This window comes from Oncorhynchus gorbuscha, linkage group LG18 (assembly GCF_021184085.1).
Source record: "Oncorhynchus gorbuscha isolate QuinsamMale2020 ecotype Even-year linkage group LG18, OgorEven_v1.0, whole genome shotgun sequence".
NCBI classification, from domain to species: Eukaryota; Metazoa; Chordata; class Actinopteri; order Salmoniformes; family Salmonidae; genus Oncorhynchus; species Oncorhynchus gorbuscha.
The window spans coordinates 29,303,772-29,447,950 of record NC_060190.1 but is presented as its reverse complement, the minus strand read 5'-3'; the positions used below and the strand labels follow the sequence as shown (position 1 = coordinate 29,447,950).

Sequence of the window (144,179 nt, the reverse complement as noted above, 5' to 3'; positions counted from 1 at the left end):
TGCTTAATTAAGGGTGACATTGTAACGACGTTCTTCGTTTGTGGAAAGAGAGTCAGACCGAAATGCAGCGTAGTGGTTACTCATGTCTTTAATGAAGAGATTGCGATACATGAAATAACTTATACATATACAAAAACAACAAACGGAACGAAAACCTATTACAGCCTATCTGGTGAAACTACACAGAGACAGGAACAATCACCCACGAAATACAAAGCGAAACTCAGGCTACCTAAATACAGTTCCCAATCAGAGACAACGAGAATTACCTGACTCTGATTGAGAACCGGCTCAGGCAGCCAAGCCTATGCAACACCCCGACTCAGCCGTAATCCCAATAATACAAAAAAACCAATACCACAACATATAAACCCATGTCACACCCTGGCCTGACCAAACATATAACGAAAACACAAAATACAATGACCATGGCGTGACAGAACCCCCCCCCCTAAGGTGCGGACTCCCGGACGCACCTCAAAACCATAGGGAGGGTCCGCGTGGGCGTCTGTCCATGGTGGCGGTTCCGGCTCAGGATGTGGCCCCCACTCCATTAAAGTCCTAGTTCCTCCCCTTCGCGTCCTGGGATAATCCACCCTCGTCGCCGACCATGGCCTAATAGTCCTCACCCAGAACCCCACAGAACTGAGGAGCAGCTCGTGACTGAGGGGCATCTCAGGACTGAGGGACAGCTCGGGACTGAGAGGCAGCTCGGGCCTGAGGGGCAGCTCAGGACTGAGGCTGCTCAGGACTGAGGGGAAGCTCGGGACTGAGGGGCAGCTCGGGACTGAGGGGCTGCTCGGGACTGAGGTGCAGCTCGGGACTGAGCGGCAGCTCGGGACTGAGGGGAAGCCCAGTACTGAGAGAAAGCCCAGTACTGAGAGGAAGCCCAGTATTGAGAGGAAGCCCAGTACTGAGATGAAGCTCAGGCAGGTAGTAGGCTCCGGTAGATCCTGGCTGGCTGGCGGATCTGGAAGATTCTGGTTGACTAGCAGATCTGGAAGAGACTGATTGACTGGCAGATCTGGAAGAGACTGGTTGACTGGCAGATCTGGAAGAGACTGGTTGACTGGCAGATCTGGAAGAATCTGGTTGACTGGCAGATCTAGAAGATCATGGCTGACTGGCGGATCTAGCTGCTCTATGCAGACTGACAGCTCCTTGCAGACTGACAGCTCTGGCAGCTCCATGCAGGCTGACAGCTCCTTGCAGACTGGCAGCTCTTTGCAGACTGACAGCTCTTTGCAGACTGACAGCTCTGACTGCTCCATGCAGGCTGACAGCACCCTGCAGACTGGCAGCTCCTTACAGACTGACAGCTCCTTGCAGACTGACAGCTCCTTGCAGACTGACAGCTCCTTGCAGACTGGCAGCTCTGGCTGCGTCATGCAGACTGACAGCTCTGACTGCTCCATGTAGGCTGACAGCACCCTGCAGACTGGCAGCTCTTTGCAGACTGACAGCTCTGGCTGCTTCATGCAGACTGACAGCACCTTGCAGACTGACAGCTCCCTGCAGACTGGCAGCTCAGGCTGCTCTGAACAGGCAGGAGGCTCTGGCAGCGCTGTAGAGGAGGAAGGCTCTGATAGCGCCGAACAGGTGGGAGACTCCGACAGCGCAGGAGGGAAGGAAGGCTCTGGCTGTGCTGTACATGCGGGAGACTCCGACAGCGCAGGAGGGAAGGAAGGCTCTGGCTGTGCTGAACAGGCGAGGCGCACAGAAGGCCTGGTGCATGATGCTGGAACTGGTGCTACAGGATCGAGGACACGCACAGGAAGCCTGGTGCGGGGAGCTGCTACCGGAGGACTGGTGTGTGGAGGTGGCTCTGGATGGACTGGACCGTGAAGGTGTACTGGAGAGCCTGAGAGCAGGACTGGCACAGGACGTGCATGGCTAGGTAGGTACAATACGAAGGGCCAATACGAAGGGCTGGTATGTGCCGCACCGGGCTATGCACCCGCACTGCAAACACTGTGCGCTCCATAGCATAACACGGTGCCTGCCCGGTCTCTCTAGCCCCCCGGTAAGCACAGGGAGTTTGCGCAGGTCTCCTACCTGACATAGCCATACTCTCTTTAAGCCCCCCCAATCTTTTTTTTGGGCTGCTTTTCGGGCTTCCTTGCCAACCGTGTTCCCTCGTATCGACGGCTCCTATCTCCGGCTGCCTCTGCTCTCCTTAGTGCCTCCACCTGTTCCCATGGGAGGCGATCTCTTCCGGCCAGTATCTCCTCCCAAGTGTAACAACCTTTACCATCCAACACGTCTTCCCATGTCCATTCTCCGAATAATTCATCCTCCTTTTGCTGCTACAGCTGTCGCTGCCTGTTTCCATGCCACTCGGTCCGTGTGTGGTGGGTGATTCTGTAACGACGTTCTTCGTTTGTGGAAAGAGAGTCGGACCGAAATGCAGCAAAGTTGTTACTCATGTCTTTAATGAATGAAATTACGATACATGAAATAACTTATACATATACAAAAACAACAAACGGAACGAAAACCTATCTGGTGAAACTACACAGAGACAGGAACAATCACCCACGAAATACAAAGCGAAACTCAGGCTACCCAAATACGGTTCCCAATCAGAGACAACGAGAATCACCTGACTCTGATTGAGAACCGCCTCAGGCAGCCAAGCCTATGCAACACCCCTACTCAGCCGTAATCCCAATAATACAAAAACCCCAATACGAACCACAACATATAAACCCATGTCACACCCTGGCCTGACCAAACATATAACGAAAACACAAAATACAATGACCAAGGCATGACAGACATGTTGTGTGCTGAAGGATGGCATACGCTCTAAAGTGAAGTCATGTAACATTACACCTAATCTCATTTCCAGAGACTTCCGGCTAAATGCGTGGAAGGCCTGATGGACCAACGCATCAACCTTCACCTTCATTAGTTAGGGTTAGGTTAAAAAAAAAAACATTTTAAGAGAGAAATTGTGGAAACAGGCATGGTTTAGCAATAAATATGACTTTGTGACTTTGTAACCTATTTATTTACACATTATGTAGTGTTCTGTAGTTTGAAGTGAGACTAGGGCTGTGGCGGTCATGCAATTTTGTGAGCCAGTGATTCTCAAGAAAATACCTGCCAGTCTCACGGTAATTGACTGTTAATTAACATTAACACATTTAGCATCTCATGGCTTCCACACATGATGCAGAACTTTGGAACATCTACATTTTAAAAAGCTGTCATCAAGGCAAAGGGTGGCTACTAGAAGAATCTAAAATATATTTTGTTTAACACTTTTTTGGTTACTACATTATTCCATATGTGTTCTTTCATTCGTTTTAATGTCTTCACTATTATTCTACAATGTAGGAAACAGTCAAAATAAAGAAAAACCCTTGAATGAGTAGGTGTGTCCAAACCTTTGACTGGTAGTGTATGTTTGAAATTAGTTTTGATTTAGAATGGACCATTATCATGCACCTGTCTCGAAACAGGGGTAGTTGAAAAATATATGTCATCTATGCACTTAAATAGCGAATGGTGGATGCATTTCACATGGTACATTTTCATGCCAGCCAGGTAGGCTATACTCCTGTTGTAAGGAGAAGCAATGTTAATATTAGGAGTTGAGAAATAAATATAGTAGGTCTAACCTATAGAAAGCTGATGGGATCCTCCTCTTTTTAATAGAGGCCATCACTCTGTTTTCTTAAGCAATTCCATAGCCTACAGAAATGTTGTGCAACATGAGCTCATGGGTTCTCATGAAGTATTTGAATCGATTTTTGATTACATTTGCATTGATGTTAGAGTGATTAGAGGTTCATTAGAATGCTGAGTACCAGGCAGTTAGCAAATTTGGTAGGGACCAGCATCAGAGCTTGGAGAAGCCAAATTACCTTGACTAAATGGCAGAGGTGGAACCAAGTCATTGTTTAACAAGTCACAAGTAGGTCTCAAGTCTTAGCACTCAAGTTCCAAGTCAAGTCTCAAGTCAAGACCGTCAAGTTTTGAGTCGTAAACAAGTCATAATGTGCTCTTCACCAAATGTAATACCATTTTATATTTTTAACAAGAGTAACAGTTAGTATATTACATTTACGCAAATCCTGAATGCTTTTAAAAATATAGATATTTTTATTACTTTCCAAATAAACATTATGGGTAGCCATGAGAAAGACCCCCCCCCCCATAGTGATCGACTATCGAGGATTGCGCAATCAGGCGATGTAGGCTTGTACACAGTCGCCCAACCACAAACGCCCAACCTTGTTTTAGGAACAGCAGTAACATCAGGCAAGATTTAGGCTACCAACTGCCTCAATCTTGGGTGCAATTATCACGTTCCCCCACTGACTGACTGTGTGGAGGCTCATTGATTTAACGTTACGTTAGCCTACATGATACACTAGTAAAGTAATAAAATATATAGCTTTCGGCTCTATTAGCCACGACTTACCATTCTTTGTGCAGCTTCAAATGTCGAACAAAGTTGGAAATTGTTGCGCCTCCGTCTGTAATTTTCTTCCTGCATGTTGCAATCCTTTTTTTGTTGATATACCGTCGTCTTTATACCCGAAAATAATAATTATGGGTATCATCTTTCCAAGTGCTCCATCTGAATTCACCCGCCGACGTTCCTCTCCTCTGCCACACACAACTTTTTCTCAGCTGGCACAGTTTGATTGGCTGCTGTCGGATTCCAACTGTAATCCGTTAAATGAAGAGTTGATGTGCTGCACACATTTTTGATAGCATCATTTTTAATATTTGGGCTTGGGGAGGGTATCAAGTCAGGTCGAGTCATAAGGCTCAAGTCCAAGTCAAGTCACGAGTCATTGGTGTTAAAGTCAAAGTCGAGTTGTAAGTCATCATATTTGTGACTCGAGTCTGACTCGAGGTCAAGTTGTGTGACTCGAGTCCAGACATGCGCTAAACAGCCACGTTGAATTTGACTGCATGCATGACTCGTGACCGCTGGTGTGACGATGATATGGCCACCTTAACAGCCCTAAGTGAGACACCTTCAGTCATTCATCACATCCATAAAGACTACATCACATGATGCTGTACTTACTGTAAAGTCAGATCCCCTTGGTCATTCATAACACATACATAAAGGCTTAATTACGCAACCAAAAATGTATTAACACTTAGGGAATTAACATTGACAGCTAAAACAAATAAATATTAAAGCGATGTTCAAACCATACATATCCTTTATTTCAATATTTTTAAAACGAATCAAATAAATTATGTTTCAAAAAGTTCAGCAATGCAATTACATTGAACATTACACACACTGTAAATAGGGTACAATAGCTTGTTCCAGAGTTGGCGGACGAATGGTTCTTGCCTTTGGCTGCTGGAGGAACTGCATGTTGGTTCCAACCTTAAAAGTAACAACAAAGAAAGTTATCAGGTCTGTTAGGAAATGCCTAAGGATATTTCTGTGCTGTGCTAGAAAAACTAAATGGGGAGATAGGAAACTCCATTTGATTTGTATTGTTATATTCCTCTTTCATTTACAAATCTCAAGATGTGACTATGAGACCTGGTTATATCTATGGGGATTTTATTTTGCTGAATCTGCTAGCTAGAAAATGTTTCGCTAGCTATCAGTTGCTGTGAAGTCACAGAAATGACTTGAAATAATAAGAGGTGTCTACAGTATGTAATCTAACTCAACACTTAACTACTACAAACAAATTTAAATTGCAATAAATAAATGTTATCTTACTTGTTTATCACTAACCAGTGGCAACACAAGTAGGCATTTGATTTGTGAACTCATCACGTGCACTTACTGTGCTACAGAAAACCTGCTAACCAAACAACAGTGCAGGGCATGCACACTAAATTAAAAGGACAACTACACAAAAAAATCAAAGTTTCTTAGATTTTTCCCAGACATCAAAAGCCATCCCCGATGTGACATTGTTGTGAACACAGAAAATCTATTTTTTTTCTATTTAAAAAGTGTGAATAAAATTAGGGAAATCCAAAACTGGAAAAACAAAAATGGAAAATGGTATTTGCAATAAAAACAGAATTAGGCAAAAACATGTAAACAGATTTTAAAAGGCCCTATCAATGTATTTTTCTGTGCATGACTGCCCTTTAGAGTGTATGTGTTATCCTGCAGCACATCATTTTGGGGAAAGTTGAGGTCCGGTCCAATATTGGCTATGCACCCAAGAGGGAAAGAGGTTGGGCCATCTTAGAAATGTTTTAGAGACATTTTATCAAATTTAGCAGACACTTTTATCCAAAGCGACTTAAAGTTATACATGAATAAATTATTACTTGTGGATGGTCCCGGGAATCAAACCCACTATCCTGGATTTGCAATGCTCTACCAATATGCATGACAGGGTTATAAATGCTTTGTGATGCCTCGATTTAATGATTTATAAAGCCTTTGTTAAGTCATGCTTGTCACATTTGACACTGGTGGTATGTCACACAGTTCTGCCACATTTATAAACCTTTTATAAAGCATGACATATGGTCATAGATGATGTGAAACACATGTATGTAGTGTTTATGAAGGCTTTATGAAGACTTTATAAATTGCACGTCTTTTAAAGCACGACCAGAATAACAATAAAAACTGAACAACTAAAAAGCACCGTAAGGAAAAGCAAAGCTAAAAAGGTGTGTTTTAAGATCTCTTTTAAATAGTGGTGTTTACCATTGGTGTTTACAAGGTGTTGAAATAATAGAAACATATAATATAAACTATATAAACAATAATATAAACTATAAACAGACCAAACTCATCTTGTCTCCTTAATATCTTTGATTGATGCGAAAAAACTAACATTGTGGCAATCAGAAACTACCCATAGTCGGATTACTTTTGATTTATAGAAAGTGTATTACTCAATTATATTGAACAGTGGGGAGCTCACCCGTGATATGACGTATTATAAATAGTCATTGCTATTAGCTAATTCATATTGTAGTTTCTGTCAGCTGAGAGTTGTGACTGCTTGTGTTACGCCAATCTTTTCTCAGTTAGCGCTAGGACAAATGTAGCCTACATTTTCCGGTTTGGATGATAGTTTTATGTTGTAGCTACTTCTGTGAATGTCTGAACATTGCATCCAAAAAATAAACTGGTCACATTCTGGACATAACTTTGTAAGGACTGTGTTTGTGCAAAATGTTTTTGTGAAAAAAACAGTGGCCAGCTCAAATGCTGATTGTTGCGTCATTCGAAACCGGACGTTCTAAATAAGTGACCACTGTAGAATGATCACACCCATTTTTTCGTACGTGTAAAAAGGTTAAGCTCGGAACCTGGGTCTGAACCCCGCCCTGAACCCCATCCTAGAGCGGTTATTCAAACCTCTTGTGCCTATATGATCCCCAGCGGGACTACCCCTCCCCCCCGTTCAACTCAAACGGTGGCGCATGGAATGCAAAAACATATTCTTAGAAATATTTAACCTCCACACATTAACAAGTCCAATACCTCAAATGAAAGATAAACACCTTGTTCATCTACCCAGCGTGTCAGACTTTTTAAATTATTTACGGCGAAAACACAGCATATATATATGTTAGACCACCACCAAAGCAAAGACTAAACGTAGCCATTTTGTCCAGCAAAAGATAAAATCACAAAAGCAGGATTAAAAGAAAAATCATTCACTAACCTTTTGAAAATCTTCATCAGATGACAGTAATATGACATGTTACACAGTACATTTATGTTTTGTTCGATAATATGCATTTTATATCCATAAATCTCAGTTTACATTGACGCCATGTTCAGAAAATGCTCAAAAATGTCCAGAGAAATTATGTAAAGCTCCGCCAGATAACACCAGATAACAGAAATACTCATCATAATCTTTGACTAAAGATACGTGTTCTACATATAGTTAGAAAGATACACTTGTTCTTAATGCAATCGCTGTGTCACATTTTTTTTTTACGTTACGGAATTAGTTTACTATTCAATAATCTGAGACGGCGCTCAGACGTAACAATATTTCTCCGCTATGTTGGAGTCAACAGAAATACAAAATTACAACATAAATATTCCCTTACCTTTGATGGTCTTCGATCAGAATGTAGTGGAAGGAGTCATACTTACCCAATACATCGTTTTGTTTCAATTCTAGTGTCCATGTAGTAGCATATGCTACCACTTTCAGCTCAAATGCCCCAGAAAATGACTTCTGGTCCAGAATAATTGCGCATCAAAACTTCCAAATTACATATTATAGGTCGACTAAACTGGTCAAACTAAGTGCGGAATCAAGCTTTAGGATGTTATAAACGTACAAAACGAATGGCATTCCAACCGGACGATCCTAGTTCATCTAGGGCTGGCTGGAACAAAGGAAGCTGTGTGTCCAAAGCGCGCCCTAACCCACATGGAAATCCTCGCGACACTCAAAGTTTTTTGCCTCATTGGGTCAAAGTTCACAGCATTTGCACAATTAAATGCTCTACTGATTGAGGACATCTAGTGGAAGACATAGAGCGTGTTTCCAGATCCATAACTGGTTGGGAAGGGGGGGGCGATGATGCCAAAGTTGCCCCAACTTTCAGGATTCCAAAACTAGTTTAGAAGATTGCCTGCCCTGTGAGTTCTGTTAGACTCACGTACATAATTCAAACGTTTTTAGAAGCTTCAGAGTGTGTTCTATCCAATAATAATTATAATATGCATATATTAGCAATTTAGGACAGATTTTTATGCAGTTTACTATGGGCACGCAGTTCATCCAAAGGGGGCAGTATTTTCCCTATCCCTAACAGTTACTTCCTGACTGATGTCTTGAGATGTTGCTTCAATATATCCACATAATTTGCCATCCTCATGATGCCATCTATTTTGTGAAGTACACCAGTCCCTCCTGCAGCAAAGCACCCCCACAAAATGATGCTGCCACCCCCGTGCTTCACGGTTGGGATGGTGCTCTTCAGCTTACAAGCCTCCCCCTTTTTCCTCCAAACATATCGATGGTCATTATGGCCAAACAGTATTATATTTTTGTTTCATCAGACCAGAGGATATTTCTCCAAAAAGTACGATCTTTGTCCCCATGTGCAGTTGCAAACTGTAATCTGGGTTTTTTTATGGTGGTTTTTGAGCATTGCTTCTTCCTTGCTGAGCAGCATTTCAGGTCATGTCGATATAGGACTCATTTTACTGTGGATATTGATACTTTTGTACCTGTTTCCTCCAGCATCTTCACAAGGTATTTTGCTGTTGTTCTGGGATTGATTTGCACCTTTCGCACCAAAGTACATTAATCTCTAGGAGACAGAACACATCTCCTTTCTGAGCGGTCTGATGGTCCCATGGTGTTTACACTTGTGTACTATTGTTTGTAAAGATGAACATGGTACATTTAGGCGTTTGTAAATTGCTCCCAAGGTTGAAACAGACTTGTGGAGGTCTGTAATTGTTTTTTTGAGATCTTGGCTGATTTTCCCATGATGTCACTGAGTTTGAAGGTAGGCCTTGAAATACATCCACAGGTACACCTCCAATTGACTCAAATGATGTCAGATCAGAAGCTTCGCAAGCCATGACATCCTTTTCTGGAAATTTCCAAGCTGTTTAATCTGTTGCGACGAGCAATCCCGTATCCGGGAGCGTAATTATAGCCTCAAGCTCATTACCATAACGCAACGTTAACTATTCATGAAAATCGCAAATGAAATGAAATAAATATATTGGCTCACAAGCTTAGCCTTTTGTTAACAACACTGTCATCTCAGATTTTCAAAAAATGCTTTTCAACCATGGCTACACAAGCATTTGTGTAAGAGTATTGATAGCTAGCATAGCATTAAGCCTAGCATTTAGCAGGCAACATTTTCACAAAACCAAGAAGAGCATTCAAATAAAATCATTTACCTTTGAAGAACTTAGGATGTTTTCAATGAGGAGACTCTCAGTTAGATAGGAAATGTTCAGTTTTTCCAAAAAGATTATTTGTGTAGGAGAAATCGCTCCATTTTGTTCATCACGTTTGGCTATTCGATGATAAAACACTCGTTGCAGTTTGGTTTCTCCTCTGTTAAAAATGGAAAAATGCACGCACCTGGAGATTACGCAACAGTTTCGACGGAGGACACCGAGCGGACACCTGGTAAATGTAGTCTCTTATGGTCAATTTTCCAATGATATGCCTACAAATACGTCACAATGCTGCAAACACCTTGGGGAAATGACAGAAAGTGTAGGCTCATTCCTTGCGCATTCACAGCCATATAAGGAGACATTGGAACACAGCACCTCCAAAATATGGCTCACTTCCTGTATGAAATTTCATCTTAGTTTCGCCTGTAGCATTAGTTCTGTGGCACTCACAGACAATATCTTTGCAGTTTTGGAAACGTCAGAGTGTTTTCTTTCCAAAGTTGTCAATTATATGCATTGTCGAGCATGTTTTCGTGACAAAATATCTTGTTTAAACGTTTTTCATCCAAAAATGAAATACTGCCCCCAGAGGTTCAAGAGGTTGAAGGCACAGTCAACATAGTGTGTATAATCTTCTGACCCACTGTAATTGTGATACAGTGAAATAATCTGTCTGTAAACAATTTTTGGTAAAATTACTTGTGTAATTTATAAAGTAGATGTCCGAACCAACTTGCCAAAACTATAGTTTGTTAACAATACATTTGTGGAGTGGTTGAAAAACGAGTTTAAATGACTCCAACCTACGTGTATGTAAACTTCCGACTTCAACTGTATATATTTCGTAATTCCATTATTCTACTCTAAGATTTGTGTGTATTGTTGGGAATTTTTCAATTCTGTTGGAGCTAGGAACACAAACATTTTGCTACACCCGCAATAACATCTGCAAAATATGTGTATGTGACCAATATGTTTTGATTTTATTTGGTGGCTTAATGGCTTAATAAGTAGCAGCGTGTTTCAGCGTTCTTTGGACAGTTTTTCCAGACATCAATCCGGATTCTCGTCTCTGATCTCAGCCGGCTGCATCATTGACTTGGCCAATAGGACACTGGGTCTTCTGTATGCAGAATGCTTTTTTTTCAAGGTGAAGTTTCCAAACAATAATTGTCTCTGGAGCATTGCTGTCTGGATGAGCCAAATGTCTGGATTATCACAACATCAGAGGGGCTTTTAATAATTCATGAGTCAATGTTTCAGTTGTGGTGTCTGGTGATGTTTGAATGCATAACTAGATATTTTAGCAAATCCCATCATTTGATAGGAATGTTTTTACAGCCAGTGAATCCAAATGGTCTTTTGTATTAACTTGCTCCATTTTGGTGTGTAAATAAAGAGATTTGAAACACATCAAACACATTTATATAATAATGATGGTCCACGAAGCAAATACTCTCTTATCCAAGAAAAAGTATGTGAACCCTTTGGATTTTCCTGGATTTCTGCATAAATTGGTCATAACATTTTGATGTGATCTTTATCTAATACACACCATTAGACAAACACAGTCTGCTTAAACTAATAACACACACACATACAATTATACATTTTCATGTCTTTATTGAACGCTGCGTAAACATTCACAGTGTAGGGTGGAAAAAGTTGACCCTGGCAGCAATAAATTCAACCAAAAGTTTTCTGTAGTTGTGGATCCGACCTGTACAACGGTCAGGATACATTTTAGACCCTTCATCTTTACAAAACTGTTTCAGTTAAGCAATATTCTTAGGATGTCTGGTGTTAACGACTTTTGAGGTCATTCCACAGCATTTTAAATCGGGTTGAGTGGGCCACTGCAGCAGGTGTATTTTCTTCTGTTGAAGCCATTCTGTTGTTGATTTACTTCTGTGTTTTGGGTCATTGTCCTGTTGCATCACCCTAACTTTTGTTGAGCTTCAATTGGCGGACAGATAGCCTTACATTCTCCTGCAAAATGTCTTAATTAACTTAATTTTTCCATTGATGATAGCAAGCTGTCTTGGCCCTGAGGCAGCAAAACAGCCCCAAACCATGATGCTCCCTCCACCATACTTTGCAGTTGGGATGAGGTTTTGATGTTGGTGTGCTGTGCCTTTTTTTCTCCACACATAGTGTTGTGTGTTCCTTCCAAACAACTCAACTTTAGTTTAATCTGTTTACAGAATATATTTCCATAAGAACTTCAGACGTGCAGCAATAATTTTGGGGGACAGCAGTGGCTTCTTCCATGGTGTCTTCCCATGAACACCATTCTTGATTAGTTTTTTACGTATCTTAAACTTGCCAACAGAGATGTAGAGATGTAGGACTCTTCTTAACCTTATTTGGCATTCTGCACTGTGCTCTTGCAGTCATCTTTGCAGGACGGCCACTCCTAGGGAGAGTAGCAACGGTGCTGAACTTTCTCCATTTATTGACAATTTGTCTTACTGTGGACTGATGAACATCAAGACTTTTAGAGATAATTTTTTAACCCTTTCCAGCTTCATGCAAGTCAACAATTCTTAATCTTAGGTTGTCTGAGATCTATTTTGTTCGAGGCAGGGTTCAGATCAGGCAATGCTTCTTTTGTGAATAGCAAACTCAAATTTTGTGAGTTTTTTTATAGGGCAGGGCAGGGCAGCTCTCTCCAATCTCATCTCATTGATTGGAAAACTCATTAGCCTAGGGGTTCACATTATATTTCCTACACTGTGAATGTTAAAATGATGTAAACAATACAGAAAAGAAAAATACAATCATTGGTGTTATTAGTTTAAAACTTCTTTGGACATATTTTAAAGAGATATTAAAACACCTTTTTAGTGTTGCTTTTCCTTACAGTGCTTTTTTAGTCTTTCAGTTGTTATTGTTATTCTTTTTTTTATCCTCTTATGTTTGTTGTGTAATAAATATAACGTTTTTTCCTAGAGCCTCCCGAGTGGCACAGCGGTCTAAGGCATGATCCCAGGCTGTGTCACAGCCGGCTGTGACCGGGAGACCCTTGAGGCAGAGCACAATTGTCCGGGTTAGAGGAGAGTTTGGCTGGCCGGGATGTCCTTGTCCCTTCGCGCTCTAGCGACTCCTTGTGGTAGTCCAGGCACCTGCAACCTGTCCCCGGTTGCCAGTTGTACGGTGTTTCCTCCGACACATTGGTGTGGCTGGCTTCCGGGTTAAGAAGTGAGAAGTGTGGCTTGGCAGGGTCGTGTTTTGGAGGACGCATTGCTCTTGACCTTCACCTCTCCTGAGTCTGTATGGTAGTTGCAGCGATGGGACAAGACTGTAACTACCAATTGGATATCACGAAAAAGGGCTAAAAGTACAACAACAACAAAAATGTTTCCTGTGATGCATTCATGTCTGAAATGTGCTATATCAATAAAGCTTGATTTGCTTTTACGGATATACTTTTAAACTATTATGTCAAGTTTCAAATGGTTTGACCAGAGTTATAGTACTCCTGTGTGCGCATCATTGCTATCTTTCCCGCCTACTGAATTCTCAACCCACTCTTTGTCAATCCTGAACCAGACTACCCATTTAAAACTCCAGATAAAGCACAACCACGTAAAAATTTCACTGCAAAGCAATGTTTTTGTTGTGGATGCTGCTTTTTGTGTTTTTTTCTCCCCGAAACTGGGGCCATGGAACCCAAGCAACTGTGACAAATTAGGATTTGAGATAACAAAATCAACTTTTTTTCGAAGCATAGCGAAGGGGATTTGACTCTGGCGGCGGAGCTCACTTGAATAAGCAGACTGTCTGAACTCCTCGTGGGTCCTGCTTTGATGATCACTTTCATCCATCACATGGACAGTGTTGCAGATGCATATTCAAAACAAATAATATTAAAAACACAGGAGGGAGGATGGGAAGGGAATGTGTCAACCTCAGGCTATTAGTTTACAAATATAATCCCTCACCCCCCTTAGATTTTAATCAATTCTGTCTGTATTTCTTGCCCCCCTGAAATGACGAGCTGTTATAGGAGAAATGTGGTGATGTTGCAGTGATACTAGGACACAGCTCTGCTGTCACATGTTTAAAGGGGAAATCTGCGGTGGCTACATTCATAAATTAATGATAAATATCCATAGATCTTTAAATAATATAACTTATAAATGCCTCATGAGCTGTTCAACTGTCGTACCACATCAGATCCCAAAATATAAGCTTATTTTACTCCAATGTTTGTAAACAATGTAAATATAAACAAACACTGTACAGCCTGAAAACATGGTTAAAGGATAGATGTTTTGATATCATGAATGGTCAGTCCTTGCATCCATAGCTCTGTGGCGGGGTGCCTGCTTTGTTATTGTTTCAACTGCGGATCTTCAACTAGTTCTTTAAAGGAACCAACATGGTGGCCATTCATTTTTTACTCACTTGTTGGAACAGTAAACCTCAATCACTAGTTTACATGACAAGGATATTAACAGGGTGCAATTACTTGAGGGAGCACGATGAAGAGATTCAAAGAGGAGGAAAAAGAGATCGAGACAGACTGAGAGACGGGGTAATGCAGGGTGAGCGAAATAGATGGAAACATCTAAACATAAAAAGGGAATAAAGGAAGAGAAGGCCAGATGGCTATACAAATCTGAACAATTAAATTGTCATGCAGGTGAATGAGGACCCAAAAGCGACTTGGCGAAAACAGAGTTTTTAATCCAGTAAGAAACTTTACAAAACAAAAAGCATAATACTACTCGTTAAGACGAGAACAGACTGGAGACTTGATCGAGAACTGCAGGTTGCCTCGGGAAGGCACTTGAACCTAGCAGACTCAGACACCTGCTCACCACGCAGCATCTGAGGGAAACACAACACGACAGGGCAAAACATAGACACAGCACGGTGAATTATAGATGAGGATCCGACAGGGCAGGTACGGAAAACAGGGAGAGAAATAGGGACTCTAATCAGGGAAAAGGATCGGGAACAGGTGTGGGAAGACTAAATGATGATTAGGGGAATAGGAACAGCTGGGAGCAGGAACAGAACGATAGAGAGAAGAGAGAGCGAGAGAGTGAGAGAGGGAGGGGAGAGAGAGGGATAAAAAGAGGGAAAGAACCTAATAAGACCAGCAGAGGGAAACGAACAGAAGGGAAAGCACAAGGACAAGACATGATAATTAATGACAAAACATGACAGTACCCCCCCACTCACCGAGCGCCTCCTGGCGCACTCGAGGAGGAATCCTGGCGGCAACGGAGGAAATCATCAATGAGTGAACGGTCCAGCACGTCCCGAGACGGAACCCAACTCCTCTCCTCAGGACCGTAACCCTCCCAATCCACTAAGTATTGGTGACCCCGTCCCCGAGAACGCATGTCCATGATCTTATGTACCTTGTAAATAGGTGCGCTCTCGACAAGGACGGGAGGGGGGGAGGGAAGACGAACGGGGGTGCGAAGAAAGGGCTTGACACAGGAGACATGGAAGACAGGATGGACGCGACGAAGATGTCGCGGAAGAAGCAGTCGCACAGCGACAGGATTGACGACCTGGGAGACACGGAACGGACCAATGAACCGCGGAGTCAACTTACGAGAAGCTGTCGTAAGAGGAAGGTTGCGAGTGGAAAGCCACACTCTCTGGCCGCAACAATACCTTGGACTCTTAATCCTGCGTTTATTGGCGGCTCTCACAGTCTGTGCCCTGTAGCGGCAAAGTGCAGACCTCACCCTCCTCCAGGTGCGCTCACAACGTTGGACAAACGCTTGAGCGGAGGGAACGCTGGACTCGGCAAGCTGGGATGAGAACAGAGGAGGCTGGTAACCCAGACTACTCTGAAACGGAGATAACCCGGTAGCAGACGAAGGAAGCGAGTTGTGAGCGTATTCTGCCCAGGGGAGCTGTTCTGCCCAAGACGCAGGGTTTCTGAAAGAAAGGCTGCGCAGTATGCGACCAATCGTCTGATTGGCCCTCTCTGCTTGACCGTTAGACTGGGGATGAAACCCGGAAGAGAGACTGACGGACGCACCAATCAAACGACAGAACTCCCTCCAAAACTGTGACGTGAATTGCGGGCCTCTGTCTGAAACGGCGTCTAACGGGAGGCCATGAATTCTGAACACATTCTCGATAATGATTTGTGCCGTCTCCTTAGCGGAAGGAAGTTTAGCGAGGGGAATGAAATGTGCCGCCTTAGAGAACCTATCGACAACCGTAAGAATCACAGTCTTCCCCGCAGACAAAGGCAGACCGGTAATGAAGTCTAGGGCGATGTGAGACCATGGTCGAGAAGGAATGGGGAGCGGTCTGAGACGACCGGCAGGAGGAGAGTTACCCGACTTAGTCTGCGCGCAGTCCGAACAAGCAGCCACGAAACGGCGCGTGTCACGCTCCTGAGTCGGCCACCAAAAGCGCTGGCGAATAGACGCAAGAGTGCCTCGAACACCGGGATGACCAGCTAACTTGGCAGAGTGAGCCCACTGAAGAACAGCCAGACGAGTGGAAACAGGAACGAAAAGGAGGTTACTAGGACAAGCGCGCGGCGACGCAGTGTGCGTGAGTGCTTGCTTAACCTGTCTTTCAATTCCCCAGACTGTCAACCCGACAACACGCCCATAAGGAAGAATCCCTCGGGATCAGTAGAAGCCACAGAAGAACTAAACAGACGGGATAAGGCATCAGGCTTGGTGTTCTTGCTACCCGGACGGTAAGAAATCACAAACTCGAAACGAGCGAAAAACAACGCCCAACGAGCTTGACGGGCATTAAGTCGTTTGGCAGAACGGATGTACTCAAGGTTCTTATGGTCTGTCCAAACGACAAAAGGAACGGTCGCCCCCTCCAACCACTGTCGCCATTCGCCTAGGGCTAAGCGGATGGCGAGCAGTTCACGGTTACCCACATCATAGTTGCGCTCAGATGGCGACAGGCGATGAGAAAAATAAGCGCAAGGATGAACCTTATCGTCAGACTGGAAGCGCTGGGATAGAATGGCTCCCACGCCTACCTCTGAAGCGTCAACCTCGACAATGAATTGTCTAGTGACGTCAGGAGTAACGAGGATAGGAGCGGACGTAAAACGTTCTTTTAGAAGATCAAAAGCTCCCTGGGCGGAACCGGACCACTTAAAACACGTCTTGACAGAAGTAAGAGCTGTGAGAGGGGCAGCAACTTGACCGAAATTACGAATGAAACGCCGATAGAAATTAGCGAAACCTAAAAAGCGCTGCAACTCGACACGTGACCTTGGAACGGGCCAATCACTGACAGCTTGGACCTTAGCGGAATCCATCTGAATGCCTTCAGCGGAAATAACGGAACCGAGAAAAGTAACGGAGGAGACATGAAAAGAGCACTTCTCAGCCTTTACGTAGAGACAATTCTCTAAAAGGCGCTGTAGAACACGTCGAACGTGCTGAACATGAATCTCGAGTGACGGTGAAAAAATCAGGATATCGTCAAGATAGACAAAAACAAAGATGTTCAGCATGTCTCTCAGAACATCATTAACTAATGCCTGAAAAACAGCTGGCGCATTGGCGAGACCAAACGGCAGAACCCGGTACTCAAAATGCCCTAACGGAGTGTTAAACGCCGTTTTCCACTCGTCCCCCTCTCTGATGCGCACGAGATGGTAAGCGTTACGAAGGTCCAACTTAGTAAAGCACCTGGCTCCCTGCAGAATCTCGAAGGCTGATGACATAAGGGGAAGCGGATAACGATTCTTAACCGTTATGTCATTCAGCCCTCGATAATCCACGCAGGGGCGCAGAGTACCGTCCTTCTTCTTAACAAAAAGAACCCCGCCCCGGCCGGAGAGGAAGAAGGCACTATGGTACCGGCGTCAAGAGACACAGATAAATAATCCTCGAGAGCCTTACGTTCGGGAGCCGACAGAGAGTATAGTCTACCCCGAGGAGGAGTGGTCCCCGGAAGGAGATCAATACTACAATCATACGACCGGTGAGGAGGAAGGGAGTTGGCTCGGGACCGACTGAAGACCGTGCGCAGATCATGATATTCCTCCGGCACTCCTGTCAAATCACCAGGTTCCTCCTGAGAAGTGGGGACAGAAGAAATGGGAGGGATGGCAGACATTAAGCACTTCACATGACAAGATACGTTCCAGGATAGGATAGAATTACAAGACCAATTAATAGAAGGATTATGACATACTAGCCAGGGATGACCCAAAACAACAGGTGTGAAAGGTGAACGAAAAATCAAAAAAGAAATAGTCTCACTGTGGTTACCAGATACTGTGAGAGTTAAAGGTAGTGTCTCAAATCTGATACTGGGAAGATGACTACCATCTAAGGCAAACATGGGCGTAGGCTTGTCTAACTGTCTGAAAGGAATGTTATGTTTCCGAACCCATGCTTCGTCCATGAAACAACCCTCAGCCCCAGAGTCAATCAAGGCACTGCATGTAGCACCCGAACCGGTCCAGCGTAGATGGACCGACATAGTAGTACAGGATCTAGATGAAGAGACCTGAGTAGTAGCGCTCACCAGTAGCCCTCCGCTTACTGATGGGCTCTGGCCTCTTACTGGACATGAATTAACAAAATGTCCATCAAATCCGCAATAGAGGCACAGGCGGTTGGTGATCCTCCGTTCCCTCTCCTTAGTCGAGATGCGAATCCCTCCCAGCTGCATGGGCTCAGTCTCAGAGCCAGAGGAGGGAGATGGTTGCGATGCGGAGCAGGGAAACACCGTTGATGCGAGCTCTCTTCCACGAGCCTGGTGACGAAGATCTACCCGTCGTTCTATGCGGATGGCGAGAGCAATCAAAGAGTCCACACTGGAGGGAACCTCCCGAGAGAGAATCTCATCTTTGACCACTGTGTGGAGTCCCTCCAGAAAACGAGCGAGCAGCGCCGGCTCGTTCCAGTCACTAGAGGCAGCAAGAGTACGAAACTCTATAGAGTAATCCGTTATGGATCGATCACCTTGGCATAGGGAAGCCAGGGCCCTAGAAGCCTCCCCACCAAAAACTGAACGGTCAAAAACCCGAATCATCTCCTCTTTAAAGTTCTGGTAATTGTTAGAACAATCAGCCCTTGCCTCCCAGATAGCTGTGCCCCACTCTCGGGCCCGGCCAGTAAGGAGTGAAATGACGTAAGCAACCCGAGCTCTCTCTCTAGAGTATGTGTTGGGTTGGAGAGAGAACACAATCTCACACTGGGTGAGAAAGGAGCGGCACTCAGTGGGCTGCCCGGAGTAGCAAGGTGGGTTATTAACCCTAGGTTCTGGAGGCTCGGCAGGCCAGGAAGTAACAGGTGGCACGAGACGAAGACTCTGGAACTGTCCAGAGAGGTCGGAAACCTGAGCGGCCAGGTTCTCCACGGCATGGCGAGCAGCAGACAATTCCTGCTCGTGTCTGCCGAGCATGGCTCCTTGGATCTCGACGGCAGTGTTACGAGCCTCTGTAGTCGCTGGGTCCATTCCTTGGTCGGATCCTTCTGTCATGCAGGTGAATGAGGACCCAAAAGCGACTTGGCGAAAACAGAGTTTTTAATCCAGTAAGAAACTTTACAAAACAAAAAGCATAATACTACTCGTTAAGACGAGAACAGACTGGAGACTTGATCGAGAACTGCAGGTTGCCTCGGGAAGGCACTTGAACCTAGCAGACTCAGACACCTGCTCACCACGCAGCATCTGAGGGAAACACAACACGACAGGGCAAAACATAGACACAGCACGGTGAATTATAGATGAGGATCCGACAGGGCAGGTACGGAAAACAGGGAGAGAAATAGGGACTCTAATCAGGGAAAAGGATCGGGAACAGGTGTGGGAAGACTAAATGATGATTAGGGGAATAGGAACAGCTGGGAGCAGGAACGGAACGATAGAGAGAAGAGAGAGCGAGAGAGTGAGAGAGGGAGGGGGAGAGAGAGGGATAAAAAGAGGGAAAGAACCTAATAAGACCAGCAGAGGGAAACGAACAGAAGGGAAAGCACAAGGACAAGACATGATAATTAATGACAAAACATGACATAAATAGTAGAATTGTGTAGAGAGTCAGGGTGTCACGCTTGTCCTCTTCTTCTAACGAGGAGTAGCAAGGATCGGACCAAAATGCAGCGTGGTACGTGTTCATGATGATATTTATTCAACTCAGAACACAAAAACAAAAATAACAACGAGAATGATACGAAATGAAACAGTCCTGTCTGGTGACATACACAAAGACATAAAATAATCACCCACGAAACACAATAGAAAACAGGCTACCTAAATATGGTTCTCAATCAGGGACAACAATTGACAGCTGCCTCAGATTGAGAACCATACCAGGCCAAACACAGAAATAGCAAATCATAGAAAAACTAACAGACAACCCACGCCCTGTCCAGACTAAAACAAAGACATAATAAAATAACTAAGGTCAGAAAGTGACACAGGGAGAGAAAGAGAGACACAGTGAGAGACATTGAAAAGAACAGGGCCCAACTGAGGTTACTGAGGAAAAGTGGGTATTTTAGTAAATTAGGAGAGACTACGAGAGTGGCAGACAGAAGGGTATAGAGAGTTAAAATGCAGAAAGACAACTATGTGGGTTTTAAAAACATAGAGAACAGAGAAATATTGGAAGTCATTGTACAAGTGGCATCAACACAATTTAATTTTACTATACGGTTTTTGTTATTAAACTATTCTACTAAACCACAAAAAAACACAAACTGTCAATAGCAGACACAAGCTATGAAATGAATTAACATCAATGGAAAAATAGTATCCTTTGTCTGCAGAGACAGAGAGAAGAAGAGATATGGAGTGATATTAGAGAAGAGAGGAGGAGATAGAGGGAGAGGTAGAAGAGTGGGAGAAGAGGAAGGAAAAGAGAAGGATGGGGAGGTGGAGACAGTGGGAGAAGAGGTGGAGATAGATATGGGAAGATGGAGACAGAGTGGGAGAAAGGGAGGTGGAGAGAGAGGGAGGAGACCATTTGGAAAAAGAGGAGGATGAGAAAGAGATCCAGAGAGAGAAAGCAAGAGCTGATGAAGAGATGGGTGTAATGGAGAGAATGTGGGAGAGGGGAGTGACTGAGATGGCCTGTCTCCCTGTCACTGGCCTCACCATGCCCATCACTTTGCAGTGATCCTTCTCCCAATCCATTGTCTGCCGCTTGCCAGCTGACAGGGGGCCTACTCTGGGCACGGCCACTGATGAGAAGCAGCAGCCATGCTTTAAAATCAATCCACCACCCTAATATGTCACGAATGACTGCACAGGACTTGCCAATAGCTTTAGGGGTGGAAGAGATGACTTGTGACTGTACTGTATCGGCTAGCTAAATGGCTCCTTCTCGGAAGGGCATTCATTGACACAGCACTAATTAACCCTGGCTACTAGCAACACACATCTTCTCTCGCTTGCTCTCTCAAACTCATTATGGTTGCATACTTTTTTTTTTACACCTAATTAAGAGTGAATGCATACGTACTTAATGAAATTCAGAGTGAGCTCGTAGTCTGGTTGCTGTTTTGAAATGACAAGCGGTTCGGAGTCGAGCAAGTGTTTTGGTTTACAGAGCAACTTAAGAGCTGTACTTTTACCCAGAAAAGTGTTTGATATCTTTTTGTTACCATTTCATATTCTAAAATCCTGGTTGATAAAAAGTGAAGTGCTGTTTTGTCCGTTGATGGTGCGTGTTTGACCCTGGTGTTTCCCCTCCCAGTTGTCAGGGTTTTCCCGTTGGATCAAACAGTCATGTTGAATTGTGACTTGATTCATCTTTGCCACTTCTTATTCTAAATGTCACATATGTCATAACCTTTTAACATCACAATGATTCATAGATGCGGGACAGAGCAGCAAACTGTAGCGCTATTACTCAGTGTTATATAAGATAGAACACAAAGCTATCAGAGCACAGCATTTCACAGCCAAAGACATGACAAAAATCAAATGGAAAGCATGAGGCCAGAATTGGAAGAATCCATAACTGAAGTGCATCCAATAATTCAATGTGCAGTCTGTCATGAAGCCGTGCATTTTATTCAATCGGCCTGTATATCACACATGGGCATCTGATGATGTGAAGATACTGTGTGTTTACACTTCACAGATATTGTACTTTGTATACAATATATATATATATATAAAAGTTATATTCTCCTTACAAAACGTAGTAATTGTTATTCATGGTATTTCGATTTCAGAATTCAGTATGTGTTCAGGAAGCATGTCTGATACCTACCTTGCTGCCCAAATACAACGCAAAGCCCTGTCTTAATCGCAATATCTTCCTCCATTGTTTGTTTGAAGTATCAGGGGGTTGTTGCCATGAGGGATTGAATTGATTGATTAATACTTTTATCCAATTAGTGTTCCCTCATGCAATTAATCAGCTGGCCGGGGTTAGGCCCACTTGGTTGGCCAGACTGAGGCAGACAGATGCTAGGGGCCTGACTCGTGATGAAGAACCATCCCCCTTTTTCTCTCTTGCTTCTATTCTTCTCCATCCTCCCCTCCACACACCTGGCGCGCGCTCCCCTCATACAGTACTGTGCCATCGCTCTTGTGCTTAGAGCACATTGTTTGGGTGCTTGCCGAACACAACAAATGGCATGCTGAAAACACATTTTCATTATTGTGGCTCGAGTTGTGAAGAGCTAGATGAAAGTTGGCATGAAAAGACATGCATGTTTTGGAGAGATAATGAACGATAAATGAGTTGAGCTTTAGGCATGTTTTGTGTTTGCAGTATGTATTTAAAGCATTTATACAATTTAATATATGATGGAAAACACTGCAGTGTAAAGCCCAGCCAGTGATAAATGCCTTTTGTTCTACAGGAAAATGTGATGGTAACCTATACTTTTCCTTCTTGTCTTTTTCAGGTTTTGCCATTACCTTCAGCACTTTATGGGGACCCTCTCTATGCCTGAATCATCCAGAAGAATTCTGGAATGGAATAAGATCTAAGCCAATGGAGTCCCATGAAGGATACTGTTCCCTAATACTGCAATGGAGTGAAACGAGACGGTCGCTGGACCATACACAACCCTAGGGTCCTGGACCTAGAGAGACGCTTGTAATCTGTGGATCTGAGGACTCCAGTGTTCGAATGACCTGCATTTCTTTGAAATCCATTTTAATTTGCAAATACAAAATAAAGATATTTTGAAAGATAATAACTATGAATTTTAGTGTCAATCAGCTCCAATAGTTTGGAGTTAGTGGTGAGATACCCAAGGTTTTTAGTAAGATCTTAACCTTGTTTTACCAGTTGCATCCCAAATTGACCTTGATAATGATACCAAGGCCATTTCAATGGTTATAGGTCCCACGATCTTCTACTTAAAGGAGCTTGTCCATTGCAGGATTTCCCAAATGAATGTGTTTGAATAATTAAAAAAAAATACCATGTATGGATTGAAATGGTCAATTTGAATTCTCAGGGAGTTTTGTATCAATATCAGGCCCACTCCCTTCGACGCCATACTTGTTTTAGAGGCTGTGGAGCTGCCGTCAACGACCTGAAACTGTGCTACCCATAAAGCATATGGGAAAGCTAGTCTTGGAAATCTCCAGTGGAGTTTTCCCTTGTACAGTAACAAAAGACATCTCTGTTACCAGAATGGATTTGATACCAGTGTAGACAGACAGTGGAGACACGTCTGGAAAAACTCAATGGCGAAGATCACACGGGAAAGATAAGTCTGTTTTCAAAATGATTTTTTGTCAAGTTTCTTCTGCAAAGAGAAAAAACATTCTGCACTCTTCCTAAATTCACCGAATCATGGCGTGTCATGACATGCCCTGCATCCTGAGACGGAACTATTTAAGACAATTGAATACTCAAGAATCTTGTGAATGAATCCAAGAGTCCTAGAACAGAAATCTTGGTTGTCCTTGGTGTGTTTGTTCTTCAACATTGCTGGCTTGAGGACTCTTTTCACCTCTCCGGTAATCTCCGTCATATGTAGAGCCAATCAGGATTTTCCAAAATGGCTACCTGTTGGAGACTGGGAGCTTGTAGCCTGTTGGTGGCCCTTTGGCTTTTGCATTGCTGTAGTTGTGGATGGTCAGAGACCACAAGGACTAATGGCGTGGCCAAGGTTGAAACGAAGGAGCAGGAGCTCATGTCCCATGAACGAGTGAAGAGAGGATGGGTGTGGAACCAATTCTTTGTGGTGGAGGAGTACACAGGCACGGAACCACTCTACGTTGGAAAGGTAAGTCAACTATGTCTGAGAGATTTCCGTGTGTTTAGGGGGATAACACCAACATAACAGTTGAAGTATTTGCTCGAAACATCCCCAGACATCCTATCCTCATTCACATCTTACTTGATGAGTTGATTGCCATTTGATTTGTATGACATGTTATGATTGGAAAAGATAAGATGGCAAAAGCGAAAGAAATAGGGATGGTGCTGGTAAATTGTTTCTGCATACCCATGATTGTCTGAAATCAGTCATTGGCAATTGATAATCATAAATTAATATATTAAACTCTAGTCTGAATGCTTTTCCTTATAAAGGCAGGAATTACCCCCAGGCCTCCCCGTCTGCCACTGTTTTCTTTTTCTATTAGGAGACAGACTGTACTATCTATTCAGCCAGGATACATGATAGGCCTTAGCCAGGCCAATAGAGAGGACGAGCAGAGGAGAGAAAGAGGGTGGGGTGAGGCTTGAAGATAAAAAAAAGAGACGGACAGACAGATGAACAGACACGCATACAGAGGGACAGAAAGACAGACAGAAAAAAAACAGACTGAGCATGAGAAAAGATGAGCTCAAAAGAATGAGAGGTGGAGAGAGAGGATTCATGCATTTCGAAGTGACTCATTACGGGAGAGTGTGGCGGGGCAAGCGAGGCACTGATATATAAACGCGGTAGAGGCATAGCAAGGGGGAGCGAAAGAGAGATGATTTTAATAATAAAATTACCCAGAGTTATTGCTGTCCATGAAGCCGGGGCACAAGCCAGGACTATTAATAGTAGCTCGGTGGTGATGTTGCCGGACTCATCCATCGCTAAGGATATCAAAAACTTTAATTAGAGCAATATAGGATTAAATACGGCCAGTGTGGGACAACTTCTTCTCGCCCAACTCAGCAAAGCTGCCAAGGCTGTCCTGCTGGCCATTAATCTGCTAATGAAATATTATTTTCACTAAATGGCCACTCACATTGCAATAAACTGGCAGCTTTGTTTGATACATTTGGGTAATGAATTTCCTTGGCCTTCTATGATCTGTCCGTCTGTCTGATTCCCTCCTTCTGCTAAGTTCAATATTCAAATTCTGAAAGCTATATTATCCCATTCAGTATTTATCTACAGTGTGTTGCCCATTTCCTGGTTTGAGACTAGATGGTAGTTCAGTCAAAACTCATGTCAAATCAAATCAATTAGTCACATATACATGGTTAGCAGATGTTATTGCACGTGTAGTGAAATGCTTATGCTTCTAGATCTGACAGTGCAGAAGTAACTAACAGGTAATATCTAACAATTCCACAACAAAACATAATATCGAACAAATTCCACAACAAAACATAATCCACACAATCTAGTAAAGGAATGGGAAAATAATATATAAGTATGAAATATATGGATGAGCAGTGACAGAGCGGCAAGATGCAATTGATAGTAAAGAATATATAGTTAAGAATATAGTACACAGTATATACAGTGGGGGGAAAAAGTATTTTAGTCAGCCACCAATTGTGCAAGTTCTCCCACTTAAAAAGATGAGAGAGGCCTGTAATTTTAATCATAATGAATTTATTTGCAAATTATGGTGGAAAATAAGTATTTGGTCACCTACAAACAAGCAAGATTTCTGGCTCTCACAGACCTGTAACTTCTTCTTTAAGAGGCTCCTCTGTCCTCCACTCGTTACCTGTATTAATGGCACCTGTTTGAACTTGTTATCAGTATAAAAGACACCTGTCCACAACCTCAAACAGTCACACTCCAAACTCCACTATGGCCAAGACCAAAGAGCTGTAGACCTCCACCAGGCTGGGAAGACTGAATCTGCAATAGGTAAGCAGAGAGCTGGGACCAAAGTAACAAAGCCTACCATCAGTAACACACTACGCCGCCAGGGACTCAAATCCTGCAGTGCCAGACGTATCCCCCTGCTTAAGCCAGTGCATGTCCAGGCCCGTCTGAAGTTTGCTAGAGAGCATTTGGTAGATCTGGAAGAAGATTGGGAGAATCTCATATGGTCAGATGAAACCAAAATATAACTTTTTGGTAAAAACTCAACTCGTCGTGTTCGGAGGACAAAGAATGCTGAGCTGCATCCAAAGAACACCATAACTACTGTGAAGCATGGGGGTGGAAACATCATGCTTTGGGGCTGTTTTTCTGCAAAGGGACCTGGACGACTGATCCGTGTAAAGGAAAGAATGAATGGGGCCATGTATCGTGAGATTTTGAGAGAAAACCTTCCATCAGCAAAGGCATTGAAAATGAAACGTGGCTGGGTCTTTCAGCATGACACTGATCCCAAACACACCACCCCCCGACAACGAAGGAGTGGCTTCGTAAGAAGCATTTCAAGGTCCTGGAGTGGCCTAGCCAAGAAAATCTTTGGAGGGAGTTGAAAGTCCGTGTTGCCCAGCAACAGCCCCAAAACATCACTGCTCTAGAGGAGATCTGCATGGAGGAATGGGCCAAAATACCAGCAACAGTGTGTGAAAACCTTGTGAAGACTTACAGAAAATGTTTGACCTCTGTCATTGCCAACAAAGGGTATATCACAAAGTATTCAGTTACACTTTTGTTATTGACCAAATACTTATTTCCCACCATAATTTTCAAATAAATTCATTAAAAAAATCCTACAACGTAATTTTCTGTATTTTTTTTCTCATTTTGTCTGTCATAGTTGAAGTGTACCTATGATGAAAATTACAGGCCTCTCTCATCTTTTTAAGTGGGAGAACTTGCACAATTGGTGGCTGACTAAATACTTTTTTTGCCCCACTGTACATATGAGATGAGTAATGCGAGATATGTAAACATTCTTATTGTGCCATTATTAAAGTGACTTGTGTTCCATTTAGTAAAGTGGCCAATGATATCAAGTCTCTAGGTAGGCAGCCGCCTCTCTGTGCTAGTGGTGGCTGTTTAACAATCTGATGGCCTTGAGATAGAAGCTGTTTTTCAATCTCTCTGTCCCAGCTTTGATGCACCTGTACTAACTTCACCTTCTGGATGGAAGCGGGGCAGTAGCTCGGGTGGTTATTGTCCTTTATGATCTTTTTTGCCTTCCTTTGACATCAGGTGTTTTAGGTGTCCTGGAGGGCAGGTAGTTTGACAGGATGCTCTCAATTGTGCACCTGTAAAATTTAGTGAGGGTTTTCGGATGACAAGCCACATTCTTTCAGCCTCCTGAGGTTGAAGAGGCGCTGTTGCGCCGCCTTCATCATACTGTCTGTATGCGTGGACCATTTCAATTTGTCAGTAATATGTACACCGAGAGCATAGAACTTTTTTACTTTCTCCACTGGTCCTGTCGATGTGAATGGTGGGGGGCTCCAGGGAGTAGGAGTACAGGAGGGGGCTGAGAACACACCTTTGTGGGTCCCCAGTGTGGAGGATCAGCAGAGTGGAGATGTGGTTTACTACCTTCACCACCTGGTGGTGGCCCATCAGGAAGTCCAGGACACAGTTGCACAGGGCTGGATCAAGGACCAGGGTCTCAAGCTTAATGACGAGTTTGGAGGGTACTATGGTGTTGAATGGTAGTAAAGTTTTGAAAAACACATTTGTTATTCAAATTAAAAGCCCAATGAATACTCACCTTTGTGTAATGATTTAACTCTCACAGCTAGTGGGACATTTATTTTGAAGGCACATATAAATAACAACTGCCCGAGGACAGACTGTGACTGACAGGCTGACACAGACGTCACAGTTACAAATAGTAGCTAGCTAGAAATTTCACAAAACGAAAAGGAAAGTTGACAATGAATGTAGGGTGCTCCAGCAGAAGTGGACATCTAAATATTTATTTATTGAGGTATCAGGGAAAGCTGTGTTCTTAGTGTGCAAAGAGAGCATCATTGTCATGAAAGACTACAACATGTTCAAACACTTCCAGACGAAGCATGCAGAGAAATATAGGAATATGTCTTCTGAGGAGAGGGCAAATGCATCGAAATAGTTGCAAAAAGCAGCAAGGACTTTTCACAAAACTGTTCAGCGAGAGATAGCTATATACTGTCCCACAAAATTGCTAAACAAAGCAAGCCATTCACTGAGGGCGAATTCATTAAATACTATTTTATTGATTCTGCATCAATACTTTGCCCCAACAAGAAGGAGCTGTTTGAAAATGTTTCCCTGTCAAGACGAACAGTGACATGGCGTGTTGAGGACATCGCAGAGAATATGTAACAAAGGTTGAAAGACAAGGTAAAGGATTTCACCTATTTCTCCTTTGCCTGGATGAGTGCAGTGATGCACGTGACAGTTGTTGATATTCTTATGAGGCATAACCCCAGACTTTGAAATTACAGAGGAGTTTGCTTCAGTGCAGTAAATGAAGAGCACAACCATAGGGAAATATTTATTGGAGGAGGTTAATAAGTGTGTGGCAAAGCTGGGACGGAGATTTGACAAGTTATCCAGTGTGACCACTGACGGGTGCCCAAACTTGACAGGAAAAAACGTTGGCCTTTTGAAAAGGATACAAGATGAAGTAGCTGAGCTGAACCCAGATCAGAAAATAATTATCCTGAATTGTATTATTCATCAGGAGGTGCTATGGAAATGTGTAATGAAAATAAACCATGTTGTGGATACAGTCACTAAAGTGGGAAAATTCATAAGAGCAAAATCTTTAAACCTCAGGCAGTTTGTCTCACTGTTGGAAGAGACAGAGTCAGGTCATGCAGATCTCCCCTACCACACAAACGTGAGAGTTTGGGGAAGGTGCTTATAAGGCTGTGGGACCTGAAGTCGGAGATTGCTGAGTTTTTGCAAATTAATGGAAAATATGTGGATTTCCCTCAACTGCAAGATAAAAAATGGTTGGCTGATTTTGCCCTCACCGTGGACATCATGGCCCTCATGAATGAACTGAATTCCAAACTACAAGGGAAGGGCCTTTTTTGCACATCAGATGTAGAGACTTGTCAAAACCTTCAAGGGAAAATTATTCCTCCTGACCCGCCAAGGAGAAGCCAACAATCTCACCCACCCATCAGACTACTCTGTTGCCTATCCGATGACCAGCGGGAGAAGTATACATCGCTGCTGCGTGCTTTGAACAGTGAGTTTTCTCATCATTTTGAGGATTTCAAAGTGTTGGAAAATTACATATGGTTGGTTTCCTCTCCTTTCACCTTCAATGTGGATAATGCTCCCACTGACCTGCAACTTGAGCTTATCGATCTTCAGTCTGAAGTAGTGATGGAAGACCTATTCAAAACCATGTAACTGACGAGGTTCTATGTACAGTGGGGAGAACTAGTATTTGATACACTGCCGATTTAGCAAGTTTTCCTACTTAGAAAGCATGTAGAGGTCTGTATTTTTTTTTAAATCATAGGTACACTTCAACTGTGAGAGACGGAATCTAAAACAAAAATCCAGAAAATCACATTGTATGATTTTTAAGTAATTAATTTGCATTTTATTGCATGACATAATTATTTGATCACCTACCAACCAGTAAGAATTCTGGCTCTCACACACCTGTTAGTTTTTTTAAGAAGCCCTCCTGTTCTCCATTCATTACCTGTATTAACTGCACCTGTTTGAACTCGTTACCTGTATAAAAGACACCTGTCCACACACTCAATCAAACAGACTCCAACCTCTCCACAATGGCCAAGACCAGAGAGCTGTGTAAGGACATCAGGGATTGTCACAAATCCCGCCAAAGATGGTGCCTCTTCCTATTCGGGCGGCGCTCGGCGGTCGTCGTCGCCGGCCTACTAGCTCCCATCGATTCCCTTTTTTGTTTATGTTAGTTTGGTCTGATTGGTTACGCCTGTTTTGAGTTTAGTTTTGTTTGTGGGCTATTTAAGGGCACTAGGCCCGCCGGCTATTGTGCGAGCTTGTGTTCTGTTCATGGTGTTGGATTATTTTGTGGATTCTATTTTTCCGGACAGTTTAGTCCTGTTTGTTTGGACTGGTTATTTCATGCGCCCTTGTGTTTGGCATGTCTGTTTTCACTGTCTTTGGAATAAAGATCCACGTTCGGATCTAAACCTGCTCTCTGAGCATGACTCCTCCACCCACTACTCCTAGAAGCCTTAACAGGGATACAATTGTAGACCTGCACAAGGCTGGGATGGGCTACAGGACAATAGGCAACAGCTTGGTGAGAAGGCAACAACTGTTGGCGCAATTATTAGAAAATGGAAGAAGTTCAAGATGACGATCAATCACCCTCGGTCTGGGGCTCCATGCAAGATCTCACCTCGTGGGGCATCAATGATCATGAGGCAGGTGAGGGATCAGCCCAGAACTACACGGCAGGACCTGGTCAATGACCTGAAGAGAGCTGGGGCCACAGTCTCAAAGAAAACCATTAGTAACACACTACGCCGTCATGGATTAAAATCCTGCTGCGCACGCAAGGGCCTCCTGCTCAAGCCAGCGCATGTCCAGGCCCGTCTGAAATTTGCCAATTACCATCTGGATGATCCAGAGGAGGAATGGGAGAAGGTCATGTGGTCTGATGAGACAAAAATAGCTTTTTGGTCTAAACTCCACCCACTGTGTTTGGAGGAAGAAGAAGGATGAGTACAACCCCAATAACACCATCCAAAGCGTGAAGCATGGAGGTGGAAACATCATTCTTTGGGGATGCTTTTCTGCAAAGGGGACAGGACGACTGCACCGTATTGAGGGGATATATATATATATATATATTGAGGGGAGGAGGGATGGAGCCATGTATCGCGAGATCTTGGCCAACAACCTCCTTCCCTCAGTAAGAGCATTGAAGATGGGTCATGGCTGGGTCTTCCAGCATGACAACGACCCGAAACACACAGCCAGGGAAACTAAAGAGTGGCTCTGTAAGAAGCATCTCAAGGTCCTGGAGTGGCCTAGCCAGTCTCCAGACCTGATCCCAATAGAACATCTTTAGAAGGAGCTGAAAATCCGTATTGCCCAGCGACAGCCCCGAAACCTGAAGGATCTGGAGAAGGTCTGCATGGAGGAGTGGGCCAAAGTCCCTGCTGCAGTGTGTGCAAACCTGGTCAAGAACTACAGGAAACGTATGATCTCTGTAATTGCAAACAAAGTTTTCTGTACCAAATATTAAGTTCTGCTTTTCTGATGTATCAAATACTTATGTCATGCCATAAACTGCAAACTAATTACTTAAAAACCATACAATGTGATTTTATGGATTTTTGTTTTAGATTCCGTCTCTCACAGTTGAAGTGTACCTATGATTAAAAAAATATGGGCCTCTACATGCTTTGTAAGTAGGAAAACCTGCAAAATCTGCAGTGTATCAAATACTTGTTCTCTCCACTGTATCTCTCGATGAACAAAACTTTCTAAAGATTAGGAGTCATGCTCAGAAAATGTTTGTTCACAGACATTTTCAGGGATGAAATAGAACAAGTCAAGGCACAGATCATCTCTTACCGACTCTCACCTCTCAGGGATCCTGCGCATAGCGACGTCATAAAATATACCTGACTTCACTGCTCTAGTCAATGCCCATCACACTGATTGAGTAGTTTAAATGCACTGTCGTGGACAAAAGTTTTGAGAATTACACAAATATAAATTTTCACAAAGTTTGCTGCATCACTGTCTTTAGATATGTTTGTCAGATGTTACTATGGAATACTGAAGTATACTTACAAGCATTTCATAAGTGTCAAAAGCTTTTTATGACAATTACATGAAGTTGATACAAAGAGTCAATATTTGCAGTGTTGACCCTTCTTTTTCAAGATTTCTGCAATCCGCCCTGGCATGCTGTCAATTACCTTCTGGGCCACATCCTGACTGATGGCAGCCCATTCTTGCATAATCAATGCTTGGAGTTTGTCAGAATCTGTGGATTTTTGTTTGTCCACCCGCCTCTTCAGGATTGACCAGAAGTTCTCAATGGGATTAAGGTCTGTGGAGTTTCCTGGCCATGGACCCAAAATATCGATGTTTTGTTCTTCGAGCCACTTAGTTATCACTTTTGCCTCACCAAACTGTTCCTGGATGGTTGGTAGAAGTTGTTCTCGGAGGATGTGTTGGTACCATTCTTTATTCATGGCTGTGTTCTTAGGCAAAATTGTGAGTGAGCCCACTCCCTTGGCTGAGAAGCAAACCCACACATGAATGGTCTCAGGATGCTTTACTGTTGGCATGACACAGGACTGATGGCAGCACTCACCTTGTCTTTTCCGGACAAGCTTTTTTCCAGATGCCCCAAACAATCGGAAAGGGGATTCATCAGAGAAAATGACTTTACCCCTACTTTAGGAGACGGTCCTGGCGCTTGCTGGACTTTCTTGGGTGCCCTGAAGCCTTCTTCACAACAATTTATTTTTGAGATTCTTCAAAGTAGCCACCCTTTTCCTTGATGACCCTTTTCCTTCTGTGTTTTGGGTTATTGTGCTGTTACATAACCCAACGTCTGTTGGTTTTCAATTGGTGGACAGACAGCCTTACATTCTCGCGCAAAATATCTTGATAAACTTGGGATTTTATGTTTCTGTAGATGATAGCAAGCTGTCCAGGCTCTGAGGCACTAAAGCAGTCCCAAACCATGACCTCCCTCCACCATACTTTACAGTTGGGATGAGGTTTTGATGTTTGTATGCTGTGCCTTTTTCCCCAACACATAGTGTTGTGAGTTCTTTCCTTCCAAACAACTCAACTTTAGTTTCATCTGTCCACAGAACATCCAGGTGCTCTTTTGAACTTCAGACGTGCAGCAATGTTTTTTTGGACAGCAATGGGTTCGGCCGTGGTGTCCTCCCATGAACAACATTCTTGTTTAGTGTTTTACGTGTCGTAGACTCGTCAAAAGAGATGTTAGCATGTTAGAGATTTCTGTAAGTCTTTAGCTGACACTGTGCTCTTGCAGTCATCTTTGCAGGATGGCCACTCCTAGGGAGAGTAGCAACAGTGCTGAACTTTCTCTATTTATAAACAATTTGTCTTTCTGTGGTCTGATGAACATCAATGCTTTTAGAGATACTTTTGTAACCCTTTCTAGCTTTATGCAAGTCAACAATTCTTAATCTTAGGTCTTCTACGATCTCTTTTGTTCGAGGCATGGTTCACATCAGGCAATGCTTCTTGTGAATAGCAAACTCAAATTTTGTAAATGTTAGGGCAGGCCATCCCTAACCAACATATCCAATCTCGTCTCATTGATTGGACTTCAGGTTAGCTGACTCCTGACTCCAATTAGCTTTTGGAGAAGTCATTAGCCATGGGGTTCACATACTTTTTCCAACCTACACTGTGAATGTTTAAATTATGTATTCAGTCAATATAGACAAGAAAAATACAATAATTTGTGTGTTATTAGTTTAAGCACACTCTGTTTGTCCATTGTTGTGACTTAGATCAACATCAGATCAAATTTTATGACAAACGTATGCAGAAATCCAGATAATTCCAAGGGGTTCACATACCTTTTCTTGCCAGTATACACTATATGACCAAAAGTATATAGACACCTGCTCGTCGAACATCTCATTCCAAAATCATGAGCATAAATACATGGATAGAACAGCAGTAGATATACAGTATAAGGTGAGCCATGACTGGAATACAGTATACATATATAAAGTGGGTCAAATAGTATGCAAATAATGTTAAAGTTACCAGTGTTCAATGTATCTATACACATGGGGTAGCATTCTATAAGGTGTAGGGCAGAGTCTGCTAGATGGTAGCAGGGTGAACAGACCGTGGCTCAGGTGGCTGAGGTCCTTGATGATCTTCTTGGCCTTCCTATGACACTAGGTCCTGTAGATGACCTGTAGGGCAGGCATTGTGCCCCCAGTGATGCATTGGGCTGACCGCGCCGCCTTCTAGAGAGTCAAGTGTTTGCGGGTGGTGCAGTTGCCAGTAGGTTCAGGTGCAGGACCCAGTAGGTTCAGGTCGAATGCTTACCTAATGTTGAAAGGGAAAGGTGTTCCAAGGTTTCCATGCAGATTAATGCAAAGCAGAGATCTGAAAGTGTTAAGACTTAAGATTATTTAACCTCTTGCGATGAGCAAACCCGTATCTGGGAGCATAATCATAGCCTCAAATGCATTAGCATAACGCAACTTTTCCTATACGAGCATTTGTGTAAGTTTATCATGGCATAATGCTATGCTAGGCTCTGCTGGCAGCAAGCAAACATTTTCACGAAAATAAGAAAAGTAACCAAATTAAATAATTTACCTTTGAAGAACTTCAGATGCTTTCACTCAGGAGACTCCCAGTTAGATAGCAAATGTTCCTTTTTTCCAAAAATATTATTTTTGTAGGCAAAATAGCTCCCATTTCTTTATCATGCTTGACTGAGAAATCGACCCGAAAATGCTGCAACTATATAACGGCAAACTTTTTTCAAAATTTGCTCCATAATATTGATAGAAACACGGCAAATGTTGTTTAGGATCCATCCTCAAGGTGTTTTTAACATAAATATTCAATAATATATCCGTCGAGGCAATTGGTTTCTCATAAGAGGTGATTGGAAAAATGGCTACCTCAGTATTTTACGCGAGATTTTCTGCGGGAGACACCATGTGACCACATGCTATATATGGTCCCTTACAGCCATTCCTCAATGGAAATGCCTAAAAGGACGTCACAATGCTGTAGACACCTTGGGGAAAACGTGAAAAATGTACGCTCATTCGTAGCTCATTCACAGCCATATAAGGAGTCATTGGCATGAGGCGGTTTCAAAAAATGTGGCACTTCCTGGTTGGATTTTTATCTGGGGTTCGCCTGTAACATTAGTTCTCTGGCACTCACAGACTATGTTTGCAGTTTTGGAAACGTGTGTTTTCTTTCCAAAGCTGTCAATTATATGCATAGGTGAGCATCTTTTCGTGACAAAATATCTTGTTTAAAATGGGAACGTTTTTCATCCAAAAATTTTAATAGCGCACCCTAATGCATAACTGGATTATTAAAGAGCCATTTAAGATTCAGGAGGTAGAAGGTTACAGACATTGACTATGGCTGCGTTTACACAGGCAGCACAATCCTGATGTTTTGCCCAATTATTGGCCAAAGATCAAATCTGATTGGTCAAATAAACAGTTATTGGCAAAATATAAGAATTTTGCTGCCTGTGTAAATGCAGCCACAGAATCACATTCTAATTCTGTGGTTACAGGTATTTACAACTACCTGTACTTAGGATGCATTTGAACTCATTGTCAGCTAGAGGCATTCAGATACATTTGGACAATAATATATCTGAACCAAAGGTCTGGATACTTAGAATGATGAACCTTTTGTATAAGGGGGAAAGAGAATGAAACCTTTTCCACCTTTATTGTAGTAGATATAGTAACCCCAAAGTGTAATAGCAGGTTTCAAACCACTAAAAACTACCAGATTTAAAGATATTATAAACCAAGACAGTATTGTATTTCCTCTACTATATATTATTGATTGAGTGGTTGATTGATGGATGGATTGAATGATTCATTCATTCATTGATTTTCTTTTGGTGCTTAGCCCATATTAGCTTGCAAGACACTAGCCATCAAATTGTACACAAAACATAAAACAAAATGAAACGTTACATGTATAGATCATAGATTATAAAAGCATAGTGTTTGGTGACACAACCTTTGTCTCAAGCTGTATTCATTTGTTTCATTGCAGATACAAGATGTGTTAGACTCAGTTAAACCCACACTCTGTGAGATGTGCATGCCACCAAACAGTGGGCCACCAACAGAAAACGTAAGCAATTGAGCGAATGCATTCCATGACATTTTCACATGGACTTCTGTTATATATCTTCTGTTGTGATATATCTGTAGTGCTCAAAGGAATGTCTTCAAAGTTTGAGCAACGCTTATTTTTGAAACATCATTTACATTATGATTTATTGCTACACATAATTTGCTTGCAAAGCCTCCTATGACAACAAATGCATAGACAAAAGAATCATTGTCCTTTTTTGTGACGGCGATTGTACTGCACTAATATTATTACAAATCATGTATTTTTCATGACACCTCCCAGACTGTGGCTTTAAGTTTCATTTAATATTTCTCGATTTACAGAAAATTAGATCAGATTAAAATGACAATTGAATGACTAAAAAGGGTTGAAACATGGGCAAACATGTAGTATGGACAACTTTGAATGTCATTGAGCTTTGCCTATTTACCAGACTGACCACATGTATAGTCCCGATTTAAATTTGCATTATTTTCATGGACAGTATTTTGTTTTCTGATTGGCTGTGAAAGTTAAGTCATCTTTGATGACACATTTAATTGGTGTGTTGGAAGCAGTGGCGTCAGTTCAGCTAAACCAAGGGCATGGCAAAGTGGGTGGGGGAGGATCCCTATCCCAAGGGATTCTTTAGAAGGGTAAGGTCATTTGCTGCATTTCTACACAATTGAAAACTCAAAAATGCAATTTGGTGAATAGCAAAAATTAAAACAAATGACCCCCGACATTACTTTTCACCACAGAATTTGCTTTAAAGGTCTGTTGAACAATGTTAACCATCACTCAACCTCGTCATACATTGACTAATTTACTTATGGAACGGTGCATACTGTGCAACATGAAGTAGATGCACAATACACGCTATCAAGTCACAACAAGGCCGACTTCAAATGCTAACATATTTTCATACCAATTAGGGCTGTGATAATAACATTATTGTAATCTGTTTTCCCATGGCAAATCTGAAAACACGAAGTTGACCTCACTCTTTGATCCTAATAGCATGGGAAATGAATACATGTGATTCTGGATGACAACATAATGTGCGTTTCCAAAATTAGGACTGTTTTCCTGAAGAAGTTAAATCCTCTTCATGTTTTGTTTCCTTGCCATGATTCTAACGAGTATCGCGATAGTGGTATCGTCCCGGCCCTAATACCATAATATTAAACCAAAATTGCACTAGCCTACTGGGTGAATTAAAATGTCAATTGCAGCTATCACAATATATATTTTAATAGCAATAACTTAGCTTTTGTTTTCGAATGGTCACCAAAAAGTAGGTCTCCCCCACCTCCCAATCCCTAATTGGCTATCAGATTACAACAAGGCTTCTCTAGGAAGAAATTATAGAATCAGCCGTTGCCAATGAGATACACTGAAAAGACAATGTAAAAGAGGAATTATAAACTGGGTGGTTTGGGCCCTGAATGATGATTGGCTGAAAGCCATGGTATATCAGACCATATAACACGGGCATGACAAAACAATTATTTTTACTGCTCTATTTACGTTGGTAACCAGATTATAATAGCAATAAGGCACCTCTGGGCTTTGTGGTATATGCACAATATACCACGGCTAAGTGCTGTATCCAGGCACTCCGCAACAAGAACAGCCCTTAGCCGTGGTATATTGGCCGTATATCACACCCCCCGGGCCTTATTGGTTAAATATAGCATGTATGTTAATAATTGTCCATAATTGTTACATGGATGTGTGTGTGTGTGTGTGTGTGTGAGTGGGTGTACAGTGTGTGTATATGTCTGTGCATATGAATGGTAGAGCGAAGGAGGGTGAATAGGAATATATCTAGGCGGGCGAGTGAGAATAGGTGAGCAGAGGCACAATGCCAATTCACTACACAAAATGTAATATATCTGATCTCATCGTTAACTTCAAATCAGCAATCTCATTTGTAATGTCCTTCTGTAGGGTGGCTTGCCCTGAATCCAAAGTGACACCAGAGGTCTTCGTTTGCGTGCGGACCCCTACTTGGCAGGCAGTTCCATATCCCATCCACCTCTGCTCTTTCTCTGAGTCAGCCCTCAGCTTGCCCAGTTATGTATGTCTGAGACAGAGTGTAAGATAGAGAGAGGAAGATAATGTGTGTGTAGTTGTGTCTCTGTGTGTTTGTATGTGTCTATGTGTTTGTATGTGTGTGTTTGTCTCTGTGTGTGTTTGTGCATGTGTGCACGTGTGTTTTTGTCTGTGTGTGGGTGCCAGCATTTGTGTGTGTATGTGAGTATTTGCACAGTCAGTTTCAGTGAAATGGCTAGTGATTAGAGACCTCAGGATAAGACCCAGATGCAGACACCCCCCACCTCTAGGGACGCCACCTGGCATCCTACCCGGGCACATACCTGGTTGACCAGGGTGCTGGCGGTGGAACGCTGCGATGAGGGCTAGGTCCCCGCTAGGAACATCCTTGACCCAGCATGTATGTTAATAATTGTCAATAATTGTTACATGGATGAGTGTGTGTGTGAGTGGGTGTACAATGTGTGTATATGTCTGTGCATATGAATGGTAGAGCGAAGGAGGGTGAATAGGAATATGTGTAGGGGGGCGAGCGAGAATAGGTGAGCAGAGGCACAATGCCAATTCACTACACAAAATGTAGTATATCTGATATAGTTGTTAACTTCAAATCAGTGGTCTCATTTGTAATGTCCTTCTGTAGGGTGGCTTGCCCTGAATCCAAAGTGACACCAGAGGTATTCGTTTGCGTGCGGACCCCTACTTGGCAGGCAGTTCCATATCCCATCCACCTCTGCTCTTTCTCTGAGTCAGCCCTCAGCTTGCCCAGTTATGTATGTGTGAGACAGAGTGTAAGATAGAGAGAGGAAGATAATGTGTGTGTAGTTGTGGCTCTGTGGGTTTGTGTGTGTGTGTATGTGTTTGTATGTGTGTGTGTGTGTTTTTGTCTGTGTGTGAGTGCCAGAATCTGTTTGTGTATGTGAGTATTTGCACAGTCAGTTTCAGTGATGGCCAGGGATATCAGACCTCAGGATAAGACCCAGATGCAGACACCCCCCACCTCTAGGGACGCCACCTGGCATCCTACCCAGGCACATACCTGGTTGACCAGGGTGCCGGCGGTGGAACTCTGCGATGATGGAGTCATCATACCAGGTAGTCCTGAGGCATGGTCCTAGGGCTCAGGTCCTCCGAGAGAAAGAGAGAATTATAGAGAGACATGCTTAAATTCACACAGGACACCGGATAAGACAGGAGAAGTTCTCCAGATATAACAAACTGACCCTAGCCACCCGAAACGTAAACTACTGCAGAATAAATACTGGAGGCTGAGACAGGAGGGGTCAGGAGAAACTGTGGCCCCATCCAATGACACCCCCGGGCAGGGCCAAACAGGAAGGATATAACCCCACCCACTTTGCCAAAGCACAGCCCCCACACCACTAGAGGGATATCTTCAACCACCAACTTACCATCCTGAGACAAGGCTGAGTATAGTCCACAAAGATCTCCGCCACGGCACAACCCAAGGGGGGCGCCAACCCAGACAGGAAGATCACATCAGTGACTCAACCCACTCAAGTGACGCACCCCTCGTAGGGACGGCATGAAAGAGCACCAGTAAGCCAGTGACTCAGCCCCTGTAATAGGGTTAGAGGCAGAGAATCACAGTGGAGAGAGGGGAACCGGCCAGGCAGAGACAGCAAGGGCGGATCGTTGCTCCAAAGCCTTTCCGTTCACCTTCACACTCATGGGCCAGACTACACTCAATCATATGACCCACTGAAGAGATGAGTCTTCAGTAAAGACTTAAAGGTTGAGACCGAGTTTGCGTCTCTCACATGGGTAGGCAGACCATTCCATAAAAATTGAGCTCTATAGGAGAAAGCCCTGCCTACAGCTGTTTGCTTAGAAATTCTAGGGACAATTAGGAGGCCTGCGTCTTGTGACCGTAGCGTACGTGTAGGTATGTACGGCAGGACCAAATCAGAAAAATAGGTAGGAGCAAGCCCATGTAATGCTTTGTAGGTCAGCAGTAAAACCTTGAAATCATCCCTTGCCTTAACAGGAAGCCAGTGTTGGGAGGCTAGCACTGGAGTAATATGATCACATTTTTTGGTTCTAGTCAGAATTCTAGCTGCCGTATTTAGCACGAACTGAAGTTTATTTAGTGCTTTACCCAGGTAGCCGGAAAGTAGAGCATTGCAGTAATCTAACCTAGAAGTAACAAAAGCATGGATACATTTTTCTGCATAATTTTTGGACAGAAAGTTTCTGATTCTTGCAATGTTACGTAGATGGAAAAAAGCTGTACTTGAAACAGTCTTGATATGTTCGTCAAAAGAGAGATCAGGGTCCAGAGTCACGCCAAGGTCCTTCACATTTTTATTTGAGAAGACTGTACAACCATCAAGATTAATTGTCAGATTCAACAGAATATATTTTTGTTTCTTGGGACCTAGAACAAGCATCTCTGTTTTGTCTGAGTTTAAAAGTAAAACATTTGCAGTCATCCACTTCCTTATGTTTGAAACACAGGCTTCTAGCGAGGGTAATTTTGGGGCTTCAATGTACAGCTTTGTGTCATCCGCATAGCAGTGAAAGTTAACATGATATTTTCGAATGATATCCCCAAGAGGTAAAATATATAGTGAAAACAATAGTGGTCCTAAAATGGAACATTGAGGAACACCGAAATGTACAGTTGATTTGTCAGAGGACAAACCATTCACAGAGACAAACTGATATCTTTCTGTCAGATAAGATCTAAACCAGGCTAGAACTTGTCCGGGTAGACCAATTTGGGTTTCCAATCTCTGGTGATGGTATCAAAAGCAGCACTAGGGTCTAGTAGCACGAGGACAGATGCAGAGCCTCGGTCTGAAGCCATTAAAAGGTAATTTACCACCTTCACATGTGCAGTCTCAGTGCTACAGCAGCTTTTTCTAAACATTTTGAGAGGAATGGAAGATTCGATATAGGCCGATAGTATTTATATTCTCTTCCAGGTTACACCGACAGGAGAGGATAAGCATCTGTGCAGAGGATATGTTAACCCATGGAGCACTCGAAGGGCGAGAGCCCGGTGATGGAGCAGGGAAGGGTGTTCTGGGAGTAATCCACCCACATGAGTTGCTGGCCCCAGGTGGTGGAGTTGGCCGAGACGAGGCACTGAAGAGTTGTCTCCAGGTCCTGATTGGCACACTCCGACTGGCCATTGGATTGGGTATGAAACCCGGAGGACAGGCTGGCCGACAACCCAATGAGTGTGTAGAATGCCTTCCAGAACCAGGACGAGAATGGAGGACCACTGTCGGAAACCATGTCCAACGGAAGTCCATGGATCCTGAAGACGTGGTGCACCATGAGCTGGGCTGTCTCCTTGGCCAACGGTAGGTTTGTGAGGAGAATGAAATGGGCGGCTTTGGAAAACTTGTCCACCACTGTGAGGAGAGTGGTGTTGCCATCAGATGGAGGGAGAACAGTGACTGTCCAGGACTATATGTGACCAGGGACGGTGAGGGACAGAAAGAGGTTGAAGGAGGCCAGCTGGAGCTTGCCGTGGAGTCTTGTTCTGAGCACAGACAGAGCAGGCGGCGCCGAACGCGGAGACGTCCGGAACCATGGTGGGCCACCAAAAGCTTTGTCGCACAAAGGCCAGGGTCCAACAGGAGCCAGGGTGGCAGGCAAGCCTTGAGGAATGAGCCCATTCCAGGGCCGGGGAGTGGGCAGCGTCTGGGACAAACATCCGGTTAGCTGGGCCCCCCCACCCGCTGTGCCTCACGGACCTCGATCTCTATTCGCCTGACGAGGGTAGCCGCCAGGCATGAGGTAGGAAAATGGTCTTGGGGTCCGAGGGTGTAGAAGCAGGGCAATCGGGAAGCCGGGGTGGCCTGGAGAGATGCACTGCTGACAGCGGTGTTACTGGGGGTCTGCGAGGCTACTGTCGTGGCCGACGGCCTCACAGACAATCCGTGGAATTGCTCCAGCAATGTATTCAAGGCACAGTCATGGCGTTCTGCCAAGGCATGGACTCCATCCATAAGCCCTCAGAGTAACTCCTCATGTCTCCCAATGGTGGCTCCTTGGGAGGCGATGGCGCCGCGGAGCTGTTCCGAGTCTGCTGGGTCAGTCATGGCCAGTTCGTACTATCAGACCTTGGGATAAGACCCAGATGCAGACAGTTCGAAGTAACAAAGGTTTATTACAAGAACAGGGGCAGGCAAACGACAGGTCAAGGGCAGGCAGAGGTCAGTAATCCAGAGCAGAGTCCAAAAGGTTCAGAATGGCAGGCAGTCTCGGAATCAGGGCAGGCAGAGGTCAGTAATCCAGGGCAGTGTCACAGGGTACAGAATGGCAGCCAGGCTCAGGGTCAGGGCAGGCAGAATGGTCAAAACCGGGAAAAGTAGAAAAAAACGCTGGTAGGCTTGACGAGACAAGCACAAGACAGGTGAAACAGGGTCTGGCACTCGCCTGCCTGTCTGCCTGACATTTTATGTAAACTATTTGCTGAGGAAGCAGGCAACATAGAGCCCTATATGGTGCCATTCGGGACAAAGCTACTATTTCCCTCTGAGTGGGAGGTGACGTTATGAGTCATTGTTTTGTCCCAACTTTATATTTTGTGTGCCAAGTGCCAACACCATTGTTTTGATAAATACCTCTCCACCTCTTCTTTGTTCTTGACTGGAACGCTTACTGTTGGCCTATATGTGTCCCAAATGGTACCCTATTTAGTGCTGTACTTTTGATTGGGCTGGTCAACAGTTGTGCACTATATAGGGAATAGTGTGCCATTTGGGACACGAGCCTACTGTTTGGTTGCAAGTTTTTTTAGCTAGAAATGGCGTGTTGACATTGCTAATAGCTATGATTGCTAAGCAAGTGAAGCCCTGGCTTTGACCTTTTGTTTGAAGTCCACAGCTTAGCCACGGCCCGAGTCACTCCACTGAGGACAGACTGACGGATGGACACATTGAGCCTGAAGGGGGAGAACGATCTGTCAAAAATATCTATATAATCACATTCGTGCTGCGTTGTTGCCACGTGTGCCTGGTCACCACAACATGTGTTGTGTTTGTTGGGAAAATGTAAAATGTTTCCGTATATGGTACCATACTGTGTGTGTGTGTGTGTGTGTGTGTGTGTGTGTGTGTGTGTGTGTGTGTGTGTGTGTGTGTGTGTGTGTGTGTGTGTGTGTGTGTGTGTGTGTGTGTGTGTGTGTGTGTGTGTGTGTGTGTGTGTGTGTGTGTGTGTGTGTGTGTGTGTGTGTGTGTGTGTGCATGACATTTGTGTGGGTGTTTGTATGCAAACAGTATGTGTGATCAGAGAGCAGATATCAAAGTACTGCATCTGGACTTTGATGATAGAAAACCCTTTACATTCACAGAACACATTACAGTAATCAGGCTCCCAAAAGATGTTGATGTGTATGTGTTTGGATGATGCGCATGGCATCACTGTTGATTCTTGTCTCCGCGTCTACTCTACTAGTCTTGAAAGACTTATGTAATTGCAGTAAGTTGACACAAGTTGATCAAAGAGAGTGAGCAGTAGAGAGACAGTCAGACAATGTGAAGGGAGGCAAAGGGAGAAGAGAGTCGTCCTTTCCCCGTCACATATCTCCAGATAGCTTTCTACTGTCTTTCTACTGTATGGGCTATTGAAGTTTATTTTATTATTGCTGAAATATTGATACCCGCAAAAATAGTATATTTTCTCCCGGAGTGTTCATTTATTTGACATGGGGACAATTCAAAATGAAAAAAAGCGTGGGAAGGGTGAAAGAAAAGGCAATATGAAGGCTGGGTTTTGCATTATTCCCCCATTTTACGCCAAATACCACAGCAACAGCGATCGAGTCCTGTATTTAATCAAGCCTTTATCAAATATTAACGCGGGAGATGGGCATTTTCTCCCATTTTCTCCCTCAATTACCACCTGTTTTGTGAGATGGGTCCTACTGGCTATGGAGCCTGAGTCCTGCGTTCTAATTTCAGATAGGGAGGGAGTAGCAGTTCTGATGTGCAATGAAGCCAAAGGGTATATAGGGGACTATTAGAATGCATTTTAATCACATTAATAGAAGTCTTGGCAGATTTATAAGGGCTCTTTAACTTCACTCTTTGGCCCCTACCTTGTTTGTGTTCATACCGCACCTTTAACGATCTATAGAAATGACTGATCTTCAAATTCAATGGGCCCCTATTCTGTGAAGGGCACGCCATGTGGGAATTGTGTTAATCATAGGTAGTGCTGCAGTGTCTTTTGTCATAGTACATATGTTGACTGCCTTATGGGAGGTGATGACTTCTCCTCTTCCCTCTTTCGCTGGCTGTGGAATAGGAACTTTGCTTCTTGATGACTAGATAGAACATCCTTGACATAAAAGAAAGATAAAAGCCTTGACCCTACTACAAAGGGCATACTTTGAAGTGCTACAAATGTATATAATAAACATGTTGGGATTGGCAGGTTCAAGGCTGTTTTAGAAGGCTGTTCTTTGAAGCATGGAATTGTTTATCGACTGTAGCTATGTAGAACTATCCCTCACTTTCTGTTAATCTTCTCTGATGTTGTTAAGGGTCCATTGCAGTCATGAATGTGATTTTCCTGTGTTTTATATATATTTCCACACTATTAGGTTGGAATAATACTGTGAAATTGTGAAAATGATGATAATGCCTGTTTAGTGCAAGAGCTGTTGAAAAGACTGCCTGAAATGTTGGCATGCCCGGCGACATCACCAGGTGGTAAATTAGTTAATAGACCAATTAGAAAGAGTTCCAAACCTCTCTGCCAATAACAGCTAGTTGTCAGTTTCCCCCTCCCTACTCAGACCACTTCCAGGCAGTCCTAGAAAAATTATTGCTTGAGAAATTGCTCCTTGCTTAGAAGCCTTTTTTTTGTTTATTTTTGACCATTTAAATTGAAAACAACAACACTAAGGTACCCATGATTTGATATTGAGATAGAAACCGCTGCATTAGTCCTTATTGTATTGCATTCACAACAGTGTCAACTGTCAATCAATGAAATCAATGCATTCTATAGAACCTTTTTAACAACATATTATATACCTCCAGAAAGCATGAAATCTCAGCTTGACTTTGATTGCCTTGATTGCCAGATCCACACAGATTCGGACGAGGGCGAGGGGAACATCAAGTACACCATCTCCGGGGAAGGGGCGGGCACGATCTTCATCATCGACGAGCTGACGGGCGACATCCACGCCACCGAGCGATTAGACCGCGAGGAGCAGAGCTACTACACCCTCAGAGCTCAGGCCCGGGACCGGCTCACCAACCACCTGCTGGAATCCGAGTCAGAGTTTGTCATCAAAGTCCAGGATATCAACGACAGTGAACCCAAGTTCCTGGAAGGGCCCTATATCGGGAGTGTGGGAGAGCTTTCACAAATAGGTAAGGAGGGAGGGGTGTGTGTGTGTGTGTATTTGTGAAACAAAGGCAGTGCTGGAATGCAGGAATGTGTTCTGACTATGTTCAGGTCTCATCATGAAGATGTGAGGAGTTCATTTTAAGTATCAGAGATACAGTATGTGTCCATAGGGAAAAGTGATAGGGCCTTCATTACCTGTCATTGGGAGGACATTAAATAATGTTAACAGTATTTGAAGAGACATTTGTTGATGGTACAACTTTTACCCAGGTCAGATTTGGACAATGCTACCCAATCCAGTCCCAAGATTACAATCACCAGAGGTAAAAGTTTGAGAGTTTGTGAGGAAATAAGAAACGTTGTTTAAGCGTGTGTGAGTGTTTTCGAGGTAAAGTACAGAAATAGTTTTGTGTGTGTGTCAGAGAGAGTCTACTTGTAAGTAGGGGATACTAGGCAAAATGTAATGTCTCTCGCCCTCCTTCGCTCCTGATTGGAATTAATTCCTGCCTTCTCAGCACGTTTTGGCCCTTTTTCTGCTGGCAGTGCTTATTGAAACAGGGGAAAGAGAAGAGACAGAAGGCAAGATAACAGTGTAGAGAGAGACAGAGAGAGAGAGAGAGAGAGAGAGAGAGAGAGAGAGAGAGAGAGAGAGAGAGAGAGAGAGAGAGATGGGGAGAATAGTTCATGTTCGCGCCCTCCATTTCTCCTCCTCCTACTTGTTCCCCCACCTCTCAGTCAAATTACACACTAAATTAGTGTGCACTTCATGTTTTATACATTGACTACAGTTCCAATGCTAATGAGATAACTGGAGTGCTTAGTCAAGCATTTCTCACCATTTAGTTTTCTGGTCATATTTGCTCTTCCTGTAGAACAACAGCTAATGGCGTTGCTGTGGCACCACTGTGATAAGGTCACCGAGGTGCATGGTTGGGAGGCTGAGGGCTTGGGTGACCTACTGACGATCAATGATGCACACTTCAAACCAAATGCACAGCGCTAAGGGCCACTGCGTAGGCCTAGTTGATGGTGGCGCTCACACTTCAATATGATGTATGCCAAAGTATACATACATGTATTCACCTGAGTTACTTTGTCGTATTAGCAGCCATCTTATGATGGAAGAAGTAACACTTGTTAAATGTTTTTATGGAAAATGTAAACTATATGAAGCCTTTTGTGAGATAATTTTGAATTTAATTGGATTAATTACATTTAATTAATCAATTACATTTAATTGGAAACTATTGTTGAATGGAAAAGTGAATTAATGATAATCCATGTATTATTCTCTTTCCAAACATGCGTGTCAACATTTCAGTTAATATGTTTTTTTTTGCCATTCCATACACGTCCCATACATTGCACTGCCATCAAGCTTTACAATTTGACTAATTGATTAGCACAAATCAGCATTTATTTCTGATGTCTTTTCACTCTATCCAGACACTTTAATCTGTGGCATGGAGTGAGACAAATGTGAGAACCACTGATCTAAGACGGTACTGGATGGAACGTTAATGAGAGCAGGTTTCCAGTATTATCCCAGGCTTCGTTCATAATGACACCCTATGCCCTACATAGTGTACTGCTTTTTACTACATGCCTAGTGGCCCTAGCACACTACTGTATGTAATAGGGTGACATTTGGGAGACATATTCAGCCAGTAGCATGCACATGCTCACTGTGCTTTTTTATGGCCTTGGTGGAAACTGGTCTGCAATAATAACAAGAAAGTAATCACAATGCAGCCTGCGGCATATTCATTTTCACTTATCGCTCCTGTCATGTTCTTCCTAACATGGCCCTGTCATAGCTCATGGCCCCAATGAGAGAGGGCCCGGGAACCAAAATATATTTCTTTACATATCATTCAAAGTCTGCTTGTTGTTTCGGCTCGGTTAACGCCTAGGAAGAGAGGAGGGGAGAATAAACTAGGCCTGTCAGGCTGAAGATGAATGCCGAGGGATCATTCGCCGCCGTCCTGTGCAAACATGGCCCGGCTAATGAAATTGGAGTCCTAAATCAAAATTGCGTCACGACGTTGAATGATTTTTGCATTGAGCCGTGTGAATGTCTTCATGTTCGGACCATTGGTTGAACAGGAATAGAGTTGTGCCGTGGCTGTTTCACCTCTGTATTAAGGGCCCTATACATGTTCTATGTAGTTAGTTTAGTTTAGTTTATTAGGATCCCCATTAGCTACTTCACATGCATCAGTTACTCTACCTGGGGTCCACATAAACATACAAAATACTTGACAAAGTACACAATAGTATTAGACAAGAACAACATAAGATATTACATTAAATTAAAAAATATATATTTTTATAAAAAAGGAAATAAATAAGAGTTATAATGTACAGTTGAACACACCTTAGCCAAATACATTTAAACTCAGTTTTAAAAATTCCTGACATTTAATCCAAGTAAAAATTCATTTTATTAGGTCAGTTAGGATCACCACTTTATTTTAAGAATGTGAAATGTCAGAATAATGGTAGAGAGAATGATTTATTTCAGCTTTTATTTCTTTCATCACATTCTCAGTGGATCAGAAGTTTACATACACACAATTAGTATTTGGTAGCATTGCCTTTAAATTGTTTAATTTGGGTCAATGTTTTGTGTGGCCTTCCACAAGCCTTCCACAATAAGTTGTAGCCTACCACAATAAATTGGGTGAATTTTGGCCCATTCCTCCTTTTAGCTGGTGTAACTGAGTCAGGTTTTTAGGCCTCCTTGCTCGCACACTCTTTTTCAGTTCTGCCCACAAATTTTCTATGGGATTGAGGTCAGGGCTTTGTGATGGTCACTCCAATACCTTTGCTGTCCTTAAGACATTTGCCTCAACTTTGGAAGTATGCTTGGGGTCATTGTCCATTTGTAAGACCCATTTGCGACCAAGCTTTAACTTCCTGACTGATGCCTTGAGATGTTGCTTCAATATATCCACATCATTTTCCTACCTCATGAAGCTATCTACATTTACATTTACATTTAAGTCATTTAGCAGACGCTCTTATCCAGAGCGACTTACAAATTGGTGCATTCACCTTATGACATCCAGTGGAACAGCCACTTTACAATAGTGCATCTACATATTTTAAGGGGGGTGAGAAGGATTACTTTATCCTATCCTAGGTATTCCTTAAAGAGGTGGGGTTTCAGGTGTCTCCGGAAGGTGGTGATTGACTCCGCTGTCCTGGCGTCGTGAGGGAGTTTGTTCCACCATTGGGGAGCCAGAGCAGCGAACAGTTTTGACTGGGCTGAGCGGGAACTGTACTTCCTCAGTGGTAGGGAGGCGAGCAGGCCAGAGGTGGATGAACGCAGTGCCCTTATTTGGGTGTAGGGCCTGATCAGAGCCTGGAGGTACTGAGGTGCCGTTCCCCTCACAGCTCCGTAGGCAAGCACCATGGTCTTGTAGCGGATGCGAGCTTCAACTGGAAGCCAGTGGAGAGAGCGGAGGAGCGGGGTGACGTGAGAGAACTTGGGAAGGTTGAACACTAGACGGGCTGCGGCGTTCTGGATGAGTTGAAGGGGTTTAATGGCACAGGCAGGGAGCCCAGCCAACAGCGAGTTGCAGTAATCCAGACGGGAGATGACAAGTGCCTGGATTAGGACCTGCGCCGCTTCCTGTGTGAGGCAGGGTCGTACTCTGCGGATGTTGTAGAGCATGAACCTACAGGAACGGGCCACCGCCTTGATGTTAGTTGAGAACGACAGGGTGTTGTCCAGGATCACGCCAAGGTTCTTAGCGCTCTGGGAGGAGGACACAATGGAGTTGTCAACCGTGATGGCGAGATCATGGAACGCAGTCCTTCCCCGGGAGGAAGAGCAGCTCCGTCTTGCCGAAGTTCAGCTTGAGATGGTGATCCGTCATCCACACTGATATGTCTGCCAGACATGCAGAGATGCGATTCGCCACCTGGTCATCAGAAGGGGGAAAGGAGAAGATTAATTGTGTGTCGTCTGCATAGCAATGATAGGAGAGACCATGTGAGGTTATGACAGAGCCAAGTGACTTGGTGTATAGCGAGAATAGGAGAGGGCCTAGAACAGAGCCCTGGGGACACCAGTGGTGAGAGCGCATGGTGAGGAGACAGATTCTCGCCACGCCACCTGGTAGGAGCGACCTGTCAGGTAGGACGCAATCCAAGCGTGGGCCACGCCGGAGATGCCCAACTCGGAGAGGGTGGAGAGGAGGATCTGATGGTTCACAGTATCGAAGGCAGCCGATAGGTCTAGAAGGATGAGAGCAGAGGAGAGAGAGTTAGCTTTAGCGGTGCGGAGCGCCTCCGTGATACAGAGAAGAGCAGTCTCAGTTGAATGACTAGTCTTGAAACCTGACTGATTTGGATCAAGAAGGTCATTCTGAGAGAGATAGCGGGAGAGCTGACCAAGGACGGCACGTTCAAGAGTTTTGGAGAGAAAAGAAAGAAGGGATACTGGTCTGTAGTTGTTGACATCGGAGGGATCGAGTGTAGGTTTTTTCAGAAGGGGTGCAACTCTCGCTCTCTTGAAGACGGAAGGGACGTAGCCAGCGGTCAGGGATAAGTTGATGAGCGAGGTGAGGTAAGGGAGAAGGTCTCCGGAAATGGTCTGGAGAAGAGAGGAGGGGATAGGGTCAAGCGGGCAGGTTGTTGGGCGGCCGGCCGTCACAAGACGCGAGATTTCATCTGGAGAGAGAGGGGAGAAAGAGGTCAGAGCACAGGGTAGGGCACTGTGAGCAGAAGTGAAGTGCACCAGACCCTCCTGCAGGGAGGGTGGCTACTCTGAAGAATCTAAAATATATTTTAACACTTGTTTAACACTTTTTTTGGTTACTACATGATTCCATTTTGTTCACCTTTATTAACCAGGTAGGCTAGTTGAGAACAAGTTCTTATTTACAACGGCGACCTGGCCAAGATAAAGCAAAGCAGTGTGACACAAACAACAACACAGAGTTACACATGGAATAAACAAACATACAGTCTATAGACAGTGAGGAGCCAGTGCTAACGGTAACATGAGATAGAAGGCTTCATCGTGTGGAGGACTATCTATGCCTTTTTGATTAATGGCTGTTCACTTAAAAACCACCAGGTCATCATCTCTCTTTATGGTTTTTCATTTTTTTATTTTCCTGGCATTAATGTAAATTATTTGGCCATGTTAAAAGCTAATGTTACCTACCTCTGTCCATTTGCAAGTCATGGGCAGCCGTCCATTTAAAATCCAAAAGCACTAGCTGCTTTTCACATATCTCTAATTTGACTCGGACAAAAACTGTGTTTGTATGTCGAGATGGACCCTTTCTGAAAGAGGACATTTCATTCGCACAGTCCACTCAGAAGTTGGTAATGGGTAAACAAACTTCCGTAGGTGTAGCAGCTCTATAGTGAGGAGGTGGTTAAGCGCTCACAGCGGGGCTCCTTGCTTATGCAACTGAGAAGGGAATGGTTTGTCTTTTCAAGTGGTGCACTCAAGATGGGAAAACCCACTTTGCTGAAAAATATTATATTTTATATATGATTCGAACATACTGTACTGATGCATGCAGGGCATTGTGTATCTCTGTTTGTTGATATTTATAGAGTAAGATTGGGTTTTCTGTGGAAGCCTGGCAGTATACAGTAGCACACAAAGAGTGTGAATACAGTTCTGAAAAAACTACACTTGAAAAAAAACAATAGTACTTTGCGTTGCCCATGGAATTGCAGTACACCACACAACGACTTACTGTGTTTGGGACATGGATTTTTTTTATTTTATCTTTTGAACAAATATCAGTCTTTTAGTTCTGTGCTGACAATTTGAAAATAACTTATTGAGAGGGGCTTAAATGGGATCAAACTTTGGCTTTTGTTTGCGCTACAGAAAGCTAAGCCATTAATATTTGTGACCGGCTCGATTCAGTCTTATACAGCAAAATTTGAAATGTTTTTTTTTTTTTACATTGGATAAAATTATAGACTCAGAGCTAGAAAGTGGTATATCATATACTACAGTTGAGAAACAATGGGAAAGTAATTCTGCGTTGGAAGTTGATAAACTTGTAACCTCACTTTTGAGAAAATGCCCTTGAATATTTTGGTAAACCTACTGGAGACCTCTTCTTTGTCTGCATCCATTCAGCATCGTTCATACCCTCTTAAGCCTTATCCCCACCCATCTCTTTAAGGATTCACATGTGAGGCCATGTACCAAACAACCAAAGATTTCAACACTAAAGGCTGGTATATACTACGGTGTGTTTGTAAATTCTATCTGGAGGGCCAGAGTGCGCTCTAGGCTTTCATAAACTCAGCGTGTTGTTAGATGGTTCGTTTGTAAATTCAGAGCGTTTCGCTTTCGGAGCATTCAGAGCGCACAATCTCACTGGATGCACTGGCCGAGGAGTAGGGTTCTGACCTAACAGTTCTGACCTAACAGCAGTCAAGCACCCAGGCTAACTGGCTAACGTTGGCTAGCTTGCTAGCTACTTCTGAGAGAACAGCTCACTCTGACCATTTTACTCGCCCTAGCAGAGCTGGTTAGGCTGTTTTTATGTTATCCAGAGCATTGGTGACTGTAACTGTGCTGCTGGCAACATTTTATTTGCCAACATTACTGACACTGGCCATATTCAACGGGTGTTGAGCATTCGTAACTTTGTCAGTTATTCTTCATTCTGCCGAGTGCGCTCTGAAATCGGAGTAAATAGCCAGTGCGAATTTAGCAGCTACATTTATCGACGGATGACGCAGTGACATCATGAACATTCTATTGAAATGGTTATTTGCATAGTGGACTCTTTTGTTTAGACATGTAGCTAGCTAGCAAGCTAGCTAAACAATGAACCATAATCCTAACTCATAACGTTACTAACCTGCATGAATATGCAGGTACAGTTGAAGTAATAAGTTTACATACACTTAGGTTGGAGTCATTAAAACTTGTTTTTCAACCACTCCACAAATTTCTTGTTAACAAACTATAGTTTTGGCAAGTCGGTTTGGACATCTACTTTGTGCATGACTCAATACATTTTTTTTACCACGTTCGTCTTTACAAACGATAGTACGCAAGTGTAAACACCATGGCTCAGGTAGAGATGAACATACTTTGGGCAAAAAAAGTATCTATATCCACAGTAAAACAAGTCTTATATTGACATAACTTGAAAGGCCGCTCAGCAAGGAAGAAGCCACTGCTCCAAAACCGCCATTAAAAAGCCAGACTACGGTTTGAAACTGCACATGGGGACAAAGATCGTACTTTTTGGAGAAATGTCCTCTGATCTGATGAAACACAAATATAACTGTTTGGCCATAATGACCATCGTTATGTTTGTTGGGAAAAGGGGGAGGCTTGCAAGCTGAAGAACACCATCTCAACCTTGAAACACCGGGGTGGCAGCATCATGTTGTGGGGGTGCTTTGCTGCAGGAGGGACTGGTGCACTTCACAAAATAGATAGCATCATGAGGTTGGAAAATGATGTGGATATATTGATGCAACATCTCAAGACATCAGTCAGGAAGTTAAAGCATGGTCGCAAATCGGTCTACCAAATGGACAATGACCCCAAGAATACTTCCAAAGTTGAGGCAAAATGGCTTGAGGACAACAAAGTCAAGGTATTGGAGTGGCCATCACAAAGCCCTGACCTCAATCCCATAGACACGTGTGGGCAGAACTGAAAAAGCGTGTGCGAGCAAGGAGGCCTAAAAACCTGACTCAGTTACACCAGCTCTGTCAGGAGGAATGGGCCAAAATTCAGCGTGTGGAAGGCTACCCAAAATGTTTGACCCAAGTTAAACAATTTAAAGGCAATGCTACCAAATACTAATTGAGTGTATGTAAACTTCTGACCCACTGGGACTGTGATCAAAGAAATAAAAGCGGAAAAAAATCATTCTCTCTCTACTTTTATTCTGACATTTCACATTCTTAAAATAAAGTGGTGATCCTAACTTACCTAAGAAAGGGAATTTTTACTAAGATTAAATATCAGGAATTTTTAAAACGGAGTTTAAATGTATTTGGCTAAGGTGTATGTAAATGTCCGACTTCAACTGTAACTAACCAACTAGGTTCAATGTTAGCTAGCTAGCTAACATTAGGCTATACCTAGAAATGCAAATGGTTCTGAGATACAAATAATATTACTACACAGATCATACATGTAACGTTTGCTAGCGAGCCAGCCGAATAACTTTAGCTTGCTAGCTAACAGTAGGCTTTAACTTGAAATGAAAAATACTTTCTGACTAAATTACAAACATGTAATATCTGAAAATGTAGCTATCTTACCCGTATACATGGATGGGCATTTCTCCCTCTCTGTCACAGATGCCATGGTTACTCTTAGTTTGAACATGAAATCTGGAGACAGGTGTTTTATACACCAGCCTTCTGCTTGTTCACTTTTTGACTCCCTCTACATATTTGCAATCACATGCCAGAATCTTCTCCATCTCCTTAGCTTTCATACACTACAGTAATTCCACTGGGCATTCCACTGATTTCAAAACTCGGTCCTTCAGAAAGTGGAGAGCAACATTTTTGCAGTTCTACTATGTGATATCTTCAAAAAAGCTGGGTTAGAAAGGATTACCTTGACATATGCAACATGGCAGACCAATCCGAACTCATCTCTCAGCATGTCCAGCTCACCCATTATCTCAGCCAATCCTGTCTTTTTCAATGGCTAAACCGACTAATCTTGTGATTTAACCATTGTATTTGTATTTAATTATAGCATACAAGTTTGATATTAAGGCACATGAAAGTTCGCATGTTCCAGAAGCCATTTCTGCCCAAAAATTCATTACCAGAAAAATACAAAAGTTTACATTCAAATGACTCTCCTGTGAAGTAGTGATGCGCGACATACTCCTAGTTTCCTGAAACAAGTCACATTTGAATGTCATCCATCTCCCCGCTCTTTTGGACTATGCCATCCATAGTAGTGGTTTAAATATTTCGATTTTGCATTGAGTTCCTAGAGTAAAAAAAAAAATACTACATGAAAAAGTTGTCAAATTTGTTCTGTAAATTTTCAAGGATCCACAGCACTAGGGATAATTCTCACACTTTGCTCTTCATGAACCCAATGGTGCTTAATTTTATGGACTTGAGGCAAATTTGTATTTTGTGTCTAAAATATCCATGTGGATCAATAGGACCAAAGACGAACCTCATTGGACAATGGTAATTAGTGTTCATCCACACGACCTTTAACCTGCATCTTCCAATAATCTCTGAACCATTATCCTCAAAAGGTCATGCTCCTTGACCTAACAGAAAAGGTGAATCTTCACATCTGCCCGGTAACAACTTTTTGTAGGGCCCTATACTCTGCAAGGGCTTCAAATACTATTGAAATCTTATGAAGTATTTGAGTGTTTGCTCTACCCTACCCGAAGTGCCAAATGGGTGGGGTTTGCAGTTGTTGGACTATTGTATTAGTCCACTTAGCCAGGAAGGCTCAATCAAGCACAGATATAGTATTTTAAAATAATTTAAAATAGGATTTGAACCCAGGTCTGGAAGAAACAGCAAGAAAGCATTTCTCAAATTGCAGTCGTGTGTATGCTTTTAAGTCGTATTTGCACACGAGACATCCTCACAGTGACCCCAAAGATCAACACTGTGAGAAGCAGAGCCATCTCTCTGACTGGAGAGTCGCTGGGTGAAAGTTGCGTGAACATTTTCCGCTGCGTTAATCCTGTGACTAATGTGGTTCTCTTCTAAGGGGACGCTGGACAGCAAAGACAAGCCAGGAAATTAGATTTGTGTCACAGCCATCTAACCCCTACCTGATGCTGCTTGTGTTGATTGACAGGGCACAGCACATGGCTTTGCATAGAGCACAGATCAGCACACAAGAGAGCAGCCTCTTAGTGGAATCCCACCACAGGTCTAGTAGAGACTAAAGTAATCATCACTCATATGGTCATATAACCTTAGGATGCTGTGGAAGGCTGTGGAGAGCTGTAGTTTGTGGAGGTCACAGTCATGACAGCGCCAGCCTATCTGGGCTAAGTGCATGAGAGATGTGAAATGAGAGAGATCACAGAGAAGAGGAATGGGATACGGTGGCCACGTGCCTCGATCAATATGGCCCACATCCAGGTATATTTGTGAGCCGAGGAACATTCAGTGTTATAGACTCAACCCCTGCGTTGTAACTCATTGGTTTTGACGTGTCAGGAGATTGGCTGAGCATGAATAGACATGGGAGTGGGGAAATCTGATGTGTCACCTGGGAGAGCTGGATGGACAAATGTAGAGCAGGCAGAGACGCTTTCAAGGGATATTTTTCATGCCTTGAGTAAAATGACCCAGACATGTTAGTAGTGGCAGTCTTTTGGATGTGCAGTAAAGAATATTCAACTGATACATTTCATTACACACACAGGTTTGTTAACCCGATTCCAGTACAGTTTATTGTTTCAAAGAGATTATGTTCGTATTGCCTATTGCATTATTCAGCAACATTTTCGCTATGTTCCTAGGTCCCCCTTGGCGCTAGTGCCAAACTCTGCACTGTAAGCATTAAATCGATTACTTTCAAACTGAACAGTAGATGTGGTTCACAGGAGCCAACCGAAGGTCACGGCTCCACAATACTGTCTACTAAACAAATAATGACACAATCTAATAAAAGAACCAAGGTACGGGCTAATAAAGGCTAGATTTATTTTTCTGTCGCGGCAGATGGGAAATATTATCACTAAATCCTCATAGGGACCTCAGTAAGCAGGCCATTGACTTTTATGACAGTACTTTTTTTTGTTGCCCTCCACATTTTTTTCCCTTCCTCACCTTTATGCGGAATGCTGAGGAATGAATCACAACTGAAAGTAGTGGAGAAATAACTTTTCATGTGAAAACACCTAGGCTTTTATGGCTTTACTAAATTATCCATAATATGGGAAGGGAGCACTCGGTCCTGCAGATTAGGGTGGGCCGGACTAGGGGAGGGTGCCGCGTTAGCCACTGCCACCGTGCAGCCATCAGTGCTGCGCCGGAGATGGGCACAAATCTCTTTTACGAGGCTGCCCCTTAAATAGCTGTCAGTCTAGTGTCTCACACATGGCACTCTCCTCCAGCTCCCCACACGGTAATTGAACCATCTCCCCATGAGTGCAGAATGCTGTGGGAAGCCGTTTGAACAGACTGTGTTTGTGACATTAAAACCGACCCATGCATAAATCTTGCCAGTAGGTGCGAAAAATAAATATATCACACCAAAACCCTCCATTCGTTCCAGAGGAGCTGGCCTTAAAAAATATTTTTTTTTTATTAGAGCTTTCATTTTCGCACGTATATTCCTCAATAGCCTGTGTATTTTCATCCCCAGTACAGTAAATCACTGAGGGTACAATTACTCAGACACACTCCACACACCTAGCTCGTTGAACTATTAGACGTTTTAAAACACTGACGTGGGATTTGACCTCATTTTATGTTTGAACACTGTACTACTTAGTAACTAACATGCTATTACTAGGTAATACGCATTCGAAAGCGACCCATTTTGCATTGTTGTCCAGTGTGCTTATTGGACGCCGTTGCAGAGCATCTGTGAAATATGCAGTTCACCACTCCACGCTTTTTCCACTGAGAGAGAGACAGCTTGAAAGCTGAGAGGTGACAGTTAGGCGGGGGTGTTTGTACGACAGAAATTAAGCACCCTTTAATGTATCTTTTATGACGCAGCCAGTCACTACTAATTTTCCTCAACTGTTTCAACTGAGAAGGGTGTAAAGCAGTTAGATCGGTGATGGGTAATGGTATGCCAGACTCCCCCGTTCATGTCCACATTAGACAACGAAGAAGCAATGGAGATGAGGCCAGATACAGTACTTTGTGACAACTGCTGATGTATAAATGGCTTTATAAGATACATTTGATTTGATTGCTTCAACCATGGTCAGAACGATAAGTTTCAAAGAAATTATGTTCATATTGCCATTGTGACAACACAATTCTGAGATCTTCGCAAAGTGGCAGGGACTGTTTCCTGATACATTTCCTCAGAGCTACATAGTATCTTTCCCATTCAAAGACTAAACTGCATCTACCTCCAAGTTGTGTGTCTTAAGTATGAAATTGGCAGGGATATCCAGTCCATATCTGCTAGCTGATGTAACATCAATGCCATTGCTGAGCATGAATAGTGATGTATGTGCAATGCTGGTACATTGATATTACATAGCTGTGCGTCCCAAATGGCACTCTATTCCCTACATAGTGCACTAGTTGGACTACTTTTGACAAGAGCCCTATTGGGCCTCGTCAAAAGGAGTGCACGATCTAGGGAATAGGGTGCAACTTGGCATGCAGACATAGGTTTGCCTTTCATTCTGGTGGAGCAGTGATATGAGGTTCCATAGTATATGCAACATTAATGGCCAGGACACGCTAATAGTAGGTCTTTCCAAACCTACAGTAGCCAGAGATTGAAAACATTCCATGTGAAACTCGGCTGAATACGAGAAAGATCCACAAACAAACAGGTAAACATGCTTGTTAAAAAAAATATGTGCACTTAGTGTATATCTGCCATTACGCTGTTAAAAAAGGGAAATAAATTACTCCACTACCTTCCGTCTCATCTCAAAGCAATTTACTCATCCGCTTCTATTTAGAGAGTGGGCAAAACAAATCTTTAGATAATGAATAAAGGGTGCTTTCTTCATTAAAATACTTTTCTCATTACTGTAACATTTTGTTGTTTACCTATTGGGTTAGTCAATAACTTTTATTGAAATTCTCTTGAGGCTGTCACAAAGTGGAATCTACTTAAGACTGACAAACCCCACAGCGGATAACTAATGCCTTAGCTGCTTCTGCTTGTGAGAGCTGAGGCCAGCCATGGCATTAGTAACGACTCTAGCTGCTGCAGACTTACTCCTACTTCACATTTTTTTTAAATATATACACAATAACGTAGCATTTGCATTTATATAGTTCTTCCAGCCGCCTCGCACCCAGGCAGCCCCGAAACAGCTGAGCGTCACGCTGATTATTACCTGGGGAAAATTAAGATAAGAAAGTAATCCCATGAAAGGGAATGGCTGCTCTGCTTTACCAGTGCACAACCAGGTATGCAAAAATGGACAACCCCCCTATTTCCAGCAATGCAAAAAAAGTTATCTGCTGTAAATGCCTTCTGTTTCTACGGCGATAAGGACAGTTTCAAATTGATACCAGCCAGACAATGACAGAAAACCTGATATTTGAGGATAGGCAAGGTATCTACTTTTAGCCCCGTACCAACCACCCTGATCTCCCGAGCTTACATTATGTTTCGCTGTAAGGAGATCAAGACTGTTTCGTAGCAGTGATAATGATGATAGCATACAACACAGTACACGCTTAAAGACCTCATTCGAACAGCATCAATAAATCCAGCCATTGAATAATCCAAAGGGAGTTGAAATATGAACTCTAAGCGGGAATTAGGTTCAATTTAAAGAGCTACACTGATCACAAGGATTTAGCAGTGCAATAATAGGACGCTAGCTTAAAGTTCAAGCACATCACAGAATTCCCAGGCTTTAGTTCCGTACCATTGCAGAGAACATTTACTTTAGCTAGCTTTGCTAGTGCAGGTCACTGTGGAGAAACTTTGCGGCCCTGCTAGCGAGAGAAACCAAAAAGGCGCCTGTGGTAATGACTCGGTGGCTTTTAATGATAATCCACTCTCCTTTTCCTTACACCACCATGACAGGAAACAAACAGAGCGCTGACACATCCTGCTAATTAGGATCATTATCATACGGTCATTATGCGACTGGACAGTGGCATGACAGGGCTCTGGGAAAGACTACAGCTGTGACCTTTTGTGGACAACACCAGCTGTCAGTAATTACCTATATCTTGGCCTGGGATGGAGGCTGACTCTCTTTCCTTGAGGGGCCATTGCTGCCACAAACCCAGACACCCCATTCAAGGTGTTTCTCCACAGAGAAATGGCTAACAAGCTAAAAGGCAAGTTTAGCTTCCTTTCCCCACAGGACTCAGGCTCATTAAGCTTTATGTGCTTAGGGCTTTGCTTTGGCTAAAATGTGTGACGAAATGTAAATATGGCCTTTGGATTGTAGTGCCAGAGGCCTGTGGCTACACACACAATTGACTTGGAACAGAGCAACAATTATGCTTCAATGAAACAACTGTGTTCCCCAATAAATCACCATTTTAAAATCATCATGGAAACTATTCATGTCCATATGTGGTGTGGTTGTAATCACTGTTAAATGTTTGTTCGATTTATCACGTTCTTTCATCAGTCTTTGAAAATAGAGTTGTTAAATGTCTTAATGTTCTCTTTCATCTCGAAAGAAACGGCTTGTTGTCCTATGAAGGGGAGAACACTTGGTCACGAAGGGGAGGTGTCCTGAAATAACACATATATTATTTTGAGGAACTGAAATGGCTCCACAGCCTTTCCATCCTCCCCACTCTCTCTGTCTCGCGGTTCCTCTTCCTCACTGATTCACTATCTGTTTGAGTGAGCGGAGGTCTCACCTGGACGTCCTGAAGCCTTGTGTTATTGTGCTGTTCTGACATGTAATTCTCCTGCAGGAACATCGGTGATGAAGGTCACTGCGTCGGATGCAGATGATCCTACATACGGGAGCAGTGCCAGGGTTGTGTACAGCGTGCTGGATGGAGAGAGGTTCTTCACAGTGGACAGACAGACAGGTAAGGGTAAGGGCAGACTCACAGTCGGGTAAGGGTAAGGGCAGACTCACAGACTTGTAGTATTACAAATTACAAATGAAATTGTATTCGTGACACCTTACCGTGAAATGCTTACTACACGACAACGCAGATTTTTTTAAAGTAAGTAAGAAAAATGTGCTCAATAAACTAAAGGAAACATAGTAGCACAATAAATAACAATAACAAGGCTAAATATAAGGGGTACCGAATCAATATACAGGGGTTAGTTGAGGTAATTGAGGTAATATATACATTTTGGTAGGGGTACAAAGAGTAGCAGCAGCGTATGTGAAGAGTGTGAAGGTGTGTGTGTGTGTGTGTGTGTGTGTGTGTGTGTGTGTGTGTGTGTGTGTGTGTGTGTGTGTGTGTGTGTGTGTGTGTGTGTGTGTGTGTGTGTGTGTGTGTGTGTGTGTGTGTGTGTGTGTGTGTGTGTGTGTGTGTGTGTGTGTGTGTTGGAGTGTCAGTGTAGTATGTGTGAGTGTGAGGTTAGAGTCCAGTGAGTGTACATCCAGCCTGTGCAATAGAGAATAAATAATAATTAAATAAGGGGGTCAATGCAAATAGTCCGGGTAGCCATTTGATAACAGTAACTATTCAGCAGTCTTATGGCTTGGGGGTAGAAGCTGTTCAGGAGCCTTTTGGTCCCAGACTTGGCGCTCTGGTACCGCTTGCCGTGCGGTAGCAGAGAGAACAGTCTATGACTTGGGTGACTGGAGTCTTTGACAATTATTAGGGCCTTCCTCTGACACCACCTGGTACAGAGGTCCTGGATACTTTATCCAAGGAAATAATAATGAATCAGCAAATAGTGAGTTTATGTATTTCTTGTCTCATACCTCATATTGTGTACTTATACTTCTCAAAATCTAAGAATACGTATTGAAATGAAACATCTCTGAAGTGTTATATTACAGTCTGTTGAGAAAACTGATTGTATCTCCCAGTCAGCACATTTGGGTGAATTCCCTCTATGTCGGAGATACATGGGCATGAACTGTAGTCTTTCAGGCATATCCCAAGGTTTGTGTTGTCTGCAAATGTACCCCCTACTTTCAATGATTCCTTTTTTGGTCTTCCCACTTTGATTCGGTTGTGCCTAGATAATGAATGGTCCTGCCTCAGCGGCGTTGGATCATTTTTATGCATATTTATGAATGGCCCTGCCTCGGACTCATAGATCATTTTTTATTCACAATCAGTTCAAATACACTATGTATATGTAAGTAAGTGGACACCCCTTCAAATTAGTGGATTCGGCTATTTCAGCTACACCCGTCGCTGATATGTGTATAAAATCAAGCCCGCCACCATCCAATCTCCATAGGCAAACATTGACAGTAGAATGGCCTTACTGAAAAGCTCAGTGACTTTCAACGTGGTACCGTCATAGGATGCCACCTTTCCAACAAGTCAGTTAAAATGTATGCCCTGCTAGAGCTGCCTCGGTCAACTGTAAGTGCTGTTATTGTGAAGTGGAAACGTCTAGGAGCGACAACAGCTCAGTCGCGAAGTGGTAGGCCACACAAGCTCACTGAACAGGACTGCCGACTGCTGAAGCGCCGAAGTTTCTAAATATTGCCTTTCCTCGGTTGCAACACTCACTACCGAGTTCCAAACTGCCTCTGGAAGCAACGTCAGCACAATAGCTGTTTTTATCGGAAGCTTCATGAAATTTCCATGCGGCTGAACACAAGCCTAAGATCACCGTGCGCAATGCCAAGAGTCAGCTGGAGTGGTGTAAAGCTTTCCGCCATTGGACTCTGGAGCAGTGGAAATGAGTTCTCTGGAGTGATGAACGCTTCACCATCTGGCAGTCCGAAGGACGAATCTGGTTTTTGCAGATGCCAGGAGAATACTACCTGCCAGAATGCATAGTGCCAACTGTTTGGTGGAGGACGAATAATGATCTGGGGCTGTTTTCATGGTTCGGGCTAGGCCCTTTAGTTCCGGAAGAGGGAAATATTAACGCTACATCATACAATAATATTCTAGATGATTCTGGGCTTCCAACTTTGTGGCAACAGTTTGGGGTAGGCCCTTTCCTGTTTCAGCATGACAATGCCACTGTGCACAAAGAGAGGTCCATACAGAAATGGTTTGTCAAGATTGGTGTAGAAGAACTTGAATGGCCTGGACAGAGCCCTGACCTCAAACCCCATCAAACACCTTTGGGATGAATTGGAATGCCGACTGCGAGCCAGGCCTAACAGCCCAACCTCAGTGCACAACCTTACTAATTGTGACTGCATGGAAGCAAGTTCCCGCAGTAATATTCCAACATCTAGTGGAAAGACTGCCCAGAAGAGTGGAGGCTGTTATAGCAGCAAATGGAGGACCAACTACATATTAATGTTCATGACTTTGGAATGAGATGTTCGATGAGCAGGTGTCCACATACTTTTGGTCATGTAGTGTAGGTGTAGGTAAAAGAACAGAACCTAGCAGAGAATTTCACCACGTAAATTTTGTCGCAGTCACTCAAAAGTGTTAATCCTTAACCATCTTTCTGGATCCATGAACAATGACTTAGATGTGAGTTTTTTTTAAAGGAATGGTATGTCATTTCAATGTATTTTAACTTCATTATGGTATTTGGTATTGAAGTTCAAGTTTGAGTTACTTCTCAGGATGAAAGCCGAAGGGTTCTACTTAATTATATTCCATACATTTCTAGAGATATAACAACTTCTTGGAGCTCTGCTCTCACTACCCTGTCATAAAAATACATTAACATGTTGGTAATTTTGCAGACACTCTTATACAGAGCGACTAACAGTCAGTTGAGGATGCCTGGTTATCCTTTAAAAGTAACTTCCTCACCATTTTAGATAAGCATGCTCCCTTCAAAAAATGCAGAACTAAGAAAAGAACAAATGGTGTACTGTTTTAAATTTGTATATATTTATTTTCTAATATTTTTTAACATTTTTTGTTGTGTGTTAGAATTGCTTTTTGATATGTTGTATATAGTTATTTGGTTCACTCCAGACCTGACTGCCCTCGACCAGCACAAAAACATCCTGTGGCGGACTGCAATAGCATCGAATAGTCCCCTCGATATGCAACTGTTCAGGGAAGTCAGGAACCAATACACGCAGTCAGTCAGGAAAGCTAAGGCCAGCTTCTTCAGGCAGAAGTTTGCATACTGTAGCTCCAACTCCAAAATGTTTTGGGACACTGTGAAGTCCATGGAGAACAAGAGCACCTCCTCCCAGCTGCCCACTGCACTGAGGCTAGGTAACACGGTCACCACCGATAAATCCATGGTTATCGAAAATAAGCATTTCTCAACGGCTGGCCATGCCTTCCGCCTGGCTACTCCAACTTCGGCCAATAGCCCCCCCCCCCCCCCCGCAGCTCCTCGCCCAAGCCTCCAGATAGCAGATGTCCTGAAAAAACCTGGACTTGTACAAATCAGCTGGGCTTGACAATCTGGACCATCTATTTCTGAAACTATCCGCCGCCATTGTCGCAACCCCTATTACCAGCCTGTTCAACCTCTCTTTCATATCGTCTGAGATCCCCGAGGATTGGAAAGCTGCCGCAGTCATCCCCCTCTTCAAAGGGGGGAGACACCCTGGACCCAAACTGTTACAGACCTATATCCATCCTGCCCTGCCTATCTAAGGTCTTCGAAAGCCAAGTCAACAAACAGGTCACTGACCATCTCGAATCCCACCGTACCTTCTCCACTGTGCAAATCTGGTTTCCGAGCGGGTCACGGGTGCACCTCAGCCACACTCAAGGTACTATACGATATCATAACCGCCATCGATAAAAGACAGTACTGTGCAGCCGTCTTCATCGACCTTGCCAAGGCTTTCGACTCTGTCAATCACCATATTCTTATCGGCAGACTCAGTAGCCTCGGTTTTTCGGATGACTGCCTTGCCTGGTTCACCAATTACTTTGCAGACAGAGTTCAGTGTGTCAAATTGGAGGGCATGCTGTCCAGTCCTCTGGCAGTCTCTATGGGGGTGCCACAGGGTTCAATTCTCAGGCAGACTCTTTTCTCTGTATATATCAATGATGTTGCTCTTGCTGCGGGCGATTCCCTGATCCACCTCTACGCAGACGACACCATTCTATATACTTTTGGCCCGTCATTGGACACTGTGCTATCAAACGAGCTTCAATGCCATACAACACTCCTTCTGTGGCCTCCAACTGCTCTTAAACGCTAGTAAAACCAAATGCATGCTTTTCAACCGATCGCTGCCTGCACCCGCATGCCCGACTAGCATCACCACCCTGGATGGTTCCGACCTTGAATATGTGGACATCTATAAGTACCTCGATGTCTGGCTAGACTGCAAACTCTCCTTCCAGACTCATATCAAACATCTCCAATTGAAAATCAAATCAAGAGTCGGCTTTTTATTCCGCAACAAAGCCTCCTTCACTCACACCGCCAAGCTTACCCTAGTAAAACTGACTATCCTACCGATCCTCGACTTCGGCGATGTCATCTACAAAATGGCTTCCAACACTCTACTCAGCAAACTGGATGCAGTTTATCACAGTGCCATCCGTTTTGTCACTAAAGCACCTTATACCACCCACCACTGCGACTTGTATGCTCTAGTCGGCTGGCCCTCGCTACATATTCGTCGCCAGACCCACTGGCTCCAGGTCATCTACAAGTCCATGCTAGGTAAAGCTCCGCCTTATCTCAGTTCACTGGTCACGATGGCAACACCCATCCGTAGCACGCGCTCCAGCAGGTGTATCTCACTGATCATCCCTAAAGCCAACACCTCATTTGGCCGCCTTTCGTTCCAGTACTCTGCTGCCTGTGATTGGAATGAATTGCAAAAATCGCTGAAGTTGGAGACTTTTATCTCCCTCACCAACTTCAAACATCAGCTATCTGAGCAGCTAACCGATCGCTGCAGCTGTACATAGTCTATTGGTAAATAGCCCACCCATTTTCACCTACCTCACCCCATACTGTTTTTTTATTTACTTTTCTGCTCTTTTGCACACCAATGTCTCTACCTGTACATGACCATCTGATCATTTATCACTCCAGTGTTAATCTGCAAAATTGTAATTATTCGCCTACCTCCTCATGCCTTTTGCACACATTGTATATAGACTCCCCTTTTTTTCTACTGTGTTATTGACTTGTTAATTGTTTACTCCATGTGTAACTCTGTGTTGTCTGTTCACACTGCTATGCTTTATCTTGGCCAGGTCGCAGTTGCAAATGAGAACTTGTTCTCAACTAGCCTACCTGGTTAAATAAAGGTGAAATAAAAAAATATAAAATTTTTTAAAAAACACGCAGGGCTCAGTCATTGACAACTGATGTGCAATATTTTTTTAGGAATGACATTTCAAGCATGTTACAAACATTAGCAGTCAAGAAACATTGGATTGAGCTGAATGAGATCTTACTAAGAAAGAGCTGATGCAAAAAGCTGAATTTATGATGTCTCCCATGCCCTTGGTTCTTGAAAGCAGTATTATGTGCCTCTATATCCCGCAACTGAATTTGACTATGCTGACATACAAACATTGCCTGCAGCTACTTGATGTTGAATGTGAGTGGAATCTCTAAGTTGTGTGTCGAGCAGACAAGCACAATGCAAGGCACTGGGAGAGATGCCATCAACTCAGGCAATGCAACAATGGAATTTGATGCAGATATCCCACCAGGGAATATAATTGCATTAGTCAGCAGCACACAGCTCCCACTATTTGACCAGAAAGTTGACTCTTTACATTATCATCTCGTTCAGTGAGTCTGGGATCGGTATGAAAATATATACAGATGGAAATTGCACTGAAAGGAGGAGAAATTCACAAACTTCTCTGATTTAGAATTTCCTTTTTCTGTTTTGAAATACTCGGAGGATGTTAACAATTCCAATTGGGTTCCGGATTTATACTGCCCATGGTATATTGCGATGCTATTTTTTTCCAGGTTCTTGGAGAAACATACCTAGAAAGGTCATGTTTGGGGTAAGGTGGTAAATATACTATCATTCAAAAGTTTGGGGTCACGTAGAAATGTCCTTGTTTTTTAAAGAAAAGCAGTACATCAACAGCGAAGCGGTGACTCCGGGATGCTGGCCTTCTAGGCAGAGTTCCTCTGTCCAGTGTCTGTGTTCTTTTGCCCATCTTAATATTTTATTTTCATTGGCCATTCTGAGATATGGCTTTTTCTTTGGAACTCTGCCTAGAAGGCCAGCATCCCGGAGTCACCTCATCACTGTTGACGTTGAGACTGGTGTTTTGCGGGTACTATTTAATGAAGCTGCCAATTGAAGACTTGTGAGGTGTCTGTTTCTCAAACTAGACACTCTAATGTACTTGTCCTCTTTCTCAGTTGTGCACCGGGGCCTCCCACTCCTCTTTTTATTCTGGTTAGAGCCAATTTGCGCTGTTCTGTGAAGGGAGTAGTAAACAGCGTTGTATGAGATCTTCAGTTTATTGCCAATTTCCTGCATGGAATAGCCTTCCTTTTTCAGAACAAAAATAGACTATTGAGTGTCAGAAGAAAGTTCTTTGTTTCTGGCCATTTTGAGCCTGTAATCGAACCAACAAATGCTGATGCTCCAGATACTCAACTATTCTAAAGAAGGCCATTGCTTCTTTAATCAGCACGACAGTTTTCAGCTGTGCTAACATAATTGCAAAAGAGCTTTCTCATGATCAATTAGCCTTTTAAAATGATAAACTTGGATTAGATAACACAACGTGTCATTGGAACACAGGAGTGATAGCTGCTGATAATGGGCCTCTCTACGCCTATGTAGATATTCCATTTAAAAAAATGTTAGTTTCTAGCTACAATAGTCCTTTACAACATTAAAAATGCCTAAACAATATTTCTGATCAATTTCAAAAGCATAAAACATGCTTTTCTTTCAAAAACAAGGACATTTCTAAAGTGACTCCAAACTTTTGAACGGAAGAGTATATTTATGTTATTGTTAAAGCGTCGGAACTTCACAAAATGCTCAATCACATCACATGAAGAGAAGTCATAAGATTGTCTTGGTTTTCTATCTTAAATCCACTCCTCCTCGATTGCCAGTGAAAGACGAGCACTGGATTTTTCGCCGGAACATTCTTCAGTGGTGTGTGCCTTCATTCTGGCCCCTATATATTATTCATTTTAATACAGCTCAGCCATAATGATATAAGCATGGAGGCACAGATGTGACACAATCTACTCTATCAAGACGAGCTGAGAGGGTGAAATGGAATGTGCCGCACTTGTGCCTCTAATAGAGTGCTTAACTGAAGTTGATATTCGCTACTAGAGAAGATTTAGCAGGCTATCACATCTGAGAGCTAAGCGCTAACGTGACCTTTCCCTTTCGGCGTCTCTCTCTCCCTCCATACCCCCCCCCCCCCTCTCTCTTTCTCTCATATCAGGACTGATTCGGACGGCCGTGGCAGATCTGGACCGGGAGAAGCAGGATCGCTACGAGCTGGTCGTCAAGGCAACCGACATGGCAGGCCAAATGGGCGGTCTCTCCGGCTCCACCACAGTGACCATAGTTATCACAGATGTTAATGACAACCCACCACGCTTTCCACAGAGTGAGTCACTCTCTTATTAAGAGGCGGGACGAGATATATGCTTGCAGTGCACTTACACCCATCAGTAATAAGTATCAGTCTACATGGAGTGTCCAGAAGCACTTGGAGAAAATAATTTCACTTATATTTATCCACAGGTCTAACACTTGGCTTAGAAGGGTTAAGCAATTAACTGATGAAAGTGGTTTTGGGAGTTTCCATATGTCTGCATATGATAAGGCACAGAATCAATAGAGCTGATTAACATTTTTTTTATTCCAGTGGTATAGATTTATGCTGTTGACATTCATAATGTATCAGCTGGAGAAAGGTCAAAGGCCGTTATGGAACCCGGTTATCAATATACAGGGTCCTGTTTGAATACTTCAGAAATGCATCCTTCCTTCATACCTTTCTTGAAGTACTAACAGATCTGAACTGGTGAAATGAATAGGTTGCTGACCTTGCTTAAGCTTATCCAATCACGTATAGATATCTGCTAAGCTTATGGAAACAAGGAAGGAAGGATGTCTGTTTAAAGAATTTAAATAGGGCCTTGGGAAAATAAAAAGGCTGCAACATTTTCCTGTAATTTAGAATTCTGATACTTTTCTTTTTTATTTCTCAGTGTCTTTTATAAATGATACTCAAGTGAACAAACTTGAACCAAAGCAGTACTATACAACAGCAAAAAATAGACAAATTCCATTTCACAACGGACATATAAATATGTATTGTACATTTCACATTGGTCCTCAGTAAAAGGATGAGGATGTCTTCAACATGTGTTTCCTGGTGAAATGATTCAGAAACGTTAAGAACCTTTTCTAGTGTATACTTGACGTCTTCGTGGAACTAAAAGTGTAGTTATCTTGTAAACCACATGCACAATACCAGCACATGGTCTGTTAATCAAATCATATGTATCTATAAAGCCCTTCTTACATCAGCTGATATCTCAAAGTGCTGTACAGAAACCCAGCCTAAAACCCCAAACAGCAAGCAATGCAGGTGTAGAAGCACGGTGGCTAGTAAAAACTCCCTAGAAAGGCCAGAACCTAGGAAGAAACCTAGAGAGGAACCAGGCTATGAGGGGTGGCCAGTCCTCTTCTGGCTGTGCCGGGTGGAGATTATAACAGAACATGGCCAAGATGTGCAAATGTTCATAGATGATCAGCAGGGTTAAATAATAATAATAACATGGTCACCAAACTATTTACATTGCCCCCCCCCACCACCACCTTTCTTTTTATTCTGCTGCTACTCACCGCTTATTATCTATGCATACTCCCAATTCAATATTATACCAACAATTCCACAAATCCAATTTTAATTCAATACCCTCATGTTTTCTGGCTGATTATGTCACTGTTCAGACAGCCTAGCTATACTGAACATATAGAAATATATTTTGAAATGATTTAAAACAAATCCTTCAGTACATTTTCTATACCAATTACACTAATTGGGAAATGTACAAATATTGAATTCCAATTGAATTCCAAAGATTTAAGGTTTTATGATTACAGTTCAATGTCAAAAATTCAAACAGTCTATTTCCAATTCCATAATTTGAAGATTGTTGAAATTCGAATTCAATTCTCCACTTCACGAGTGAAATCAAGATTTGAATTGGAATATCTAATTCAATTGGAATTGATCCCAACCCTGGTGAATAGTAGCAGTGAGTGTTTTTCCTCATTTCCCATTCTTGTGAGATGACCAACATTACTTTTATCAGATAACTGTCTTGAGTTTAAGTGTGTTGTACTTGATTTCTTCTCTTCCAGTCATGAGACTCTAGTCTCTTCATCTCACATAAGCTGATTTAGTCCATCTCTTGGCTGTCGCCTATATGATTTTTTGTTCTGCTCTAACTTCTTCTAGGCATTTCAAAATACTGTATGGGGGTAAGAGGATACATAGTTTTATTAGAAAAGCACAGGATTATGGCCTCTCGGGTGGCACAGTGATCTAAGGGGTCACTTTAGCCTGGGGTTTAATCACAAATTAACAAGAATGTAAGCTTTCAGCCGATATAAGACACTTATATGTACCGATATTGGTTGTTTCTCTAAAATCTGTGATCGTGACACACGGCACTGCATGATTTAAAACTGCCCTGTTGACAGGACGCCTATCCCTACTTTAACTTGTTCTCAGAAAAATAGCATTCTATTTGGTCGAACACAATCTTCTCCATTAGTTCATTAAGAACAGGCAGCAAACTGATTGGGAGGCAGTTAGAGCCAGCAAAGGGTGCTTTACTATTTTGAGGCAGTGCAGTTACTTTAGCTTCCTTCACATCTGTGGACACACACATTCCTTTAGGCTTTAGTTAAAGATATAGCACATAGGGCATTGAATCGTGAGTACCAATGGGATTATGGGTCAAACACTGGGGGTGGATGGATGCATGAGTCACTAGGTTGTTGTGTCTACAGAATAAAGATCCTGGGTGAATTCTCTTTTTGCTGATTATGGAAGTGCTCATATATAGAGTAAATTGTGGGCTTGTGTATTGAAGGCATCTTTCTTTCTTCCTCCACCTACCAACCCATCTTCATCATCTACTTCTCTTCTTCCTCTCCCTCCCAAATATTATCTTCCTCCTCCTCATCTTCCTCCTTCTTCTCATGCTTCCCCTAATCTTCACCTCATCCACCTTCTCTCCTCTTCTTACACAAATGTCTCCCTCCACCTACTCCACCTCCCCACTCCTCTTCTTCAGAGATGTACCAGTTTTCAATGTCTGAGGGGGCAGCCGTGGGGACGCCGGTGGGGAGGGTGATCGCCACGGACGCGGACATGGGGGAGAACACAGACATGAGCTACCTGATCAAAGATGAGGAGGGCGGGGAACTCTTCAAAGTCACCACCGACAGTGACACGCAAGAGGCCATCATCACCATCAAAAAGGTGGGAGTAAAATAAAGCTTTACCACCTAATGGTTATAGTTAGGATTTGATCCTAAATCTATGTCTACGGGTAACTTTTACACAAGGTTAGAGTAGGATACAGTTGCCCCAAGATATGTGCCTGCATGAAGCAAAAGCTTACAGTACAACACATTCTACTTTCTGTAACAAAGAATCTGCCAGTAATGTGATATTTCTGTGTTACATTTTGTAAAGCATATAGAAGTTCAGTCTATCGTCACAGCAATCAAAAGTGTTAATTGCAGAATGATCCTCCTAATTCCTGATTGTCTTGATTCTATCTAATCTTAATTCAGTTGAACCAGTCTGTTAATTGACTGTTGCGGGAAGGAAACCACCACATTCTTTCACATCAGAGCATTGTCATATATTGTCATTAATCTTAACTGGTTGCTTGGAAGGTAAAGATTTTATATACCAGAGACATTTGACAACCATTCACCTGGCAAACCACAGTGCCTTGCAAAAGTATTCACCCCCCTTGGCGTTTTTCCTATTTTGCTGCTTCACAACCTGTAATTTAAATAGATTTTTATTTGGAATTCATGTAAGGGACATACACAAAATAGTCCAAATTGGTGAAGTGAAATTAAAACAATGACTTGTTTCAAAAACGGAAAAGTGGTGCGTTTGTATTCACCCCCTTTGCAATGAAGCCCCTAAATAAGATCTGGTGCAACCAATTAACTTCAGAAGTCACATCATTAGTTAAATAAAATCAACATGTATGAAATCTAAGTATCACATGATCTGTCACATGATCTCAGTATATATACACCTGTTCTGAAAGGCCCCAGAGTCTGCAACACCACTAAGCAAGGGGCACCACCAAGCAAGCAGCACCATGAAGACTAAGGAGCTCTCCAAACAGGCCAGGGACAAAGTTGTGGAGAAGTACAGATCCGGGTTGGGTTATAAAAAAACACAGGAAACTTTGAACATCCCACAAAGCACAATTAAATCCATTATTAAAAATGTAAATAATATGACACCACAACAACCTGCCAAGAGAGGGCCACCCACCAAAACACATGGACCAGGCAAGGAGGGCATTAATCAGATAGGCAACGAAGAGACCAAAGATAACCCTGAAGGAGCTGCAAAGCTCCACAGTGGAGATTGGAGTATCTGTCCATAGGCCAACTTTAAGCTGTACACTCCACAGACCTGGGCTTTAAGGAGGAGTGGCCAGAAAAAAGTAAGCAAAAATGTTTGGTGTTTGCCAAAAGGCATGTGGGAGACTCCGCAAACATATGGAAGAAGGTGCTCTAGTCAGATGAGACTAAAATTGAGCTTTTGGCAATCAAGGAAAACGCTATGTCTAGCGCAAATCCAACACCTCTCATCACCCCGAGAACAACATCCCCACAGTGAAGCATGGTGGTGGCAGCATCATGCTGTGGGGATGTTTTTCATCGGCCGGGACTGGGAAACTGGTTGGAATTGAAGAAATGCTGGATGGTGCTAAATACAGGGAAATTATTGAGGGAAACCTGTTTCAGTCTTCCAGAGATTTGAGACTGGGACCGAGGTTCACCTTCCAGCAGGACAATGATACTAAGCATACTGCTGAAACAACACTTAAGTGGTTTAATGGGAAACATGTAAATGTCTTGGAATGGCCTAGTCAAAGCCCAGACCTCAATCCAATTGAGAATCTGTGCTATGACTTAAAGATTGCTGTACACCAGCGGAACCCATCCAACCTGAAGGACCTGGAGCAGTTTTTCATTGAAGCATGAGCAAAAATCCCAGTGGCTAGATGTGCCAAGCTTATATTGACATACTCCAAGAGACTTGCAGCTGTAATTGCTGCAAAAGGTGGCTCTACAAAGTATTGACCTTCGGGGGTGAATATTTATGAACCCTCACATTTTCTGTTTTTTTTTTGTCTTATTTCTTGTTTGTTTCACAATTAAAAATATTTTGCATCTTCAAAGTGGTAGGCATGTTGTGTAAATCAAATGATACAAACCTCCCAAAAATCAATTTTAATTCCAGGTTGTAAAAGCAACAAAATAGGAAAAATGCCAAGGGGGTGAATACTTTCGCAAGCATGATGGAATAAAATATAATTAACTTTACTGTCCCTGAGGGGATCATGGTCTTAGACACACAGTGCTGCTGTACACAAAATAATCAATGTGCATTACAACCTCAACATAATACATGCATTGCACGTTACCCATGTCATAGACATTGTACATGTCTCGCACATACACATCAGACCTCTTCCATTTTCCACATCTTGTTACTTTATAGCCTTATTCTGAAATTGATTAAATTAAATAAATTCCTCATCAATCTAAACAACATACCCCAAAATAACAAAGCCGAAAACAGGTTTTTAGAAGTATTTACATAAGTATTCAGACCATTTGCTGTGAGTCTCAAAATCGAGCTCGGATGCATCCGGTTTCCATTGATCAAACTTGACATGTTTCTACAACTTTATAGAAGTCCACCTGTGGTAAATTTAATTGATTGGACATGATTTGGAAAGGCACACACCTGTCTACATAAGGTCACACAGTTGACAGTGCATGTCAGAGTAAAAACAAAAGTCATGAGGTCGAAGGAATTGTGAGCTCACAGACAGGACTGTGTCGAGGCATAGCTCTTGGGAAGGGTACCAAAACATTTCTGCAGCATTGATGGTCCCCAAGAACACAGTGGCCTCCATCACTCTTAAAGGGAAGATGCTTGGAACTACCTAGACTCTTCCTAGAGCTGGCCGTTCGGCCAAACTGAGAAATTAGGGGAGGAAGGGCCTTGGTCAGGGATGTTACCAAGTGACCAGACAGTTCCTCTATGGAGATGAGAGAACCTTTCAGAAGGACCTCACCAACAGGCCATTGTGGAAGAGTGTCCAGAGGGAAGCCACTCCTCAGTAAAAGGCACATGACCATGAGAAACAAAATTAAACTCTTTGGCCTGAATGCCAAGTGTCACGTCTGGAGGAAACCTGGCACCATCCCTACAGTGAAGCATGGTGATGGCAGCATCATGCTGTGGGGATTGTTTTTCAGTGGCAGGGAATAGAAGTGAATATGTTATGCTGGTGAATGAGGACCCAAAAGCGACTTAACAGAAACAGAGTCTTTATTCCAGTCTTAAACAAACACGATAATCCTGGATATATCTTAGGTAAATGCAAAACAGGAAAACTGAAATCCACTCGTCAGTAGAGAGGAACGACTGGAGACGCGACCACAGACTGCAGGTCGCTTCGGGAAGGCACCGGCCGTAGCTGACATAGACACCTGCTCACACGCAGCATCTGAAGAAGGCAAAAACACGACAGGGCAGAACAAGGACACAGAACAGCGAACATCAAACAAGGATCCGACAAGGACAGAAGCGGAAAACAGAGGGAGAAATAGGGACTCTAATCAGAGGGCAAAATAGGGGACAGGTGTGAAAGAGTAAATGAGGTAGTTAGGAGAATGAGGAACAGCTGGGAGCAGGAACGGAACGATAGAGAGAGAGAGCGAGAGAGGGAGAGAGGGAGGGGAGAGAGAGGGATAGAAAGAGGGAAAGAACCTAATAAGACCAGCAGAGGGAAACGAATAGAAGGGAAGCACAGAGACAAGACATGATAATCAATGACAAAACATGACAGTACCCCCCCACTCACCGAGCGCCTCCTGGCGCACTCGAGGAGGAACCCTGGCGGCAACGGAGGAAATCATCAATCAACGAACGGTCCAGCACGTCCCGAGATGGAACCCAACTCCTCTCCTCAGGACCGTAACCCTCCCAATCCACTAAGTACTGGTGACCACGTCCCCGAGAACGCATGTCCATGATCTTCCGTACCTTGTAAATAGGTGCGCCCTCGACAAGGACGGGGGGGGAGACGAACGGGGGCGCGAAGAAAAGGCTTGACACAGGAGACATGGAAGACAGGGTGGACGCGACGAAGATGTCGCGGAAGAAGCAGTCGCACAGCGACAGGATTGACGACCTGAGAGACACGGAACGGACCAATGAACCGCGGAGTCAACTTGCGAGAAGCTGTCGTAAGGGGAAGGTTACGAGTGGAAAGCCACACTCTCTGACCGCGACAATACCTAGGACTCTTAATCCTACGTTTATTGGCGGCTCTCACAGTCTGCGCCCTGTAACGGCAAAGTGCAGACCTGACCCTCCTCCAGGTGCGCTCACAACGTTGGACAAAAGCCTGAGCGGAGGGAACGCTGGACTCAGCGAGCTGGGACGAGAACAGAGGAACCCAAGACTACTCTGAAACGGAGATAGCCCGGTAGCAGACGAAGGAAGCGAGTTGTGAGCGTATTCTGCCCAGGGAGCTGTTCTGCCCAAGACGCAGGTTTTCGAAAAAGAAAGGCTGCGTAATATGCGACCAATCGTCTGATTGGCCCTTTCTGCTTGACCGTTAGACTGGGGATGAAAACCGGAAGAGAGACTGACGGAAGCACCAATCCGACAGAACTCCCTCCAAAACTGTGACGTGAATTGCGGGCCTCTGTCTGAAACGGCGTCTAACGGGAGGCCATGAATTCTGAACACATTCTCAATGATGATTTGTGCCGTCTCCTTAGCGGAAGGAAGCTTAGCGAGGGGAATGAAATGTGCCGCCTTAGAGAACCTATCGACAACCGTAAGCATCACAGTCTTCCCCGCAGACGAAGGCAGACCGGTAATAAAGTCTAAGGCGATGTGAGACCATGGTCGAGAAGGAATGGGAAGCGGTCTGAGACGACCGGCAGGAGGAGAGTTACCTGACTTAGTCTGCGCTCAGTCCGAACAAGCAGCCACGAAACGACGCGTGTCACGCTCCTGAGTAGGCCACCAAAACCGCTGGCGAATAGAAGCAAGCGTACCCCGAACGCCGGGGTGGCCAGCTAACTTGGCAGAGTGAGCCCACTGAAGAACAGCCAGACAGTAGAGACAGGAACGAAAAGAAGGTTACTAGGAGCGCGCGGCGACGCAGTGTGAGTGAGTGCTTGCTTTACCTGTCTCTCAATTCCCCAGACAGTCAACCCGACAACACGCCCTTCAGGGAGAACGGGGTCGGTAGAAGCCACAGAAGAACTAAAGAGACGGGATAGGGCATCAGGCTTGGTGTTCTTATTACCCGGGCGATAAGAAATCACGAACTCGAAACGAGCGAAAAACAACGCCCAACGAGCTTGACGTGCATTAAGTCGTTTGGCAGAACGGATGTACTCAAGGTTCTTATGGTCAGTCCAAACGACAAAGGGACGGTCGCCCCCTCCAACCACTGTCGCCATTCGCCTAGGGCTAAGCGGATGGCGAGCAGTTCGCGGTTACCCACATCATAGTTGCGTTCCGATGGCGACAGGCGATGAGAAAAATAAGCGCAAGGATGGACCTTATCGTCAGAATGGAAGCGCTGGGACAGAATGGCTCCCATGCCCACCTCTGAAGCGTCAACCTCGACAATGAATTGTTTAGTGACGTCAGGAGTAACAAGGATAGGAGCGGATGTAAAACGCTCTTGAGGAGATCAAAAGCTCCCTGGGCGGAACCAGACCACTTAAAGCACGTCTTGACAGAAGTAAGAGCTGTGAGAGGGGCAGCCACTTGACCGAAATTACGAATGAAACGCCGATAGAAATTAGCGAAACCGAGAAAGCGCTGCAACTCGACACGTGACTTAGAACGGGCCAATCGCTGACATCCTGACCTTAGCGGGATCCATCTGAATGCCTTCAGCGGAAATAACAGAACCGAGAAATGTGACAGAGGAGACATGAAAGGCGCACTTCTCAGCCTTCACGTAGAGACAATTCTCTAAAAGGCGCTGGAGTACACGTCGAACGTGCTGAACATGAATCTCGAGTGACGGTGAAAAAATCAGGATATCGTCAAGGTAAACGAAAACAAAGATGTTCAGCATGTCTCTCAGTACATCATTAACTAATGCCTGAAAGACAGCTGGAGCATTAGCGAGACCGAACGGCAGAACCCGGTATTCAAAATGCCCTAACGGAGTGTTAAACGCCGTTTTCCACTCGTCCCCCTCTCTGATGCGCACGAGATGGTAAGCTTTACGAAGGTCCAACTTAGTAAAGAACCTGGTCTCTGCAGAATCTCGAAGGCTGACGACCGGATAACGATTCTTAACCGTTATGTCATTCAGCCCTCGATAATCCACGCAGGGGCGCAGAGTACCGTCCTTCTTCTTAACAAAAAAACCCGCTCCGGCGGGAGAGGAAGAAGGCACCACGGTACCGGCGTCGAGAGAAACAGACAGATAATCCTTGAGAGCCTTACGTTCGGGAGCCGACAGAGAGTATAGTCTACCCCGAGGGGGAGTGGTCCCCGGAAGGAGATCAATACAACAATCAAGACCGGTGAAGAGGAAGGGAGTTGGCTCTGGACCGACTGAAGACCGTGCGCAGATCATGATATTCCTCCGGCACTCCTGTCAAATCACCAGGTTCCAGATTAAACACCGTTAACGCGAGCTCTCTTCCACGAGCTCGGTGACGAAGATCTACCCGTCGTTCTATGCGGATGGCGAGTGCAATCAAAGAGTCCACGCTGGAAGGAAGAAGAGCGTGGAGTCCTTCCAGAAAACGAGCGAGCAACGCCGGCTCTGCTCCAGTCACTGGAGGCGTTAGATGCGAGGTTCAGAGAGTAAACTCTATAGAGACTCCATGTTATTCCTGGACATTCGAGCTCTCTTCCACGACCGAAGATCTACCCGTCGTTCTATGCGGATGGCGAGTGCAATGACATGGAAGGAACCTCCCGGGAGAGAATCTCATCTTTAACCTCAGCGTGGAGTCCTTCCAGAAAACGAGGGAGGTTCCAGTCACTGGAGGCAGCAAGAGTGCGAAACTCTATAGAGTAATCCGTTATGGATCGATCACCTTGACATAGGGAAGCCAGGGCCCTGGAAGCCTCCTTCCCAAAAACTGAACGATCAAAAACCCGTATCATCTCCTCTTTAAAGCTCAGATAATCGTTAGAACATTCAGCCCTTGCCTCCCAGATAGCTGTGCCCCACTCCCGAGCCCGACCAGTAAGGAGTGATATGACGTAAGCGATCCGAGCTCTCTCTCTTGACTATGTGTTGGGTTGGAGAGAGAACACAATATCACACTGGGTGAGAAAGGAGCGGCACTCAGTGGGCTGCCCAGAGTAACATGGTGGGTTATTAACCCTAGGTTCCGGAGACTCGGAAGACCAGGAAGTAGCTGGTGGCACGAGACGAAGACTCTGAAACTGTCCTGAGAGGTCGGAAACCTGAGCGGCCAGGGTCTCAACGGCATGACGAGCAGCAGACAATTCCTGCTCCTGTCTGCCGAGCATTGCTCCCTGGATCTCGACGGCAGTGTTGTGAGAATCCGTAGTCGCTGGGTCCATTCTTGGTCGGATCCTTCTGTTATGCTGGTGAATGAGGACCCAATAGCGACTTAACAGAAACAGAGTCTTTATTCCAGTCTTAAACAAACACGATAATCCTGGATATATCTTAGATAAATGCAAAACAGGAAAACTGAAATCCACTCGTCAGTAGAGAGGAACGACTGGAGACGCGACCACAGACTGCAGGTCGCTTCGGGAAGGCACCGGCCGTAGCTGACATAGACACCTGCTCACACGCAGCATCTGAAGAAGGCAAAAACACGACAGGGCGGAACAAGGACACAGAACAGCGAACATCAAACAAGGATCCGACAAGGACAGAAGCGGAAAACAGAGGGAGAAATAGGGACTCTAATCAGAGGGCAAAATAGGGGACAGGTGTGAAAGAGTAAATGAGGTAGTTAGGAGAATGAGGAACAGCTGGGAGCAGGAACGGAACGATAGAGAGAGAGAGCGAGAGAGGGAGAGAGGGAAGGGGGAGAGAGAGGGATAGAAAGAGGGAAAGAACCTAATAAGACCAGCAGAGGGAAACGAATAGAAGGGAAGCACAGAGACAAGACATGATAATCAATGACAAAACATGACAGAATAGACTAAAGTACAGAGAGATCCTTGATGAAAACCTGCTCCAGAGCGCTCAGGACCTCAGACTGGGGTGAAAGTTCACCTTCCAACAGGACAACAACCCTAAGCATACAGCAAAGACAAAGCAGGAGTGGCTTCGGGACAAGTCTCTGAATGTCCTTGTGTGGCCCAGCTAGAGTCCTGACATGAACCCGATCGAACATCTCTGGAGAGACCTGAACGTAGCTGTGCAGCGATGCTCCCCATCCAACCTGACAGAGCTTGAGTGGATCTGCAGATAAGAATGGGAGAAACTCTCCAAATACAGGTGTTTCAAGCTTATAGCATCATACCCAAGAAGACTCAATGCTGTAATCGCTGCCAAAGGAGCTTCAACAAAGTACTGAGTAACGGGTCTGAATACTTATGCAAATGTGATATTAATACATTTGCAAACATTTCTAAAAACCTGTTTTTGTTTCGTCACTATTATTGTTTCGTCATTAAAAATACAATTCCATCCATTTTTGAATAAGACTGTAATGTAACAAAACGTGGAAAAAGTCAAGGGCTCTGTATATTTTCCAAATGCACTGTATTCACTGAGTGTACCAAACATAAAGAACACCTGTTCTTTCCATGACATAAACTGACCAGGTGAAAGCTGTGATGCCTTATTGATGTTACTTGTTAAATCCACTTCAATCAGTGTAGATGAGACAGTTTAAAGAAGATTGTGTGTGTGTGCCATTCGGAGGGTAAATGGGCAAGACAAAATATTTATTAAGTGCGTTTGAACGGGGTATGGTAGTAGGTGCCAAGCGCACCTGTTTGTGTCAAGAACTTCAATGCTGCTGGGTTTTCAACGCTCAACAGTGTCCTGTGTGTATCAAGAAGGTTCCACCACCCAATAGTGTTGAAAGCATTGTAGTCAACATGGACCAGCATCCCTGTGGAACGCTTTCAACACCTTGGATGCCCCGACAAATTTAGTTTGCTCTTGGTGGTGGTGGTGGGTGGGGGGGTATATTTGGAAGGTGTTCTTAATGTTTTGTACACCCAGTGTGCAATATACTGTAAACTGCCCTTACACATTCTGTCAGTGGCATACTACCACAGCTCAGATGTACTTATTGCTGTTTAGGTATGAAGGAGTGCTTATACCTGTTCAGCTTACATGTAGGCACACTTTGTGACATGTCACTGCTTTAGCTCCTCTCTGTTTGTGCTCTGTTAAGGCATTGGACTTTGAGAGCAAGCGCACACACAACGTGGTGGTGGAGGCTGTCAACAAGCACGTAGACCCCCGCTTTTCGGAGCTGGGTTCTTTTCGGGACCAGACCATCGTGCGGGTCAGTGTAAACGACATTGATGAGCCGCCTGTCTTCCACCCTGCTGAGGGAACCATCTTGGAGGTCCAGGAGGATGCTAGGCTAGGGGCGCTGGTGGGCACTGTGACTGCCAAGGATCCGGACATGGAGAACGCGCCTGTCAGGTATGGATCATGGATCCCACTGTGACAGCGTTTCCCAGTGTCCAAGTGGGCTAATGTGGCTATTTGATCATAATGTACAGTGAAACCTGTCAGGGTGGCCTACCATCAAAAATTATTGAGAAAATGCATTTTCCCTTGAAAATAGCTATTCTATGATACATCCTACAATAGCAGCCATGTGTGGTGTTCAATGTTTTTAGTCACCTACATACTAACATGTTTTTTAATGATGTTGTATGATGCAAGAAAAGGGTCCTACATGGAACCCTAATGGGTTCTACCTAGAAACAAAAGGGTTCTGACCTGGAACCAAAAAGGGTTCTTCAAATGGTTCTCCTATGGGAACAGCCAAAGAACCATTTTAGGTTCTAGATGTTTTATTTTATTTAACTAGGCAAGAACAAATTCTTATTTTATAATGATGGCCTATCCCGGCCAAATCCTCCCCAAACCCGGACGACGCTGGGCCAATTGTGTGCCTCCAAATCACGACCCGTTGTGATACAGTCCGGGATCGAACCAGGGTCTGTAGTGACACCTCTAGCACTGAGATGCAGTACCTTAGACAGCTGCACCACTCGGGAGCACTTTTTTTCTAAGAGTGTATAATAAGACATGCTATTAGTATAATGTATGTTTCACGAGTAAAGAAGTAGAACTTTCAACAAATAGAAACTTGTTTATACTGTAGCTACAAATGACCCTTCTATATTTGTGCAATTTCATGTAAAATTAAAGACCCCCAAATAAGGACTACGTGACTGCATTTATAAACAAGTAATTATAAGATATTCACTAACACTGCTGATGCAAATGTCATCTTATATCAACAAACACACGTTGCGATGAGCCCCGATAGAAACAACCATCCCAGTTTGTCATGGAGCGTACATGGACTTTGGGACTGACATTTCAATCAAAACAATGGTAATAAACGCACTATGGGAAGACACCACTTCATAACAACAATATATATCATGAATACATTGATTTATCCATTTTATTACCGAAGGCTACCACATTGACTGATGACCGTGCTAGAGGGTTCATCAATATCTCACGCGGCTTTGAGTTCGATCAGATCCCTATTTATGAGCAAAATTCTATTATTTTGTGCCAGAGCCTCTTAGGTCTTTGGATGAATAAAAGAGGCTAGTCAAGTGCGATGAACAGAGCTTCACGTACACCGACTCACACAGGCTGTTCAAATTACCTGTATTAAAAATGCATGAGGCTGAACTGAAAGTGCTCCAGGTGTAACAAAGTACAACACAATGGCAGTGCCGCCGCCTGAGTGTTGGCGCGGTGCCGTGCCCATCTGTACCACTTTAATCATCTCTATTGGATGGAACTAACCCAGGTGCCCGGTGCCAAGGGGACATCACTCTCCCACACCCCTGCCACCCTGCACCAACTGGGCATTGGTGGCCACTGCCTGGTAGCTAGCTGTACCAAGGGGTTAAGAGGCCCAGAGGAATGAATACAGCATCTGGACATGAAAGCTGACCAAGCTTTTCTTTGTTTGGCTCTTTATCGGCTGGGGAAGATGTAATGGCGTCTTGAAACTGATGTGTATGGGTAGTTGTGTTGTCAAAACAAATTAGTGGCATACAGTATCTTATTAGTGCTTTCCAGTTTTCTGGAAATGAGTACTTCTCCATGAATATATTAGAGTGCTGACAATTGCAATTGCTATAGAATGCATTGCTAACATCTACACAATTTCGCCTCAACACCTACAATATCACTTTCGAATGCCGAAATATACAGTGGGGCAAAAAAGTATTTAGTCAGCCACCGATTGTGCAAGTTCTCCCAATTAAAAAGATGAGAGAGGCCTGTAATTTTAATCATAGGTACAATTCAACTATGACATACAAAATTAGAAAACAAATCCAGAAAATCACATTGTAGGATTTTTTATAAATTTATTTGCAAATTATGGTGGAAAATAAGTATTTGGTCAATAACAAAAGTTCATCTCAATACTTTGTTATATACCCTTTGATGGCAATGACAGAGGTCAAACGTTTTCTGTAAGTCTTCACAAGGTTTTCACACACTGTTGCTGGTATTTTGGCCCATTCCTCCATGCAGATCTCCTCTAGAGCAGTGATGTTTTGGGACTGTTGCTGGGCAACACGGACTTTCAACTCCATCCAAAGATTTTCTATGGGGTTGAGATCTGGAGACAGGCTAGGCCACTCCAGGACCTTGAAATGCTTCTTACGAAGCCGCTCCTTCGTTGCCCTGGCGGTGTGTTTGGGATCATTGTCATGCTGAAAGACCCAGCTATGTTTCATCTTCAATGCCCTTACTGATGGAAGGAGGTTTTCACTCAAAATCTCACGATACATGGCCCCATTCATTCTTTCCTTTACATGGATTAGTCGTCCTGGTCCCTTTGCAGAAAAGCATGATGTTTCCACCCCCATGCTTCACAGTAGGTATGGTGTTATTTGGATGCAACTCAGTATTCTTTGTCCTCCAAACACGACGAGTTGAGGTTTTACCAAAAAGTTATATTTTGGTTTTATCTGACCATATGGCATTCTACCAATCTTCTTCTGGATCATCCTAATGCTCTCTAGCAAACTTCAGACGGGCCTGGACATGTACTGGCTTAAGCAGGGGGACAAGTCTGGCACTGCAGGATTTGAGTCCCTGGCAGCGTAGTGTGTTACTGATGGTAGGCTTTGTTACTTTGGTCCCAGCTCTCTACAGGTGATTCACTAGGTCCCCCCGTGTGGTTCTGGAATTTTTGCTCACCGTTCTTGTGATCATTTTGACCCCACGGGGTGAGATCTTGCGTGGAGCCACAGATCGAGGGAGATTATCAGTGGTCTTGTATGTCTTCCATTTCCTAATAATTGCTCCCACAGTTGATTTCTTCAAACCAAGCTGTTTACCTATTGCAGATTCAGTCTTCCCAGCCTGGTGCAGGTCTACAATTTTGTTTCTGGTGTCCTTTGACAGCTCTTTGGTCTTGGCCATAGTGGAGTTTGGAGTGTGACTGTTTGAGGTTTTGGACAGGTGTCTTTTATACTGATAACAAGTTCAAACAGGTGCTATTAATACAGGTAACGAGTGGAGGACAGAGGAGCCTCTTAAAGAAGAAGCTACAGGTCTGTGAGAGCCATAAATCATACTTATTTTACACCATAATTTGCAAATAAATTCATTAAACATCCTACAATGTGATTTTCTGGATTTTCTTTCATCATTTTGTCTGTCATAGTTGAAGTGTACCTATGATGAAAATTACAGGCCTCTCTCATCTTTTTAAGTGGGAGAACTTGCACAATCGGTGGCTGACTAAATACTTTTTTGCCCCACTGTAATTGTATGTAATTTACATCATTATTGTGTAGGTGTCACAGTTTATTCCCAATTCTTGCATAAATAAAACATATTTTAACGATAGATTTTCAAGTTTAGTAATATCGCTTATTAATATAGAATGTTTGGTATAAACATTACAGCTTCAATTCAGAACCTACGGAACAGCAAGAGGAACTGCCCCTCCCTACGTTCAGACTATGCTCAAACCCTACATTCTAACCCGAGCACTCCATTCTGCCACCTCAGGTCTCTTGGCCATCAAAACCCCTACGGGAGGGCAGCGCCCGCTCAGCTCAGTCCAAGCTCTTCTCTGTTCTGGCACCCCAATGGTGGAATCAGCTTCCCCCTGAAGCTAGGACAGCAGAGTCCCTGCCCATCTTCCTGAAGACATCGGAAACCCTACCTCTTTCAAATCTTAAATAATCCTCCTCCTCATCTCTAAAATAAGAAATAAAAACCAGAACCAGCAGATGCACTTGACTACTTTATTGAGGAAAAGTGTACTTTCTATGCCTGTGATATGTAGTTGTCCCACTTAGCTATCTTAATATGAATGCAGTAACTGTAAGTCGCTCTGGATAAGAGCATCTGCTAAATGACAAAGAATGTCAAATGTAGAACAGGCAGACTAATGTAATATGACTGGAATAATCTAACTGTGGATGCAGTATGCTCTCCAAACCTAGACTATAAGAAGCTCATCTCACTGTAGCCGTTTTGGCAATCTTATATGGCATGTACAAAGACGCGACCAATCCCTTTGATTAGCTTTTTGTGGAAAAGGTAGAAAATGAAACTGATGATCCTCATAATATTTAATTAAAGTCCCGATGGGCATACATGACTGCCGAAAAAGAAGAGAAACTACTCATCGTATTTTGTTGGCTCTGTACTCTCCTGAATGGTCCTTGAGTAGCCAGCCACAAGGATGTGCAAATGTATTTTGGTTTAATTGGAGTGCAGCATTAAATATTAATTATTATGTTTTTTCTCCAGCAAGGGCTGAAACCGCAGACATGTTTGGGGACAAAGGTGCAGTAGGGAAACAAGCACATTGGCTAAATGCATCATTATTTTCATCGTCCTCTGAATCTGGCTCACAGTTTCCCACTTGAAAATGCTAATGTGAAGCCATAACCTGGTGTCAAATGCAACTGGCAATATCCCCATGGGCCACAGTGTTAGGGCGCCTCTAAAAAAGTATTGCCCATGGACCTCCCATTCAATTATGTATTCCCCTTTTTTCTCACTCTCCCTACCAGGTACTCTATTGACCAGAGTACGGACCAGGAGCAGATCTTCCACATTGATCCAGTTTCGGGTGCCATCACGCTGGGCAATATTCTGGACCGAGAGACGGCTGGCTGGCACAACATTACAGTGATGGCAGTGGAAGCAGGTAAATGCTACATTACTATAAATAATGTTGTATTGCATGGTATGCATAGAAATACATGACATATCATAAGCCTTATATAACTAAGCAATAAAGCCTAAGGAAGTGTGGCGATATAAATATATGGCCAATATAACACGCCGAAGGGTTGTTTTTAAGCAAGACACAACACAGAGTGCCTGGATACAACACTTAGACGTGGTATATTGGCCATATAGCACAAACACTTGAGGTGCCTTATTGCTATTATAAACTTACCAACATAATTAGAACAATAAACAAGTCATTTTTGCGTCATACCTGTGGTAAATTTTAGCAATAAGGCCCGATGGGTTGTGGTATATGGCCAATATACCACGGCTAAGGGCTGTTCTTGTTGCGGAGTGCCTGGATACAGCACTTAGCCGTGGTATATTGTGCATATACTACAAAGCCCCGAGGTGCCTTATTGCTATTATAAACTGGTTTCCAATGTAATTAGATCATTAAAAATAAATGCTTTGTCATACCCATGGTATACGGTCTGATATACCACGGTTGTCAGCCAATCAGCATTCAGGGCTCTAACCACCCAGTTTGTAATGTCTGATATAGAATAGCTTTCAGACAATCAGCATCCAGAACCCAAACTACCCCGTTTATAAGATATTGTAAAGGCTCATACAGTACATGCTTCTAACAAGTTTTTAAAGCATTACACCTGGATGTTTTAAGTAAAGTGTTTTTAAGAATTGTTAATAAGCCATTGATGGAGAGGCTGACACAGGGCCATGATACATAACACTGTCATGAGAATGACATAGCATATGTCATAACAGTTTATAACACCCAGCCCTGCCCCTATAATAACTGACATAATACATGCCTGAAGCTTGTTTGTTTTCTTTTTTCAAATATCAATGAGCCTAACGTGATGTGATTATTATGATATTGATATGGAATCACAGTTGGCGGACAAATATCAGCGTCCAACCAAGCTGTCACATAATCCAACATGAAAGCAGAACACCTGTAATGTTGTTTTGTCTCGCCTAATACTTTTTCATTCGCAAAGAAAATGAAGAATGTAATAACCTGACTGTGGAGTAGCTGGTGACAAAGCTATTCTTGTGCTTTGAATACAATCCCAAAATCACATCTGTCGAAGATTAGAAAAAGTACTGAGTGAATGCCCGTCCCTCCTTAGTTTAGTTCTTAGGGGAGCAAAGAGGAGGGACGGGCATTCACTCAGTACTTTTTCTAATCTTCGACAGATGTGATTTTGGGATTGTATTCAAAGCACAAGAGATTGCATTCTGCATCTGGCTAGTAATACCTACCTGTCCTCACAGGCACAGGATGAAAGAAAGTATTACAGCACAACAACACTGAATTCTACATCTCTTGGTATTTGTGATTCCCCCTTAAAGGTGCAATATGCCGAATTCGGTCCGCAATCTCCTGGTTGCTAAAATTCGAACAGTTGGCCTAATTTCAGTGTACGTGACAAAACAAGCAATGTGTAGGGTAGAGAATCATTGTACCATGTAAACCGCTGTGAAATATATTTTCAATAACCAAAAGCCGGTTATCGAGGTCCTGGGCTGGTGTGGTTACACGTGGTCTGCGGTTGTGAGGCTGGTTGGATGTACTGCCAAATTCTCTAAAGCGAAGTTGGAGGTGGCTTATGGTAAAGAAATGAACATGAAATTCCTGCAGTCAAAATGTCAATTGCACTCTCCCTCAAAACTTAGTGGCATTGTGTTGTATGACAAAACTGCACATTTTAGAGTGGCCTTTTATTGTCCCCAGCACAAGGTGCACCTTTGTAATGATCATTCTGTTTAATCAGCTTCTTGATATGCCACACCTATCAGTTGCATGGATTATTTTAGCAAATGAGAAATGCTCATTTCCAGGCACGTAAATACATTTGTGCACACAATTTGAGAGAAATAAGCTTTTTTGTGTAAATGGCACATTTCTGGGATGTTTTATTTCAGCACATGAAACATGAAACATGGGACCATGTTTGTTTATATTTTTGTTCAGTATATAATTTTAGCAACCAGTAAATGGCGAAGCATTTCTGCATAGTACACCTATAAGAAAAGGATGCATAAAAATAACGCACATAGAATAGGTCTACCGTTTCTAAAACATGCTTTCACTGAGAATGACAGATCAATGACTCACATTTCTATGTGAATTTGGTCAGTTTCCCAAAAAGTTACATATTGCATCTGCAATTGTAAAAACATAGTATTGACTGTATGTTATGGAATTATTCATAGTAGTTTGGGATTATGCTTATTTAAGTGCTCTACGCGACACACTTGTTTTCCTTGGAAGCAAACACACATACACACACACTTTTACACTCATTATATGCTGCTGCTACTCTGTTGTTTATTTTACTCTTGGTATTATCTATCCTGATGTCTAGTCACTTTACCCTGCCTTCATGTAAACTCAGCAAAAAAAGAAACATCCCTTTTCAGGACCCTGTCTTACAAAGATATTTTGTACAAATTCAAATAACTTCACAGATATTCATTGAAAAGGGTTTAAACACTGTTTCCCATGCTTGTTCAATGAACCATAAACAATTCATGAACATGCACCTGTGGAACAGTCATTAAGGCACTAACAGTTTGCAGACGGTAGGTCACAGTAATGAAAATGTAGGACACTAAAGAGGCCTTTCTACTGACTCTGAAAAACACCAAAAGAAAGATGCCCACGGTCCCTGCTCATCTGCGTGAACGTGCCTTAGGCCTGCTGCAAGGAGGCATGAGGACTGCAGATATGGCCAGGGCAATACATTGCAATGTCCGTACAGTGAGACGCCTAAGACAGTGCGACAGGGAGACAGGACGGACAGCTGATCATCTTCAAAGTAGCAGACCATGTGTAGAAACACCTGCACAGGATCGGTACATCCGAACATCACACTTGCGGGACGGGACAGGTACAGGATGGCAACAACAACTGTCCGAGTTACACCAGGAAAGCACAATCCCTCCATCAGTGTTCAGACTGTCCGCAATAGGCTGAGAGAGGCTGGACTGAGGGCTTGTAGGCTTATTTTAAGGCAGGTCCTCACCAGACATCACAGGCAACAACGTCGCCTTTGGGCACAAACCCACCATCGCTGGACCAGACAGGACTGGCAAAAAGTGCTCTTCACTGACGAGTCGTGGTTTTGTCTCACCAGGGGTGATGATTGATTCGCATTTATTGTGGAAGGAATGAGCGTTACACTGAGGCCTGTACTCTGGAGTGAGATCAATTTGGAGGTGGAGGGTCTGTCATGGTCTGGGGCAATGTGTCACAGCATCATCAGACTCAGCTCGTTGTCATTGCAGGCAATCTCAACGCTGTGCGTTACAGGGAAGACATCCTCCTCCCTCATGTGGTACCATTCCTGCAGGCTCATCCTGACATGACCCTCCAGCATGACAATGCCACCAGACATACTGCTCGTTCTGTGCGTAACATCCTGCAAGACAGGAATGTCAGTCTTGTGCCATGGCCAGCGAAGAGCCAGGACCTCAATCCCATTGAGCACGTCTGGGACCTGTTGGATCGGAGGGTGAGGACTAAGGCCATACCCCCCAAAAATGTCCGGGAAATTGCAGGTGCCTTGGTGGAAGAGTGGTGTGACATCTCACAGCAAGAACTGGCAAATCTGGTGCAGTCCATGAGGAGGAGATACACTGCAATACTTAATGCAGCTGGTGGCCACACCAGATACTGACTGTTACTTTTATTTTGACCCCCCCCCCTTTGTTCAGGGACACATTATTACATTTCTGTTAGTCACATGTCTGTGGAACTTGTTCAGTTTATGTCTCAGTTGTTGAATCTTGTTATGTTCATACGAATATTTACACATCTTAAGTTTGCTGAAAATAAACACAGTTGATAGTGAGAGGACATTTCTTTTTTTGCTGAGTTTACATACAGTATCTACCTCAAATACCTTGTACCTCTGCACATTGATCTGGTACTGGTACTCCCTGTATATAGCTCCTTTCTAGTGTACTTTATTCCTGTTGTGTTAAAATTGTATTTGATTTGAACAAACTCCCTCACGACGCCAGGACAGCGGAGTCAATCACCACCTTCCGGAGACACCTGAAACCCCACCTCTTTAAGGAATACCTAGGATAGGATAAGTAATCCCTCTCACCCCCCTAAGTTTTAGATGCACTATTGTTAAGTGACTGTCCCACTGGATGTCATAAGGTGAATGCACCAATTTGTAAGTCGCTCTGGATAAGAGCGTCTGCTAAATGACTTAAATGTAAATGTTAAATGTAAACTTCTTATACAAACATTTAGAGCAGATTTGAATTCGGGAGTCTTTCAGTATCTACTTGGAGCTGTATTTCTCAAGACAAATAGTTTGCTTTTGTGCTCTTCTTCTTTGTGCATTATGTCATAAGCACATTTTTTATGTTAATTGACCATTCAAGGGTGTGAGACAGTCTTTTCAACCCATAGCAAGCATAAACACAGGGCCCTTCCTTGCATCTCCCAAAAAAAAGCCCAGACAAACAAAGTCGATGCTTGATTTCATCAGAAATTCTATCCAAATGTTTATCACCAGTGGCTCATCCAGTCCTGAAGACACTGAGGAGAAGTTTTGCGCAACTTGGTTTTATGACTCTTCGATGAATTACCATTGGAATGGCAAAAGGTTGAATTGAATGAGGCCAATTTAAGGTTACAGTAAAATAACATGACCTCATTATTCCCCAACTCCATTATTAACCTTAACCCTTTGACGCATACAATCACATATTTGTGGTCATTGTTAAGTGGTTCCTGCAGCGTACGATCTCAAATACGTGATTGGAACAGTAGCAACAGAACGTATGATGCATGATGTCTAAACACCATTGTTGTCTGAAACAGCATCTAAATATTTTTTTGTACTGATGAAAAATGAAGGTCTTAAACTGTATTCCTCAAATGTACCTTTTATTGTAAAAGATAAATGTGAACTTCATCATCCAAGCATCACACATCCACAGCCAAACTCATTCCATAAACCAGTCTAAATAACAGGTTAGTGACCTAAAAGCTAAACTAGTTTACAATGTACCACATCTCTGGTGAGACTAATGGTGAGACTAAAGAGACTAATGTAATGCTGTTTAGAAAATAAATGCATGTCAGCTAAGCTAACAGCAGCTAAATTCTTTATGACGGCAGCCATGTTTGTTTAAGTTTGACAAGTGAAAATACCCTAATCCCAGAATGCCATTCACTATAAAATACAAATAAACAAAGTCAAAGATGGCTTCGCTCATTAGCTGAAAAATATTAACTTTGTTTAGACACTTCTCAGCATATTACAAATCATTGATGTACTTGTTACAGTGTATACAAGAACCGGAGCACATGTTGACAAGTTGTTTACCGTTTTTGACAAATCACAAAGCAAATAAAATGTTTAAGCTCACAGATCATCACATCAAATACTAGCCTACTACCTAGCCTAACCATAGCACAAAAGCTAAACAGGGCTGAAACGATTTTAGGGGGGTTTGTAAGTCTGTGGGGGGTAGAAATGGGGGACGGTATCGTGGGGGGATATAATGCATAATATACTACTATGATGGGTAATTTATCAATAGATGGGGGACAAACACAAGAGAAGGTTATATAAAATATATAAATAAAAATAACCCCCTTGGAAAGGGGGATCTGAGCTGGCAACCCTGAGGTACCAAAGTTACGATCTGATACCACAATCAAGACAACTGGGAACTCGAAGGAAAAAAAAGTTTTGAATGGTCCTTCAATTCAGAATTCCAACTCGGGAACTCGGGCCTCTTTCTAAAACTCCGACTTTCTGACCTGAAGATCATTGACGTCACAGTTGTCTTGAAAGCACCATAAGTCAGTCGAGTGAACTAACCTTTGTGATTTTTTTATTTCACCTTTATTTAACCAGGTAGGCTAGTTGAGAAAAAGTTCTCATTTGCAACTGCGACCTGGCCAAGATAAAGCATAGCAGTGTGAACAGACAACACAGAGTTACACATGGAGTAAACAATTAACAAGTCAATAACACAGTAGAAAAAAAGAGAGTCTATATACATTGTGTGCAAAAGGCATGAGGAGGTAGGCGGATAATTATAATTTTGCAGATTAACACTGGAGTAATAAATGATCAGATGGTCATGTACAGGTAGAGATATTGGTGTGCAAAAGAGCAGAAAAGTAAATAAATATAAACAGTATGGGGATGAGGTAGGTAAAATTGGGTGGGCTATTTACCAATAGACTATGTACAGCTGCAGCGATCGGTTAGCTGCTCAGATAGCAGATGTTTGAAGTTGGTGAGGGAGATAAAAGTCTCCAACTTCAGCGATTTTTGCAATTCGTTCCAATCACAGGCAGCAGAGTACTGGAACGAAAGGCGGCCAAATGAGGTGTTGGCTTTAGGCATGATCAGTGACATACACCTGCTGGAGCGCGTGCTACGGGTGGGTGTTGCCATCGTGACCAGTGAACTGAGATAAGGCGGAGCTTTACCGCGCATGGACTTGCAGATGAGCTGGAGCCAGTGTGTCTGGCGACGAATATGTAGCGAGGGCCAGCCGACTTGAGCATACAGGTCACAGTGGTGGGTGGAATAAGGTGCTTTAGTAACTGCATCCAGTTTGCTGAGTAGAGTATTGGAAGCTATTTTGTAGAAGACATCGCCGAAGTCGAGGATCGGTAGGATAGTCAGTTTTACTAGGGTAAGTTTGGCGGCGTGAGTGAAGGAGGCTTTGTTGCGGAATAGAAAGCAGATTCTAGATTTGATTTTAGATTGGAGATATTTGATATGAGACTGGAAGGAGAGTTTACAGTCTAGCCAGACACCTAGGTACTTATAGATGTCCACATATTCAAGGTCGGAACCATCCAGGGTGGTGATGCTAGTCGGGCATGCGGGTGCAGGCAGCAAACGGTTGAAAAGCATGCATTTGGTTTTACTAGCGTTTAAGAGCAGTTGGAGGAAGGAGTGTTGTATGGCATTGAAGCTCGTTTGTAGGTTAGATAGCACAGTGTCCAAGGACGGGCCGGAAGTTTATAGAATGGTGTCGTTTGCGTAGAGGTGGATCAGGGAATCGCCCGCAGCAAGAGCAACATCATTGATATATACAGAGAAAAGAGTCGGCCCGAGAATTGAACCCTGTGGCACCCCATAGAGACTGCCAGAGGACCGGACAGCATGGCCACCGATTTGACACACTGAACTCTGTCTGCAAAGTAGTTGGTGAACCAGGAAGGCAGTCATCAGAAAAACCGAGGCTACTGAGTCTGCCGATAAGAATATGGTGATTGACAGAGTCGAAAGCCTTGTCAAGGTCGATGAAGACGACTGCACAGTACTGTCTTTTATCGATGGCAGTTATGATGTCGTTTAGTACCTTGAGCGTGGCTGAGGTGCATCTGTGACCGGCTCGGAAACCAGATTACACAGCGGAGAAGGTACGGTGGGATTCGAGATGGTCAGTGACCTGTTTGTTGACTTGGCTTTCGAAGACCTTAGATAGGCAGGGCAGGATGGATATAGGTCTATAACAGTTTGGGTCCAGCGTGTCTCCCCCTTTGAAGAGGGGGATGACTGCGGCAGCTTTTCAATCCTTGGTGATCTCAGACAATATGAAAGAGAGGTTGAACAGGCTGGTAAAAGGGGTTGCGACAATGGTGGCGGATAGTTTCAAAAATAGAGGGTCCAGATTGTCAAGCCCAGCTGATTTGTACGGGTCCAGGTTTTGCAGCTCTTTCAGAACACCTGCTATCTGGATTTTGGTAAAGGAGAACCTGAAGAGGCTTGGGCGAGTAGCTGTGGGGGGGGGAGCTGTTGGCCGAGGTTGGAGTAGCCAGGTGGAAGGCATGGCCAGCTGTTGAGAAATGCTTGTTGATGTTTTCGATAATCATGGATTACGTGTTACCTAGCCTCAGTGCAGTGGACAGCTGGGAGGAGGTGCTCTTGTTCTCCATGGACTTTACAGTGTCCCAGAACTTTTGGGAGTTAAAGCTAGAGGATTCACATTTCTGCCTGAAGAAGCTGGCCTTTGCTTTCCTGACTGACTGCGTGTATTGGTTCCTGACTTCCCTGAACAGTTGCATATCGCGGGGACTATTCGATGCTATTGCAGTCCGCCACAGGATGTTTTTGTGCTGGTCGAGGGCAGTCAGGTCTGGAGTGAACCAAGGGCTATATCTGTTCTTAGTTTAGCATTTTTTGAACGGAGCGTGCTTATCTAAAATGGTGAGGAAGTTACTTCTAAAGAATGACCAGGCATCCTCAACTGACGGGATGAGGTCAATATCCTTCCAGGATACCCGGGCCAGGTCGATTAGAAAGGCCTGCTCACAGAAGTGTTTTAGGGAGCGTTTGACAAGGATGAGGGGTGGTCGTTTGACTGCGGATCCGTAGCGGATACAGGCAATGAGGCAGTGATCGCTGAGATCACAGATTTAGAGTTGTACCTGGTGGGTTCCTTGATGATTTGTGTGAGATTGAGGGCATCTAGCTTAGATTGTAGGACTGCCGGGGTGTTAAGCATATCCCAGTTTAGGTCACCTAACAGAACAAACTCTGTAGGTAGATGGGGGGCGATCAATTCAGGTGTCCAGGGCACAGCTGGGAGCTGAGGGGGGTCGGTAGCAGGCAGCAACAGTGAGAGACTTATTTCTGGAGAGAGTAATTTTTAAAATGAGTTCGAACTGTTTGGGTATGGACCTGGAAAGTATGACATTACTTTGCAGGCTATCTCTGCAGTAGACTGCAACTCCTCCCCCTTTGGCAGTTCTATCTTGACGGAAAATGTTGGGTATGGAAATCTCAGAATTTTTGGTGGCCTTCCTGAGCCAGGATTCAGACACGGCAAGGACATCAGGGTTAGCAGAGTGTGCTTAAGCAGTGAGTAAAACAAACTTAGGGAGGAGGCTTCTGATGTTGAAATGCATGAAACCAAGGCTTTTTCGATCACAGAAGTCAACAAATGAGGGTGCCTGGGGACATGCAGGGCCTGGGTTTACCTCCACATCACCCGCGGAACAGAGGAGGAGTAGTATGAGGGTGCGGCTAAAGGCTATCAAAACTGGTCGCCTAGAGCGTTGGGGACAAACAATAAAAGGAGCAGATTTCTGGGCATGGTAGAATATATTCAGGGCATAATGCGCAGACAGGGGTATGGTGGGGTGCGGGTACAGTGGAGGTAATCCCAGGCAATGGGTGATGATAAGAGAGGTTGTATCTCTGGACATGCTGGTTGTCATGGGTGAGGTCACCGCATGTGTGGGAGGTGGGACAAAGGAGGTATCAGGGGTATAAAGAGTGGAACTAGGGGCTCCATTATAAACTAAAACAATGATAACTAACCTGAACAACAGTATACAAGGCATATTGACATTTGAGAGAGACATACAGCGAGGCATACAGTATTCACAGGTGTTGATTGGGATAGCTAGCTAAAACAGTAGGTGAGACAACAACAGCTAATCAGCTTGCACAACAACAGCAGGTAAAATGGCGTTGACTCGGCAGAGAGGGTCGGATTACATCTTTGGTCTGACAGACGCTAATGATGTTAACAAACGTGGCACCACACATAGCCAGGAAATAGCTTAGCATTAGCTCATCATAATCAGAACAACATTATAGTTTTTTACACACATCATATGCGTCCATTACAATCATTGCAAGTATCATAATTCATGATGTCACCAGTACTTGAAAACATGTTAATAAAACAGTTAATACATTATGATCCATACATACATATGGTGTGCTACAGCAGAAACAGGTTATACAGAAAGTAAGCTACTTACTTTGATAGGAACGCACACATGTCCAAAGTCCAATTTGTAAGACAAACAACCATGAAGGCAATGCAAGTGCCAGCCAGAAAATGTGGTGGGGGAAAATGTTTGTGTAAGACCTGTTCTGACTAGAGATGTGCAATGTCTTCATATTTGATCTGGGTAAACACTTGGGAAGTGCTTGGGCTCACGTTGAAGAGAGAAGTTTGTCCGTTCAGTAAAGTCTCAAACATAAATTGTTTGCAAGAGTGAAATGGGATACTTATTATGCGAATTAACGAGGAGGCGGAACACAACTCAATTCAAATTGTTGTTAGAAAATAAAACTTGTCAGAATTTGAAATTGACAAGTTGAAACATAGCCTATTGATAATTAGCAGTCAGCTTGCCTTGGTTTGAGGGCAGCATGGGTAACTAACTGTCCTGTTGTGTAACATTCACATTTTGGAACAGTGAGAGTATTCTGACATCACACGCATGAAAAAACTCATGCAGGGGCGACGGTTAGAGATAGCTGGAACTCATGTGTGAAAATGTTAATGCCCTGTGATTGCTTCATCAGCACTGTTGATTTCTTCCTTGATGAAATGAGGTCCATGGTTGGTCATCATGTTGCATGGGTGATTGACCCTGATTAGTAATGAGCCAGGCCAGAAAAACCTAACTCATAATATTTTTAACTATTATTTCTCCATGTCAGAGGAAGTCATACCACATTCTCTCCATATCAGAGTTAGTGAATATACAGTGTGTCAACTAAATTGTTTGCATTCACATATGCTTAATTCTTTTCATTAAAACACGTATAAACTCAGATCCTCCGACATCCAAAACAGTTTATAACCGGAGTGTTAAATATGAGTTGGAAACTCGGGTAGCATCGTTGCATCGTCTGTTTCCAAGTTGGATATTTCAGAGTTTCTTAGTTCCAACTTGTGCATGAATGCATCATAAAGGCGGCTCCTCTGCAGTACATGTAGTCCTTCCCTCGATGGGAGACTGAGGACCTGAGTAGTAGTGTCATGAGCAGCCTTTTGCATCTTCGGCAGACTCCTGACAGACCTGCTTTCGGTGCAGAATCCTATCAGAGTAGGAAGACTGACACATCATTTCAGAGACCTGTGATAGTGAGCATATCACATTGCAAAACTGTATTTTTCGTGACAGGTAAATGGAAAAATAATATTCCCACCCTTAGGGTTAAAAGATACCAGAGTACAAAATACTTTTTACAGCGTTTCACATTTCCCCTGACCTGGTGCAGAGTGCTTCCTCACACGGAAATATCTTTAAAAAGTTGCAACCGTAGAAAATTAATAGAAATTAGACAGATAGTGAAACTTTTATCTAATCGTATACAACACACTTGTGGTAGTCTGTGTAACAGTTAAAATGAGAAAGGAAATTATACAAAAGAGGAAATTATTGTTGGATTCATTTAGTAATGGTGTGCAGTTTCTAGGAAACTTCAGACAGATGATGCACCATACATCAGATGTGCATCAGAGCCACTGACCTGTGTCTGTGACTGTTTCATCTATGTGATTGTATTATCTATAATGTCCTTATCAAGAATAGCTTTTCGGGATATTTAGAACTTTCGAAATGACTTACAATTTATTGTATTTATGATGAATATATCATGTCAGCCATTTGTATATAATGGACTGTATATAGCGCTGGATTTGGATTTACATTGTTCAGAGGAAACTCACCTCATCCACTACCATGTCTAACAATATTGAGTAAGGCTGTAATCCAGAGGTGGGACCAAGTCACTATTATTTGAGTCACAAGTAAGTCACAAGTCAGAAGGTAAGAAATCTCATGTCGAGTCACAAGTAGAACGGGCCAAGTCTCAAGTCAATTCCAAGTTGTGTATCTGTATAAACCCATTAGAACTTGGCTATATGTTTGTACGTATTATTTCATTTTACCTTTATTTAACCAGGTAGGCCAGTTGAGAACAAGTTCTCATTTACAATTGCGACCTGGGCAAGATAAAGCAAAGCAGTGCAACAAAAACAACAACATGTAAACAAACATACAGTCAACAGAAAATAATCTATGGACAGTATGTGCAAATGTGGAAGAGTAGGGGGGTAAGGCAATAAATTGGCCAGATGCGAAATAATTACAATTTAGCATTAACACTGGAGTGATATAAGGTGCAGATGATGATGTGTAAGTAGAGGTTCTATCTGCAATCCAAGCACAAGTCTTAACAAATAAAGATGGACCAATCAGAATACATCTTTGCCATCTCCCTCTACGTATGGTCTAGGCTAGTCGAGCCAGCAATAATTGTACGCAAGTGAAGACTTCCATGTCAGAAATATTTCAGTGAATTATGTTGTCACTTCATTTTTCAGTGATGACAATAATTTGTCTGATGATCATAATGCATTTCTTAACCTATCTCTGCACAAAACCCGTTGTGGGATGAAATTCAGTGATCGCTACGTTAATAGTCATATTAAACATTAATGAAAATACAAGTGTCTCACATGTTTCGAAAGCCTAGAATCTTGCTAATCCAACTGCGTTATCAGATTTAAAAAAGGATTTACTGCGAAAGGATACGATGTGATTATCTGAGGATAGAGCCCCATAAAAAACCTATTTCAACCAGCACAGGCGTAACAAAATCACAAACTGCCATAAAATAAATTGTTTACCTTTGACGATCTTCCTCTGTTTGCCATCCCAATGCTCATTGTTACACAATGAATGGTCTTTTGTTTGATAAAATCCATTTTTATAGCCTAACACGAAACATTTTGAGAACCGCTTGTGTCGTGAATTTCGTCTCATTGCATTTTCGACGACACATTTGAGGTATATACACACACAAAACATGAATTTTCCAGTCATGTTTGGTTTCATTGCAATCAACTGGTTTGTTTGTAACACAACCAGATTTGAAAAAATCTGTCATTCTCCCATGAAATAAGGCACTTTTCCCTGGTAGGCCATCATTGAAAATAAGAGTTTGTTCTTAACTGACTTGCCTGGTTAAATAAAAAAAATACCAGAGTAAATTATCTATTGATTCTGTCTCTTCGCAGCCAAATCTACAGAGCTGAGACTGAAATTATGCATTCTGTTGGTGGCAGTGATTTTATATAATACTTTAAATTTAAAATCTTAATTGAATCAAGTGTAGTTTTTTTGTACCATGTGCCATGGAATTGGCACATCGAAAATCCTTCCTATTTATTTTGCAACCTGTATGGCGCAGAGGTCAGCATTTTTGTCCTCAAATGAAACTGGTATATTTTTCTATTCATGCCAGTTCCTTTCAGCCAATTTGTATCTTTAATATATGGCAGGCAAACAAATTCCCAACCTTCTCTCTTTTCCACTTGCCTCCTCCATTTTTGTGGTAGTACTGCAATCAGTTGGTTGTTAGTTTAGATTGAGCAGATATTCACATGTTTTTTTGATAGCTGCATATGTGACATAACTCCTCTGTTTCTATATTCCTAATATCATTAATAAACATAATAGCATTTAAAAATATTTTTTACATAAAGAATGTTTTTTTAATTAATCAGTATATTTGAGTTTAACCATAACATTTGTTGTAATATTTGTTCTATCTTTTCTGGAGGATAAAACTGAAATTGTAACCAGCTTTGTATGGCTTGTTTAAGAAAGGGCGATACTTGAAACAAAATGTTGTTTTCAATTAGTCGGAAATTATACGTTTTTGAACAAAGGATGAGCCTTTCTTAATAATCTACCCGAGAAACATTTTGGGTTTAAGTATAACTTATGTATGAGTGAAGCTTTGAGTGAGAGGTTTAAAGCTTTAATATTTAATAATAATTTTAGCCCCATAAACTCATATTCATTATATAAATAGGCACGTGGCTTCTTCCTTGCTGAGCGTCCTGTCAGATTATGTCTATATACGACTTGTTTTTCTGTGGATATATATACTTTTGTACTTGTTTCCTACTGCATCTTCACAAGGTTCTTTGCTGTTGTTCTGGGATTGATTTGCACTTTTCGCACCAAGTACGTTAATCTCTAGGAGACAGAACGCGTCTCCTTCCTGAGCGGTATGATGGATGCGTGGTCCCATCGAGTTTACAGATGTACAGATGAATGTACCTTCAGGCATTTGGAAATTGCTCCCAGGGATGAACTAGACTTGTAGAGGTCTACAATTGTTTTTTTCTGAGGTCTTGGGTGATTTCTTTTGATTTTGCCATGATGTCAAGCAAAGAGGCACTGAGTTTGAAGGTAGGCCTTGAAATACATCCATGGGTACACCTCCAATTGACTCAAATGATGTTGATTAGCCTATCAGAAGCTTCTAAAGCCATGACATAATTTTCTGGAATTTTCCAAGCAGTTTAAAGGCACAGTCAACTTTGTGTATGTAAACTTCTGACCCACTGGAATTGTGATACAGTGAAATAATCTGTCTGTAAACAATTGTTGGAAAAAATAGTTGTGTCAAGTAGATGTCCTAACCGACTTGCCAAAACTATCGTTTGTTAACAAGAAATGTGTGGAGAGGTTGAACAACTAGTTATAATGACTCCAACCCAAGTGTATGCAAACTTCCGACTTCAACTGTATCTCTATATACAGTGGCTTGCGAAAGTAATCACCCCTTTTTGCATCTTTCCTATTTTGTTGCCTTTCAACCAGGAATTAAAATATATATTTTGGGGGGTTGTATCATTTGACTTACACAACATGCTTTGAAGATGCAAAATATATTTTTATTGTGAAACAAACAAGAAATACGTTTAAAAAAAACTGAAAACTTGTGCGTGCATAACTATTCACCCCCACCTCCTCTCAATACTTTGTAGAGCCACCTTTGCAGCAATTACAACTGTAAGTCTCTTGGAGTATGTCCCTATAAGCTTGGCACATCTAGCCACTGGGATTTTTGCCCATTCTTCAAGGCAAATCTGCTGCAGCTCCTTCAAGTTGGATGGTTTCAGCTGGTGTACAGCAATCTTTTTAAGTCATACCAAAGATTCTCAATTGGATTGAGGTCTGGTCTTTGACTAGGCCATTCCAAGACATTTAAATTTTTACACGTAAACCACTCGAGTGTTGCTTTAGCAGTATGCTTAGTGTCATGGTCCTGCTGGAAGGTGAACCTCCATCCCAGTCTCAAATCTCTGCAAGACTGAAACAGGTTTCCCTTAAGAATTTCCCTGTATTTAGCACCATCCATCATTCCTTCAATTCTGACCAGTTTCCCAGTCCCTGCTGATGAAAAACATCCCCACACCATGATGCTGCCACCACCATGCTTCACTGTGGGGATGTTGTTCTCAGGGCGATGAGAGGTATTGGGTTTGCGCCAGACATAGCGTTTTCCTTGATGGCCAAAAAGCTCAATTTTAGTCTCAACCTTGCCAGAGTACCTTCTTCCTTATGTTTGGGGAGTCTCCCAAATGCCTTTTGGCAAACACCAAACATGTTTGCTTTTTTATGGACACTCTTGCATAAAGCCCAGCTCTGTGGAGTGTATGGCTTAACCTCTTGAAGCTAGGGGGCACTATTTTTAATGTTTGGAAAAATAACATTCCCAAAGTAAAGGGCCAGATGCTAGAATATGCATATAATTGACAGCTTAGGATAGAAAACCCTCTAAAGTTTCCAAAACTGTAAAAATATTGTCTGATATTGCAGGTGAAAGCCTGAGAAAAAGACAATCACAAAGTGACTCTTATTTTGAAACCTCTGTGTTCCTATGCATCCATATTGACCATTGAAAGGGATATCCCTAAGGTGTCTACAGCCTTCAGACATAGTTTCAGGCCTTTATTTTGAAGAATTAGCGTGAACGACCACATTACGTAAGTGGTCAGGTGGGGGCTCTCAGAGTGATTTTTGCGCAAAAGAGAGAGGCGGATTTTGTTCATTGTTCCTCCCGGTCCAAGTGAAAAGCCAACTGTCCCGATTGATATATTATCGAAGAGATACTTGAAAAACACCTTGAGGGTTGATTATAAAAAACATTTGCCATGTTTCTGTCGACATTATGGATATAATTTGGAATGTTTGTCTAACTGGGAGTCTCGTGAGTGAAAACATCCGAAGATCATCAAAGGTAAACAGTTAATTTGATTGCTTTTCTGATTTTCGTGACCAAGCTTCCTGATGCTGAGTTTACATAATGCTATGCTAGGCTATCGATAAACTTACACAAACGCTTGTATTGCTTTTGCTGTAAAGCATAATTTCAAAATCTGAGACGACAGGTGGATTAACAAAAGGCTAAAATGTGTTTCGCTATATTTCATTTGTGATTTCATGAATATGAATATTTTCTAGTAATACTTTTTGACTGTTGCGCTATGCTATTCAGCGGTTGCTGATGACAAATATACCGGATCCGGGATGGGTAGTTCTAAAAGGTTTTAAAGTGGTCCTGTGGACAGTTACTCCAATCTCCACTGCAGCTCCTTCAGGGTTATCTTTGTTGTCTCTCTAATCAATGCCCTCCTTGCCTGCCCTGTGTGTTTTGGTGGGCAGCCCTCTCTTGGCAGGTTTGTTGTGGTGTTATATTCTTTCCAGTTTTAAATAATGGATTTAATGGTGTTCCATGGGATGTTCAAAGTTTCAGATGTTTTTTATAACTCAACCTTGATCTGTACTTCTCCACAACTTTGTCCCTGACCTGTTTGGAGAGCTCCTTGGTCTTCATAGTGCCGCTTGCTTGGTGGTGTCCGTTGCTTAGTGGTGTTGCAGACTCTGGGGCCTTTCAGAACAGGTGTAAATATACTGAGGTCATGTGACAGATCATGTGACACTTACAGTGGTTCCTCCTTTAAAAGTTGTGTCGTACTGAGGCTCACCTGGTGTGCTGCTGCAGCATTCTGTGGCACGCCGTTTATTTCTCAGCCATTTTTTCTGTTACTGCAAGTTATTGCTAGTTTGACCACCAGAGGGGATATTTGAGAAGCATTTGATTGTAAAGTGGTGATCCTTACTGACCTAAAACAGGGAATTTTTACTCTGATTAAATGTCAGGAATTGTGAAAAACTGAGTTGAAATGTATTTGGCTAAAGTGTATGTGAACTTCCGACTTCAACTGTATACCCCAAAAATATATGGGGTATTGGAAATTATGCATACAATTACATTGATGGAAGCAACAATCTATCCACAATATTAAAGCTGAACCACCTTCTACATTTTTTATATACAAATAAAATAATAATAATACATTAATACTATTATAAAAAACACGTTTGATACCATTCCATTGAATCCATTCCAACGATTATACATCTGCATCTGATTGAGAACCACACCGGCCAAAAAACAAAGAAATAAAAAACATAGAAAATGAACATAGAAAGCCCACCCTAGTCACACCCTAGCCTAACCAAAATAGAGAATAAAAGCCTCTCTATGGTAAGGGCGTGACAGAACATATGAAAGCTGGTGGTTCCTTTTAACATGAGTCTTCAATAATCCCGGGTAAGAAGTTTTAGGTTGTAGTTATTATAGGAATTATAGGACTATTTCTCTCTATACCATTTGTATTTCATTAACATTTGACTATTGGATGTTCTTATAGGCACTTTAGTATTGCCAGTGTAACAGTATAGCTTCCGTACCTCTCCTCACTCCTCCCTGGGCTCGAACCAGGAACACAACGACAACAGCCACCCTCGAAGCAGCGTTACCCATGCAGAGCAAGGGAAACAACCACGAAACAACCACTCCAAGGCACAGAGCGAGTGACGTTTGAAACGCTATTAGCGGAAATTGATAGGCTTGAAGTCATAAACAGCACAATACCTGAAGCACAGCGAAGAGCTGCTGGAAAAACGCATGAAAGTGCTGTTTGAATGAATGCTTACGAGCCTGCTGGTGCCTACCATCACTCAGTCAGACTGCTCTATCAAATCAGACTTAATTATAACATAATAACACACAGAAATATGAGCCTTAGGTCATTAATATGGTCGAATCCGGAAACTATCATCTCAAACAAAACGTTTATTCTTTCAGTGAAATACGGAACCGTTCCGTATTTTATCTAATGGGTGGCATCCCTATGTCTAAATATTTCTGTTACATTGCACAACCTTCAATGTTATGTCATAATTACGTATAATTCTGGCAAATGAGTTCGCAACGAGCCAGGCGGCCCAAACTGTTACATATACCCTGACTCTGCGTGCAATGAACGCAAGAGAAGTGACACAATTTCACCTGGTGAATATTGCCTGCTAACCTGGATTTCTTTTAGCTAAATATGCAGGTTAAAAATATATACGTCTGTGTATTGATTTTAAGAAAGGCATTGATATTTATGGTTAGGTACACGTTGGAACAACGGCAGTCCTTTTTCACGAATGCGCACCGCATCGATTATATGCAATGCAGGACACACTAGATAAACTAGTAATATCATTAACCATGTGTAGTTAACTAGTGATTATGATTGGTTGATTGATTGTTTTTTATAAGATAAGTTTAATGCTAGCTAGCAGCTTACCTTGGCTTCTTACTGCATTTGCGTAACAGGCAGTCTCCTCGTGAGGCAGGTGGTTAGAGCGTTGGACTAGTTAACTGTAAGGTTGCAAGATTGAATCTCTGAGCTGACAAGGTAAAAATATGTCGTTCTGCCCCTGAACAAGGCAGTTACCCCACTGTACCTAGGCCATCATTGAAAATAAGAATGTGTTCTTAACTGACTTGCGTGTAAAAAGAAAACGGCCAAATCAGCATCCAAAAATACCAATTTCCGATTGTTATGAAAACTTGAACTTGGCCATTCCGATTAATCGGTCGACCTCGACTCACAACCCTCCAAAAACCTTCTCACTGCACTAGCTCACCTGATTTGTGTTGATTGACAATTGCTGGCCCAATCAGAGGGCTGAGTGTGTTTCACTAGCTGCATAGAGAGTAGACTAACCCACGGAGACTCTGTGCCACAAAATGAGTGACAAAACGTTACAAAACCTGGCCAGATAATTTCAAGTCATCAGTCTCAAGTCAATGTCGAGTCTCAACTAAATGTACAGAATAAGACCAAATATTGTTTACCCAGATTTTAGCAGAGATGCAGAGAAGCATATTTAGGGGGTGGGGGAATGATTTGGGGATGACATTTAAACCAAAGTGTGTATTCCAGTCACTTATTGTCATTCAACTTATGAAAACAAATATCTAAATATGTCTTGTTTTGGTCAGCTGTATAGTACAACGTCACAATTTGATTGTTGATATACAGTACTGTATGACCCCATTCTCTACTTCACTGATCTTTCGCCTCAGAAGGGAGATGAAACAAAGAACAAATAACTCAATCCATTCATATCCCCATTTCCCTATTGACCGAATTGACATTTAGAACAAACTGCTTCCTGTAGCAACCAAGCTGAACTATTAAGTGTGAACTACACAATCACTTTATGTCTAGAGCCTGGTTCTGTGGTATAGTAGTAGTTTTTTTAATGTAATTTCCACTGATGCCATTCTCCTATCTGCTCTGTAGGACCCCTGTGAGTACTGTGACTGCACATCCATTTACATTCTTGCTGCTCAGGCAAATAGCAGTCAATTAAAATATAGCATCGATGTAAGGATTATGCTGTTAGTGGAGTGTGTATTCTCATTAGCAACACTACCACCACTGTGAAATGAAGGGTGAGTGATTGGTGGCACTTTCACTTTAAATGTTGTGTTGTTATGGACTTTGAAACTGTGAATGGATGACAATTATAATAACATCACAACATTTGTTGACTGTACACAGTTACATATGGAGATATGTTTGAACGTAATTACAATACATGCACATCCATTAGATAGGGTCATCACACATGAGATTGCAATGAGGACTCACTCTCAATTGATAAGGAGATACATTCGTAAAATGGTAACTCATAACTTCCAACATGGAAACGCGTCAAACATAATCAAATAATTAGGAATCCGAATTCAAAAGCACGGAGATGTCGACGCGCAGAACCCACTGAGTTTTGTAATTAGGGGTAGTGAGTCTAATTTCAAGCGGATTTTGATTGTGCTAATTATGTAATCGTCTTCCCTTCCACGTTTCGATGTGGCCTTTTAAGAAGTTCACTGAGAGAATAGGGGTGTGAACATTGCTTTGTTATATTTTAACAGGGGCATGATCAAAATAATTGACATTATTATAACATATTATTAAGGGTGTTAATCCATATTTCAATGTTTAAGTCAGGCCCCTGGTGTACTCTAATCATTAAAGTTGTATTTTTTTAATATTCATTATTTCATAGTTGGAGCTCTGATATGAAAATCAGTGGCCCTGCGGCCTTGTGAATGTTGACCTGTTAAAAGGTCTTACTCACATCGGCTGCAGAGAGCATGATCACACAATCGTCCGGGACAGCTGATGCTCTTGTGTCACTGGGCAGCTCTCGGCTGTGCTTCCCTTTGTAGTTTGTAATCGCTTGCAAGCCCTGCCACATCCGACAATTGTCAGAGCCGGTGTAGTACAATTCAATCTTAGTCCATTATTGACGCTTTGCCTGTTTGATGGTTCGTCGGAGGGCATTTCTTATAAGCTTCCTCGTTAGAGTCCCGCTCCTTGAAAGCGGCAGCTCTACCCTTTAGCTCAATGTGAATATTGCCTGTAATCCATGTGTTCTGGTTGAGGTATGTACTACGTACAGTGACTGTGGGGACGACTTCCTCAATGCACTTATTGATGTGACTGATGTGTTGTACTCCTCAATACCGTCGGAAGAATCACAGTATATATTCCAGTCTGTGCTAGAAAAACAGTCCGGTAGTTTAGCATCTGCTTCTTCTGACCACTTTATAGACCAAGTCACTGGTGCTTCCTGCTTTAATTTTCGCTTGTAAGCAGGAATCAGGAGGATATAATTATGGTCAGATTTGCCAAATGGAGGGAGATTGGAGAGCTTTGTACACGTCTCTGTGTGTGGAGAAAAGGTGACATTAATATGCACTGCACGATATTATGACCTCCCTTTTTTCTCAGATTTCAATCAGCTTTGCACTGCATTTCACCTCTGAAAGTTATATATAGAATGATGTACAGTTTTGGTTTATTTGGTCATTTCTTTCAGTCCTTCAATATTATACATTGAAAGAGTGGATGTCCAGTTCAACACGTTACTTCAGTCACTACAATATTACTGTTATAGTATACAGTACATCACCATTTTGTAAAGTATTCAATACAAACACTGCAAATTAATCTCTGTTCTCTTTGTAGATAATGTATCCCAGATATCCCATTCGTCAGTGAGCATTCGTATCCTGGATGTGAATGATAACCCTCCTGAACTGGCCACGCCCTATGAGGCATCCATCTGTGAGGATGCCAAGCCGGGTCAGGTAAGGGTAAACTTTTAAAGTATTGCATTAATACCATGTATTTAATGTGCTGGTTGTGTGAATGGTGTGTGTGAATGAAGTTGCTGGTATTTCATAAATTCATCATCATAATTATTTCCAGTAGATTAGCTAAAATATTACCATGACTCAACCAAAACTGAGTTCAACAGCAATAAGGGGCTAAGAAAACAAATCCCATTGGAAACCTGACTTAATTGGCAATAATTTTGAATACATTTTGAATTTCTAAGGTGTACATACAGAAATGTAATGTAATGCGATGATTTACCAACGCACCCTAGGGTTTTCAATATCACAGTTGTGGAACAGCCCATGGTTGCATTGTGCTCTTTCCAGTTTGGTTTTAAGAACTATCCAGCACCAGCAATCCAACTCCTCTACTTCATCTCTGATGCATCAAATCGAAGATGTTGTTTCCAAAGCTGTGTTTAAAACACAAGTTGTTTGCCATATACTAGTAGACCTTTGTATGCTTGCTGGTCGGATGCAATGTTGGGAAATCAGTTTGTGTTGGTTGTAGAGCACAGCCAAGACATTCTTCCTCTTTGTCAGAATTGTTTCATTATCGCCTAGATTCTCGTTTGGACCTTTCTCAATTGGACAGCATGATCTATTTGACACTTTGTTCCAAAGGCAATTTATAAACTCTGTTTTTGGCCCACAAGCAGCTTACCAAACGAGGCTTACGCCAATACTAGAGTTATTGGTTATAAAAGGAAAATGTATGTCTGTGTTCTTTGCATTTGTGCTTTCTTGAGTGAAGATCTAAAGCTGGGATTGAATCAGTATATTATAAGCCATTTAGCAGACACTTTTATCCAAAGTGACTTACAGTGAGTGTGTACATTTTAGTCTTGGTGGCCCCAGCATCAATATACAAGTATCAGTCTTCAATATAGTGTCAAAAAAGACAAATTGAGTTAGCTCCCTTGGAGGAGTATGCTAATTTTAATTTGTTGACATCGTGCATTTGCATGCGATTTTATACCCTTTCATCTGTTGTATTTATTAAACAAACAAAAAATGCCAGCTGTTTTGATATTTACTACATAATAGTCAACAGCCGATTTAGTGGAGAGATTACACAATATCATTGAAGTTGGACAGAAATGAATGCATAATCCAAAGGTCATGAACTGGGAACAGTTGGTGGCGTAAGAATAAAACATGTGTGGCTGTATGCATAGTGCAGAAGAAGGAGAATAGACAGAATAACCCTGATTCTCAACTCCCATTAAAAATGGACGGTGTCATTAAAGGTATTTTATTTCCATTCATGGTCAACAAGCCACAGGCTCAGTTGGAGCCAATTACACTGAGCGGAGCAAAGGAATAATTAAAAGACTGGGGATGCATCCCAAATGGCATTTTACACCCTATATAGTATAGTGCACTACTTTTGATCAGGGCCCTATAGGCCCTAGTCAAAGGTAGTGCACTATATAAGGAGTAGGGTGACATCTGGGATGCACAGAGATTTTAAGCGAGGCCTCCAAGCTGGAAGCCACATTTACATGTGTAATGAGGCTTAGGCCTCCCCTCTTCTTGCTCTGCAGACTCTTAACTGCTCATCGCCCTCTGTGTTTGCAACCTCTCCCAATAACATTGTCTGGTCTGATCTCTCGCCACCTCGCTCCTTCCTCGCTCCCTCCTCCATCTGCAAGCCAACATTAACCTTCAACACATAATCATAGGGAGACCATTAGTCTTATTGTTGAGATTTTCCCCAACAGGATTCTTTCACAGGTCCATTTAGATTTCAGACGTGCAGCTCAAAGATGTTCAGCTCACGGGCACATTGGCATTTGGAAATCTTTTTCAAATAACGTAGATAGGACCATATTTTCCCATTTTAATTTATCCACTGATGTCTATCCATTGATGGGTCAGGAAAAATGGTCAGTTTGTTGACAGGTAAGCGTTAGAAATAAAATGGAATGGGCTTCTGTTTTTGTTGAAGGCACAAACAAATAAAATTGTATTGGTTACATGCGCCGAATACAACAGGTGTAGACCGTACAGTGAAATGCTTCCTTACAAGCCCTTATCCAACAATACAGTTAAGAAAATAAATACATGTTAAATAAAAAATCTAAAATAAAAGTAACAAATAATTAAAGAGCAGCAGAAAAATAACAATAGCGAGGTTATATACAATGGGGTGCCGGTACAGAGTCAATATGCGGGGGCACCGGTTAGGCGAGATAACTGAGGTAATATGTACATGTAGGTAGAGTTAAAGTGACTATGCATTGATAATAAACAGAGAGTAACAGCAATGTAAAAGAGGGGGGGGGGCAATGCAAATAGTCTGGGCAGCCATTTGATTAGCTGTTCAGGACTCTTATGGCTTGCAGGTAGAAGCTGTTAATAAGTATTTTGGACCTATACTTGGTGCTCCAGTACCACTTGCCGTGCGGTAGCAGAGAGAACAGTCTATGACTAGGGTGGCTGGAGTCTTAAACAAGTTTTAGGGCCTTCTTCTGACACCACATGGTATAGAGGTCCTGGATGGCAGGAAGCTTGGCCCCAGTGATGTACTGGGGTGTACGCACTACCCTCTGTAGTGCCTTGATCGTTTGTTGTTGATGTGGACGGCAATGAACATGACAATCTCAATCTGCTCCACTACACTGCATACAGTACTGTAAACCAGGACACTCAAAACTGTGCTCTCTTGGTCTAGCTGTCTCGTAGCTGCTGGGACATTTCATTTCTTTTCTTCCTGCTCTGTAATGTTCCAGAAGTTCTCTCGTCTTTGACCTCAAAAAAATAAAATAGAAATGTGTTGTCTTTGGGTCAGGGGTTTCTCGTGTTCATTCTCTGCCTTGGCATAGCTACTTGGAGCATTCTGGGACAGATTTGCTGCTCTCTATGGGGCCAATTCCGACCCAGGTTATGTGTGCGGAAATTAAACTTAATTCCCTTTTTATGCACTTTTCTCTATGTGTATTCTGACCTTGAACTTAAGCATGAGAATAACATGCTATTCACCCATAATTATTTTGGGGTGGAGATCAAAGAAATGAAGGTGTGGAGGAGGTGTGTCTACAGATACGCCATATTCTGACCTTGACTTACTTCCCTCATAATTCCACCAGCCTAGTGCTCGTGAAAAGTTGGAATAAGGAATGTGCCACTGTAGCAAACGTGTATCAACTGTTTGGGTTTGAAAACCGGTAAAGGTGTAGAGAAATACTAGATGACAAATGAGGCGAACAACTTCTACATTTAAAGGTTTAATAGACATACATACAGTGCCTTCAATAAGTATTCACACCCCTTGTTTGCAATAAGGCACTAAAGTAAAACTGCTGACTCCTGAAAAAAGTGTTATGTTTGAGGCAAATTCAACGCAACACATCACTGGGTAGCACTTTTCATATTTTCAAGCATGGTTGTAGCTGCATCATGTTATGGGTACGCTTGCCATCGGCAAGGAAAATGTATGTTTTTTTTTAAGAAACAGAAAGCACAAGCGAAATCCTAGAGGAAAACCTGGTTCAGTATGCTTTCCAACAGGCACTGGGAGGGAAATTAACCTTTCAGCAGGACAATAACCTAAAACACATGGCCAAATATACACTGGAGTTGCTTAGCAAGACGACATTGAATGTTCCTGAGTGGCTTAGTTACAGTCTTGACTTAAATCGACTTGAGAATCTATGGCAACACTTGAAAATGAATGTCTATCAATTAAGATTTTTAAACAGAATAATGGGCAAATATTGTACACTCCAGGTGTGCAAACTTCTTAAAAACATACCCAGAAAGACACAGCTGTAATCGCTGCCAATGGGGATTCTAACATGTATTGCCTCAGATGTGTGAATATTTATGCAAATGAGATATTTCTGAATTTAATTTTCAATATATTAGCAAAAAACTCTAAAAATATGTTTTCACTGTCGTTATGGGGTATTGTGTGTAGATGAGAAAAAAATATATATATTTACCCCATTTTGAATTCAGGCTGTAACACAGCAAAATGTGGAAAAAGTCAAGGGGTATCAATACTTTCTGAAGGCACTGTATGCATATGGAAAGACAGCCACGTTCCTCTAAAAGGTTCTCAGCAAATCTCTCCCCCTCCAGAGGGGAGGGCAGACCTAAATACTCTTGCCTTATCTGTTCGCTGTTTCACCCGTCCATGCCTGGTGCCAAAGCAATAAATCAAGACTGAGACCTTAGGGTTGAATAGACTATACATCTGAAACATCTTAATCGCTTAAGGACACCCATGGCCGATTTTATGGCTCAAGGGCCTAGATACCAGTTACTAAGACCTGTTTTGTGGTTACCTCTGGCGTTAGAGAAGGTACCTAAAGTTCAAAATCCATTAGGGAATAATCATCATAAAATAGTTTGCAGCAAAAGTCAAAGCACATGTGGACATCAATAAAATACATGTTTTACTATTATTCCACACTGGAGAAGATGGTATGCACCAGAATGTCTGTGTTATCTAGTACCCTGTCTATTGCAAACTAATATTATTTTTATATATATTTGTTTTCAGCCACCCTTAATGTTGGATTGGATTTTGGTTTTACCACATGAAGACTATTACAGTTTTTTTTGCATGTGATTGTTTCTGCTTTCCTCACTTTATACTACCTTCAAATAATAGTCCCTTTTTAATTATTGTACATGACCCATTTCATTTCCCCAACATTGAATGTGCCCATTTTGCACAGCCTAAAACTTTGATGCAGAGATACATTTGTATATATAGTGTATGTGAACACCCTTCAAATGAGTGGATTCGGCTATTTCAGCCACACTCATTGCCAAAAGATGTATAAAATCGAGCACACAGCCGCACAATCTCCATAATGAACATTGGCAGTAAAATGGCCTTACTGAAGAGCTCAGTGACATTCAACGTGGCACTGTCATAGGATGCCAGCTTTCCAATAAGTCAGTTCGTCAAATTTCTGCCCTGCTAGATCTGCCCCGGTCAATGCTGTAAATGCTGTTATTGTGAAGTGGAAATGTTTACGAGCAACAACAGCTCAGCTGAAAATTGGTGGGCCACACAAGCTCACGGAATGGGATCGCTGTGTGCTGAAGCGCGTAACACGTCAAAATCGTCTTTCCTCGGTTACAACACTCACCACAACACTCCACCACCCCAAACTGCGTCTGGAAGCAACGTCAGCACAATAACTGTTTGTCGGGAACTTTATGAAATGGGTTTCCATGGCCGAGCAGCCTAAAATCACCATGCGCAATTCCAAGCCTCGGCTAGAGTGTTGTAAAGCTTACTGGCATTGGACTCTGGAGCAGTGGAAATGCGTTCTCTGGAGTGATGAATCACACTTCACCATCTGGCAGTCCAATGGACAAATCTGAGTTTGGCAGATGTCAGCACCACACTACCTGCCCGAATGCATAATGCCAACTGACCTCAACCCCATTGAACACCTTTGGGATGAATTGGAATGGCGACTGCGAGCCAGGAATAATCTCCCAACATCAGTGCCCGACCCCACTAATGCTCTTGTGGCTGAATGGAAGCAAGTCCCCGCAGTAATGTTCCAACATGTAGTCGAAAGCCTTCCCAGAAGAGTGGAGGCTGTGACGGCAGCAAAGGGGAGACCAACTCCATATTAATGCCCATAATTTTGGAACACACTTTTGTTCATGTGGTGTACATTTAATAGATTAGCCTACATTCTATTAATACCTAACTTGTGGGTTTGCAGATGAATATAATTTGGTAAAATATGTTGTTCAGTAGCCGATATAGGATAAGGTCGCCTGCAAACCAGACAAACTAATGTAAAAAATGCAGCAACTCAATGGGAGCAGAGCATTGCAGGAGCACATTACACATTACAACAGGCCCTTCCCAAGCACATGAAAATGATTGAGTTGCTGTGTTTTTATGCATCATTTGTTTGGTCTGAACACGCTCTAAACTCAAACCCAGAGGTATATAAACCGTGATTGTTCCCTGGTGTTCCTGAGGGACAGACAACGGAGATGTCAGCCTGTGATCACGCCTTTGCACATTCCGAGGCAGTCTAAATGTAATGGGAATGACGGACACGGAGTGGGTCCAACACTTTTAGCTGGACAGAGCAGTGAGTATGGAGCTGTCATCTTATGTCGGATGATTTGGAGAGCAGGATCAACCAGCCAACATTACTCCCGGTTCTCCTCCGTCACCTGTGCTCACTCTATATTTGCTACTGGGTCATTTCAGAGTGTCCGGAGATGTCGTTGGCATTCCCAAATCTCTGTCCATGTGCCTGTCCCTCTTCCTTGCTGCGATGCTATGGTACACCAACCACTTCATTCATTTCCCCGACGCCCCTGCAGAACATTGATGCATCAAGGAGAGGTTCCACGCCAAGGCCCCAATGTGCTCGGTGCCATCGGTGGCACCCATACACTGTAGCCACCAGGGCACCCTCTGTCGACGGGCATGTGTACAGAAATTGAATGAGGCAACAAGCTGTGAATGCTCAAGTGGTCTGTGATGCAGATCAGTTAATTTAGAGAGTTTGTTCCAAATTCCCAGGGTCAGCCCTTGACTCCTTCATTTTGTGGCACTCTGGGTTGGCGGAGAGAATGGCCACTCTGAATGGGGACTTGCTAGTCGGTGAGTAGCCTAGATATAACCCATGTTTAAGGAGTAAGATGTATGTAATTGTGCTATTAGTTATATTAAAAGGTGTTCATCTCAACAGGCGATAAAGGCAATCCACTTCTGCCATGGCTCATGATGTCCTTCCACAACCCTTCAAGCCAGGAGGGGTATAATGTGTTACACTCTCACCAGGGGTATCGTGGAGAGTATCTTCAGAGTCCTAAAGAGCAGGTTCCTGCAACTTGACACTTCTGACTGTACCATGCTGCTAACACCTGTCAAGATGTGCCTGGTGTTCGTGGCATGCGCCATGTTACACAACATGGCAGTGAGGCGAGACATCCAAGCACCTGGTCCTGGTCCACAACAGCTGCAGCAAGATGAAGAGGAAGGCCGTTACCTGCAGGTCACCAGGGAGATGGCAGTGCTAGGAGAGCACACCAACAACTGGCCGATGGCTATATTGCTTAGGTGCATCCCCTCAAACCAAACACTTTCCATATATGTGACCCGATTCAGGAAACTAGGCGTATGTCGCAAGTCACGACTTCACAGGAGAGCCGTTTGAAAGTTTAAAAAAATGTTTTTTATCAAAATGCGATTTTTGGCAGAAATGCCTTCTTCGACATGTGAACTTTCATGTGCCCTAAAAACATGGGTAATGGTAAATTAATAAACAAGTAATATTAGACACTCAGAACAAACTATAAACTGAATTGAATCTTTATTATTAAAAGTTCCCCTGGTTATGGCCTTTTTAACTTGGGGCTATGGTCCTGGAGTTCCTCTATAATCTCCCCCAATCTGTGGTTAAGGGTAGCATTGAGCTCCTTCAGCACGTGGTAAATCAACACACAGCTTATTGTGAAATAGACACAACATCACTTATTCTTCTTAACGCATTCGTGTACAAATTCCAATTTGTTGTGGCTAACGTTAGCTAGGCTAGCTAGGTGGCTAACATTGGCTAGGCTAGCTAGGTGGCTTATGTTAGCTGGGTTAGAGGTTAAGGTTAGGTTTAGGGGTTAAGATTATGGTTTTGTAACATGCTAGCTAAGTAGTTAAAGGGTTAAGTTTAGGGTTAAGGTTAGGGTTAAGGTTGGGGTTAAGGTTGGGGTTAGGTTAAGGTGTTAAGTTTAGGGTAAGTGTTAGCCAACATGCTAAGTAGTTGCAAAAGTAGCAAGTCGTTGCAAGGTAGCTAATTTGCAAAAATGCTAAAGATTTCCGTGATGAGATTTGAACACGCAACCTTTGTAACCTACTGTCTTAATCTCTGATTGAATACAAAATCACTGAATCAAAAATCTAAATCAATGCACTGAATACAAAATCGTGTACTGCACACAAAAACATGTATTTCCAATAAGCAATTAGTGTCTATTTTACATTAATCTGTGATAATGGGTTGGATCAATTCCTGTTAGGGGCGTGGTCAAACAGGTGCGGAATGTCTCCTGGAGGGCCCTCTCCCCTCTGTATTGTCACCCCTATTTTCCATGTCTTTAACCAAAGCCTAAAGGAATAATTCCACTACCTAAAAATAGTAAAGCAACCTTTGCTGGCTCCAACAACCACCCAATCAGTTTGCTGCCTGTTCTTAGTAAACTGATAGAGAGAATTGTGTTTGAACAAATACAATGCTCTTTTTTAAAGAACAAGTTTACTACTGACTTTCAGCATGCATATAGAGAAGGACACTCAACTTGTACTGCAGTTACTCAGATGGCTGGCTAAAAAGAAATGGATAAGAAGCTGATGATAGCTGGAGCTGTTTTAGATTATCAGTGCAGCCTTTCGTGTTTTTGGTCATAATTTGTTATTGAAAAAACTTACTTGTTATGGCTTTAAATCACCTGCCATCGCATGGTTGGAGAATTACTTATCCAATAGAACTCCGAGACTATTCTTCAATGAAAGCTTTTCTAACGTAAGATATGTACAGTGCGGTATCCCTCAGGGTAGTTGCCTTGATATGCCACTTGTCTTACAAGAAGCACAGACTACTATATATGCTGATGATTGCACACTCTACACAACAGCAGCTACAGCCAGTGATATCACTGAGGCTCTTAGCAAGGAGTTACAGTCAGTGTCAGAATGGGTCATTAACAATATAATGATCTTAAATACATCTAAAACCAAAAGCATTGTATTTGGTTCAAAACATTCTCTTGGACCAGAACGTCAACTGGAGTTGTGCATAAAGGGTGACCATTGAACAAATTGAAGAAGTTGAACTCCCAGGAGTAACATTCCTAAGTAGTTGCAAAGTATGTTAAGTAGTCACTAAGTCAGTTACCATGGTCAAGTCATTTAGACAAAGTTGTTGTGAAGATGGGAAGAGGTATGTCTGTTATAAAAAGCTGTTCTGGGTTTTTTCAGGCTCTGATCTTGTCCCATCTTGATTACTGTCCGGTAATTTGGTCAGGTGCAGCAAAGAAATGCCTATCGAAGCTGCAGCTGGCTCAAAACAAAAGCACCATGCCTTGTCCTGAACTGTACACACTGAACTGACACCAACAACATGAATGATAGTCTTTCATAGTTAAGGAGAAATTGACGACTTCTCTTCTAGTCTTTAAAAAAAACTTGTGTGTGTTGAAAATGCCTACTTGTATAATCTATTAGCGTACACTTCAAAGAGACGCACGTACCCCCATCAGACACGTGTTTCTTCAGGTACCCAAACCAAAACCAGATATAATGTGTCGCTCAGTTATATTTATAGAGCCAGGTTAACAGGCAAAAAGCAAGTTTAGCTTTAAAAAAACAGATAAAAAAACATATTGTATCACAGCGCCTCTCCTCTTTCTAAAGATCTACTTTAACTGTAGGCTACTGTATATAACAATAAGAATATGGATATATGATTAGTGTGTAATTTGTGTTGTCTCTTGGTGTCTTTCCGATATATAACCCTTATTTAATTTAATTTAATTTAATGTAATATCTTATGTTGTTCTTGTCTATAACTGTTCTGTACTTTGTCATGCATTTGTATATGTTATGAGGACCCAAGGAATAGTAGCTGCTACATTTTGCAGTAGCTAATGGGTATCCTCATGAACTAAACTAAACTCTTCCATCCGCTCCTCCTCCAACCGCAATTGAGGACGGTACACTGGGTCATCTGGACCTGGGGGTGGATTGGCACTGGCACATGTCATTCTTCCTCCGTTCAACCCTCAACTGGAGGAAAGCTACAAAGTAGGCCTACCGCCCTCTCTCGGGGGAACAGCAGGTGTCTCCTCGTCGAAAGGAGATGAAAGTAGGAGGGAAAGTCTCAGTTTTACCTATACTGTAGGTCGCCATCTGCAGTCTCTAATTATACATTTCTTAATTTCTTTCAACAGTGTCATGGAATTGCTGGCCTTACTGACTAGTGCTTTTGCAATCCCGGCTACAGCATCTGATAGGGGGTCACTGTCCGACATCCCTGCCTGCATTGTGGGATAAACAAACTGCTTTTATTTGAGACAGATGTCTCCCACTACATATCATATGTCTACAATTCATCTTTTGTCAATCCTTATCATTGTGGGCTAATTCATACTGTATGTATTTACCTTGACCATTATCCACACCATCACCATATCCGTGGGTGTCGGTGGTGGAGAGGGTCGATCCAATCAGCTCCTCCCAAGGAGCGAGGTGGAGCTTCGTGCTTGGCCCTCCACTGGTCGCACTGAACAAGGTCCTATGGATCGACAATCTGGACTTTACGGCAGTTTGGATGTCTCTTTTGCAACTTGTCAGGGCACTCATCCAGCCTAATACCGAATGCCAGATTTGTTGTTTTCTACTGGAGTCACTTTTAAGCGTATAGTAAATAAATAGAACAAGTCACATCAGTGGCCAGTATCTCCAGCTCCTCGCTGGAGAAATTGGTTTGTGTCTTTTTTCCATCTCTTCCATGGTGGTTCTTGACTACTAGTCATACTGATAACCTTAAATAGCCCAGTATTCCATTCTATCTAGTTGAAACAATTGTTTACAAGTCGGATGATAGCCCTTCATTTACCATGATGATAACCCCACTGAAATGGGAAAGCTGCAGCTGTTAATTGAATTTGACTTGTGCAATGGAATCCCTGAAATTGAGTCAAGCTGCCCCACCACCTGCACAAGTAAGAAATTGGCTATATTAGGCTTTGTGCACTCATAGTTTCAAATATGCAAATTAAAATAGCTTACGGTCAAGCACTATCCAGGTTCTAAATGTCAACTTAAATTTAATTTGATTTGACAGCCAAAGAAAGATATTACTATTTTAATCTGGGGTACCCTGCTTCATGTTTTAATAACAGATTTGTATTCTTATTTCATGGTGACAGTGTCCTGTATGTTAACTTTGACTTTCAAAAGTAGTGAGGTTCTTGAGCTGGTTTGTTTAATGAGGACATTTTTGTCTGTGTGGGATCTCCATGATAACATTGCAGCAGCCAAAAGAAGATCAACATGGGGTGTGGTTTTCTTGCCTAGAATATACATTTTCAGAGTGTGGAAGGAAGTCACACCCAAACTAGCTTGTCACACACATGAATAACATAAGTCTGATAATAACAGAGCGCATAGAAAAGGACAGTGGCTTGTATTTCTTCATGGATATCAAGGTAAGCCAGGTTTTCTGAACTATTTTACCAATACTATTTTTTTATGATAAAATCATTTATCTTTTGTCTCTCTGAGTTATCATTTTACTTCAATTCGCAAGTGGCTGAATCTCACCGGGAAAAATCATCAGAGCAAGGGAAACAGCTTCCCTCTGTCTCAGTATGTGTAGCCCATGTATCTGACGACCAAAAGAGTATGACATGTGTCCGCCGTAGCATTTGATTGATTGATGCCAGCAAGCATTTGGCCACCCTTGATAAAAAAAATATAAAAAAATTAGCCAATCAGCATTGAACTGAGCTCAATTGTGGGTTGTCCTGGCGCAGCAAAACTCCCCCTGAGGTAGGCCAGTTTGGATTTGGCTTCACACAAATCAAATCACATCCAAAGCAAAACGTTATTGTCAGAAAAACATGTCCTGTTTCTGGTCTGCTTGTGTTGTCCTGCAGTAGCTAGCTTGCTAAATCAGCCCTTTTCTAAGCCATGGATGGAGATGGGTATTTGGACTTAATTCTCTGTACAGGACAAGGATTATGATCTAACCAAAAAATGCATATATTTTGCCACTAGCCTGAGATGATTGAAGTTCAATATGAAGCCAAGCTGTAGCCTAGTAGGCTCATGTTAACTAGCTAGCTAACTTTTCTGGTTCATTGTTGCCTATGTAAAGTAGTTAGGCTAGCAAACATTTTAGCTATGACAACAAAAAGCATACTGTATGACAGAGCCATAGACTGTTTTGTCTACATGAAAGAGAGGAGGCTGGCATTGGCTTTCAACTAATAATTACTTGCACGGATGCACGCACACACAGAGAGAAATCAGTACCCTGGATAGCCACATGATATTTAGGAACATTGATTGGACGACATTGTTTTTGGTATCTTTAAGTTTGTATTCGCTGTATTAAACTAAGCATCCATAGCCTGGTTGATTTTATGATGTTTAAATGTTTATGTTGAGATGTTGCTGGAATAGCGGAGGCAGTGCTCCTGTTGTCTTTGTGCTGCCTTGCGGTAACTCTGTGGTTCTAAATCGGTAGTTGTTTAGTAAACTGTCGAAAATATTAACTTGCTTGACATTGCTGTAGGTCATGTAACTGTTTGTTACAATCAATATCTGCTTTGTGGACTTCACGAGACAGAGGTTGCTCTCCAGTTTTGTGATGAAAGAAACGTAATGTGAAGTTGAATTTATTTTGATTAATATAATAATAAATGTATTTATTAAATTAATAAATAATAATATTATTATTATTATTTATTTATTTATTTCGCCACTGTGTGACTATCTTTTTGTTGTCTCTGCCTTATTGTATATCACGGTGGCGTATGAACGAATGGGTTAATATCAGAACATAGGGTGTAATATGGCTTTTTTACTTCCCCAGTGATTTAACCAACGCACCGCTACTGAAAAAGCAATAGATTTCCTAAGTCTGAATCGGGTTCTATGTTTTTTTTTGCACCATTTTGTTTCACTCTACTTCTGAACCATTTTACAATACGTGCAAATGTCTTTTAGATGCCATGTTCCTTTCACTCTTAGTCCTGCTGGGGAGCATGAATCAATACATCAACCCATTCATGAATTACCAGAATGACATACTGTACATTTATAGTATATTGCTGTGAAGAAATATCTTATTCTAAGAGGATTTGTTGAGTAAGGAAATAAACGTTGAATACTTTCATGTTTTGGCTAAAATCAGCTGTACCCCAAATGCTAAAAGGTAGTTCTGCCAAAAAACACATGTTTTTTTAAAGGGCAATGTATGACCCACTCATAGTTTCCTGATAAAAAATAGACACAATTATAACAAGGCCTTACAGTATCTTAATCCTCCTTAAGGAACCCTCTCTGCACTGGGTATTACAGTATTACCATTGGGTCATGATATTTACTTGGATATAAAGCTCATGCCTAGTGTCAGTGATGCACAACCAGAAACCTGTTATTTATTCAACAAATTAGACAGCCAAAGGCAGAGCCTGGAGGTGCGGAAAGGCAGTGGTTGTTTGCGTGTTAAATTAGCTTGAATTTTGTTACCGTTCCCGAGAACACTATTTATCAGCTGGCTAAGTTGGATAGAGCACAGCCTCTCAGAAGTGAGCATAATTGCCTAAATGTTTCTTACACCTGGAGTACTAGCTAAACATGTGATTCTGTCTGCTCTGCCTTCAGTACATGCAATTACTTTATGGCCTCTAAGAAATGTGTAAGGCCAATGACTGTATTTATTTTCCCTCAATAGTTCCTGGAAAAGCTGGTTGCAATGTTTCCACTTGTGCTAACTTTGTAGGGTATTCTAGATAGTCATTTTCTAGATAGTCATCATTCAACTTTATTTTCCTCTCTGTACTAGTCATGCAGGTTTACCATGGCATAACAAAACATGTACTGCCATCCTATATGGTGACTACACAATCCTACACAGTGGACACTTCATTTGCTCGAAATATCCCCTTTAAGCCTATCAACACACACACCACCATATTTCCACTTTCAGCCCAGGAACTCTGTCATCCCAGCATCTGTCAGCTCAGTATGGCTCAGTATGGCCCACGCAACCTCATTAGGGGCTTTTCATTAAGTGTGTATATGGCATGGCTATCACCCATGCCTTGTCAGCGTGTGAGTTTTGTGACTCAAGTTTGGTGGCACCGCAGTGAAAATTTGAAGAGCTGGCAACATGGCATATTTGTTCGTGTTTAAAGGCAAGATAAATCAGGCAAAGAAAATGGCTGAGATGTAAATAAAGGACTTAGGGTTCTGTCCCAAATGGTACCCCCTGTAATTGCACTACATTTGACCAGCCCCCATGGACAAAAGTAGTTCACAATGTAGAGTGTCCAGAATAGAGTGTCATTTGAGATGCAACTTTAGGTGACAGAGAATAAGCAGCTTTAGCTCGAGAGCAAAGTTCATGTCAGTTGTGTGACACAGGCGCAGATTATGGCAAATTGCTTTTCTGCTATTTATTTGTGGGTGTTTATGTCTGTCCTTTAGGTCACTATGAAGGGACTCGTTCAACTGTATGGCTTTCTGAATACAGTAAGGGGTCGAAGAAACACATTGGTGACACGTAGGCTACATACAACTGTCGTCGCTTACCGTATTAGAATCTCTATTAGCTGTTCCTTATGCGGCAGCTACTCTTCCTGGGATTCACTGTAGGTTCCTTCTGAATTTACATATTCGAAGGCTCATCTTGGATCGCCCAGGATTGAGAGAGAGAGATAGATCACTATCCTCTGCCGTGCCTTGATTGCTTTACTGTTGATGATATCTGGAAATGGCCCATCTACAGTTGCTAGCCCCAATTCTGACTTGTGCTCTGATATCTGTTTCACTGATTTCTGCTCTCGTAAATGTCTGGATTTTCGGCATGTTAACACAAGAAGCTTATTACCTAAAATGCATCAATTGAAAGTGTCGGTTCTCAGCTCCAATCCAGATGTGTTGGTCATTACTGAGACGTGGTTAAGAAAGAGTGTTTTGAATACTGATGTTAACCTTTCTGGTTATAACCTTTATCGGCAAGACATATCTTCCAAAGGTGGGGGAGTGGCAATCTTTACCAAGGATCACCTTCAGTGCTTGGTTGTCTCCACAAAGACTGTCCCCAAACAATTTGATTTGCTGGTTTTAAGCAATAAACTTTCAAATAGCTCTTCGTTGACTGTTGCTGGGTGTTATATCGTCCTCCATCAGCAGAGGTCTGTACCCTACCTGCCCTAAGCTCTCTCCTGGCCCCTTACACTTACAAGTCTGAATTTGACCTGCTAGGTGACCTAAACTGGGACATGCTTAAACCACCTGACCAAGTTCTAAGGCAATGGGACTCCCTAAATCTTTCTCAGATTATTACCAATCCCACAAGGTGTTACCCCAAACACGCAGAAAAGGCTACTCTCCTCAATGTTATCCTCACACATAATCCTGATAGGTATCAGTCTGGTGTATTCTGTAATGACCTAATTGATCACTGTTTTACAGCCTGTGTTCGTAATGGCTGCTCAGTGAAACGACCTGTCCTGGCTTGACATAGACGCTTGCTAAAAAACTTTGCAAGCCTTCCTTCATGACTTGGCCTTTGTAAATTGGTACAGAATCAGCATGATCCCCTCTGTCGAAGACGCTTGGTCCTTTTAAAAAATATTTTCAGTGGTATTGTTAAAACACAACCCCATACAGAAAATTAGTTTCAGCCCCTGATTCGACCGTCTGCTTGCAGAGTTACTCCACCTCAAGAATTGCATTTGGCGAAAGGCCCGGTACACAAATACTAAGGCTGACTGGCTCTCATTCAGGCAAATTATAAATAAGTGCACTCAGGCTATCCTATCCGTAAGGCCAAAGTTATGTGGGTCGAACCTCAAGAAGTTCTGGAAAACGGTTGAAGACCTGGAGAATAAACCCTCCTCCTCACAGCTGCCCATGTCCCTTAAATTTGATGATGTGGTTGTTACTGACAAGAAGCACATGGCTGAGCTTTTTCATCACCACTTCATTAAGTCAGGATTCCTATTTGACTCAGCCATGCCTCCTTGCCCGTCCAACATTTCCTAATTTCCTACCTCCTCTAATGCAACTATCCCTGATGCTCCTCCCTCTTTTTCCCCTGCCCCGCTACAAAGTATCTCCCTGCAGGCGGTCACTGAGTCTGAGGTGGTAAAGGAGCTCCTTAAACTTGACCCCCCAAAAAATATCTGAGTCAGATGATTTAGACCCTTTCTTCTTTAAGGTTGCTGCCCCTATAATCGCCAAGCTTGTCTCTGACTTTTTTTTAACCTGTCTCTCCTCTCTGGGGAGGTCCCCATTGCTTAGAAGGTGGCCACAGTTCGTCTGTCACGCCCTGACCGTATATATGTCTCTATTATATGTCTCTATTATATGACCGTATATATGTCTCTATTATATGTCTCTATTTTGGTTTGGTCAGGGTGTGATTTGGGTGGGCACTCTATGTTCCTTGTTCTATGATTTGTATTTATGTGTGTTTGGCATGGTGTGGTTCTCAATCAGAGGCAGCTGTCTATCGTTGTCTCTGATTGGGAACCATACTTGGGTAGTTGTCCATGTATAGTTGCGTGTGAGCTCTACGTTGGCTTCATGTTTTCGTTTGATGTTTATTGTTTTGTTGGCAACAGCTTAAAATAAAGAAGTATGTACGCTCCCCACGCTGCACCTTGGTCCACTGTTTCCACCTTAGACGATCGTGACATCGTCCTTTATTTAAAGGGGGATCAAACTGATCCTCACTGTTATAGAACTATTTCTATTTTACCCTGTTTATCAAAAGTGTTGGAAAAAGTTGTCTATAATCAATTGACTGACTTTCTTGATGTTTATAGTATTCTCTCTGGTATGCAATCTGGTTTCCGCTCAGGTTATGGATGTGTTACTGCAACCTTAAAGGTCCTCAATGAGAGTTGCGCAAGACTTGAAAAGTAGCTTGGTTTGTTGTCTTCCTGTATTGAACACAGATAGACCCATCTTCAATTTGATCGATTATTACAAAAATAATAAATAAAGTTGTATTACAAAAGTAGTTTGAAATGTTTTGGCAACGTTTACAGGCAACTTTTGAAATATTTTGTAGTGACGTTGCGCAATTTGGAAGCTGTTCTTTCTGGATCAAACGCGCCAAATAAATTGACATTTTGGATATATATGGACGGAATTAATCAAACAATCATCAGATAATAGCTTCTTATGCTTTCGCCGAAAAGCCTTTTTAAAATCTGACTGTTGGCTGGATTCACAACGAGTTATGTATCTTACATGTGTGATTTAATGAAAGTTAGACTTTTATATCATTTTATTTGAATTTGCCGTGCTGCATTTTCCCTGGCTTTTGGCCAAGTGGGACGCAAGCGTCCCCTATACCATAAGAAGTTAATGTCCAACAAGCTTTCTCTGCCATTAACCTTGTTCTGAACACCTCCAAAACAAATGTCATGTGGTTTGGTAAGAAGAATGCCCCTCACCTGGCTTAACTGGTGCCTCCAGGGACACTACCTACTGCTCTCATGTGCATATTTATATGGACATCCAAAAATCTCAGTTTACATTGGCGCGTTACGTGCAGTAATATTTTGATTCCAAAACATCCAGGGATTTTCCCAGAAATACTCATAATAAACATTGATAAAAGATGCAAGTGTTATTCACAGAATTAAAGATAGACTGATCCTCTCTGCAACCACTGTGCCAGATTTCTTTTAAACTATATGGAAAAAGCATAATCTGAGATCGGCGCTCAGTACCTGCTTATAAACAATTAGACAATTCCACCATCTTGGAGTCAACATTATTTAGAAAAAACACTATAAATATTCACTTACCTTTCTTTGATGATCTTCATCAGAAGGCACTCCCAGGAATCCCAGTTCAACAATAAATGAGTGATTTGTTCCATAAAGTTCCCTGAAGGCCATAATTTAGCCACCTGTTGTTAGCGTGTTCAGCCCAGTAAGCCATCTTCATGGAGGCGCGACTATTTCATCCATGGCAAAACCTCAAAGAGTTCCATTACAGGTCGTAGAAACAAGTCAAAACATGCCTGTAATCAATCTTGAGGATGTTTTAACATATATCATCAATAAGGTTCCAACTGGAGAATTTCATTGTCTGAATAAAAGCCCTGGAACAAGAGGATACTCTCAGGAGCGTGCTTCATGAGACTGAGGCGCTCTGCCAGACCACTCACTAAAAGGGGTCTCCTGAGCCCCTCCTTCAGAGTATAATCTTAAAACTAGGATCTAAAGATGGTGACATCTAGTGCAAGCCTTGGGAAGTGCATGCACATCCATAACTATCAGGGATTTAAACAGGCTCTGTTTTGAAATTCGACTTCTCACTTCCTGTTTGGATTTCTTCTCAGGTTTTTGCTTGCCATATGAGTTCTGTTATACTCAGATATCATTCAAACAGTTTTAGAAACTTCAGAGTGATTTCTATCCCATACTAATAATAATATGCATATATTAGTATCTGGGACAGAGTAGGAGGCAGTTCAGTTTTGGGCACACAATTCATCAAAAAGTGACATGTGCTGCCCCCTAACCTAACAGGATATACTACCCACCACTGCGACCTGTATGCTCTCGTTGGCTGGCCTTCACTTCATTTTCGACGCCAAACCTACTAGCTCCAGTTCATCTATATGTCTTTGCTAGGTAAAGCCCCGCCTTATCTCAGCTCACTGGTCACCATAGCAACACCCACCCGTAGCACGTGCTCCAGCAGATATATTTCACTGGTCATCCCCAAAGCCAACACCTCGTTTGTCCGCCTTTCCTTCCAGTTCTCTGCTGCCAATGACTGGAACAAATAGCAAAAATCACTGAAGCTGTAGCCATATCTCCCTAGCTAACTTTAAGCATCAGCTGTCAGAGCAGCTAACCGATCACTGTACCTGTACACAGCCCATCTGTAAATAGCACACCCAACTACCTCATCCCCATATTGTTATTTATTTACTTTTTGCTATTTTGCACCGCAGTATCTCTACTTGCAGATCATCATCTGCACATCTATCACTCCAGTGTTAATGCAAAATCGTAATTATTTCTCCTCTTTGGCCTATTTATTGCCTTACCTCCCTAATCTTATTACATTTGCACACACTGTACATAGATTTGTCTATTGTGTTATTGACTGTACGTTTGTTTATCCCATGTGTAACTCTGTGTTGTTTTTGTCGCACACACTTCTTCATCTTGGCCAGGTCGCAGTTGTAAATGACAACTTGTTCTCAACTGGCCTACCTGGTTAAATAAAGGTGAAATAAAATAAAAAACATTTTCTAAATACCTGTCGCAAGACCCACAGGTTGATGCTTATTTACAAAACCCTCTTAGGCCTCACTCCCCCCTATCTGAGATATCTACTGCAGTCCTCATCCTCCACATACAATACCCATTCTGACAGTCACATTCTGTTAAAGGTCCCCAAAGCACATACATCCCTGGGTCGCTCGTCTTTTCAGTTTGCTGCAGCTAGTGACTGGAACAAGCTGCAACAAACACTCAAACTGCATAGTTTTTTTCTCAATCTCTTCATTCAAAGACTCAATCATGAACACTCTTACTGACACTTGTGGCTGCTTTTTGTAATGTATTGTTGTCTCTATCTTCTTGCTCTTTGTGCTGTTTTCTGTGCCCAATAATGTTTGCACCCTGTGCTGCTGCCATGTTGTGTTGCTACCATGTTGTTGTCATCTTGTGTTGCTGCCATGCTATGTTGTTGTCTTGGGTGTCTCTCTATGTAGTGTTGTGATGTGTTTTTTGTCCTATATTTTTATTTAATTTATTTGTATTTTTAATCCCAGCCCCCATCCCCACAGAAGGCCTTTTGCCTTTTGGTAGGCCGTCATTGTAAATAATAATTTGTTCTTAACTGACTTGCCTAGTTAAATAATGGTTAAATATAAAATAAATAAATACAATTTCTCTCATAGCTGAGATGTGCTGGTTCACTTGCTTATTCAAAATGATTTAAGATCGTGAGAAGGCATCCAAAGCTTTTGTTGCAATTTCCGGTACCATATTTTACTATAGGTAATGATGAGACGTGACAAGTTGAATCATTCAAACCGTTATACAGCCTCCTTGTTCTGTAATTCCTCCACATTCCACCCCCTCAACATCTGTGTCTTTCCATTTTTGAACCTACCCCCAAATCTGGCACATTCTCCTTGTCTGCCCTTTTCGGATTGACACGTTAAACAAGTCTCAGGCCTGTGTCGATCCCCCTCATCGACCCTGTGGCATTTTCCAGACTAGATGCAAATAGACAGATATCATATAGTGCTGTGTGTGCAGGAAAAGGCGGGGCGGAGAAGCAAATACTGAGTAAGGCCCCGGGTAGAGGTGCCTGTCAACTCAACATAGCCTTCTCAAAGCCCAGCCAGTGGGTCAGTGTGACAGATCACCAGGACTCAGTCCTCCCCTGGGACAGTACAAGTGAGATGAATAATGCGAGGTCCCTCTGAAACACACACACTGGCACATGCGTACACGTGTGCTCACATTGCCACATACACACACATGGGGGCTCATGCTCACAAAAACATGCTCAAATCCGCAATCACATTGACTCGCACAGACAGAAGCATGTGCACAGTCACACACATACAGATACACACGCACACATACAGATCCCCCCCCACCCACACACACACACAGCATGCAAATAGACAATATGACAAGCAGACAGGCAGATTTGCAACAGTATTTTACGTGTTGCAGCCGAGATTGACTGAATCATTTTTTAACTCACTAAAATGACATTCAACCATTTTTTGCTGATTAACATGCACATATAACCTGAAAGGCACATACACTGCCTTGATTTAACAACCCTTCACAATTTTCCAACCATTTGTCTCGGACAATGAGTCATTTTACAAGTATTCACTTAAATAATGTTTTATTTCATTCTAACCTACCCCTAATGATTGTGAACCCCTTTGCAACGATTTGAGGTTCATGTATCTTACCTTGACACGGCTGAACTTCAGTCTCCCCTCTTAAAGTCTCCCTGGTTGCCCACTGAAGTGGCAGATTACCTTCACAAATGGGAAAGCAAGACACATTCTCTGGACCTTTACCCTGTACCCTGGGCCCAGGGTATATATGCTAGTTTTGGAAAAATCGATCCCTCGTGCTTTCCAAGGGTGTTTATAGATGTAAAGGGTCAGATGGGGTATTGTTAGATAGAAATCTAATTAGGTGATTGTGCTTGAGGGAGCTGTTCAATAAACACTCGCTCTCATTCAATATGCTTTAATTGAATGAATAAAAAGATTAATGTTGCCAAAGCAAAGTGATACACACAATTCTGAAAACAACAGTGACAATAATAAAAAATGGTAGCTATAATACAAAAAAGTATAGAAAATAGTATGTTTTTTTACACCAGCTTCAAACAGCTGAAACAACAATATTTTGGGTTATGGAAAATTCACTACATTACTAAAGGTTTGTGGACACCTGATCGTCGAACATCTCATTTCACACTCATGGGCATTAATATGGAGTTGGTCCCCCATTTTCTGCTATAACAGCCTCCACTCTTCTGGGAAGGCTTTCCACTAGATGCTGGGACTTGTTTCCATTAAGCCACAAGAGCAATAGTGAGGTTGAGCACTGGCGTTGGGAGATGAGGCCTGGCTCGCAATCGGCGTTCCAATGTATCCCAAAGGTGTTCAATGGGGTTGAGGTCAGGCTCTATGCGGGTCAGTCAAGTTCTTTCACACTGATTTCGATAAACCATTTCTGTATGCACCTCCCTTTGTGCACGGGGGCATTTTCATGCTGAAACAGGAACGGGCCTTCCCCAAACTGTTGACACAAAGTTGGAAACACAGTATGGTCTAGAATGTAAGTGTATGCTGTTGTGTTAAGATTTCCCTTCACAAGAACTAAGGGGCCTAGCCCAAACCATAAAAGACATCCATAGACCATTATTGGTCCTTCTGTAGCTCAGTTGGTAGAGCATGGCGCTTGTAACGCCAGGGTAGTGGGTTCGATCCCCGGGACCACCCATAAGTAGAATGTATGCACACATGACTGTAAGTCGCTTTGGATAAAAGCGTCTGCTAAATGGCATATATATATTCCTTATCCACCAAACTTTACAGTTGGAACTATCCATTGGGGTAGGTAATGTTCTCCTGGCGTCCACCAAACTCAGATTCGTCCATCGGATTGTCAAATGGTGAAATGTGATTCATCACTCCAGAGAATGCATTTCCATGGAGCTTTACATCGCTCCAGCCGATGCTTGGCATTGCTCATGGTGATCTTAGGCTTGTGTGCGGCTATGGAAACCCATTTCATGAAGCTCCTGACGAACAGTTCTTGTGCTGACATTGCTTCTAGAGGCAGTTTGGAACTCGGCAGTGAGTGTTGCAACCGAGAACAGAATAATTTTTACACGCTACGCGCTTCAGCACTCGGTGGTCCCATTCTGTGAGCTTGTGTGACCTACCACTTATGTCTGAGGCGTTGTTGCTCCTAGACGTTTCCACTTCACAATAACAGCACTTATAACAGCGAGGGCCAGCCTACGAGAGTGTACAGGTCGCAGTGGTGGGTAGTATATGTGGCTTTGGTGACAAAAAGGATGGCACTGGGATAGTTTTTTGTAAATGGACATCGCTGAAGTCAAGGATCGGTAGGATGGTCAGTTTTACGAGGGTATGTTTGGCCGCATGAGTGAAGGAGGCGTTGTTTGCGAAATAGGAAGCCGATTCTAGATTTAATTTTGGATTGGAGATGAAAGAATCACCAGCAGCAAGGCTCAGGCCCTGAAGCAAGGATATGCATGTTATTGGTGCAATTTGAAAGGAAACACTGAGGTTTATAGAAATCTGAAAGTAATGTAGTAGAATATAACACAATAGATCTGGTAAAAGATAATACAAAAACAAAATGAATTGTTCATTTGTAAAAAAAGAAAAAGAAAATCATCTTTGAAATGCAAGAGGAAGGCCATAATGTATTATTCCAGCCCAGGTGCAATTTAGATGTTGGCCAATAGATGGCAGCAGTGTATGTGCAAAGTGTTATACTGATCCAATGAACCATTGTATTTCTGTTCAAAATGTTGTATCAAGACTGCCCAAATGTGCCTAATTTGTTTATTATTAACTGTTCATCCTCAAAATGTGCACTCCCCTCAAGCATTAGCGCGGTATTATTTCATTGTAATAGCTACTGTAAATTGGACAGTACAGTTAGATTAATAAGAAAAGCTTTCTGCTAATATCAGATATGTCTATGTCCTGGGAAATGTTCTTGTTACTTACAACATCATGCTAATCGCATTAGCCTACATTAGTTCAACCATCCCGTGGAAAGGACACCGATCCCGAAGATGTTTTAAAACAAGTTGTAACTTCTTGATTTATTCCCACAAGACTTATAATATAGAGAAGTCCAGAAAAGGGAATCATGTCCTCACACGCGGCTCTCCAAATCTTTAGCTTTAATCATCTTTAAAAGTGTTACTGTTAGGAACAATTTGTCTGTGTGTGAACATCGAGAGATGGATGCATGCATATGTGTGTGGATCCCCTTCACTCTCTCTCTGTGTGTGTGTGTGTGTGTGTGTGTGTGTGTGTGTGTGTGTGTGTGTGTGTGTGTGTGTGTGTGTGTGTGTGTGTGTGTGTGTGTGTGTGTGTGTGTGTGTGTGTGTGTGTGTGTGTGTGTGTGTGTGTGTGTGTGTGTGTGTAATAAATCCAGAACTGTACGAGCCTGTTGACAAGCGTATAATGAGAACTGAACGTTGGATTTTAGGAGGATTGCCTGATGTGTTCCCTTTTATTTCAACCCCCCCTTCCCCTCTATAAAGAGACCCATCTGTTGTTTTAGATAGTCAGTTAATTGAATATCTGCAGCTAATTTGGTTAACCATAAAGTTCCACATATTTCCTTCCATGTGCTACTGTACTCATCAGTCCGTGGCACACTGATTAAATGTGAAAACGTAATTTATCAACTAGCGCTTCAATGCTGGCTTCAATGAAATAGAATGAGGAGGTATGCATTTTCATTGCGGGGCTGTCTTGAGGTTAAGGGATGGCTGGGATAGGAATGGTGGCTCGTGTAAAGTCATCCTCGTGTCTTGATTTCCTTCCTCTCTGGCAGCTCATTCACTCTATCAGCGTGGTGGATAGGGACGAGCCGCAGTTGGGCCACCGCTACTACTTCACCCTGGCACCGGAGGCCACCAACAACCGCCACTTCACCCTGTGGGATGTCAAAGGTAAGAGGTCAAAAGTTATAGGTCAGAGGTCATACAGTTCTTACAGAGCGACTCTGGAGGTCATTTTGAGGGATGATACTGGACATCCCTGTGCAATGCCTCAGAGGATCTTTAAGCTGCCCATGCGTGAGTGGAGCTGTTCGAGTATACTGTGTCATATGTGATATGAATGAGTCAAACTGTGTAGCATGAAAGGTTATTAAATATACTGTGAAATATGTGTAGCTGGAAAAGTATGTGTCATATGATGCAGTATATGGACATACTGTTCTGCTTAATTAATATAAGTGCCCCTACATTATGAAACACAATGTAAGGACATCCATTTTCTAGTGGCGACTTTGCAGTGGACCCAAACCTTTTTCTTTCTGTTGTTGTTGCAAAACGCTGACTCCATGGAGCCAAGCGGGATGACATGTTAGCAAGCAAATCCCTCTTTGGAAATGGGTACCTAAGTGGATGTGACGCGTGGCCTAATCAAGATTGATCTGACATGGTGAAAATGTCAGAGGAGCGAGCCAGGCAAATGTCAGAGGAGGCCGTGGCGTGGCCTGGTGTAGCGCAGTCACATGCCTGGGCAGGGGGGCCTGGGTACTGGGAAACACGGGCTCAGCGTCTGCATGAGTCGACTCACCCCTCCGCCCACATACACACACAGACTCATGCATATACGCAGAGACACAGGCAAGCACACAAATGCACATGCATTGACACAGGCTATTTGAACTAATCACACACGTATATATACACAGACAAACCTATATGCTGGCATCACACACACACACACACACACACACACACACACACACACACACACACACACACACACACACACACACACACACACACACACACACACACACACACACACACACACACACACACACACACACACGCACACGCACACGCACACACACACACAATGTGCTCAGCAGTATGCATGCTCTCACACAGAGACACAGTGGCTCAGACCTTTTATCCTCCCACCTATTTTTTCCACTGTTCTTCAGTTTTCATGGACACATTTGTCAACCTGTCAGATTGGATCTGTCACTTTCTCTTTTCACCATCACGGCTTCACATTCCATTCTGTTTTCGTGCTTTGACACGTGAAGACAAACAGGCACTTATTTTCACATCCTCAAAACTTTTTAGTGATTATTTTTGGAAGTCTGCGAAGCTAATCTTCGCCACTGAAGGATCAAAGGTCTACAGGTGTCGCAAAAGTGACGTCTTGCTTTACTTATTGACTTTATAGTCGCGGTAGGGAACATTTGTTATAAAGCTTGTAAAAGAAGTGTTTTGTTTTGTCAGATCAGTTTTTGTTACTGTTGATAAGTCATTTTTAATTTACTAATCTGATTCATGTAAATGACTCCAATAAAACACGCATAATTAGCTTATACATTCCCCTGTCGCCTCATAAAATATCAAAAAAATACACAGTTTAGAACGCACTTGCCAACGCACCTATTAGTGCAATGAAATGTCCCTTTATTTTCAATGGGTTTAAGATGGTATGGATACGTTCTGGTACTTACCTCAAGTAATTTAACACCATTGGTCATTTCTTAACGCTTTTGTCAATGAATCTCAAAGTGAAATTAATATTGAAATTATTAGGGAACTACCATTTTAGCCATTTCAAGGTGATTATGAAAATGTCTTTCGGAAAGTTACAATTCAACGACGAGAGAACCTAAGATTACTGCATCCCTCTTCTGTCCATTCAGAAAGGCATACTTATGAAATAGGATGCAGAGTCAAAGTCAGAGGGTCAATGTCACAGACATACTCAGCAAAGTTCCCGTCCACAAACAGCCATGGTGATAGGAAGAGTGTACTGCCTGCCTGTGACAGAGAAGTGCTCTAGCTGCATCGATGACAGTGATATATGCCTCCAGTGATGAATTGTCTAGCGTCTTATATACAAATCCATCCACACTAGATATTCTGGCTATAGTTGTCAACGCCTGATGCTGTATGTATTGTATATGTCTCTCTGAGAGGCCGTGCACCAGTTAGGTTTTATTTCAAATTTGGCATCCTCCAATTTTTTCCCCTTGGTTACATTTGACAAAAAATCATGTGTGATGAATAGACAGTTACAGTTCTTGGTTAGCTAACTAGCGAATTTTAGCCATATTATCATAGACAGGACATCATTCAAAACACCTCGAAACAATGTGTGGTATTAAGAACAAGAGAAAACTTGATGAAACGAGCCACATACAATTCCCCACATGGCAGCTTCTTGTCAAGTACCTATTTGCGCAGAGGCAAATCTATTTCTCAGGTAGCACCACATTTCTTTACAGACTTATCTTGTTCTCTGACTTGTCTATGTCTGTGTGAGACTATAAAATTGGAACACTATAATGGACATTGGCATATCGGCAACATGACTATGCAGGACGGCAATTCAACCGCCACGTTATGAAGGTCTATGGCCTAGGCCACTCTAGTATTATCTCATATACAGTATTATGTCTCTATGTTACAGATAACCCTGCAGGGATTTGAACCCAGCGCTTGGGCTTCAACCGCCAACAGCAGATAGTTATGAAGGTATGACAGGCCACTGGTATAATATCTCTTTGTTCCAGACAATACTGCGGGAATCCGGACACAGCGCTCAGGCTTCAACCGCCACGAGCAGAACGTCTACCTTCTGCCTATCCTGGTAGTGGATAGCGGGCCTCCCGCCCTGAGCTCCACGGGCACCTTGACCATCCACGTGTGTGGCTGTGACCCGGAGGGCACCATCCAGTCCTGCAATGCCACCGCCTACGCCATTAGCACCTCACTCAGTCCCGGGGCCCTCATAGCCCTACTGGTTTGCATGCTCATACTCATTGGTAAGTATGGAACAAAGTGAAAATTGAACTGAGTTCCTTCAAATTTAGCTGCGCTTGATTGAGCCTGTCTGGCATAAAATAACCAACAGCATAGTCCTAAAAGTGCAACCCCGTCCATTTGGCACTGTAGGAAATCAAATGCTCAAAGTATTTGGAAAGGGAAAAATGTTATTTGAATCTACATCTGCAATCATCTGTTTTAGCTCCAAAATAAGTGAGCACTTTTGGGTAAAGCAACTATTTAAAACAAACGACACGTTGACCTGTTAGTCTGCTTGTACGGTTTTTGGACAAAATAAATTGCACACTTGTTGGGATATTTTTGGAAATATTTACTGAGTCACAAATTAATGAAACCGCCCTTCTGGTGGAATAAGTCAACTGTAAAGACACAATCTGGAGATAGGATCAAATTGAAGGATACAGATTTTTTCGGTAAACATAGGATTAACTATGTTTACAACTGCCATTAATAAAGGAAAGGCATCTGCTCTGCATGATCTGATGGGTGTCTATCAGGACACAGAACACTGTTTTTGTTTTAAAACAGGAGAGAAGTAGACAAATATATACAGTACATGGAATACAGGTATAAGTACGTGGCATATATGAGTAAATGGGAATAATTCAAAACAATGTGAATAATACAGTATAGGGACTGTAACACCAAAGTACAGTCTACATCTACAGATGTATCCTTCATTCATGAATGTCATGTATCTATGATTTGTTTTCTATTTTCTGTCACAATTTTCCATATTTGTGACATTGCAGTTGGGCAACTCTCAATCCCCTTTCATGAGATTTTTTCCCCCCAAGTGGATAGTACATACAATAGTTGGGGAGGGGGAACTGAATGATGAGAGTGGGAGGCCTAGTAGAAAAGAAGGTGGGAGGGGGGAGCTGCCCCAGCACTCACATCTCCCTGGAACGACACTCTTTAAATAGACAAGGCGTTCCAGACGTTCTCAGATACCAGCATTCACACACACACACTCTCAGCAGGAGTGCTAGGCGAGAGAAGATTTTGTGTTGTCATCTTTGAAAGTTTAAATTTACATTTACATTACATTTACATTTAAGTCATTTAGCAGACGCTCTTATCCAGAGCGACTTACAAATTGGTGCATTCACCTTACGACATAAATGAGTCGCTTTAAAACCTCTTGCTCCTACCTGGCACGCAGGCGTCCCATCTAGAGATCTGGAAATGCAAATGCGCTACGCTAAATGCTAATAGTATTAGTTAAAACTCAAACGTTCATTAAAATACACATGCAGGGTATTGAATTAAAGCTACACTCGTTGTGAATCCAGGCAACAAGTCAGATTTTTTAAATGCTTTTCGGCGAAAGCATGAGAAGCTATTATCTGATAGCATGTAACACCCCAAAAGACCCGCAGGGGATGTAAACAAAATAATTAGCATAGTCGTCGCTACACAAACCGCACAAATAAAATATAAAACATTCATTACCTTTGACCATCTTCTTTGTTGGCACTCCTAGATGTCCCATAATCACTATTGGGTCTTTTTTTCGATTAAATCGGTCCATATATAGCCTAGATATCGATCTATGAAGACTGTGTGATAAACGGAAAAAAATAGCGTTTCATAACGTAACGTCATTTTTTTAATTAAAAAAGTTGACGATAAACTTTCACAAAACACTTCGAAATACTTTTGTAATGCAACTTTAGGTATTAGTACACGTTAATAAGCGATAAAATTCATCAGGAGGCGAAAAAAAATGTCCGGATATTTCTCAACCAAAACATCCGGTCGGAGACCGGAGGGAATCGGTTCCCTTGATTCGGTTTGACCAAGAATCAAAGCCGAAGCAAATGACAAGACTCAAGACATCGTGTGGAAGCTGTAGGTACTGCAACCTCGGCCTCATTTAATTCGGTTCTTCTTTAACAATTCCTGGAAGTGGCGCATGGATATTTATTTCCATTTTCAGTGATCAGATTTTCCTGCACTTTTCGATGAAACGCACGTTCTGTTATAGTCACAGCAGTGATTTAACCAGTTTTATAAACGTCTGAGTGTTTTCTATCCACACATACTAATCATATGCATATACTATAAAAGTAGGGGGTAGGAGTAACAGGTTAAATTCTTGCCTCGTCAATACTGGCAAAACGTTCCTATTTTGGCTGCGGTAGAAACGAAAGCAGTGCACGTCATCGTCAGTTTATTTTTTTCTTATTTTGCTAATATGTGTTTCACATCTCGTTTTTTTTTGAATGACTGATGAACAGGCTGGGGTTTCAACCCAAATGGCACCCTATTCCAGGGCCCAGAGTGCTCTGGTCAAGTAGTGCACTAGAGAATAGGGTGCCATTTGGGATTTACTTGGTTGATTCAGCATCTCTGAATCAGGGAGGTACTATTGTTTTTAGGGTAGTTTTGATGTAATTTCTTTATTAACTTAAGCGTAGTAAGCTTCAAAAGGAACCTATATTTTAATAATTGGGGTTTTTACATCACTGCCTGGTATGGCAACTGCTCAGCCTCTGACCGCAAGGCACTACAGAGGGTAGTGCAAACGGCCCAGTTCATCACTGGGGCCAAGCTTCCAGCCGTCCAGGACCTCTATACCAGGCGGTGCCAGAGGAAGGCCCTAAATATTGTCAAAAACTCCAGCCACGGCAAGTGGTACTGGAGCGCCAAGTCTAGGTCCAAGAGGCTTCTTAACAGCTTCTACCCCCAAGTCATAAGTCTCCTGAACATCTAATCAAATGCCTACACAGACTATTTGCATTGCCACCCCCCCCCTATTTTAAATCGCAGCTGCTCTCTGTTGTTATCATCTATGCATAGTCACTTTAATAACTCTACCTACATGTACATATTACCTCAATTACCTCGACTAACCAGTGCCCCCGCACATTGACTCTGTACCGGTACCCCCCTGTATATAGCCTCCACATTGACTCTGTACCGGTACCCCCTGTATATAGCCTCCACATTGACTCTGTAGCCTCCACGGTACCCCCTGTATATAGCCTCCACATTGACTCTGTTCCGGTACCCCCTGTATATAGCCTCCACATTGACTCTGTTCCGGTACCCCCTGTATATAGCCTCCACATTGACTCTGTACCGGTACCCCCTGTATATAGCCTCCACATTGACTCTGTACAGGTACCCCCCTGTATATATCCTCCACATTGACTCTGTACCGGTACCCCCTGTATATAGCCTCCACATTGACTCTGTACCGGTACCCCCCTGTATATATCCTCCACATTGACTCTGTACCGGTACCCCCTGTATATAGTCTCGCTATTGTTGTTTTACTGCTGCTCCTTAATTACTTGTTACTTTTATTTTTTATTCTTATTCGTATTTATATATTTATTTTTAAACTGCATTGTTGGTTAGGGCTCGTAAGTAAGACTTTCACTGTAAGGTTTACACATGTTGTATTCGGTGCATGTGACGAATATAATTTGATTTGATTCGATTTCAAATGCCTTTTGGCCCTCAACCAAAACGTTAAGATGATGTACAAACCTGAAGCAGGCAAGCTTAACTATAAAAAGCAGTGGTTAAAAAGTACTGTGTTTTGAGGTACTATGGCTGTACCACCTCAAAGGGTCATTTAAAGTCAGGAATTAAAACAGACCTTTTAATTCCAGTTTTCCCAAATGCATTTAAATGTCGAATTGGAATATCAGTGTACTTCCTAAATTAACTCAATTGAAATGCCACTTACCCTAAGCCTGCTATCTCAGTAAAGTTCCTGTCTTCAAAAACTAGCTGTCCATAAAATGTCCCATTGTTTAAAGGAAAATTAGATATAAAATATGATGTGGCGTATGTTCGGTGAAGCAGGTGGTGAGTAGCCTAAGATGAAATTGAAAAAACATTGATATCTGTCATCATTAAACTCCCATTTTCTGTTTGCAGTGTAATTCTGCCAATACCTTGGCTGATTTTCACCCATTTGAAAAGATTGCAGTTCAAGTAATGTCAGATACACACAAATTAATATTGACTGATTGATATTCATTGGTAGAAAATGGAAACAACACCTATATTAAGTGGCTAGTGCTCTAAGCAGCTCTAAGACCACTGAGGTATTGCCAATTATAGTGGAGGTCCTGGGCTGGGAGAGAGCTGAGCTGAACTGGGCTCAAGGGAATGAGAACGGACAGCGTGTGTTTAACAGCCACCTCGTGTGTTAATGGGCGATAGGGATTGGAGCCAAACGACTGACTTACCTGTGTGTCAGCCTTGACTTCCCAACGATCCACCCACAGAACACACACAATGAGCGCAAGCACACACACACACACACACACACACACACACACACACACACACACACACACACACACACACACAACACACACACACACACACACACACACACACACACACACACACACACACACACACACACACACACACACACACACACACACACACACACACACACACACACCCTAAATAACCACACATAGAGCCTAGACACACACACAGAACTCACAAAATGACTCCCACCAACTCGCCTGTTGATCTGTACGTGTTTGTGAGTGTGGTTGGGGGGATAACCCAGCTCTCCGGAGGTACCCAAGCACTGTATTAGATTGTGGCATGATGAGCGAAATGAAAACACATTTCTCTCTAATTAGCAACAAACAAACAATCCCTCCATCAGTTAATTTAGTGGGTGACATGATGAATCCATTTTGGCGCAGCGAGGAATCTGCGCACATCCGTACCAATTACACCCCATCTGCTGTGATGAACTCCTTGGCTCATGTGGCTTGGCGCAGCCCAAGGGTAAATTGCCCGTCTTGTCTGGACCACTTATCGGAGCACTCTGTACACAGAGGAGCAGCCACATGTTAAGAGGGCAGGTACAACATGTACGCAGGACATATAGGCTGTGCATTATGCCATGCATAACAAGCAAAATGTGACTTTGGAGATGATGTGTTGTGTTACCGTCACTGTAACACTGCAAATAACAGTAACATTGAAAGATTTAATTCATATCTCTTTAACAAGAATGAAACAGCCAATGTATTCCCACTGATTTTCCATTTCCACTAAGATAAAACATAATACTATACAACACACTGTAGTATCCCCCTCGATCGTGTAGTGCTTACTATAGGATGTTGTAGTATACTGTAGAATACTATACTACAAACTGTAGTATTCCTTGATCATGTAGTGTTTACTTTAGAACATTGTTGTATAATGTGTAGAATACTATAGTACACACTGTACTAACTCTCAAACATGTAGTGCTTACTTTAGAAGTTTTAGATCGATTGGGACTCCTAGCTAGCTTTACTGCTACCTGCTAGCTTTGTCGATGTTGTTTTGATTTGAACGGGATGTCCTTGGGGAGCTCATGCCAGGAATTTCCTCTTAAGGTTCCCCCTCGATCGTGTATTGCTTACTATAGAATTGTGTAGTATACTGTAGAATAATATACTTATAATATATAATATATTTTAATAATATATTATAATATATAATATATTTTATATTTTATATTTTATATTTTATTATAATATATATATATAATATATATAATAATATACTTATAATAATGTAGAATAATATACTTCACACTGTAGTATCACCTGAGTGATTGTTTTTATTTGACTATATAAAAACACAATACAACCACAAATTTGGATACGATGAATTTAGAAATTTGTTGAGAATAACTAAAAACGTTTCATGTATTTTTGTGGTCCTAGTTCAAACATGTTACACATTACAACTAACTCACATGAAAAATACTATAGTATACTATGGTCTAAATACTGTATTATTACTATATTTATATACTATAGTATTCAATGTAGTGTTGTTGCAGACATGACTATAGCATACTATAATAGTCACTGTAGATTTTTTGCAGACTTTACTGTAGTATTTACTGTAGTGATTTTGCTGGCATCACTGTAATCTCCCAAGTCTTTGCCGAAGACAAGCAAACCCATAACATGATACAGCCACCACCATGCTTGAAGATATGAAGAGGGGTACCACAGTGATGTGTTGTGTTGGATTTGTCCCAAACATAACACTCTATTTTCAGGTAATTTATTTACCATTTTTTGTAGTTTCACTTCATTGCTTAGGTGTATTGATACTCCATCCAAAATTGTATTAATAAGGGATATTCAATGAATACTTATTGACTCAAGACATTTCAGCTTTTTGTTTTTAATTATTTTTTCCAAACTTTCTAAAAACATAATTCCACTTTGACAATATGGGTATTTATTGTAGGCCAGTGACACAAAATCTAAAATTAACCATTTAAAATTCACGCTGTAATACAACAAAATGTGGAAAAAGTCAAGGGGTGTGAATACTTTCTGAATGCACTGTTAATGAAAGTCATTAGTGAGCTGACCCACTGATGGCCATCATCACATGCTAGATTAGTCAATGTTCAACGATGGAGGTGATAGCATATCAACCTCATGCCGCGTGGAACGGTAATGGCTTCAATCCCAATAATAATAGTAATGGTAATAGTAGTGATATACATATTAATCGTCATATTACTCCAAAATAGACATGATCTACATTGTTTGAATATTCATATCATCATTATATTTTTATTTCCACATTTGATGAAGATTAGATTAGTGAAGATTGGTGTTGTCATAGTGCTGACATTTAGTTTGGTAAGTGGTAGACAGGAAGTTTTAATTAATTAATCAATCGGAGCCCCTCCGGAATAACCATATGTCTGGAGAAGGGTGGCTACAGCTAAGTGGTAGTTTTCTAATCAGGCAGTAATTAAAATAAGTAAGCTTGGATTAAAGCCCTGATTGATTTATTGGGATGGATACAGCTTTTGTTTTTCCTCCGCCTCATTAGACTATTAAGTGATCCATCTCAGTTGCTTTCCTTTTTAATTCAGACTTAATTTTTCTGTCATTAAACCCTCTGTTGGTGGACGCCAAAACAGTAGAGCTCTGCTCTAAATTTATGTCTGGTTCTAATGCAGCATGTCTCACTTGAATAAGTATTGATGAACAGATCAGCCTCTATTAAGCATTTGAAAACATATTTCTGGGCGAGCAATTAGGAATTTTGCTTTGTGCACTGGTGGAGAATCAATGCCCATGCATTGGAAATGTTACCCTTCATCATTTAAGCTTCAATTTGCTGTCTTTTTTTGGGGTGAAATCAAAATTGGAAAACCAGAGATGGAAAAGGAAAGGGCAAACTTTTTGCTAATAAATACAAAAAAGGCTGTTGTAATTTCATTAGCCACCCACCATTTGCACAATCCAATATTCTTCATTCGTCTTGTGTTATTCCCCTTTGTGCTTGAGAGAATCTTTACAAAAGGGCAGATGTTTTTGTTCATTCGTATAATTCATTAGTCTTCGCTTCATGACGTGAAATTACTCTCTACCAGCTACTCTCTGAGAGTTTCTCCAAATGTTCACTGGCAACTCCAGATAATAATCCAGAGCTTTGGCTCACAACTTCTGCACAGCACAGACACACATCCTAGGCTCTGACTTCCCCACTGTCGATGCGGCTAATCCCTAAACCCCTTAATCCCTAATCCCATGCTCTTTCTCCACCTCTGCAGTCCTGGTGCTGCTAATCCTGACCCTGAAGCGTCACCGCAAGGGCCAGAGCATGTCGGAGGATGAGGAGGACATGCGCGACAATGTCATCAAGTACAACGACGAGGGTGGCGGCGAGCAGGACACGCAGGCCTACGACATGAGTACCCTGCGCAACCTCTTTGACTTTCCAGAGACCAAGGGTAGCTCGTCCGAGTCAGGCCCTGAACTGCGCACGCTGCCCCAGTGGATTCAGGGGCGGATGAGTGGTGACGGCGAGGCGGCCGACTTCTCCCTCTTCAAGGGCTACATCCGCAAGAAGGTGGAGCAGACAGATGGCGACCTGTCGGTGCCGCCCTACGACTCATTCCAGACGTACGCCTTCGAGGGAAACAGCTCGCCAGCCCTCTCTCTCAGCTCCATCCACACCCTGTCCACCACATCTGATCAGGATTTCTCCTACCTCAGCGACTGGGGGCCGCGCTTCAGGCAACTGGCGGGATACTATACCCCGGGACATCCTGAGGAAGACGGCTCCTAGCGGTGTCCTCGGCCCAGACCCTTTCTCCTTTTCCATCCCCAGCACTGTATCAAGAGCCCAGTGTCAAAACTGTCCTAAAAAGCACTCCTCCAACTCCTTCAGAGCAACAGAACTGAATCCCAGTCAGTGTGAGTCGGAAATCAATTTGGTCAACAACAAAAAATCTTATTTCGAAACTTCAAGTTTGACTTTTTTTCAAAGAGAAACGTTGAGTTTTCACATGGTTTGAAAAGTCATGGTGAAAGGTGGGCTGATTAAATGAGGGATTAAAGGAGGTGTTATCCATTCACTTTTCCCTTTACAGTAAAGAACAAAGGAGTAAGACGTAATACAATATAAGTGGTGCGCCACAGGTTACAATACAATTACATTTTACATTTGTTTCTGGGTATTTTCTGTCTGGAGTCAAAGACTGGTCCATTTTTAGCTTTGTGAGTGTGGAGGCTCTGAGGACATTCAGAGAAATGAACATTATGAAACTCAGCAGGGGGTTAATATGTATCTGTGATAAATATGTATTTATTTATGAACAAATATTAATGTATTTATTCCTTTTGTATTTATGTATTTATTTTGTCCATAATCACGGCACCACTTGTAACAATGGACATCAAATGAAGAATGATACAGAAATATTTATTATGGTGAAAAAAACCTGAGGAGAGAAGAGCTTCTGTATAAGCACGTAGCAGAGGACTTGACAAAGGTGATATTTGGGTCACAAACAACTACAGTCTTGGAAATATTTGTATTTATTTTTCAGGAACACTTTTGTAAAATAGACAACACGACTGGAAGACGGAGCGTGACTAAAAAGAAAAGGGTCAGAGAACAGAGGATGAGTCGATTCAGTGCAAAGATTGGTTTTGGTTTGATATGCTTTCAATGTATTGTAAAGACTTGAGGTGTGATGAAGGATGTGGGACATTAGGTGTTAACTGGGTTTTTGCTTGGCTTTTTCACCGCCATTTAAAAGGCAATAAGGCACAATCCGCACAAGTGATTCAAGACTATACTGTATGAAATGACTGTGTTTTTTTCATGGAGTTGGGTATTTGTTCATTCCAGAATTTGTATGTGTGTGTCCAACTTGTTTTCTATTCCAGAAGATTTGATTACTTTTATTTCACAGGGAGGATGAATATGTGGGGTGACAGGTACAGAAATAAGGGATGAGTAGATGGAATTCCTCCACCCAGTATCCAAAACCTATTTAATGTTGATCTTAAACTTGCAAATGTATGGAAAATAAAATCAATAAAAATGTAATGATTTGTTTTGTAAAAAGACTGATGGCTTTTTCTCCACATTGTAAAAACTGAGATCTGTATGATCTAATAGATTTATTACATCTTATCTTACCAAGTCAATGTTTGAGAGTCACTACAGTATTGCCAGGATACAGTTTTATCTTATCGTAGTTGATCCAATACAGTGAAACTACCCTCATAATTACGGTATGATGACACTTGTTTACTGAAGACTTGTTTCTTTTCAGGGAGCAATAATCCTGCATCCAGGAAGTGAATTGTGTAGCTTGGTTCCACTACAGTACAGTCAGAATGTGTAGGTATAATTACTGCCGATGATGGCTAGATGCAGATTAAGGGAGTTCAGAGTATCTCCCTACTCCCAAACCCATTATTTGACATGGTCACCTGAGGATACTGTCGCATATGGAGTTCAGTCTCATCTTTGTGGTCTGTGGTGATGGTCAAGGTGGCCCACTCATAACATTTGTGGTTATGCTTCAAAGGAGTTGGAGGTTCATGGTGAGCTCAAAGTTAACTTTTTTTTTCGAGTGTTGAGTCAGGACATTGGAAAGCCTTGGACAGTGTACATTCAGCTGACAGATCCCTATCCCTAATCTTATAAATGTAACACTTATCCTAACACTCAACACTTATTGTAAACATGATCCTGAACTTAACCAATTCCTATTTTACCTTAATCACAATCTCCTGGCTGAATATCCACTTCCAAAACGTAATATATATGTCTTCATTTCAAGGTCCTATTGATCAGTCAAAGTAATTCTGATGATCAAATCTTCAGCTTGACTGTGGGCCAGAAGTATACTGAACAAAAATATAAACCAATATGGTAAGTGTTGGTCTCATATGTTACAGGTTTTGTTTTTTCTATTTATGTTTGGAGTTTGAGCACGTAGGGCGCACCAATTGGTGTCACATTGTTAGTCGGTATGTGTTACATCTGTGCTGGTTGCTATCTCATTAGTGGGAAGGGCTTTCACCTGTGCTGGCCCAGGTGCTATTTAATAATGGTTGGTCCAGTGCTCCAGTTGTTTTGAGAGATGTAGAGTGTTAACACCTTTAGTCAGCGTGCCCCATTTGATATCTAAAAGTACAATCCTTGATCTGATCTTCCCTGTTTTTGGTTTCCTCCACTTTTTGGTTTGCTTGCTGTCTACGTTTGGTGTGGGTTTTTCTTTTGTTTGTCTCCTTAGTGGGTACATTTAGTAGGAGCTCATGGTGGGTGTCATAGGTCTCAGTTGTTGCTGTGCAACTTTCAGTAGAGACCCCTATAGGAGTCTTTCAGAACTCCTCCTAAAACACTACCTTTTTTGTTTTGGTTGTCAGTAACTCTTTGTTTGTTAGCCCTTCTGTTTGAGTGACATTATTTGGTTTTCTTTCTGGGAAACAAAACACGTATTTCATGAGCAGAAATAAAAGATCCCAGAAATGTTCTATTTGCACAAAATTTCTCAATTTTGTGCACATCCATGTTAGTGAGCCTTTCTCATTTGCCAAGAGAATCCATCCAATTGATATATAATAATAATAATAATAATAATATGCCATTTAGCACACTTTTATCCAAAGCGACTTACAGTCATGTGTGCATACATTCTACGTATGGGTGGTCCCAGGTATCGAACCCACTACCCTGGCGTTACAAGCGCCATGCTCTACCAACTGAGCTACAGAAGGACCACTTTACAGGTGTGGCATATCAAGAAGTTGATTTAAACAATATGATCATTACACAGGTGCAGCTTGTGATGGGGACAACAAAAGGTCACTCTAAAAAGTGCAGTTTTGTCAACACAATGCCACAGATGCTTTGAGGGAGCGTGCAATTGGCATGCTGACTGCAGGAATGTCCACCAGAGCTGTTGCCAGATAATTGAATGTTAATTTCTCTACCATAAGCCACCTCCAGCGCTGTTTTGGAGAATTTGGCAGTACAACTGCAGACCACGTGTAACCATGCCTGCCCAGGACCTCCACATCGGGCTTCTTAAACTGCGGGATCATCTGAGATCAGCCACCCGGACGGCTGATGAATCTGCGAGTTTGAACAACCAAAGAATTTCTGCACAAACTGCCAGAAAGTTTCTCAGGGAAGCTCATCTGCGTGCTTGTCGTCCTCACTAGGGTCTTGACCTGACTGCAGTTAAGTGTCGTAACTGCCTTCAGTGGGCAAATGATCACCTTCGATGGCTGCTGGAGAAGTGTGCTCTTCATGGATTCATCTCGGTTTCAACTGTACTGGGAAGATGGCATTGTGTGGGCGAGCGGTTTGCTGATGTCAGAGTGGGGTTATG

The 144,179-nt window shown here is 42.5% G+C and overlaps 1 protein-coding gene across 3 annotated transcripts; it reads left to right on the top strand.

Moving 5' to 3' along the window:
* Positions 1–22,705: 22,705 nt before the first annotated feature.
* Positions 22,706–141,898, top strand: LOC124003864 (cadherin-22-like). Of its 3 annotated transcripts, XM_046312485.1 has the most exons (12): positions 22,706–24,039; positions 35,650–35,730; positions 44,840–45,134; positions 59,677–59,796; positions 67,207–67,374; positions 70,085–70,272; positions 79,458–79,714; positions 84,319–84,455; positions 105,503–105,624; positions 129,520–129,637; positions 132,244–132,495; positions 140,094–141,898. In XM_046312485.1, exons 1-12 carry the CDS (start codon positions 23,812–23,814, stop codon positions 140,609–140,611), a joined length of 2,484 nt encoding a protein of 827 aa, XP_046168441.1. In that variant the 5' UTR covers positions 22,706–23,811; the 3' UTR covers positions 140,612–141,898. The 3 variants fall into 3 exon arrangements, with proteins under 3 accessions (XP_046168441.1, XP_046168442.1, XP_046168443.1); XM_046312486.1 differs by lacking the exon at positions 35,650–35,730; XM_046312487.1 differs by lacking the exon at positions 132,244–132,495.
* Positions 141,899–144,179: the final 2,281 nt, after the last annotated feature.

What these genes read in the sequence shown, in the direction of transcription:
- LOC124003864 (XM_046312485.1), top strand. Translation starts at nt 23,812, where the DNA reads ATGGCTACCTGTTGGAGACTGGGAGCTTGTAGCCTGTTGGTGGCCCTT. An exon ending in ATGGAGAACGCGCCTGTCAG is followed by an intron (nt 79,715 to 84,318) that starts GTATGGATCATG and finishes TCTCCCTACCAG; the next exon opens with GTACTCTATTGACCAGAGTA. An exon ending in AGGATGCCAAGCCGGGTCAG is followed by an intron (nt 105,625 to 129,519) that starts GTAAGGGTAAAC and finishes CCTCTCTGGCAG; the next exon opens with CTCATTCACTCTATCAGCGT.